The sequence below is a fragment of the Crinia signifera genome, chromosome 4, assembly GCF_055691185.1.
Source record: "Crinia signifera chromosome 4, ASM5569118v1, whole genome shotgun sequence".
Taxonomy (NCBI): Eukaryota; Metazoa; Chordata; class Amphibia; order Anura; family Myobatrachidae; genus Crinia; species Crinia signifera.
This window is the reverse complement of record NC_139220.1, coordinates 232,605,413-232,718,568: the sequence shown is the minus strand read 5'-3', so window position 1 is coordinate 232,718,568 and position 113,156 is coordinate 232,605,413. Positions and strand designations below refer to the sequence as shown.

The window sequence follows — 113,156 nt, the reverse complement described above, 5'->3', positions numbered from 1 at the left end:
CTTGCCACACTATTCTATTCTCAACTCCACGCCGACGTGGATAGTAGGGGTATGAAAAGGTCGGAGGACGCGTACCGCCGCCCCTCGCGGGCTCGCTGCGCTCGCCACGCTTCGGGTTGACGTTGATCGTGGGGTGCCGTTAAAAATTGTGGGGGCCATTCCAGACTTCAGGGGGACTATTAGGGCTCTGTGGCCCATTTAACATTGTTTCCTATGGAAAAATCGCGGGCATTGAGGCATTTAACACTAAAATCGCGTCCAATCTGACTTTTAACATTGATCCCTATGAGAAATCGCGGCCATCGCGGGCATCGCATCGCACCCGTTTTTTAGTGCATACGATGGTCGCGATGGGCGCCGTTCTAGGTAAAGAGTACCGAATACCCCTCTATATATTTTTATATATAATTTTTTGAAAAAAAAAAAAATCTTTTTTACTTTGAGAATTCTCCAATATTTTATTTCATATATATTGCCTTTCATATGTTTGCCTTATTAATCAATAAATGTATGTTTATTTGGTAGTGTCCATTCTTCAGTCAAACCCAAGTGCTGTATATACAATTCTCTTTGCTCTACTTATTTTCTTTATGACCCTGATTGTAACCTTTCACATGATACTGTACATAGCCCAAGTATCACATGTATACCGGGTATATAAAGGTCTTTTTTAGTTCATATGTAAGTAATAAGGTTTGTGTAGTGTAGTTTCCTTATGATTTATGGGGTGATAAATTTGGGTGGGGTGTGTTGAAACTGAAATCTAAATTGCAGTTTAAAAATACTGCAGCCAGTATTTACCCTGCACAGAAACAAAATAACTCACACAAATCTAAAGGTGCGCACACACGGGGCAATATGATCACTGGCAATATATTGCTAGCAATATATTGCTCAGCAATCATATTGCCCCGTGTCCCGATTTCATCTGCGACCACAGATGGTCGCAGATGAAAATTTAAACACTGCCGGGAGAAGAGGCAGGGGAAGTCGCTGGTCGGAGGAGCATGTTCCTCCGACCAGCGACCATTCAGGGGCTGAAAACGGGAGCGCGCACCCGGCGATTTATCGCTGGTGCACACTCCAATCACTGGCAATATGGTTGCTCAGCGACCATATTCCCAGCGATTTCAGCCCCTATCGCCCCCGTGTGTACACAGCATAACTCTCTCTGCACATGTTACATCTGCCCCACCTGGTTTTGCCCATTTTGAGAACACATTTGTACTGCAATCAGATCTGAATAAGGGCCCATGTGCTACAGCAGCGTGCGTCTTGTACTAGATACGGTACAATCTGGTGGCTATATACTGTCACACAGAAATGATGTTAAAAGCTTATAACGTAACACAATTATTTATTTATTTGTAATGAATTACCTGAGAAAACAATGCCACACTGAAAAAGAATCTTATTCACACATCATTTCCAGTTTAACCAGCTTGTTACAAGACTTTAGACCGATTGGAAACAATGCCTTTATTTCATGCGAGAGTGAAGCCCCGGGAACAGATACTACAATCAACAGGTTTGTACTGCCACACATACAATGTTCAAGTGTTTCCTCATTCCTGGGAGGTGGTGTTGAAACATAATTGCAATAAACATTAGGACTAATAATACATTTCGTTATAATCTGTCCATCTCCTGATAGGGTGTACTCTATGTACTAAGCCTTGGGGAAAGATACAGACAAGTGGATGGAGATAAAGGATCCAATTTAGATCTGCTCGCTAAGCAGCGTATATTTGCTAAACGCTGCCCCACCGAACGCACGCTCCCCCCCTGCCAACTGAATCCCTGCACTAGCGCGCGAGTGTAAGTGTATACTTACACATCCGCTCACATGTGGCCTCACGGAGGGATAATCATTTCATGATCGCACACCAATAAATGATTTTTCCAAGTCTATACTTGCTTTTTAGATGGCCACTATCCACCAAAATGGGGGCGGGTGCTGACGTCATGCGATGTCAGCCGCCTGCCCAGAGGATGCATGGGCAGGCCTGCATTTGTAGGGGTACATCCAGCGTTTCTATGGGCTTTCCCACCATTTTTGTGGGCACACCCATAAAACACTGGGTGGTCCCATGTCCGCCCTCTGCCTGCCCATCATGTTGCTAAAGGCCCAGCAAGTGTATAACTCGCCAAAGGCATTCACTCTTGCTCAAACCCCCATCATCGTCTGGGGGAACTAAATTGGGACCTGACCGATCAGGTCTGAATCGCCCCCAAAGTACCAACCAATCATCACCTGTCATTTTTAAAATACAGCCTTTAACATGGAAGTTAGGAGGCCATTGGCTGGTACTTTATTTATCTCCAAAGCTTAGTACATAGGCCCCTTTATGTGTGGAAGGTGAAAGTTTGAAACGTGTCAGATATTTATGGTCTAGAATAGAAATGGCTATAAATTGGAACTAGCTAGTACCTTTTGTATATTCAGTTATTTATTATTATTAATTATTATTATTATTACTATTATTGGCATTTTATTATTATTTATAGGATTCCATAACATTCCACAGCTCTGACCATTGCAGAAAAAGAGCAAGGTAAAACAAAGCACAGTGCATCCTGGAAAGTAATCATATCACTTTGCTTTTTCCACATTTTGTTATGTTACAGCCGTATTCCAAAATGGAATAAATTCATGTTTTCCCTCAAAATTCGACACACTATACCCGATCATGCCAACGTGAAAAAAGATTTTTTGGGGGGGAGATTTCTGAAAATGTATTAAAAATAAAAAAAACTAAGAAATCACATGTACATAAGTATTCACAGCCTCTGCTCAATACTTTGATGATGCACCTTTGGCAGCAGTTGCAGCCTCAATTATTTTTGAATATGATGCCACAAGCTTGGCACACCTATCTTTGGGCAGTTTTGCCCATTCCTCCTTGCAGCACCTCTTAACCTCCATCAGGTTGGATGAGAAGCATTGGTGCACATCCATTTTCAGATGTTCAGAGATGTTCAATCGGATTCTCATTATATATCAGGGCCGTCTTTTCCATTGGGCACGATGGGCAGCTGCCCAGCGCCCAATGATTCTAGGGCCCATTCCAATGGGAAAGACGACAGGGCAGCAAGCGGTGGAGAGCAGGGATCCGGGTAGCGGGGGGCATGGGCGGGCTGGGCCGGGGGGCAGAGTGCCATGTGCCCCCCGGGCCGCTTGTGTTCTTAGGCTGGTGCTGCAGCCACGGCTGGCTGACCAGTCTCAGACTGGTCTCCAGAAACATGGCCGCCGGACTCCTGCACTGAGGACATGTCTAAGTGAAGGAGGCCGGCGGCCATGTTTCTGGAGCCCAGTCGGAGCTCCAGTGCGTTCCACTTCTACATCCCCGTGCAGCCCACCTCAGTCCTGCGTCAAGATCAGGTAAGCCAGAGCAGCCGGTGGCCGGGGTCCAGTTATTATTATTAGGGGGAGAAGTCTTTGGGGGGTCCCTTTATTATTATTATTATTATTATTATATAGGGGAAACAGCATGTGGGCTCCCATTATTATTATACAAGGGGAGCAGCCTATGGGGGTCTCATTATTATTATACAGGGGGAGCAGCCTGTGGGGGTCTCATAATTATTATACAGGGGGAGCAGCCTGTGGGGGTCCTATTATTATACAGGGGAGCAGCCTGTGGTGTCCTATTATTATTATACAGGGGAGCTGCCTGTGGGGGTCCTATTGTTATACAGGGGAGCAGCCAGTGGTGTCCTATTATTATTATACAGGGGAGAAGCCTGTGGGGGTCCTATTGTTATACAGGGGAGCAGCCTGTGGGGTCCAGTTATTATACAGGGGGAGCAGCCTGTGGGGGTCTCAATTATTATACAGGGGGAGCAGCCTGTGGGGGTCCTATTATTATACAGGGGAGCAGCCTGTAAGGGTCCAATTATTATTATTATACAGGGGAGCAGCCTGTGGGGATCCTATTGTTATACAGGGTAGCAGCCTGTGGTGTCCTATTATTATTATACAGGGGAGCAGCCTGTGGGGTCCAGTTATTATACATGGGGAGCTGCCTGTGGGGGTCCTATTGTTATACAGGGGAGCAGCCAGTGGTGTCCTATTATTATTATACAGGGGAGCAGCCTGTGGGGGTCCTATTGTTATACAGGGGAGCAGCCTGTGGGGTCCAGTTATTATACAGGGGGAGCGGCCTGTGGGGGTCTCAATTATTATACAGGGGGAGCAGCCTGTGGGGGTCCTATTATTATACAGGGGAGCAGCCTGTAAGGGTCCCATTATTATTATTATACAGGGGAGCAGCCTGTGGGGGTCCTATTGTTATACAGGGGAGCAGCCTGTGGTGTCCTATTATTATTATACAGGGGAGCAGCCTGTGGGGGTCCTATTGTTATACAGGGGAGCAGCCTGTGGTGTCCTATTATTATTATACAGGGGAGCAGCCTGTGGGGTCCAGTTATTAAATGGATTGGGGGTAGGGGAGAGGGAGTTAGGAGTCCGCACACACTTTTCTTTAGAGTATCCCCTACATTTTATTGGGGGGAGTTTTGCCTTCAATTACTGGTTATTTAGGCAGCGGGTGCTATCCAGGCAATATGGTTAGAGTACAGGTTCAAAAGAGAGAAGAATTGCACTATGGATCCATAGTGCAATTCTTCTCTCTTTTGAACCTGGGGTCCAGTTATTATACAGAAGGGGGCAGCCTGTGGGGGTCCAGCTATTATTATACAGGGGGCAAGGGCGTAACTACCATAGGTGCAAGGGGTGCAGCTGCTATGGGGCCCAGAGCTGCAGGGGGCCCATCTTTGCTGTTTAAATAATATGTTTTACATATATGTTTTACCATCGGTTGCTAAATAGGGGGCCCTTTACAAACTTTTGCTATGGGGCCTATGAATATCTAGTTACGCCACTGACAGGGGGAGCAGCCTGTGGGGGGCCCTTTATTATTATACAGGGTGAGCAGCCTGTGGGGGTCCCATTATTATGATACAGGGGGAGCAACCTATGGGGGTCCCATTATTATTATTATACAGGGGAAGCAGCCTGTGGGGGTCCAGTTATTATTATACAGGGGACGCAGCCTGTGGGGGTACCATTATTATTATTATTGTTGTTATACAGGGGGAGCAGCCTATGGGGATCCCGTTATTGTTATTATTATTATTACTATTATTATACAGGGGAGTAGCCTGTGGTGTGCTGATATTATACAGGGGTAGCAGCCTGTGGGATCCTATTATTATACAGGGGAGCAGCCTGTGGTGTCCTATTATTTTTTATTTATTTTTTTAAACTCATTTTACCTATGCACTGTTACTTATGGGCCGGTGCTCCGGCCTTGCCCCCCCAGGCTAAAAGTTGCCAGCCAGCCCCTGGGCATGGGTTCCGGCCAGTGCGGGGCAGGGATGTGGGCAGCGGGGATCTGGGCAGCAGGGAGTGGCATCTGACAGCGAGCTTGTATCGTAGCGCTATTTGCTGGCAGGGCGGTAAGTGCTGCTGAATTTGAAAACACTGCCCAGACGCTGATTGGAGAGAATTCAGCCAATCAGCATCTGGGCAGTCTTTTCATATTCAGCAGTGCTTCCCACACCGGCAAATAACACTAGAAGCTGTCAGCTGCTGCTCCCCACTGCCCAGATCTGAGATCCCGCTGCTGCACAAAGCAGGAGGTTTGCTGAGGGTGATGAAGGGGGTCGGGTCCCCGCCAGGATTCATACCCCGGTTAGTGAGGCAGCCAGCTCGCTCACCTCACCCCCCCCCCACCCCCCCCCCCCCCCCCCCCGCTCTGCCAGAGCCATGGAGAGGACAAGTGGCAGGGGGCCGGCTGGCCAGACAGGGATCCCCTGGGCAGGGCAGCCGAGAGGGGGGGGAGCGGGTACTAATTACCTGGGCCCAGGCTTGCTGGAGGAGCCCCACAGGGGCCCTGGTCCGACCCGTCCCTTCCCCCTCCATCCCTCCCGGGTAGCAACAGCAGCACACACTTCTACAGCATGTGCTGTGCTGACAGCAGGCTGTCAGCACAGCACATGCTGTAGGTGTGTGCTGCTTCTGAGATCACAGTTTTTAGTTTTCTTTCACCCTCCTCTAAACATTTTTGGGGCGTGGCCTAAGTGCGGGAGGTGCCCACACCTCCTACATTTAGGCCACTCCCATTTTTTTTACCGGGGCCCGGCAGTCCTCTCGGCTGCCCTGCCCCTGGGTGGTTCCAGTTCCATGGTTATTCTTTATAGACTCTGGAGATGGGGGCGGGGGAAGAAGAAACGGAGCTTCCCGGCTCGACCTCTCACAGTGGCTGGGTACATACTGTTTCTCCTCCGCTCCCTGAACAGGGCAGCGCTGCACTGCATTGCACCGCTAAATACCGCCAGGGTGAGGCAGCCTCCTAACAAAAACTTTGGTATGCCCTATCCCAGCCAGAGCTGTGGGGCTGCTCAGGAGGCTGCTGTGTAATAGCAAGGTGCAGCTACAAGTCTGCAGGACCATGCATGCCAGGAAGGAACACCAGCAACAACCCCAGATCAGTGCTCCCTTTAAACTGCCTGCCCCTTCTCCAGCCTAGCATCCTCCCTCCCACCTCTATCTCACTGAACATATCTCCCATTCAGTCGTGTCCACCCACCACCATCTCACTGACCACCTATGCCAGTGTCTCAACCCTTTCCTCACCAACCAACCCACTACCCAATCTAACTGCCAACCTGCTAGAAATCTGTAGACAGTCCAATATGTCCCTCCTCATTCAGCCTAGTGTACCCCATAATTCGGGCCTAGTGCCTCTCTTACTCTCTTCCTGTCACTCACTGCCTCTCCCAGTCACCCTTTTGCCTCTCTCCCTGTCACCCACTGCTTCTCCTTGTTACCCACACCCAGTCAGCCACTGCTTCTCGCATTCACCCTCTCCTGGTTCTGCCTACTGTATATGAGGCCACTTTCCAAAAATATTTTAAGGAACGCTTTCAGTTGTCAATCTGCCCCTATATGGGTGTCTACAGCAAAATATGGTAATTGATGGGGGAAGGCTGAGTAATATGGTAAAGATGCGCAGGTGTAGAAGCTATTAAAAAAAATTGTGAAGGGGACACATAGAGACAGGGCAGAGATACAGTACATTGAAGAAGGAGAAAAAATATTTTATAATTGCAATATTAATTTAATTATGAAGGCTATATAAATATATAAACCTAGAAACATTGTATGCAGAAGGCACGTGGAGTCTATAGTCAAAAGAGGTCATTGTACATTTTTATTACATGTCAATATTTTTTTTATAACTACAGAACCTATTTAACTTTCCTTAAAATGTTTTGAGATTTATAGATTTGATTACTACATACTATCATATTACAGATGTGTCCTCTCCTGTTTTGTATGCTCCCTCGATACGTACCCATTGTGTTACCACTATGACCAGCTTTCTTGATCTCTGCCGTACAGTCCCATTTTAAAGGCATTGACACAATTGATTGGACAATTGGGGAGGTAAGTATTGTACAAGCTGAATAGGTGTGTAATACCCCTTTTACACCAAAAACCCTGGTCCGACCCTGGTCTTTGAACGCTGGAGTTTTCAGGGTCTGACCCTGCTTTATACCCCATTTACACAGAACTTCGACCTGGGTCGGAACTGGGTCTGCACCATTTTGTACTGAACCTGGGTCAGCACTGCCTTTCCTTGTGGATGTCATAAAAAATGCTTGCTCGTTGCCAAGGGGGGTAAAATTGCTTGTTGCCAGGAGGCAACACACACACATATATATATATATATATATATATATATATATATAACAACAGAAGAAATCCGGCACTCCACCAAAGAATCAGCTGTACTTGCTCCGGTGCCTTCCCAGGTACTGAGACCAAATGTAGAGAAAATGGCAATAAGGCGTCACTCGGAGACTGCATAAAGTTTCAAAGCTTTATTGTGGTGACCGACACCAGTGTTTCGAGCTTTATGCTCGTCCTGAGGACGAGCATAAAGCTCGAAACACTGGTGTCGGTCACCACAATAAAGCTTTGAAACTTTATGCAGTCTCCGAGTGACGCCTTATTGCCATTTTCTCTATATATATATATATATATATAAAAATTATATTTCTTTATATAAATATAATAAATATATATATATATATTAGTGTTGGGCACGTTAACGCGTTAATATCGCGTTAACGCGCCAGCACATTAACTGCGATTAAAAAAATTAACGCAGTTAACGCGGGGGGGGGGGGGGATCACTGCAGCGGCAGGGAGTGGGGAACGGGGCTGGGGTACCAGGAAACGGACGGGGGACGGGGATTCGCCGCAGGGGTGCAGAGTCTCCGTCCACACATGCAGACGGAGACCCTGTGCCCCTCCAAATATGGCCGCTGCTGTGAAGGAGACAGATGCTAGAGGTGCTCCTTTACCTCTAGCGTCTGTCAGGGTAGGAAGTGCAGAGTACCCAGTGCGGATTCTGGGTTCGCTGTGGACCTGCAACCCTTGGCAACGAGCAAGTAACCCCCCCCCCCCCCTGGCATGGAACACCTACCCCCCCTGGCATGGAGCAAGTAGCCCCCTTGGCAACAATCAAGTAAACCTTCCTGGCATGGAACACATAACCCCCCCTGGCATGGAACACCTAACCCCCCCCTGGCATGGAGCAAGTAGCCCCCTTGGCAACAATCAAGTAAACCACCCTTGCAACAAGAAAGTAAACCTCCCTGGCAACAAGCAAGAAAACCCCCCTGGCAACAAGCAAGTAAACTTCCCCTGGCAACAAGCATGGAACCCACTATGCAACAAGCATGCAATCCCCCTTGGCAACGAGCATGGCACCCCTGGCAAGGAGATTTTAGGTAAGCGGCACTTATGTGCCTATCAGCGCGATTAATCGCAGTTAATCGCAAAAATTTCATGCGATTAATCGCGATTAAAAATTTTAATTGTTGCCCACCACTAATATATATATATATATATATATATATATATATATATATATATATATATATATATATATATATATATATATATAGTACTGGGGTAGACCCAAATGATCCACGGAGAGCACTCACCAGTCAAATCACTTGTACAATTTTAATGTTACTTTTTTGCGGGAAGCGGACATCTATTAGAATGAACTTAGGTCTACAGTCATTAGGTCGACCGCACTAGGTCGACTGGCAGGAAGGTCGACCTGACTTAAGGTCGACAACATGACTTAAGGTCGAATTTGCATAAAGGTCGACATGAGGAAGGTCGACTGGTCATAAGGTCGACATGGGGTTTCGCACTGTTTTTTGAGCCGACATGTGCCGACAGGCGGTATTTCATGCCCTACCATCCACTAGGGTGTGGAGGAGGTTATTAAAGCTGTGGCGAGCGAAGCGAGCCACCGTGCCTGAAGCATTGCGAGCGAAGCGAGGGTCCGATTCTCATTGCCAACTGTGTCCATGTCGACTATGTCGACATTCGGATCAAAAAAACGTGAAAAACCCATGTCGACCTTATGATCAGTCGAACTTCCTCATGTCGACCTTTATGCAAATTCGACCTTAAGTCATGTCGATCTTGGCCCATGTCGACCTTAAATCAGGTCGACCTTCCTGCCAGTCGACCTAGTGGGGTCGACCTAATGACTGTAGACCTAAGTTCATTCTGATAGATGTACCGATTCCCTTTTTTGCAGTGTATAATAAACCTTACTGTTGTAGGCAGTCAGTCGACGTTTCGGCCACTAGAGGGCCTTTGTCAAGACAAGTCAGCAGATACATCCGTACAGCACAAGAAATTCAAGTACACTGACCCCTAGCTCCAGTGCTCCATTATAAGGCATCCCAATGAGCTCATTAGCTCCAGCTGAGTAATCTAGTGGTGCTTGTGAGGGTCATGTGGCGTCAGTCACATGGAATAGACGCCGCATACCCATTGGTCTGTGTGACTGAAAGAATTTATTCCAACATGGCCGTGCGTTCCACGGCGGCCCGGTGCGTTCCAGCACCGTAATATAGGGTTTAAAGTCAATAGGCATCCTTCAGCACATATGGCATTATAGCCAGCGAGTCTTTAGAGGTATATAGAGCCTCAAATGCGCGAGTCTTTAGAGGTATATAGAGCCTCAAGTGTTTCTCCTTAATGAGAGAAACACGGAGTCACATAAATAGTACATATCGGTACTTGTTTCCTAGCACGGCCACACCGATCAGAATCGCGGTCATCGGGGGTAAAATCGGGGCCATCGCGGGCATCGCGGCCGCTAAAAAAATCGGGTGCGATGGCCAGACGCGATGCCCGCGATTTCCCCATAGAGAACAATGTTAAATGCCTCAATTTACCCGCGATGACCACGATTTCCCATAGGAAACAATGTGAAATGGCTCAATTTAGCCAAATTATCATAGGGAACAATGGTAAATGGCCCAAAAACACCCCTGAACATTGAAATGTCCCACCAAAAGTTATTGACGCCACCCCGCCATCAACGTGAACCCGAAGCGTGGCGAGGGGCGGCGGTATGCGTCCTCCGACCTTTTCATGCCCTACTATCCACTAGGGCGTGGAGTGAGAATAGAATAGTGTGGCGTCGCGCAGCGACCCACCGAGCCCGAAGCGTGGCGAGCGCAGCGAGCCCCGCGAGGGGACGCGGATACCTTCACAGTTATACGCGTCCCCTCGCGGGCTTCCCAGGTGTCCATGGCGACGCGGACACCTGGGAAGCCCGCGAAGGGACGCGTTTACCTGTGAAGGTATCCGCGTCCCCTCGCCACGCTACGGGCTCGGTGGCTCGCTGCGCTCGCCACACTATTCTATTCTCACTCCACACCCTAGTGGATAGTAGGGCATGAAAAGGTCGGAGGACGCGTACCGCCCCCCCTCGCGGGCTCGCTGCGCTCGCCACGCTTTGGGCTCACGTTGATGGCGGGGTGGCGTCAACTACTTTTGGGGGGACATTTCAATGTTCAGGGGTGTTTTTGGCCCATTTACTATTGTTCCTATGCTGATTTGGGTAAATTGATCCATTTAACATTGTTTCCTAAGGGAAATCGTGGTCATCGCGGGTAAATTGAGGCATTTTACATTGTTCCCTATGGGGAAATCGGGGGCATCGCGTCTGGACCATTTAAGCATTTTTAGGTGCACACGACGCGACCGACCCGATTTTTCACTGTTTTCAATGGAAAAATCGGGGGCATCGCGTCGGTCGCGTCGCAGGCCACTCAAATTACCCCCGATGGCCAAGATATGTGGCCGTGCTAGGAAACAAGTACCTACATATCCACTAGAAAAGAACATGGCCGTGCGTTCCACAGCGGCTTTTTTGCGTTCCAGCAATTATATACGTCTATAGGGGAGTTACTTCCTAGGATGAATTAGTTATAGGAGAGCATTGGTTCTGGATCTTACAGTAATTCATATATTTATATTATGCATAGTGTTATCCACAAGTTTATATCGTTATACAAGGACAATATCCCAGCACTAATACAATGAAGTAGCATGGGATGTTGATGAGCTCTATGCAAATTATTGATTGTACAATATTGACACACAAACATATAGGACAACAGATATACTATTTACATATATTACATCTTATTGTTTTTTTTTTGTTTTTATTATTTTATGAATTTTTTGGATTTTTTGAAATTATTTAATTTTTATTACATTTTAAAAAAAATTTTTTAAAGGATTTTATGAATTCTTTATATTCATTATTTGTTACAGAAAATAATTACTATGAGAGATGATGAAAAAAAGGGTCTATAAATGTCCATATTCATAATGCCTCCGTCTACTCACAATATCCGGGCAACAAAGCAAGAAAAAGTTAAAAAAGAAAAAGTTGGTGTAAGTTACCCCTATAACAATAGATCACAAGAAGCAGTTCAACGGATTGTTTTCATTTAGGCCATGCGGGGCCACAGTGTCCAGAGTATAAATCCATTGGGCCTCAAGTTGTTTTAAGGCCTTTGCGCGATCACCCCCTCTGATATATTTGGGTATGTGGTCTACCAACATGCATTTAATGGTTGGGACTTGATGGCCGAGATCCAGGCAGTGCTGTGCCACAGGTTTATCGGTCTTCCCTGTTTCCAAGGCCAACCGAATAGTATACCGGTGGTTTGCCATCCGTTCACGAAATGGCCTAGTCGTCAATCCCGTGTAGTACAATCCACACGGACAGATCAAGACGTAGATTACGAATGCAGTTGTGCAGGTCAATCGATGCCGGATTTTTATCCTTTTCCCACTATGTGGATGTGCCACCGTGGTACCACTCAACATCGCGTTACACGTTGTGCATCCCTTGTACTTCACACAGCCTGGTTTGGTAGAACGTAACCATTGTGATCCCTTCGGTCTTGGGCGTGCTGTCGGTCTCATAAGGATCTGCTGAATGTTGGGATTTCTACGGTACGCCATCATGGGTGGTGAGTGTTTTTGTAACCCCAAGGCTGGGTCGCTTGTCAGGAGCGGCCAATGCTTTCTGTATATTGTCTTTGCCACATTTGATGTGTGGTCAAAGGTGCTTATCTGTACCATTCTCTGATCTGAGCTGCCCTGCGATCTTGTAAGTGGAGTTCAAAATCTTGCCTTCGCCTTTTGGAGGCAACAATCAATCGTTTTAGACGTGTATCCCCTCTCCAAGAACATGGTTTTCATTTCTCCTAATTGTACCAAGGTCCTTTCGTTTTACTCACAATATCGACCAACAAACAGTGACATTTTTAGACGTAGCGATTTCCAAAGATGGCGACAGATTGGGCTATACGATGTTCCGGAAGAGCATGGACAGAAATACGCTACTACAAGCCCAAAGCCAGCACCCTGTCCAATTAAAAGAAAGTCTGCCCATCTCCCAATTCTTACGGGTCCTGAGGACAAACTCGACAGAGGAAAGGACCTTGGTACAATTAGGAGAAATGAAAACCAGGTTCTTGGAGAGGGGATACACGTCTAAAACGATTGATCGTTGCCTCCAAAAGGCGAAGGCAAGATTTCGAACTCCACTAACAAGATCGCAGGGCAGCTCAGATCAGAGAATGGTACAGATAAGCACCTTTGACCACACATCAAATGTGGCAAAGACAATATACAGAAAGCATTGGCCGCTCCTGACAAGCGACCCAGCCTTGGGGTTACAAAAACACTCACCACCCATGATGGCGTACCGTAGAAATCCCAACATTCATCAGATCCTTATGAGACCAACAGCAAGCCCAAGTCCGAAGGGATCACAATGGTTACGTTCTACCAAACCAGGCTGTGTGAAGTGCAAGGGATGCACAACGTGTAACGCGATGTTGAGTGGTACCACGGTGGCACATCCACATAGTGGGAAAAGGATAAAAATCCGGCATCGATTAACCTGCACAACTGCATTCGTAATCTACGTCTTGATCTGTCCGTGTGGATTGTACTACACGGGATTGACGACTAGGCCATTTCGTGAACGGATGGCAAACCACCGGTATACTATTCGGTTGGCCTTGGAAACAGGGAAGACCGATAAACCTGTGGCACAGCACTGCCTGGATCTCGGCCATCAAGTCCCAACCATTAAATGCATGTTGGTAGACCACATACCCAAATATATCAGAGGGGGTGATCGCGCAAAGGCCTTAAAACAACTTGAGGCCCAATGGATTTATACTCTGGACACTGTGGCCCCGCGTGGCCTAAATGAAAACAATCCGTTGAACTGCTTCTTGTGATCTATTGTTATAGGGGTAACTTACACCAACTTTTTCTTTTTTAACTTTTTCTTGCTTTGTTGCCCGGATATTGTGAGTAGACGGAGGCATGATGAATATGGACATTTATAGACCCTTTTTTTTCATCATCTCTCATAGTAATTATTTTCTGTAACAAATAATGAATATAAAGAATTCATAAAATCAGAACCAATGCTCTCCTATAACTAATTCATCCTAGGAAGTAACTCCCCTATAGACGTATATAATTGCTGGAACGCAAAAAAGCCGCTGTGGAACGCACGGCCATGTTCTTTTCTAGTGGATATGTACTATTTATGTGACTCCATGTTTCTCTCATTAAGGAGAAACACTTAAGCGCATTTGAGGCTCTATATACCTCTAAAGACTCGCTGGCTATAATGCCATATGTGCTGAAGGATACCTATTGACTTTAAACCCTATATTACGGTGCTGGAACGCACCGGGGCCGCCGTGGAACGCACGGCCATGTTGGAATAAATTCTTTCAGTCACACAGACCAATGGGTATGCGGCGTCTATTCCATGTGACTGACGCCACATGACCCTCACAAGCACCACTAGATTAGATACTCAGCTGGAGCTAATGAGCTCATTGGGATGCCTTATAAGGGAGCACTGGAGCTAGGGTCAGTGTACTTGAATTTCTTGTGCTGTACGGATGTATCTGCTGACTTGTCTTGACAAAGGCCCTCTAGTGGCCGAAACGTCGACTGACTGCCTACAACAGTGAGGTTTATTATACCCTGCAAAAAAGTACCATTAAAATTGTACAAGTGAGAGACTGGTGAGTGCTCTCCGTGGATCATTTGGGTCTACCCCAGTACTATATTTGGAATATCCTTGTAATATTCTATAGCTGAGCACCCCACACGCTGACAGGGGCTGGCCGTGAGTGCGAATTCCTCCTGGAATATATATATATATGTAACTTTGCCTACGTGTGGATTATTTCTGAGTGCCGCTGTACCCCCCAGGACTCTACATTGAGACAGCACACACTATCTGCATCGGAGGGCACCAGTTTATTACCTTAGGAACCATTTGCCTTTCAATTTGGAGTGCCGCCAAAGGACTATATATATATATATATATATATATATATATATAGTCCTTTGGCGGCACTCCAAATTGAAAGGCAAATGGTTCCTAAGGTAATAAACTGGTGCCCTCCGATGCAGACAGTGTGTGCTGTCTCAATGTAGAGTCCTGGGGGGTACAGCGGCAGGACTATATATAGGGGTGTTCTGGTTCTGGTTTGTTCGGCACTCCGGACAAATTTCTGTAGGTACCGCGGTGCCTTTAAGGTATCTTGTGTAAGTAATCTTGAACCCCTATTCTGAGCCCAGAAACAGGGGAGAAAACGGCACTCACGGGTTTAGTAGTAAAGTTTTTATGGATTCAAAGTGCAATAAATTACAGCATTCTCTTCAACGTTTCAAGGCATGATGCCTTTTCGTCAGGATGCGCTGTTATGTTCAAATGGTGCAGTGTAATAAACTCGAGCAGTCTGCTCTCTTACCTTAAGTAGCTTGGTGTGGCCATGCCGGCGTCTGTGGTCTCCAGCTTATATACACTACTTAAATAAAAATTCTGAAGGGGTAGAGGGGGGAAGCTGTCCCCGGATGCTGGGAGAAGGGGGGTTTCTGCGGCTGCTGAGGGGAGGTAGGGGTACCTGGCTGTCAGCCTGAGGTCAGAGCCGTAGAGGATGATGTGCGCCGCCGCTGCTGCTGAATCAGGGCCAATATCATACAACTGCGGTCGATGATGGTCGGAGCCGGAGGGGATGATGTGCACCGCCGCCGCTGCTGCTGAATCAGGCCCAATAGCATACAGCTGCGGGGGATGATGGTCGGAGCCGGAGGGGATGATGTGCGCCGCTGCTGCTGTACCTCCCCCCGCAGCAGCGAAGTTCCTGCGGCGAATGGACAGTCAGTGGCGGGGGTCCCTCCGGCGCATGGGAACTAGTACTAGTTCCCATGCACTGGAAGGACCCCCGATGCCGACTGTCCATTCGCCACAGGAACTTCGCGGCTGCAGGGGGAGGTACAGCAGCAGCGGCGCACATCATCCCCTCCGGCTCCGACCTCAGGCTGACAGGCACCCCCACCTCCCCTCAGCAGCTGCAGACACCCCCCTTCTCCCAGCACCTGGGGACCCGCTGCGGGTGCCTGCACCCGCAGCGGGACCATTTACACCTGCCTTTACACGGGTCCTATCCGGGTTCTACCCAGGTCAGGACCTGGGTAGAGGACCCGTTTAAATGGACACGGATATACCCCATTTACACCGCCGATGATCCGGGTCTGACCCGCTGCTGACCCGGATTTTTCGGCGGTGTAAAAGGGGTATAACATGGAAAAGGAAAAGAACAGTCCAGGTGATGTTCAAGCAGATAAAAAGCGCCTCTATGATCCATGGGAAAGTGCTGATCACACAGTGCACACCCTGTTGCCCTGGTTCACGTTGAGGTATTTTTTTTTCACCTGTTCAATTAACATATCTGGGGATGGTGTTACCAGAACAGGGATTGCCACCATGATGGTTGAAAAATAGGTGCTCAAAGTGGGTTACTCTGAGGATGGGTTCTTACCCATGGGCCTCATGCCACCCAGGCTAAAAATTACCATGGAAAGATGGTCTGATCTTCTCTGCCTGACCCCCCTTTCTCTACGTGCCTGATTTCCCCTCTCTGTGTGCCTGACAACCCCTCTCTCCCTGCTGCAGGTTCAATCTGTTGGATTGAATCCATCAGTGGCACATCGTGGGTCCTTTTTGGCACCCACGATGTGTTGGTCCGATCTGTGAAGCATCACTTGCACACAACTATGTGAAGGGGGTGGTCAGTGCGGGGTACTAGCTGCTTGAAGCACCAGGGGGTTGTGGGTGCAGTGTTGCGGCGGGTCCGGCAATCTGCAGAGTCCGGGAAACGCTAAGCGCCTTGCCGCTGATTGGCTGAGAGAGAGAGCACTCTCAGCCATTTTGTATCATAATGCGCAAATTACATTGAATGGCTGGCATTTAGAACAATGGCACATTTATGAATTAGCAGCAGGATGGTTATTAGCAAAAAGAAGTAGACAGATAGAAAGTTACCAGTTTATTTTTATTATACATGGAATGAGTCACAAAGGTAAATATAATGTAGTGATGTGTGCAAAGCTTAATTTGAGAGGGGGGGGGGGGGGGTTGATGCACACTGCGCTGTTAATTCGGCATGTAATGAAACATTAAGTTACGCTGAGCACAATAATACAGGACACGCTCTGAAATTGAATAAGCTTTATAATAAAAAATATATAAAAATGTAAATAATAGACGAGACACTATGTTGTATCAAATGTTATTTCTGCAATAATTCATGGACATTTTTTGTCATCTCTGATATGCTCAATTCACCTGTAAATTTTGCATGTTTATACATCTGCTTCAATAAATAAAATATATATATAAAAAAAAATGTAAATAATAATAATGGATAAAGGTGGGGGGTACTTATATGTTAGTTGGGCGCCCACTATAGTTAGTACGCTCATACCCCCACTATCCATGTCGGCATGGAGTTGAGTTTATATAGTGTGGCGAGCACAGCGAACCACTGAGCCCGAAGCGTGGTGAGCCTAGCAAGCCCCGCGAGAAGACTCGGAAAACTAAGTAAATAGCGTAGTGGGGGCCCAACTAACATATACTAAGGTGGGTAAACAACAGGAATTGGTATATAATGAATCATTAAAAAAAACGATAAATAAGACAATATCTGAACCACGCAGAGATTAAAATGCGGAGAGCAGCCTGACTTAAAGCCTGACGAAATACATGTGCTGGTGTCCCAGCTAAAGAACTAATGCAATGACTTTGGAGAAGCCATATGGTGAAGCAAGGGGTTAATAGCAAGTGCCAAAATTAGTTGTTAGTAGCTGTTGATAAGATGATTTTGCTTGAATTAACGTGTAAGCTGACACTCAATGAGTACCATTGGTTTAGGCAGTAATTTGATAAAGCAGTCAAATGGCAATAGGCTGGTATACCAGTTAGTAGAAGCAGGAGGAGGGGGAATGTAATCTCACTCACTTGAAAGTCCAGGCAAACGGATCACGTTTCGCACAGGAAGATGGTAAGGGTGCGCTCCACACAAGAGGGCAGCAGGCTAGCGAACGCTTCCGTGCTGGGGAGCGTCCCTCTGGCGGAGCATGGGGAGTGCTATATGCTGCAGTCGGTGGGGAGGCGATCCAGTGTGATCTAGCGGTCAAAGCACAAGTACAGGCTGAAGTCAGGTTCACAGTCTGGTGGATGTGGGGTGGCAATGCGTTTCGTCTGCTTGGTGATTGGAAACTTTTTCAAGCTGAATATTACCAGCATCCGGATTTGGTATAAATAGCTCAATTGAATAATTAAGGAGCCAATTGTCATTTAGGTATGTACAACATAACACTCGGAGCTTCAAACAAAAAGCATCAGTTACTAAGCAGCATGTCCTGTAACAAGTGAACTAGTAGACATAGTTTTCAGTGGTGGTTTTTACGTATGAGCTGCAGGGCTGCAGCCCCCCCCCCCAGGTAAAATCCGCCACTGTAGTGAAGCCAATTGCAGTCTGTGAGACTGCACTGCCTTCACTGTGACTGGCACTGACTTCCTATTGGAAGTCCGACCTGCCAGTCACCCAAGGCAGTCCCATTGGGAGGTGTTCCCTCCTTTTGTGATGCCTCTATGGGCTGCTTCATGGCAGCCCATAAAATCCAGGGTCTGCACATGCGCAGTACCTATGGCAGTACTGTCCATGTGCTGGTCCCTATATTGTACAGGCTCCGGGACTGTGATTTCACTTCTAGGGCTGTTGCCAAAGCAGTTCATAGAAGCTGGCTACATGCCCAGTACAGAGGTTGGTACTGGGCATGCGCCAGTCCTGGTGCCTGTCATCATTGTACAAGCACTTGGAACAATGCAGTGGGGACCAGGAGGAGCAGCGGTGGCAGGGGGGAGCCGGCATCGCAGCCAGTGGCAGCTCCCCTCCTACCATAACGTAGGACCCACCACTGATAGTTATCTATAAAAAAAATAAAAGCATTGCGGCACAAGTAATTCATTATGTAGTTAGCTAATTAGAAGATAAGCAGTCAATTGGTGATACTATGATAGAGCAAAATAATGGCTATCAAGACAAAAATCATAACAATAATTATAACAATAAACATTAATCATTAAAGTCAAAATGATAATTATAATTTGATGTATTTAAAATTAACTGAAAAATAATAGTCTTCAACGTTAGATGCTGAAATTACCGAAAAAAAAAAATAATAAAGAATAACTAAAGACGTCCCTAAGTGTAGCTAGAATGGAGCTCCTACATATAGCTGCATGATATGATATAATCTGGTATGGATTCAATCGGTCTAAATCACAAAAGGTGTCAGAAGGCTGCAGTGATCAGGAGAGAAAACTGCAGACCCTTAATTTGCACAGAAAAAAGGAAGTGGTAGTCCTATGCTTGTTGCACTGGGGAAATAGTATGCAGGGCGCAATGCCAGTGGGTAGGTAATCAGCGACTGAGCGAGTGAGGCTTCTGTGAAAAACCAGCCTAGTAAGATTCTGAAAGCAGCCCTACACGAGGGGTCAGGTCTGTTGAATAAGGAAGAGCTCTTTCAACATAGAAGCTGGCAATTTTTGCGACACTGGAAACTGATGGTATACATAGGGTGCTGGATGGCTCCCCGACAGTCGGGATTCCGACAGTCATTACTCCGACATCGGAATCCCGACTGCTCCCTCGTGGGGGTCCACGACCCCCATAGAGGGAGAGTAAAATAGGTGGCGAGCGAGTAAAATAGGGGCTTCATTGCGCTCCCCCCGCTGTGCAGTTGGGATTCCGACATCGGAGAAATGACTGTCGGTGTGTCATACCACACCCGTATACATATGGGTTCTCTCTCGTAGGGTACAATAGAATATATAGCTACTGTATGGTCCTCTGCATAAACAGCATCATGGACACAGCCTCACCCACAATTACAGGAAAAATAGAACTGCGCAATGTAAGGGATAAAACAGTATTGGCAATTTATTTGCTCTTTAAAATAAGCAGAACGTACAGCACATCACACAACATAAAATAAAAATGGGGGGGGGGGGGGGAAATTAATCCTGTTAAAATTGCAAAAAACACAAAAAATACACACAACCGGTTGTGACTACGTAAAGCATGCAGAGATTAGTTGATTATAAGAAATTAATAAGTTGTTTAGATCACTTCTCTTGCCGGTAATTAACAGTCAGATTGAAGTATTTTGTTAGCTTGATGAAATGGTTGATTAGTACACAGTCGGTTTATGGATCAGTATTTGATTAGTTAACCAGTGATGACGTGAAAGAAATAATGAATTTAATAAAATAAAGTCCCGGTATTATGTCTGGCCATTTTAAAATAAGGGTACCTTACAGCTGCCACCTGTAATTTTTCGGCCTCCCAGTTGATGGTGCTGAATCACCTATTCGAACAACTTTATCTGAAGTCGCCTTGTGGAATGATGTCTTCTTCTTGTTAGGTATGGTATCCCTTAGGTGCAGATTCAATGTTCAAACGAGTTTCCCCGCCTCCTGTCTAGGGATCAGCGGCTTTCTCCTATTTCCTTGAGAAAGCCGCTGATCCCTAGACAGGAGGCGGGGAAACGCGTTGGAACATTGAATCTGCACATAAGGGATACCATACCTAACAAGAAGACCATCATTCCACAAGGCGACTCCAGATAAAGTTGTTTGAATAGGTGATTCAGCACCATCAACTGGGAGGCCGGAAAAATTACAGGTGGCAGCTGTAAGGTTTCGTCACTACGGACTTAGTCAGGAGGCGCCTCCTGACGAAGTCCGTAGTGACGAAACGCGTTGGGTCGTGACATCCCGACGTGTTTACTGAACCTGCTGCTGTTCCATCCGGTCTTCATCTTTCCAGTTTGACACGCTGACACCGCTTGACCGCTGGGCTGACTCCATCTTTGTGACATGCTGTGCACATATCGCCTTGCTGGGAATCCTACTGCATTTGTCCAGACGTGGCTGGTGCTGCTAGATACGGTGGATATGCTGATTTCTGTTTACCCCGATGTATGTGCTTTTATTACATTTATTCAGTAAAGTTTACCTGTGATACTTATTGGTGCGCTCCTTCTATTCTGTTTTCCATGTCCTCCCCTGCCTGAGGCACGAGCTAGCCTCTATTGGAGTGGAGCTGCACTGCTTGCTAAATATTGGACGGACATTTATACTGAAGATTTGCGCGGATTGGTATACTATTTGTATATATATATATATATATATATATATATATATATATATATATATATATATATATACACACACACACACACACACACACACACACACACACACACACACACACACAGAGGGATAGATCTGTCACTCAGGGCTTAGATGAGCTGCGTTGCAGGGTAGCTTGCTCTGTTGCCATAAATCAATAATCTGTGTCAACACACAGACATCCATAAACAGATTCCACAGGGACAAAGGCACTCAGAGGCTTGAAGCGAGTGAAAAACTGGAGGAATTTTATTCCATAGCCTGTCTAGGTTTCGGGGGTCGTACCCCCGTCGTCAGGACATAAAGGCAAAAGTATGTCCAGACGACGGGGGTACGACCCCCGAAACGTAGACAGGCTATGGAATAAAATTCCTCCAGTTTTTCACTCGCTTCAAGCCTCTGAGTGCCTTTGTCCCTGTGGAATCTATCTATCTATCTATATATATATATATAATATATAAAAAAAAGGTATAATCTTGATACCCCAAATCCACTGCATTAATCTGAAATAACAGTAAAATGATCAGTGCTAATTCCTTGACATGTATGGACATTGTACAGTCCTGTGTTGAGCGCCGTGGAGCAATGCTCGATAGGGTTTTATGAGCCATATTTATCTGTCTGTGTCTTAAAGCAGAAGTTTGCAAATGTTGTCCCCGAGGAACTCTACCCAACGGTCCAGGTTTTAAGTATATTAATGCTTAGCCACAGGCCACTTAAGTACTAAATGACAGTTAGATATTTCCAAACATTCACCCTATCTTAAAGTATCTATATGGGGTGCACCTTTTCCCCACTAATTATAGGTAGTGAATACAAAAATAGTGAGTAATTATTTCTGCAGCTTGTAGTGCAGATCTGTTCTGCTTCATTTGCAATCTTGTATGGTACCATAGAGTGTGATGCGCTGGTCCGCTTGTGGTTGAAGATTTTTGTCTACTTATCCCTCAAGGCAGCTACACATGCACATCTATCACCTGCATAAGAAGCACTAATATACAGCACATTTATACTTAACTTGCTTTTATTTGGCTGGCTGTGGCTGGAACAGATGGGTTGCTTCAGTACCGCAGGTTACTGCTTCTGTATGCTACTGAGCTCTCTTCTTGTATGTCGCTTGCTTGTATATACCGCCTTCTGCAGCTAGGTGCTAGCTGCACAGCATGCCAGCTGTGTGGTGAGGATGGAGAAAGTACCGTTCAGACACTGAAGATGACTGCTGCTATTACTTCCCGGTAGGGTTGGGAGTAGGGGGGATACTCATTACAATGGTTGCCAAACATCCATGTTTTGAAAACAATGGTAGTGGTTTTACACATTCGATGGCGGCATTCCCATGTTTGCAGCCATTAAATGGTAATCATTCAATGGTGATGCGATGGTTGTACTGGGTCCCGTCCCCAGTCCCTTCTGAAGATGACCATGCTAAGAGGTATTGCGCATGAGTAAAAAAAAATTCCACATGTGCAAATATAATAAATAGTTTTTGCTATCAAATTCTTTTAATGCGATTGTTAGTTACCATAGCATCAAAATATTTGATGGAGGAAGCCCAGCCATCATTTGATTGTGGACTTCCGATGTCCATCCCTACTTCCCAGCTGCATAAGAGACATTGTGATGTAATGTTGTCTTTACACAGGAGGTGGGGAAAGGTTGGGCAGGGGACAGCTGGGCGAGCCGCGCACATGTGTGATTTGTTGTGGCAGACGGCCGGTGCACTGGCAATACAGAGACTATACTGTACCGGCGGTTGCCTTGTCCTCTCTGCAACCCTGTCTGTGCAAAGAGGTCCCATCAAAGAGGGAAATGTCCCACAGACTCTGAAGCATGCGCAGTATGCTAGAAATCATGAGATCTGTCTGCAGACATCTTGCAAACAATTCAGATGTCAGGCCCTAATGTAAGCGATCTCACTAGATCACTTAGAAATTACCCTGCATCCTTGTGTGTGTTGAAGCCATAGCGATGCATGGCCCCACGCGTCACTATCGCTGGTAGAATAAGAATAAGCAGGGCCCATAAATCTACTCATTGCCAGTGTTCTCCCACCAGAGAACACTGGTGCTGACAGCTCACTGCGCTGTGTGTGCTGAGCAGCTTTTTATGCTGAGCGATCTAGCAATGCTCAGATCGCTCTGCACACACGCTATGTGTGTAGGCTCCATAAGTCTCCCGAGGCCTGATTCAGATATGTACACAAAGACCTAAGCAGTTGCAATTGTTTGGCTACAGACTTTATAATCATTGTAGAAGCCGCCCAGAAAATAATAGAGACCCCACAGGGGTCATTACAAGGTCCTCAGCAATTGAGTGCAAATACGCATCATTGACCAGAAACAAGGAATATCCCAGAGTCTACCGAATGGTCACGAAGACTGATTATGGCAGTAACGACACCGGCATCAGGTACAGTATCTACATACACAATCGCAGCTGAAAGTGGCCCTAAAAATGGATGCAAGCCTGCGCATTTGCCATCACTCAACGTTCCCTCTGACAACCGGAAAGTCTGAAGCTTTCCTTGCCTGACAAATACACTGTGCATATATGCTCATTACTACCAGCATCATAAAAGTACCTTGGCGCATGTGCATCTTACTGATAAGCACTAATGTGGGGGAACATCTGCATGCCATACAAATCTGAATCAACTCTTGTGGATTATCACAGACTGTCCAAGAGGCATGTGGTTTAAATTGTGCTGCTCTAGAACAGCTCTCCCTCTGTAACTAAACGTGCATCCCACTGAAAACACACATTATGACTTAATTTCCTACAAACACATTAACAATACATTTGATGCAATAACAGTAACACAAAACTAAATTTAAAGGATATATTTATTAAATCACATTATTTTTAGTCCAAAACATTAAAAATAAGGGTCCAATCAATATGGCTAAGTTAGTTGTTAGAAACCAAAGTTCAGCTCACAAAAGTATCAAAACCATTTTATAAATCCATTATTTGTAGCAAACCTTATAAAAATGCAGGGCTCTTATAAAATGGGTTCATCACATCCTGAGTAATGTATTTACACCATATAGTGCTAAGGCAATTATAATGGCAGAATACAATAGTTACAGTATGATTGCAAATTGCATTTTTTGTCAATGCCAAATGTGGCTTGGTAAATAATATTCCGAGGAGTTTATTTACCAATCAGCAGTTACTTGCAATGTTGCTGCAGGATTTAAAGTAATGATTTTTTTTTTAACCGCAGCAAGTAATGTATGGTCTTTAGAAAATGTTCTGCTTCAAATCCTGCACCACAAGCGGGGACCGACATAAAAATAAAAGTATTAATATAAACTGCGTAATCCTCTGCAAAAACATTTTTTTCTGCAAAAAAAGACACCTTTGCAATCGACTTTTCTTGCTCTATATAGGCCATATAATTAAGTTGAAAAAAATTAGCAAACCATGGCATTAATGTTCAGAAACTAATGTGCTTCACTCGTCTTAATAAAACAAGAAATACCTAATAGTAGAAAGTCCCGGCTGCTGTGGGCAATATGATTATTTGCAGTAATGTGGAGTGAGAACAAGAGCAGGATAATTTGCTCCCAGCATCATTGAGGATCTTCGGCAATCAGCAGCACGGTCATCTGTCATTCACAAAACCTGGGCATCTTAATCAGCACTTGCATTTTGATTAATGTACAGCCAATCAAGCTTCAGTCAATCGATGTAAACATTTTGATAGCACTGTATTGTTAAATTGAATCACACATTACTAACTAGAGTTGGGCAAGCTATCTGCAGAATTTAAACAAAAGTGTCAAGGATAATGCAAGTGGGAGGATCTAAATAAACCAAAGTCTTATAAAACTATGGGGGTTATTCTGGTTCACTCGCAAAGGCAAATTCCTACTCAAATGGACAAAATCATGTGCAGTGCAGGTGGGGAAGATGTAACTTGTGCAGAGAGAATTAGATTTGGTGGGGTTTTACTTCAAAGTGAAATCTATATTGCAGTGTAAAAATAAAGGTCAGTATTTTTCCTGCACACAAACAAAATAACTCACCCAAATCTAACTCTCTCTGTACAAGTTACATCTGCCCCACGTACAGTGCACATGGGTTTTGTCCATTTGAGAAGGAATTTGCCTATGCAAGTGAACCAGCATAAGGGCCTATATGTAGTAAGCTGAAGTGGCTGAAAAATATATTTGACTACTTCCCATGTTTAACAGGGCAGTCAGAAAAATAAAAACCTGTTAACTATATATTTGAATGACTTTCCTTTATGTACCAAACCAACTGGATTCAGAACCTTATTACAGAAACTGCCATGTTAATTAAAAGGCTGTATGCTTTACAGAAAGGTAGAAAACCTGGCACATGTAGGTCTGTACAAATATATACAGAAGAAAAGTATTGGTTTAGGCCAGTGGTTCTGAAACTCGGTCCTCAGGACCCCACACCGCTCACGTTTTCCAGGTCACCCGACAGGTGCACTCATCACTGACTGTAATTATTTCAGGGGTGGGGTCCTGGGGTGCACACCAATTGAGAGGTGCGACCCTGCGGAGACCTTTCAGTAGAACTGCATACAAAGTCAAAGGTGCAGGTGCACAAATTAAACTCCCAATTTAAAAATTTTGCAATAAAATTTTGCATTTTTAGCGAGGTTCTTCGCTTATTTATGGCCATAAGTAACGGCTTGCCCTTTGCCCTAGATTTGTACCCCCCAAAATGTTAGGGACTTGCCCGACTAATGAGGTCACCTGGACGAGGTGGGCAAGCCGTTACTTACGGCCATAAATAAGCGAAGAACCTCGCTAAAAATGCAAAATTTTATTGCAAAATTTTTAAATTGGGAGTTTAATTTGTGCACCTGCACCTTTGACTTTGTATGCAGTTCTACTGTAATTATTTCACTTGATTCTGTGAGGAGACCTGCAAAACATGCACTGTGTGGGGTCCTGAGGACCGACTGTGAGAACCTGTAGTTTAGGCAACCTGTGGTTCTTCAGCTCATATCAAAAGCAGGAATTAACAGAGCAAAACTTTCCAATGCTCAGCAAAGTGAGAACATGAATACAGATATACTGCCTAAAAAAAACAAAAAAACTGCATAACATATCAATATCTTCATATGGGAACACCATTATTTTGCAGGCCGTCCAATGCCATAACAAAAAGAGGTTGCACACATAATGGCTGGGCACTAACTTATAACAATCAAAACTCATCACTCAGTTATGAAGTGCTCTAAATTCCCCCCCCCCCCCCCCCCCCTTGATTCTCACACCCACATGTGCAAGTACAGTTTTGTTACCCTTGTGCTTATGGACTTTTGGGTTGGCATACAAAAGATGAATTTTAGTGATTATAACGGTTAGAATGGTGTACAGCTTTACCAGAAATAAAAGGACTATAAGTCGCAGCATGTACCACAGCCTCTGTAGCAGCGCAAGACCCTTACTACTTTAAGGCACAATTTAATATCTCCCAATATAACAATACCCTTCGGATTTACATATAAGAAAAACAAAAATCTACAAAATATTTTCAAATGATTTCTAAAAACGTAGCAGATATTTAATGTCAGCCAGAAACCAAAAGGTGTGCAGATGTGTAATGGACGGTTGCATTATTGTGCTTCGTGTGCTTCATTTGTTCTAATGTTATCTTCACTGACAGTATTGTCTGCTTGCTCCATTATCTAAATGGGGTATGAGGAGAGAAGAAAGTGTTACTTACTGCTGCATCTCAAACCTGCAACAGGAGCGAGGTTAGGAACACACACAAACAGTTACATTTCATTTCTGTGGCAGAAAAAAGCCTGGCAATGCACTTCACCTCTATCTTCCAATATCAATTGTCCACATGCTATACGAACTCTAGCTGCAGTTTACAAACAATACCCAGAGCCACATCACAGCATGTCCCGTTAATGGGCAATACTTCAATTCTGTACTACAGGTAACATGGTCTCAACAGAATATAAGATGCCATTGGATAGACTTGGTACAATATGTCAACATGGTCATAATGTCGCCGTTGACCATGTAGACAGTGGAGAAATGCCAACATGTAAGACTATCGACATATCATCCTGGTGTCCTAGAAGCCACAGTGGTGTCTTCTGGGACCCAGCAGTCAAGAGACCGTCACTTCCTGATCAGAGCTCTGATCCTCTGGAGTTCCAGGAGCATTTCTCACCAAATCCCTAACCCCTACACCTCTAGAGTCTTATACCCCTTTTCCACTAGCCTAAATATCCCGGGTTTTTGTACGGGAGAGCGCAAAACCCGGGTTTTTAGGCAGGTGGAAACGCTCCCTGTAGAAATAACCCAGGTTGTGAGACCTGACATTTCTACCCAGGTAGCGACAAGGGTTGAACATGGGTTCAACCTGTATCACTGTGTAGTGTAAACGGGTAACCGGGGTCGATGCGACCCGGGTCCCGTTCACTACAGTGCAAAAGTCGGCGCTGGGAGATGCTTTCATCTCCCAGCGCCTCCCCGACCCCACCTGCCGGTGACATCACCCGCCCGGCATTATGCCGGGTGGGGACTCTAGTGTGAATGGGTTTGCAAGCCGGGTCGCACCCAGGTTGTAGCCGGGTACAATATCCCGGGTGCGACCCGGCTTACAGATGGAAAATGGGTATAAACCAACCTCAAAAATAAACCAGGGTGACATAGAAAATCTAAACAACATTTGTTTTCAGAAATTATATAAAAGGTGCAAATGACAACACAATGTTAGTGTCCGTAGTTAGCTTACAATACCTCATAGCAGCCACCATTCCAGAACTTCTTCATTTCCTTTCTACTCCAAGCAATAATGGAACTGGTGAAGAGTGTGCATGGTACTAGATACAGGAGGGCTGGTTGCCCCATCTTCATTACAATCAGGACAACAAAAGTAAAAAACATCCCTACAGCATACGCTAGAAAGAAGAACCATAGAATAGAGGCACATTACTAGTTTTACGGATATGCATCTTAAATAAAAAAGAAAAAAAACAGAAACAAGACTATAATCATCCACTATTGAAAATAACATGAACAGGACTGTTTATGCTGGGAAGGTGTGGCCCCTGGTAGCAACTCTTGATTGTGCAGTATGAATATGCAAATTCTGTAAGACTAATGATAAGATTAGAAATAGGTTTAATTTAAATAAGGCACCACAATGGTTCAGCACTGCTGTATATAATTGGAGAATAAATGAAGAATTTGTGATCAACTATTTATCGGCTTCCAAAAAAACTGCATATCCTTTATGAGTAGTAGTCAAAAGGTAATTTTACAAAAAATAAATAATAAACTTACCTAAAGTACAGGATATATAATATATACTAGAAGATGTTGTTTGTACATCAAATCTTCTGCAATATGCTACCAACAGGCCTACAACAACACAAAAAGCAGTTTAATTACAGTGTACATGAATCATCACTTCACATTAAAGCCTATATGGGGCATTCAGGGCCAGATGTATCAAGCATCAAAAGTGATAAAATGGAGAGTGATAAACAACCAGCTCCTACCTGTCATTTTTCAAACCCAACCTGCAACATGTCAGGTAGGAGCTAATTGGCTGGTTGTTTATCACTCTCCATTTGATCACTTTTGAAGCTTGGTACATCTGGCCCTCAATCTATCGTGCAACTGTCGCAACATTTCCAACATTTAGAATTATTTGCCAACATCGACCATTGGTATTCAATCTTCCAACGGTTGAAAACGTTCCAAAGGTCAGACAGCCTGTGGATCGGCGAAAAAATAGTTGAAGCGGGGGCATTGAATAGTTGTGTGCCGATTTAAGTAGAGGTCCATACTGTATATTTACCTAAATATCCACTAAAGTGCCAGCATCACTCATAATTGTTATATAAATTTGAATAAAAAAATGTTGTGTAATAAAAGATTATATTTCCTATATAAAGGAAAACATTACAGGTCATTATGATGAATAAAAAATGTTTGCTTGCCAATTTTCACAGCTATTTTTGACAAATTCAGTTGGCACTCAAAGGGTTAATGTTCATTTAAAATGACTTCCTACAATATATGCTAAGGATGTACATGGATTAGGTCAAGTTTGCTCCTTTCAAAGAACCCAAAATGACACTTTCTAAAATCAATTTCTTTTTAGGACGAGAAAACAAATGTTCAGAATTTTTTGGTCTGTTTGTCTGTTCTAGCATCATGTAAAACTACTGGACGAATCTGGATTGCATATTTACTACTGTTTAGCTTAGTGACCTAGAAAGGAACTGAGCCACTGTGCTTGATATTATACTCCTATGACAATGGGTGTGATTTAATCACCCGAATGCAATATCTAAGGGGTGTATCAATCATTAATTAAACTTGACTCATGAATCCAATAGATGCTAACTAAGCTATGGTTAAGCACAATGCCGGTCTCTAGTTATGTCAAGTAGCAATGAAGTTTGATCTATATTTGTTTGACTTAAGTGATCTCATACTGGATTGAGCTATATAAGAAACTGTTTATAAATAAATATATACTATAAATCCTATGTATAAAGAGAGAGAGAGAGAGAGAGAAAGAAAGAAAAAAAGAATGAAAGGAGAGATACAGTATGTATTTGTTTATTTACTCACCCGGTACGATGATATCACCAAAGCCCAGTAAGGAAAATGGAATTCCACATAATGTCAGGGCAGAATATTCCAGCCTAGGTACCCTAATCACTACAGGTAACTGGAAGACAAGAAGCATTTAAAAGGCACACTTCTAAGTAAAAACACTTGAAGGGACATATATCATTTCTGATGTTAATGTATAAAGTAGCATATGAGCAAGGCAGCCGTGTATGCAAGTGCACCTGATGGGATGAGGAAATGATCACCACATGCTAAGAAATGGGTTCTCATTGCATGCACTATTTTTACTCTGGCACATTAATATTAAATACAACCCCATGTAATGTAGTTTGCTCCATTCACAACAGTAAACATACTGTAAGAACTCCTTTACACTGACATTTGATGCCCTGTGAATGTGGGATAACAAACTGCAAGTGCAGGGATCAAGACAGAATAATGGATGCTCAAAAATATACTGCCATGAACTTGCACCACTTTAATCAATGTGTGTAATGCCAGCAGTTTCTGTGTGGGGAAAGTTGTAGTTTCCATATAAACTGGTTGGAAAATTATTTTTTGTTCTGTATAGTTAATCTGGGTACACGGTCATGGTATAGCGGAACAACGATGTCTAGATTGACAATCACGTGCTCGAGCACGAATTGTCGAAGGTGTCAAGTTACACGCCTACAAATGGTCTAGATCGTCAATAACAGAAGATCGACACAAGCAAAATTTCGATGGGCACGTGGTGAACCTTTTGCTTGCATCGATCTTTTGTTAATGTTGATCTAGACACTGACGTCCATTTTTATTCATTAATGGTCGACCACTTGATTGTCGATCTGTCGACCGGATATGGGGTACACATCTAAAGATTTATCTGTCTGGTGGGTACAAAAATCTGGTAATGCCCGACAGCAAATGAGACTCAACCTTTTGCTCCCAAATGCTGGAAACAACAAACAATGATCGGTCAGACAAATTGGTTCAATCAGTTTGATGTAATAAATGTATCCAAACATTTGTTTTTGACCCTTTCCAGCATTAGGAAGCAAACGGCCGATTGTCTGGTGGGAACAAAAACCTGGTAATGGATAGGAGCAAATGTTAGATTGGACAGATAAAGCTTTAGGTGTGTAACCAGCGCAAAACCTTCCATCTTATGACTGTTCTGGAAGAGAAAAATGAATGGGCAGCGTTTAGATGTATGGCAACGCACAGAGACACACAATATTACATAGCAGCTAATGACTTCTGGAACTAGTCATGCACAAACACAGTTCTCCACACGCTTACTGGCAAGGCAGACTAATAAGCAAGGAAAATGTACTTCTCCATAGTAAAACTATTATCTCAGTATTGGTACGGCTATTAGGGAGGTTTGGTATATTTTTTTAATCTATACTGAATATGTTTAATTAATCTTTCATCATTTAACTTGCATTTGAGGCTTAACGTAACTTTAAAATGTTTTTCTTTCAAAAGGCATGGTTTATTAATAGCATGCACATGTTTGATTATGTTAAGTTGCTTTGTGCGGCACAACACTAGACTGATCTCTAGATCATAGGTTCTCAAACTCGGCCCTCAGGACCCTACACCGGTCTCATTTTTAAGGTCACCCGGCAGGTGCATTAATTATTCATTCACACATTTTAAAAGATCCACAGATGGAGCTAATTATTTCACTTGTGATTCTGTGAGGAGACCTGCAAAACATGCACTGTGTGGGGGTCCTGAGGTCAGACAGAGTTTGAGAACCTGTGCTCTAGATCAATCAGGACAGGCCAGACACCCCCCTCCCCCCACTACTGACAGTAACAATGACAATCTAGAACAATCTAAAATAAAAATAATTTTGTTACACTCCTACAATATACAGCAAGAGAGAAGTTAAAAGGTACAATAATGTATGAAAGTCATCCCCAATTTGATTGAGAACATTACCAATGTTCACTGACAATACACCAACACATACTGTATGACTAGATGTGATTAAAGTGAAATGTAAACTTCCCAGAGACTGGGTTAAGAATCCCCTGAAAGTATCTGAAACACAATCCTTACTTTCTCGTAGGTGGCTTGAGATTCAGCGGGGACCTCCACATAGCTCTCACCATTCTAGGATCAAATCCAAGTCACAGACATTTAATATCCCATATGGATCAGCTAGACGCAGGCCAGATTGTGGTATATGTATTGAGTGAATGTTTGTTGACTCAAAAAATTCTATATTTATCACATACAGGCATTTAAACTATTGGACAGGACAACTTTTCTGTTTAACGCATCTGAATTAAACGATAAATTAAGCATTCATAGAAAAGGAAAAAATAACCAAATACTTCTTTCAAATTTTTTTTTTAACCAGTTTCAGGATTGAAGTAAAAGAAAGTGAATACACATTATATAATTGCTGGCAGGTAAAGATTCACTGACCAGCTACAGCTTAGGTCAGGCATTCCCAACCTTGGTCCCCAAAACACACCAACAGTGCAGGGTTTAGAGGCATCCAGGGTTTGGGTGCCGAATGACGCTCCGACAGTGGGGATCCCGACAGTCAGTATCCTGACGTCGGGATCCCGACTGCCGGTGCTCCAATATAGGGGATCCCGACTCACAGGGGCTATTCTAGCTCATGGGGGTCCATGACCTCCATAGAGGGAGAATAGAACATGTGGTCAGCATAGCGAGCCACCGGGCCAACAGCGTGTCAAGCGCAGCGAGCCCGCAAGTGGCTTCTTTGCGTTCACCCCCCTGTCGGAGCACCGGCATTCGGGCTCCTGACTTCGGGATACTGACTGTCAGGATCCCCACTGTCGGAGACCCATACCACAGGGTTCAGCGCAGGTGGTTTATTTAAAATAACAAAGAAAAATAATGAATACTCTATTCAAACTGGCAAGCCGGGTTGCACTTGGAATTTTGGACCCAGCTTGCCAGTGTTTTAGATTACTCACCCGACTCGGCATAAAGTTGACCGGGTGACATCATCGGGAGGTGGGGCTGGGGCAGCGCAGGAAGATGACAGCTTCTCCCAGTAGCATCAACGTGGTCAAGACCCGAGTTTAAATACCTGGACGCTGAACCCGGTACCATCTTTCAGGACCCTTTCACACTGACCAATTTTGGGGTTGTTGTGCGTTCATGTGCAATAACCCGGGAAATATTGGTCAGTTCGAAAGGGGTATAAGTCCCCTGTGCTCAAGCACAGATATCACTAAGGGGGGTATTCAATCTGATGGGGGAAATAGCGGCGTCCACCTATTCAATGCTGTCTTACCCGACAGCATTGAAGCGGCATCTGAACAGAACAGACCTGACTTTAAAAACAATCGGGCCAGTTTTGCCGAAAAGGGCCATAGAATGTCGAGATCACGGCCGGATCCTGACAATCCATGGTTGTTTTCGCATACACTCCCCCTTTTCACTGATCAACAGGCAGGAAAATGAATCCCACCTGCCGATAAACAGGCGAGCGGACCAAAAGCGGGCCAAGGTCCCGAATGTCGCGACCGACCGACAGTTGGGACCCGCGATTGAATACCACTTTTAAACTTGGATTGATAGTGCCTCGAGGACCAAGCTTGTTTTTGGAATGCCTGGCCTAGGTCCTCATGTAAAGTGATATCATTTCTGGCTGTGATCAGATCTTCCGGTCAATGCTGCAAATGCCTGACCGCTGGCACCAGGACTACAAAAAGTAACTAATTCCTATGGTGAGTTACATCCATGCGGTGTCTATTTCAGTCTGTGTGTTTGGGATTCAGCACCACAGCTAGCTGTGCAAAGGAAACGGGGAGCACTGGCCCTCTATTATCACAGCTAACTAAAAACAGACCTCTGTATTCCAATGCTCATTACCTCTATAATAGAGTCACTGTGCAGTCAATGTAACAAGACTGCAAATCACCTTTAGGATGATCCTTGAATAATGCTATTTCCCAATATAACTACAGATCTCTGTATTACCCAATATAATTACGCCTTGCAATGCTACACAAGAGACACACCAGGGTTCCCTTCCTCTCCTCAGCTAGTCCAGTAGGCTTCATTGTGAGGGTGTGCTAACCAATTAATCTTCTTGATGGGACAGTAATTAGTCTGACTAATTCATCACCAACGGTAAACAGATTTTTCACTATTCACTATTTTTTTCACTATTATTTTTAACTTTTCTTCGCTTGTTTTTCACTCGTGCTTTATGCTTGGAGAACTATGGGATATCAGCATAGTGGAAAACTGTTATTGTTGTTTATGTATCACAAAGGCTTTATACCTAAGGTAGTTCTTTGGGTTAATATGATGGCATGTGTGCTCTCTTTAGATCACTCTATTCAAGAAGTAGTAACTAATTTAATGTACCGTACTAGGAGGCACTTCTTGTCTTTGTTTTGAGATATATAAAAATCCACCAGAATAATTCTGCCATGTTTTCTTGTTATTCTAGTTTCTAGTTTTTCAGGTGCTATTAAAGCCAGAAAAACTCACAATAATGTCACCCACTGTCATAGGGTGAGCATTTTATTTCTAGCCCAGGCCTTAAATATATACAAAATCAAAATATGGTTTTTAACATCTGAAAGATTTGACACAACCCATTTCTACTCAAATAATCATGTAATAAGCATGTGCAAACACAACTGCTACATTAGGCATTGCTTTTATTGGCATTCCCTATGATTTAGTAGCTACTAAGGAGCAGATTCGGTTATCTACGAGGTTCCTTCATGTGCTAATAGTACATGGGATGTCCAGACAGGAATACCTCACCTGCCTCGTTTCCCATACAGGTATGAGCAAAACAAAGGGAGATTTTCCCAATGGAGTAACCTGTAAAGTACGCTGCTTAACTGAATCTAAACTGAAATATAATCCTTGTAGTAATCAATTACTCTTTCCCTGTGAATGATGTAATAAAATCGCAGAAGCCTAGAGCTTACACACAAAATCTCCACAAATAAACTTACGAGAATTTAGTGTACTATAGCATACCTTTTCTGGATTTCCTGAGGGGCCAGCAGCCACTTCCACCATGATGCTTTCACCATTCTGAAAATGCACATTATAACATCTGAATGATCTTCACATATACAAATATATGTATTTAAATACATAGTTGCTGTATACAACTAAAAGATAAAATGAAAGATATCTTCCACTTTATCTTCTATTGTGTACACTCAATATCGTTAACCAGATGCGCTCCCGCGCATCGTTAACGACCACCTCCCTCGTCCAGCATGTTTGGGTGAGGGCCTCCTTAATGACGCCCATGCTGCATCGCCAACACTGCTGTCGCTTACTTCGGAGCTGACATCGGCAAGTGTCTATGCACTTGATGATGCCAGCATTCCATTCTAGGTCTCCGCCACCGCCAGTGGGGTCACCTAGTGTGTATGTAGTAACGTAACAGTGGCAATCTAAGCAGCCCCCAGATCCTACCGGCTGCTTGATCCTTAGCCTTAAATGGCATAATGATGGGAGTTGAGTGAGTAGGTATTGTGAGGGTTCTGAGGTGCATATGTGTGATCCAGAGAATTTTCCGGGCTATGCTCCAGTGCCCAGACTCGCAATAAAATTCTCGGGATTGCCAATGTTGCGCTCCTTAGTGCTGGGCAGCGCCGCTGAGCTCTGAGCTGAACGCTGAGCTCCGCTTCAGCCACTGCTCGGCTCCACCTTCTCCTCCCCCCCCCCCCCCCGGCTGTGTACGTCGTGACCTTTCTAACGTCACGCCGTGCACAGCAGAGTTGCTGGGGGCAGGGCAGGGCCAGGCAGCGGCTGATGTAGTGCTCAGTGGCGCTGCCCGGCCCTGGGAGAGACGGTATTGGTTTTTTTTTTAGGGAGCACCCCCACCCAAATACTCGCCTAGTGAGGAGTGCTACCTTAAAAAAAAAAATACCATTGAAGGGGTTAAGGTAACCCTAAACTGTGTCTGGCAATACGCACTCCTGCACACATCACAAAGTACAAAAAGTATGTGCAGCCCATACTTTTTATACTAGATCGCATATAGTTCAAATTGCACGCTGTTGGTAGTGTATCGCGTGTATTTTGAACTAGATGTAATGCGATCCAGTACAAAACACAGAGCACATCATGTGTGTGGGCACCTTTACTTTGTGTACCTAGCAGCAATACAGGTTTACACTTTCCAGAACATAACATTATGGATACAAGTTAAACACAATGGCTCCGACTTTGTTGCCAGCATCCTTTAGATTCTGTTTGCTATGTTTTTAACATAACAAATCATAACTGCACCATATTTCTACAGGCTCCCAATAAAATTTCATCCCAATAAGACATTCGCTTAAAAATGACTAAGGGAAAAAATGTTAAACTCGGGCAATATAAAACTCAGAAGACACAAATACAATAGATCTGTAATGTACTTGTTGGAAAAAGAGGGCGTTTGCATACCTTTGTGAAGAATGGAGTTATAAACACAAAAAACACATCATACAACAGCAGGAGTCCCAGAAGAATGACACAAGCCTGCAGAATGACATAGGCTATATCAGAACGATGTATAGAAGATTTAATTTCATAATCAGGGGTTAATAAGAAACATGTTACAAAACACAGGTTTTTTTGTACAAAATAAAGTTACAGTTTGAATTTAGGCACAGACTTCAATGTGAGCAGCAGTGGCTTTTCCTCAGTCAAATGCTGTTGCGTGCAGGGGCTGGCTGGCAACTTTCAGTATGGGGAAAACATGAGCAGTGGCCCTGGAGTGATAGAGGGCGGAATGTACCACCCTTAAGTATGTCCTGCCCGGGGACTGCCCTCAGCTATGGTGGACACATTACCGCTGCTCATGTGTGGTCAGAGAGTCCAGGGGAGAGGGAGATGGTGAGCGAGAGCGTAGGGGAGAGGGAGAGAACTCAGGAGATAGCACCCAAGGTGTAGAGCGCGCATAGGGGATAGAATGTGAGAGCACAGGGTAGAGAGAGATTGCAGGGGGAATAGAAATAGCAAGAGAGTGCAAAGGAGGAGAGGGGAGAGATAGTGAACAAGAACGCAGGGAAGAGATAGCGATAGTGCAAGTCAGAGGAGAGTGCAGTGAAATAGCGGGATAGTGCAAAGGGGAGAGAGAGCTCAGGGGAGAGAGATAGCGAAGGGAAATGCAGTGGAGAGAGCGTGGGGGTGGAGAGTGCAGGGGAGATAGCAAGATAACACAGAGGAGAGAGATAGGCCGTGGGGGAGATAGTGAAATAAACTGCAGGGCAAAGGGAGTGAGTGAAATAGCACCCTGCCCTTGAGTGTAATCTGCGACTTTGAACGTGTGTAAAACCAATACCTGTGCAGCATTTTCTGTACTATTTTTTTGATCAATGATTCTGCAAAATGTGTTAAGATTAAATATTTAAATGAAAAATACAGTACATTAATGCTCTTGGTGCATCCTATTCGTATATGGCATCTTGTGACATATAGCATACAGATGCTATACTAGATATATGAGGATGCATCTATACAGCACCCATAAGGTTTACGTTTATAATCAAAAACATTATCTCACCTTGAAATTTGGCATTCTCAAAGTTTTTATAAAGTTGAGACAAAATGCAATTCCCAGAATATCTTGGAGAATCCAAATCCACCTAAATAAAAACACAATAATTAGATATACAAAGAAATGACCCGACATAACGGCTTTGAGTCTTATGTTAGCCCTAATAAATTCAATAGACATACAAATGTTGGTGTAAAATCTCGACTCTGTAACCATCAATATTCTGCACAGGACCTTGGCAGCTAAACAGTCAGTATAAGTAGCCTATTTATAACATAGTGCAAAGGGCATCAACACAAGTGTAAAGTGTTGTTTGGTTTCTATGATCATATACAGTACCTATCTTCATTCCGGAACACTACCCAAGTCACCGACACAGCTATACAAAAGCCAGCCAGGAAGAGGAGCCTCACTTCAGCACTTTTATTGCAGTATGAAACTCTGTTTAAAGTAAAACAAGATATAGAAAAAGTCAACATACAGGGAGAGCCTGAACTGGATAATCAGTAACATTATCACCTAACAGATGTCACACCTGCATCTTCCATATGGGATGTGTTGAATCAGCGCAGACAGGCAGTTGAACGTACTCATTGCAGATGCCAAGCAAAACACACCAATGATAACGTACACTAGAAACAAAGAGAAACCACTATAAATAACTATGCATACACATCTGTATATATATATTACATTAACATAAATCCCAGGACTATTAAGATTATTATTCATATTATTAATAATAATAATAATAATAATATCAGCAGCAACAACAAAGCTATTCAATATACTAGAAATTATACTTAATGCATTCAGAGGTCAGATGACCAGCCACAAACAGGGAAATGATCGCCCTTGGAAATATGGGCCAGTATTCAAGGTGTTTTCCGATTGTTACAGCCTTCGGTGTATGTTTAGCTCTCTTTTTGACCGCTGATAAGGTCAGTCTGTCTTCTTTGGGGATACCCACAGAATCAGAGGAAAACCCTGAGTGATAGAAGATCCCTGAACATATTGGTTTTCCAATGAGAAGGGGGATATTAGATATGTCTGCTTTCTGGTTTATGCTCATTAAGGATAGCGCTGAAGTGTGTTTCCATTTTGCTGTGTATATGTTGGTGTGGGAGTCTGGTGACCCACCGTTACATACGCAGCTGTAATCCTAGGCGCAGCCTGTTTCCCATAACCATTTGTCCAACAATATATGTCTGAAATTCATCAGCGGCTTATGCCCCAGACAGCGCACCTTGCTAGCCTTTGCATCAGGTACTAGAGATTTTTAGAGAAAAATATAACGGATAAAATTGGAGAGGTGCAAGAAAACATCTCCCTGATCCAACACAACCTCCAAAAAATTAGGGAGAGGGTAGGGGAGGTGGAGAGCGGATTTCTGATTTGGAAGATGAAGTCATCCATCCAATGAAAAGTGATGTTGCTGCCATTCAGGATGAGATGGCTCGTAAACTAATGTTTTCCATCATGGAAGACGCAGGCTGTGGTGGAACAACTTTACCTTTTGTAGTGTTGTTTAAACTACAAAAAGACTGATTCTTTCTTATAAAATTGGACGTTAACTTTTGAAAAGCATGCCTTTCACATCAGCTGCACACATTGCAGCTGATATTCCAAACTTTCCTAACTCTGGGCCAGATGCAATAAGCATCTTTTATGCCCAGTTCAGGGATTCACCTTTTCAGATTTTTTATTCACCGGTTAAGCAATAGATGTTTTATCTGGGGAATTAATTTAACTCTGAACTTGCAAAGGTCTAGAATCCTTATTTTGTGGCTGAAGCCAAAATGTGAAGCTTACCCGTGGATTCTCACAGAGAAACAGTGGGCACTAATACTTGGCAGTACCCAAGAGGCCACTGCTTGTATACCAGGAAAATGTAGTTTTTTGTTGTCCATAGAATATATTATATACTACTTAGTTTATGTAACATAGAGCTTTTTTTTTTTTTTTTACCTTTTCCAAAGCACCACCAAAGTTTTTTTTAACTGAGAAATGTAAAAAAGTATATATTATATTAAGTTGATTGTGTTTGTTATATCATACTTAAATGTAATTATGGGGGGTATTCAATCGCTGTCGTGCTGCCGCAGCCATCTCCCGACGGGGGAGATGGCTGCGGGGCCCTATTCAATGCTGTCTTCCCCCGACAGCATTGAACAGGAGTTCTCCGCAGAACGAGCCCGACATCACAAGCTGTTGGGCTTGTTCTGCCGAGAAAAGCCAGAAATAGGCAAGCTCCTGGCCGGAGCTCGTCTATTTCCATCCTCAGCTCGCGGCCACATCCCTTTCTCGCCGCTCGGCGGCGGGACATTGAATCCCGACCGCCGAGCTCCAGTTGAGCAAAGCGAGAACGGGACAGGGGCACGGCTGTCGAGCTTGCTCGACAGCCGTGCCCCTGACATTGAATACCCCCCAAAGTGGTGAGGCACATGATTCGCTTCTGTTTTACCACATATTTTATGATTGGCAGCCACCAGCATTGATTTTGCCTATTATTTTGACCATATTAAATATTATTGGTTCTGGGCCACCATCTCAAGGCATCACTGCAAGCATACTGAGGCACCCAAGGGTGAATAGGCACAATTTATCCAGTCTCCAAACAACAATTGCCATCTACTCCATGGAAGAAATCAATGTCAACCAGCCGTAAGCACAAGTGGAATACTGTATGCTTTTTTATTCTATCAATGGCCATTCACACTTGGGAGAACTGCTGTGTGGTATATTCATGGCCATTACTGTACAATAAAAGGTGTGCTTTGGAAAAGATGCTTAAATACAAAAGGGTATAAATAATATGAAAACACAGTGAAAACACACATTATTTTGCCCTGTAAAATTAAAACGTGCCATCAGTTATCAACGTTTCGGTAAAAAATAAGAATCAAATAATACACCCCAGACATTTTGTGCATTGTCATCTTAAACAGAAGAAGTTGCCAAAAGTGGTGTGTTGGTTGTTATACACTTGGTGGGCAATAAGGTTACAAAAAAAAAAAAAAAAGCACTGGTGCATCAATACACTGTAAAGTTGGAAGTAGACCTCTTTTCACACATCAAAGCATGTAAAAAAACAAAACATAACAAAACAAAAAAACAACATGATTCTTACCCAGCCACTTGTAGAAGAAATAGAGGAGCAGCAGCATGACACAACATATGATAACGAACAGGATGACTGTGAGAGGTGTGAACGTCACATTTTCATCTTTCTTCTTCGCGCCGTCTGGTTCACCTAAACTTGAGGAGGGTCTCAAATCTTCCCTGTAATATTAACACAAGTTATTATTTCCATTTATGAAATGTACTATCTACATGTATATTTTAATGCAAAAGCAAGTTCATACTAAGCAATAATGGGTCTGTGATTCAGGTTTGTAAGTAAAGCAAAAACAAAAAGCGACAAGTAACTAGGTCTGGTAAAAACTGTATTGTCATGCAAGGGGAGCAAATACATTTATATATTTTCTGGTCAGGGTAAATACTGTCTGTCTTTGCATGTAGCCCACAAATGTTATATAGCTTTAGTTTTACGCTGCTATTTAGTTTTCAGTTTGTACCACCTGTAAGTACTTACAAACAGGATTGAGGCCCAGCGTTCTACAACTTGTCTGAATGCAACAGGTATTTCCACACATACTGTTACAGTTATCTTCAGTTAAACCATTCCTACTCCATTATTCCCTACAGGGAAATAAACCTGGGAGCACAGATCCAGATTTGGGCAGCACGGATGGCGTAATGGTTAGCATTACTGCCTCACAGGACTGAGGTCATGGGTTCTATTCCCACCATGGCTATATCTGTGAGGAGTTTGTATATTCTCCCCGTGCTTGCGTGGGTTTACTCCGGTTTTCTCACACATTCCAAAAATATACCGGTAGGCTAATTGGCTCCCAACAAATTAACCCTAGAATGTCTGTGTGTGTGTGTACATGTGGTAGGGAATATAGATTTTAAGCTCCACTGGGGCATACTCTGTAAAGCACTGCGGAATATGTGTGCGCTATATAAGAAATGGTTAATAAATAAATAATAAATCCAAAGGCTCTCTCTGCCTTTGTGAATCATCCTGCATGTCTACAGGTACAAATTACACTCTATTCCACATTAACTGTTCACAAGACCAGTCAAATACTGTACTGCGTTCTTGTCGGGCCTGAAATTAAACATCATTATTTTTACACATAAAGAGGTGGGCGGGTAGGTACATTTATTTCACTTTCAGTTCTGCCAGCCAAACCCATTACAGTATAAAATTTAAATGTGACTATTGGTTGAAAAAATACATTTGTAATAACTGTTTTTGAAAACGTTGACTAAAAAGAAATTAAAAAAATAATATATATTTTTGGAACTAGCATAAAAATATCACATGCTTCGTAAGATACGTCTCCTCACACTTACAGTTCTGACAATCCACTCCAGTAACCTCCGAGTGCTACAGTGAACACAGATATGAGAAAAATGACCAGCATACTGTAATCAAACAGTGGGAGTGATGGAGAGTACAAGGTCACCTGGATATTTTTCCCAAGTGTCTGAAAGAGAAAAAAAAATAAAAAATAAATAAATATAAATATATATATACATACAGGTTGAGTATCCCGTATCCAAAATGCTCGGGACCAGGAGAATTTTGGATAACGGATTTTTCCGTATTTCGGAATATTTTAATATTTCAATGATGTATTTTGAAGTATCTTGCATGTATGCTGTATAAACACATAATATACACACAAATATATTTTATTACCACATAAAATACACACAAATATATTTTAATTGTTCAAAAAACAAGGTTTCAAAACGTGAAACAAAATGTGTGTACTATCTCAGCACTGAATTTGAATGCCAAGCAATCATTGTCTTGCACATATATAGTGCCAGGTACATATCATGTCCCCAGTGATGCTGTTACAAATGTCCCCAGTGAGTTTTTAGCAAAAAAAAATTTTTTTTTCACTTTCTGGAATGTCCGTATTTCGGAATAATTCGGATAACGGATACGGGATACTCGACCTGTGTATATATATATATATGTGTGTATATATATATATATATATGTGTATATATATATATATATATGTGTGTATATATATATATATATATATATCAGTGACATTTTATCTTTCGTAAAGGGCCAGATGTACTAAGCTTGAAAAGTGATACAATGGAGAGTGATAAACCACCAATCAGCTCCTAACTGCCGTGTCAGGCTGGGTTTGAAAAATGACAGGTAGGAGCTGATTGGTTGGTAGTTTATCACTGTCCATTTTATCACTTTTCAAGCTTAGTACATCTGGCACTAAACACTAATGGAGGCAATTCAATTCATTGCCCATTTGGTCAACTCCAGGGAATACTCCCAATGCCGGGGGAATATTCACAGTAAATGCATGATTCATGGTAAACTGCAGCCCTCAGCTTCAGTGCCATGATGCTGTCAGTGTATTTCGAACAATTTAAAACAAGACTTGACACCTTCCATCTAATGTAAATTATTGGTGCCCTTTAATTTAGTTTTGTTATTGTGCCTACATGGTTACAATACTGTAAACAACAACACCAACAGTGTCATAATACTCTCGTCGATCTCATGCTAACAAAAAAATGACTGTTTATAGCATAAAAATTAGCTTTGTGGATTAACACATAAAAGGCCTTCCTTACTTGCAATGAGCAGAATTATACTCCATACTTCCTTGGTTCCTGCACCCTGATGTTTATATCATTGTTATGAGTGATACAGTAATGTTTATAAACCAAGTGCTTGTCATGCATTGTTCTTATACTGTAAGTCACTGGGGTCGATTCAATTCTGCACTCTGTGAATAGTGCCTTGAGGGAGCTCACAGAACTATTCAAATCTGCATGCTGTTAAGTCCGATTAGGGCAAATCTTACAAAACTAGGAACCATGGGATGTGCAAAAGCGACCACTTAAAGGGTGGGAACATTCTTGTGCTGTACTTTGGACTCTGTTTCAAAGGGAGAATCCTTCAAAACCAACACCACCAAGTAGCACGGTGCCGCTAGGGAAATAAATGTTAAAAATGCATCATCTCCTGCAGAAAAGTCTACACAACAGGTAAAAGGGTCACTTTCATTTAAAAAAGGGCCGACACCTGGAACTTCAAGGAGAAGAGGCAAAGATCCAAACCCATCCAGTTGTAAAAAGGAAAGATGGAAAATCATCTGATCCAGACCACGGACAGAACACCAGTCAAATGAGGGTTGTGATAATAAATGCTCGCTGTGCATTGTTTTGATGGTCAAAGCTCGGGTGAAGTTATGGACCCCGATATAGAAGATCTGGTCAAGCAGAAAGGTGCCACAGGGGAAGAAGTCTATGGACAGACTGCAAAGAACGGAGTATAAAGCCCAACATGGAAAGTGTGGAGTGATCAGGCTGGTCGGACCGCCCTCCAGCTTCACTCCGCGAAGCACCCATGGTAGCATAAAGATTGAAAGACAGATGTAAATGAGTGAAAAGGTCCATGGAGCAATGAGGTCATCCACCAGAAAAGCTGGATCAGTATTGATGGAGTTTGTGATTGTGAAATGGAGCCATAATGTTGATGTTCTATTTGCCCTAGTTTAAAAGACTTGGAGGATGAGGAAATGACTTCCCAATTTAGGACTCCTCTATGGTAAACAGCCAAGAGTGGTGGTAGGAATTGTTCCGACCAGTAGAAGATGCAGCTGACATAACGCATGGCGCCTCAACTATGGGTGTCACCTTGAGAATTGATCTAGGTGACTGTGGTTGTGCTGTCTGACTGAACCTTTAATGTACCGTGCTGAAGTAAGGGCTTAACTTAACAGAGTTCTTGAGAAACCGCCTGAAGTTCAAGAATGTTGGTCAGTGGGAATAATTAGAACGTCCCTGAAAAGTGTGCTCACCTGTAATGAGAATAACCCAACTAAAAATCAGAAAAGGATGACCCTTGTCCCAATGGGAGGGTTGGACAGAATGAATGTCTGACCTGAGATGAAGGTAGCAGCAGTTCCACAGAACAGAAATTCCAAATGGAATAGAACTATCCCACCATGCCAAAGAGAGATAATGGTTTGCACAGAACTTGCATATAGTAGTCGATCAATACTGCTATTGAAGAAAGGAATGGAGCATGGTCTGCAGTGAGGCATATTTTTATCTACCGGTAGTTAGAAATACCTGTAGCACTTAGGACATGCTTGATCATTGGTGTCTTTACTGAATTCCAAAGATGGGGAAAGGTGGACTTGCCCCAACTGATCAGCTACCCATAAGTCTTAAAAAATGTCAAGATGAGCAATAGATGTTTCTTAAGGGTATCTAGAGAATGAGCCATAAAGGAGGAGATCATCCAGATATGTCAGAATTCAGATTCCCTTGTGCAGTAGGTTGGCCATCATCACTGCCATGTATTCTGGGAACACAAGAAGAAGACCAAAAAGCAAGGCTCAAACCTTGAAATGATCCACCCTCCCCACAGACGTGAGGACCTATTGGTGATCCTCTCATTTGGGAATATACTAGTAAGCATCCTGAATATCTAAGAAGCCGATGAAATAAAATAATAATACATAGACAGAAACCTGGTGCAGATTATACAGTTTGAGACTACACCTATACTGGCTGGGTTGCATACCACGAGCATGGAATTTATTAACAACTTCTGTTGTTAGCCGGATGCAATGCTGCACCTGCGTTATTAAAGAATTAATTAAGTTTAGTAACTTGAGAGTCCACATTAGGGATTAGGTTGTGGATTTAATCAGCTGCCCTATGTGTGTATCCACCACTTGCTAAAGAGTGGATGGGAAGGTGGCGGACTTGGAAGATATTTTAATGCATTACACAAAAAGTAATAATATCTATGCAAACTCCCACACTTTGAGCACCTAGTTGGTTGTGCAATGGTGAGAGTACTGAATAACAGGAGACAGCCAATAGACTAGCAAGTGGTTCAGCACAGTTCTGAAATTCTGTGACAAGGTACAATGGAGTGACTACCAATGAACATATATGACTCCCTCGTCAGTGTGCTAGCCACCAGAGCAGGAAGCTGGCAGTGGGAGCATCAGTGATGCTGTACCTGCTGACTGCACTGTGGTTAAAAAAAAAAAAAGGAGAAAAACAGGCTGCCTGTCACATAAGTTATTTCGGTCACAAATAAACAACCTGGGTGCTGTAGGAAGTGTGCAGGGTTTAAAGGAGGAGGAGGAACATGTATAATGGCTGTAAAGCAGTACCTCAGTTAAGAAGTTTACCATTTGGCACCCTGGACTCCTCATGCTCCACTATACCAATGATTCCAGTGTCCCCCATAGAGGAGTGAGAAATAATGTTTTTATACATGGCCTTCTATCGCCACAACTCTTCCCATTGTAAAGGCGTAACTCTGGGAAGCAGAGCAATGGAGTTATCTGCTGCCGGGCTCCTGCTCCCAAGGGGGCACCTATCCTCCCCTGCCAGTTTGAATCAGTTAATTGAAAGCTGTTGTTATCGCTTCTGTGGCTGACTTCCTTCCTAACATAATTTTTGCAAGTGTCACACGCTGTATTAGAACCCATGACCTGTCAAGACACCTTACTGGCTGAGCTATTTGGGGGGGCACTAATATTTATGTTTCCTCTGGGCAACTGGAACGAACTTACACCACTGTCCCATAGGATGGTGTAAACAACTGCCTGCTTGCCGACATCTGGGCTCACAATTCCACCATATTAAAAGCAGGTGCACAAGTAGGCATGTGATGCCACAAAAGGCCATGTGCTTTTCAGTTGTATTCTTCTGAAGTTTGTAAAAACTCCTTAACATGCCTTAAAAGCTTACTATGCTGTACTAGGACAAGCACATCCAGAGACAGAAGGGCACGTACTTTTCAATGCTAAACAGGTAAAATCATGTATAGTTTTTCTATAAAGTGTACAGTATTATATTGCCTGCATAGAAATTATTTGATTATTTTTACCTATTTACAGTGTTCGTTGAAGACCCAATGACCCAGATACAACTATACCACCGATTGCCAAATGACAAAAAAAAAATAGGATTTTGGGTACCTACCGGTAAATCCTTTTCTCGTAGTCCATATGGGATACTGGGCTTCACTACTATGGGGGATTGAGACCTCCGCAGGAGAGACAGGCACATAAAAGAACTTTCAGTGTGGGTGCACTGGCTCCTCCCCTCAATCTCCCTCCACTAGTCAGTTAATGCAAAAACTGTGCCGAAGGAGAGCATGTGAGGAGTATGTGATAATGTATTGTGGTGAGATTCATCCAGCACACCCAACCGAACAACAACATAGAAAAGAGGTGAATCCTAACAACTTAAGAGGACACCTGTAACTAGAAAACAAGTCTATAGACATATCTATCCTATAGAAAACAAGGCAATAAGCCTAACAATTAATAGTATCTGACAGCAGAAAAGCCGCACCGAGGTGGGCTCCCAGTATCCCATATGGACTACGAGAAAAGGATTTACCGGTAGGTACCCAAAATCCTATTTTCTCTACCGTCCAATGGGATACTGGGCTTCACTACTATGGGGAGGTCCCAAAGCTACCAGAACGGGTGGGAACGTGCGGATTCTGCTGTAGAACCGCATTCCCGAACTGGGAATCCTCCCTGGCCAGGGTGTCAAACTTGTAGAACTTCACAAATGTGTGTTGCCCTGACCAAGTTGCGGCCCTGCAGAGCTGCATTGCCGATACCCCTCGAGCAGCCGCCCAAGAGGTACCTACAGACCTGGTTGAATGAGCCTTTACTGAAAAAGGAAGCGATAAACCAGCTGATGCATAGGCCTGTTGGATAGTACATCTTATCCACCTGGCAATGGTACGCGTTGAAGCAGGTAACCCCTTCTTCTGCGCATCATAGAGCACAAAAAGGCTGTCCGTCTTCCGGATCCTCGCTGTGCGCTTGACATACCCTTTAAGGGTTAGGACCACATCTAAGGACTCAGGTATATCCGGATGTGCCGCGCTATAAGGGACCACAATAGGTTGGTTTAGGTGGAACCCTGACACCACCTTTGGAAGGAATTGTGGTCTGGTCCTGAGCTCCGCCCTATCGTTGTGGAACACAAGGTAAGGGCTCCGACATGATAAAGCCCCAAGCTCGGATACCCTCCTGGCCGAAGCCAGAGCCAGCAGAACAACAGTCTTCCAAGTGAGGTGTCGCAGTTCAGACTCCTCCAGTGGAACAAACCGGGCTGATTTTAAGAAAGTGAGAACCACTTCCAAATCCCATGGTGCGGTGGGAGGCACAAAGGGGGGCTGAATCCTCAGAACCCCCTGTAAGAAGGTTTGCACTTCCGGCAAGGCCGTAATTTTTCTCTGGAAAAACACCGACAGCGCGGAGATTTGGACCTTTAAGGAACCCAATCTGAGCCCCTTATCCAAACCAGCCTGCAGGAAGCGTAGCAGGTTGTCTAGACGAAAGCTGGCCGGAGGCAAGTCATTCTTCTCACACCAGGCAATATATCTTCGCCATATGACGTGATAGTGGGAAGCCGTCACCGGTTTCCTGGCCTTGATCATTGTATTGACGACAGAGGGATGTAGACCCTTGTGGACTAGGATCTGCCGCTCAACCTCCAGGCCGTTAAACGTAGCCGCTGTAAGTCCTGAAAGACGAACGGGCCCTGGAGGAGCAGATCTTTTCTTATGGGCAGACGCCACGGGTCTTCCACTAGCATGGCCTGAATGTCCCCGTACCAGGCCCTTCTTGGCCAATCTGGTGCCACCAGAATGGCCTCCGTCCCCTGATGCCGGAGCCGCTTTAGCACCCGAGCCAGCAATGGGAGAGGTGGGAACAGGTACACCAATTGGAAATCCCAGGTCCAGGTGAGAGCGTCCACCGCTATCGCCCCTGGGTCTCTGGTCCGTGCACAGTACATCGCTACCTTGTGGTTCAGTCGTGAAGCCATCAGGTCGATCTGAGGGAGCCCCCACAGATCCACTATGGCATCGAACACTTGAGTGTGAAGGCCCCACTCTCCCGGGTGAAGGTCGTGACGACTCAGGAAGTCCGCCTCCCAATTGTCGATCCCCGGGATGAAAATGGCAGACAGGGCCTGGACATTCAGTTCCGCCCAAGACAGAATCTTTGATGCTTCTCTCATGCAGGGCATGCTCTTGGTACCACCCTGCCGGTTTATATAGGCCACAGTGGTAGCATTGTCCGACTGGACCTGGATCGCCTTGCCCTGTAACAATGGAGCTGCCTGTAACAGGGCATAATAGACCGCCCGCAATTCCAGCTTGTTGATGTGCAGGCCTGACTCCAGTGGAGTCCATCGACCCTGGAGGCGGACTCCCTGTGTCACCGCCCCCCAGCCCCTCAGGCTGGCGTCCGTGGTTACCAGAGTCCAGTCCTGGATCTGGAACCGTCTGCCTGCTAACAGATTTGATGAATCTAGCCACCACTGTAGCGAGATCCTGGTTCTTGGTGCAAGTCCAATCTTTCTGCGCATCTGCAGGGGGGAGCCGGACCATTTTGTCAGAATGTCCAATTGAAAAACCCTGGAATGGAAACGGCCAAATTGTATTGCTTCGAATGAAGCCACCATCTTGCCTAGAAGTCGGAGGCAAAGATGGATCTGTACCAGAGGAGACTCTAGAACCTCCCTGACCAGCTGCTGAAGTGCACTGACCTTTTCCATCGGCAGGAAGACTCTCTGTTCCGATGTATCCAGTATCATGCCCAAGAAAACCATCCTCTGGGTCGGAACCAGCGATGATTTGGACATGTTCAGAATCCACCCGTGGTCTCTTAGGACTCGCATGGACAGATTGAGAGCACTCCTCAAAGCCTCTGCCGACCCTGCCTTTAGTAGCAGGTCGTCCAGGTATGGCACGACATTCACCCTCTGGAGTCTGAGTAGTGACATCATTTCCGCCATTATCTTTGTAAAAACCCTCGGGGCAGTCGACAGGCCGAAAGGCAAGGCCCGGAATTGATAATGGTCGTTCCCCAAGGCAAATCTGAGATAGATTTGGTGTGGGGGCCAGATAGGGATGTGTAAATAGGCGTCTTTGACGTCTATGGAAGCCAAGAACTCCCCTCTCTCTAGGCTGGCGATCACTGAGCGCAAGGACTCCATCCTGAACTTGAACACACACAGGAAAGGGTTCAGTGATTTTAAATTCAGGATGGGCCTTACTGAGCCGTCTGGCTTCGGTACCAGGAATAGGTTGGAATAATATCCCTGGCCCCGCTCCGTGCTTGGAACCGGTACAATTACCTGAGACTGAAGCAGCCTGGTAATGGCCCCCTGGAGGCGAACCTGGTCCTCCTGTGACGCTGGAAGAGCCGACCTGAAGTATCTTCTGGGAGGGGGCTTGTCGAATTCCAGCCTGTAACCTAGTGAAATGAGACCCCTGGCCCAGGAATCCAGACCCGAGGCGTCCCACACATGACTGAATTGCAACAATCGCGCTCCCACCGCGAGAGAGTCTCGTGGCGGGAAAACCCCGTCATGCTGCAGGCTTAGAGGACGCTGCTGCATTTGGACGGTCCTGGGTGCTGGAGGGGTTAGGCTTCCTAAACTTGCCTCTTGTGCCTCTGTTGGCATTAGAGGCGCCCCTGGCCTTGGGGCGAAACCTGTTCCCACGAAAGGACTGCTGGGAAGTACCTGTGAAGGTACGCTTTGCCACCGTGGGAGCTGATGGGAGGAAGGTAGATTTCCCTGCCGTGGCCTTGGAGATCCAACCGTCTAATTCACTCCCAAAAAGCCATTCTCCTGTAAAGGGAATACCCTCCACACTCTTTTTAGAGTCCACATCCGCAGACCACTGACGCAGCCACAGGGCCCGTCTGGCTGAAACCGCCATGGCTGAATTGCGTGCGTTTATTGCGCCCAATTCCTTTTGCGCTTCGCACAGGATCTTAGCGGTATCCTGGATGTGACGCAGGCTGTCGCCAATCTGAGCCACAGTCATGTCACCTAACAACCCCTCCTGAATCTGGGTTGACCAGGTATGTATGGCTTTTGCCATCCAGCAGCTGGCTAGAACTGGGCGCTGGGAGGCCCCACTAGCCGTGTATATGGACTTGAGGGTAGATTCCAGCCTCCTGTCCGCCCCGTCCTTAAGAGTGGATACACCTGGGACTGGTAACAACACCTTTTTAGAAAGACGGGAGACAGATGAGTCCACTACTGGTGGCTCCTCCCACTTCTTCCTGCCCAAAGGTTCAAAAGGATAAGCGTTGGTGAACCTCTTTGAAAGAGTAAACCTCTTATCAGGGTTTTGCCATGCAGCCCTGAAAACTGTTTCTAACTCCGCCTGCTCAGGGAAATATACTGGCTGTTTCCTCTGAGTCATGAAGAAAGGATCTCCTTCTGCGGATGCCTCCACCGGGAGATCTAAAACATCCCTGATTGCCCTGATAAGCGGTTCAGGCCCATGCACTGCTGCCTCAGGGACTGGTTCCTGCAGAACCTGCTCCTCACCCTCCTCTAGTATGTCCTCATCATCATCGTCTGAATCAGGGGCCATCGCAGTAGCCGGCCTCTTTTGAGGCTGTGCGGGAGGAGGTACACTAAGAGTATGAAGAATATCCACCCTGGCAGCTAACATGGACAATTCTCTCTGAACCCTCTGCGTTTGCTGAGTGTTATTTGAAAGCTGTGAAGCCACAGAATCCAACAGGGTTTTTATGTTGGAGGCCCAAACAGGCTCCTGCTCGTCAGCCTGAGACGGCCCCACAAGCTGTGGGGGCACCCCACTGATCTGAGTGTCAGCACTACTGGGCTGTGGTGACATACAAGCCTCACAAGTAACCTGGGACTGTGATTTTGGCACAAACTTGGTGCTACACACCATACAAGTGAATTTTTTCACCATGATGAGACAGTACTGACAATGTCTGCAGTACAACACAACCCCCACGCAGTCACACACAGGCACACCCCACACAGCTGGATGTGAAAAACAGACTATGTGCTTGTTTTTTGCTGTGATAAGTAACTAATCAGTGGGGAAAAAACAGAGCAATTGGGGAGCCAAGTGCACCCTTAACCTGAACTCACAGATCTGGGTGAGCTGGTAACGCTAACACAGTGATATGAACAAACACAGTGTCTGAGTAAGCCAGATAGCGCAGCAGCGCTAAATCGCTATTAAAAAACCTGCTGTCTCTGCCGTGCTGCAAGTACCCGGATCCACCACGCCAGTGAGGAGCCCTCTGTAATGGAGTCTGGCAGCGTGTGAAGAAGCAGGAAGTGACAGCGCGCGCCCAGCAGAGCTTGGTCCCGCTCTGAGTGAAGCCCCGCCCCCTGTACACGGAGCTGGCGCTTCTATATATTTATACTGACATATAATAAAGGTGTAAAATATATATATATATAATACATTATAACCTGAGGGGTGTCCCTGGTGGTCCAGCGGCAGCACCCCTATGCCAGTTACCAGACGCGGTGTTCACGCAGTCCCTGCTGGAGAGCCGCCATTACTAGCCGTCGTCTTGCCGCACCAGAAATGGCTGCGGGGACCCCTTGTGGGACCCCCAGCCTGTACTCACCACTGAAGTCTTCTGACCTGTCAGGGGTGTGCGGCGGCTAGGGGACTTGCTCGCCACAGCGCAATGCTGTGCGGTGACAAGTCCCACGCAGGACCGAATTGTCCTGTAGCAGGGTCAGCTCTGCACCTGAAGAGGTCGGGGACTGACCCTTCCCCTGACACCCACGAAGCAGGACAGCTGTGTGGTCACCACAGCGCCCCAAAATAACAAACTTTGAAAATAAATGTAGAAAAACTCTGGAGCATCCAGAAGCACTGCCTCTCCTGAGGCACATTTTTCAAAACTGACTAGTGGAGGGAGATTGAGGGGAGGAGCCAGTGCACCCACACTGAAAGTTCTTTTATGTGCCTGTCTCTCCTGCGGAGGTCTCAATCCCCCATAGTAGTGAAGCCCAGTATCCCATTGGACGGTAGAGAAAAAGTAATTTCTAACTATTGATACTAGCCCCTTACATGAATGAAGCCCAAAATTTTCCCTAGCAGAATGTTAGCTAATAAAACTATAAAGAGGTACTTACCTTCTCCATGCCCATAAGGTCTCCATATTTCACATAAGCAATGGGTATTGACAGGTTTTGGTGGCTGCTCCTATTCTCTGAAGGAGGAGGCTGTAATGGACAATGAGTTTAAGATATTTTTCACGGTCTTTAAATACGATTATTACATTAACAAATGCAGATTGCTCTACAGCAGGCATTCCCAACCACGGTCCTCACGGCACACCAACAGTGCAGGTTTTAGTGATATCCAGGCTTCTGCACAGATGGTTTAATCAGAATCCCTCAGGTACTAATTAAGTCACCTGCGCTCAAGCCTGGATATCTAGAAACCCTGCACTGTTGGTGTGCCTTGAGGACCGTGGTTGGGAATGCCTGCTCTATACAGTATAGGGTACAATTTATATTAAATGCAACAAATCATATGCGCACCTCTGCCACAAAGCTCTCATATGAGCTCATGTATCAGGAATTGAAAGAGCACAAGTCATACAATTCACATTTAAAATGGACAGCACATGTATCTGAATGAGACTAATACTTTATGGACTAAACCGTACAGTCACATTGAAATACAGTAGTCTCCTTATTCTGATTTATGTGGACTGTAGTTTTTATATTCCATATGGGTGTTACATCCTATATTTTGCTTGGACCCATAGCTTAAATAAAAAAAACATAAATCAATGGCTGGATGTGAATGGAGTCCATGTAATCCTGGTACGTACCAGGCCTTCCTTACTAGCAATGAGCAGGATTGTAGCATTGCCTTGCTGGGCAACAGAAGCTTTATCCAGAATTGAGCACTTGCCAGCCATCACCACGACTGCGTAATCCTTCAGATCTATGCCAGAAATATCCGAGTGGTTGCACAGCCAGGACGAGCTGAAGTCTTTCATTTTGTGGTAAGTCTACAGGAAAAAGAAGTAAGTTAATGCATTCCCAACAAAAGACGAGAACTGTTCAGGAGTTATGATCTGGTTCATACAAGAACCATATAATCCATTGTATCAATTCAATACAATGCAATGTGCAGAACATCATGTTCCTGCAAAGCACATTTCAGAACCTCTACATCATGTGATGCGCAAGAAAATAGACAGTGTAGTAGTGGCTACGGGAATTGAGCAAATATGTGCGCAGCCGTACATTGTGGTGATCTACAGGGGCACATGGGTTATAACTGAGAAACGCCAAATATCTGTTAGGTTATGCTAAATTTAAGATCTAGCCAACACTGTATTGTTAAACATTATAGCAACAATACATTTAGTGATCTGTTGCCAAAGTGGACAGTGAGGGCTCTGTTTTGAGCTTAGGTCTTTGCATGGCCAGTTGTAGCACAGATTAAAGTTGATCCTCCTATAGCATCTCTCTGGTTTGTAGCATCACATCTAACACTGAACTTCTTCATTTATTTGGGCTTTGAAAGATTCTGGTCACAACGACCTGCAGTCACATGACTTCCGTTATCATACATCTTCATGGTCATCCTCCAAGATATTGCATCACAGCTGCATTTCGGCAGAATGCGGTGGCAGACTCCTCTACACAAATGTGGACAACCACTTTACTAATATATAGCATATTATCGCTAGATATTAGCAAACTTTGAATGTGATTATTATTAAAGCCAATATGGAAATACCTGCTGATTGAGCGTTCTATGAGTTTATAGTTGAGGTGCAAAAGTAAATTTGGTTATTTAAATTATATGCAAGTACAATGCATACATGGATGACAGTTCAACATGGACAGATGTCGTAAGGGGTTGGGATCGTTTTGTATACAGCATGTTGGTCGACACCACTAGGTTGACATGGGGAAAGGTCGACATGGGTCTAGTTCGACAGGTCTTTAGGTCGACACAAGCATTAGGTTGACAGTGTCTAGGTCGACAGTCAAAAGGTTGACGTGGGGTTTTTCACTGTTTTTTTTTTTTTACCCAAATGTCGACACGGTCGTCATGGACACAGTTTCAAGGGCACCGCATTCGCTCGCGATGCTTTGAATCACTATTTTATTCTCCCACGATGCCCTAGTGGATGGATGGGCATGAAATACCGCCTGTCCGCACATGTTGGCCTTATAAAACAGTGAAAAACCCCATGTCAACCTTTTGACTGTTGACCTAATGCTTGTCAACCTAATAACCTGTCGACCAAAAGCCATCTCGAATTAGACCCATGTCGACATAGTGCTGTTGACCTAATGACCGTATCCCATCGTAAGATAGTCTCACAAGCTTTTGGAACATGTGATGTACACATCACAAGATACCGTTTCAACATAATATAAGAGAACATAATTTAACAATTCAGCATGGTTTTATAATATGTACTTTAACAGTTTTCAGTATATAAAGGGTGAATAGGATATAGATTTGGTTAGATCGCTTTCCCATAATTAGCCATAACAGGGTTCCTTGGCACATATTGCTACATTTTCTGCTATAGGTACATACAGCTGCAGGCTACATACATATAATGCATTTGATTACAGTGAAGCTATTTTGATAAGCAATTAACATTATTTTCATGTCAAAGGCACAAGATGTAATCAATTTGCAATAGTTAATAATAATAATAATAATAACAACAACAACAATAAAACGTTAAAAAAAAATTAATTGAGGAATGAGAATAAAATACATTTTGGTACTTGTTTCCTATCTGGGCGCCCACGATTTTAATCGCGGGCATCGGGGGTAAAATCGGGGCCATCGCGGCCGATAAAAAATCGGCTGCGATGGGCCAGAGACGATGCCCGCGATTTTCCCATAGAGAACAATGTTAAATGCCTCAATTTACCCGCGATGACCGCGATTTACCATAGGAAACTATGTTAAATGGATCAATTTCCCCAAATTATCATAGGGAACAATGGGAAATGGGGCAAAAACACCCCTGAACATAAAAATGTCCCCCCAAAAGTAGTTGACGCCACCCCGCCATCAACGTGAACCCGAAGCGTGGCGAGCACAGCGAGCCCGCGAGGGGCGGCGGTACGCGTCCTCCGACCTTTTCATGCCCTACTATCCACTAGGGCGTGGAGTGAGAATAGAATAGTGTGGCGAGCGCAGCGAGCCACCGAGCCCGAAGCGTGGCGAGCGCAGCGAGCCCCGCGAGGGGACGCGGATACCTTCACAGGTAAACGCGTCCCTTCGCGGGCTTCCCAGGTGTCCGCGTCGCCATGGACACCTGGGAAGCCCGCGAGGGGACGCGTATAACTGTGAAGGTATCCGCCTGCGCTCGCCACGCTTCGGGCTCGGTGGCTCGCTGCGCTCGCCACACTATTCTATTCTCACTCCACGCCCTAGTGGATAGTAGGGCATGAAAAGGTCGGAGGACGCGTACCGCCGCCGCTCGCGGGCACGCTGCGCTCGCCACGCTTCGGGTTCACGTTGATGGCGGGGTGGCGTCAACTACTTTTGGGGGGACATTTTTATGTTCAGGGGTGTTTTTGCCCCATTTCCCATTGTTCCCTATGATAATTTGGGGAAATTGATCCATTTAACATTGTTTCCTATGGTAAATCGCGGTCATCGCGGGTCAATTGGGACATTTAACATTGGTCCCTATGTAAAATCGCGGTAATCGCGTCGGTCGCATCGCATGTCATTATAATGGCATACGATGTACCCGCGATGCCCGCGATGGGCGCCCAGATAGGAAACAAGTACCTACATTTTTAACAAGATCTAGTTTTGAGAAACATATGCAGATGCTAAAAACATTGCAACTCTGACAAACCAACTCACCGCATTGGTATAGGTTGTCGGAAGTGTTGTCCATGTAGAATTGTAAGTAATACAATAATCCTTTGCAGAACCACCATCATTAATTGCACGCAGTATTCCAACAGTTGCACATATCTGCAAAATAGTACAGATTTCAGTTTACACTAAGTAAATATAGTTTTGTTACTCATCTGCCTTACAAGGGGGAAAGAAAAAAGTACTCTCTTTTTTGGGGAGCACGCTTTTTATAAAAACTTAGTGTTTAATGATAAATTTGTTTTTAAAAGATTTTTTTGTATGACATGACATGACAGGACGAACACACATTTAACATACAAAATACCACAAGATGTATTTACGAGGTTTCTATAATAATTGTGGGTTGGTCTATATTGTTAGGCTTACCAATCTGAAAATGTTCTGATTGGGAGCTGCCAATCACACATAAGGAGGTACCACAGTATATGGGGTGGACCGCGAATATTTTAATAACGTATTACGTATTAAAGTACGTTATTAAAATATTCGCGGTCCACCCCATATACTGTGGTACCTCCTTTTGTGTGATTGGCAGCTCCCAATCAGAACATTTTCAGATTGGTAAGCCTAACAATATAGACCAACCCACAATTATTATAGAAACCTCGTAAATACATCTTGTGGTATTTTGTATGTTAAATGTGTGTTCGTCCTGTCATGTCATACAAAAAAATCTTTTAAAAACAAATTTATCATTAAACGCTAAGTTTTAATAAAAAGCGTGCCCCCTAAAAAAGAGAGTACTTTTTCTTTCCCCCTTGCATTGTATATTACTCTCAGGGGAGCACCTCCACAACACTTATTAGTGCAGAGGCACCTGATATAATCAAATTGTGGATCACCATATATTACACATACATAAGAATCGAAAACTATACGTGGTACTAGTGCACAGGTATTTTGTCCCATTACCCTTTCCCCATGTTGAAACTCATCTGCCTTAACAAGGGAAGGAAAAAGCAAGCAACAGCAAATACATTTTAAAACCAAACCTCTATGTACTACGCCTTGGAGAGGGAGATGCAGTGGACGTTCCAACCAACAAGCTCCTGTCATTTTTCAAATGGGTTGGGTTAATAAGTGGCGAGCACATGAAAAGATTAACATGAATTTAAAGGTTTTTGCGGCTTCAATTTTTATTGTGGGAAACTCATGCAGATCACATGCTGTGTAGACCATGATCTGGTCCACCTATTGACCATGTAGAGTAGACCCTTAATGGTGAACTTACTGAATGTCAACCTAAAGTCTGGATACCTTTTCAAACACAGCCTGTAACATGGAAGATATGAGCTGATTGGCTGGTACTATGTTTATCCCTCTCCAAGGTTTAGTACATATTAAGATTTATATATGTCATAATAGGTGCTCATTTAAAAAAAAAAACACTTTGTTTTACATTATTAGGGTTCGATTGATCAAATCTTGAAGAAGTCAGCCATACCAGCCAATCAGCTACTAGCTGTAGCTTTTCTAGCACAGCCTGTACAATGAGAGTAAGGGGTGTATTGGTTGATATGGGCAACTTCTCCAAAATGTTATAAATATCGCCTTCATCTAAATTAAAAGGAACTTGTGACTATGCAGCCCCTGATGATATAATGGATAGAACTCCTGACCAGAAGAATTCTAAATGAATGAATTCATTCACAAAAATGCTTAGACAAGCATTCTGTAAAACTTTTTTTTTATTCTCTTTATTTATATTGGCAGTTGACAAAAACTGTAAAATTAAAAAAAAAATATGACTAGTACAATTAGTCAATATTAAATCAGCAACCTTCTATTAAAAGCAGAGTGCCACTGTGCTGTGTGTCATGAATAAGGGCAGGTATGTATTCCACTGAGGCCAATTACCAAATTTTGGGGAAGATGTATTAAGCCTGAGGAGTAGAGATAAAAAGTGAAAGGCGATAAAGCACCAGCCAATCAACTACCAACTGTCATTTTCACAGTTCCTTGGCTGGTGCTTTATCTCCTCTTTATCTCTTCTCCAGGCTTAATACATCTGCCCCCTTATTAGTTAGGGCCCACAATGATGGAGACACTGCTTACTTTCAGTAACCAGCAATTCAAAGCTTAGATGCAGTGAAAATATAGCCACAGATTTTGGAGGTGATTCAGACCTATTCGCTAGGCTGCATATGTTCGCAGCCTAGCGAAAAATCATTCAATGGTCACAGACCATCAAATAAATGTTTTTCCCCATTCACAGAGAAGTCAGTCTAGACTGATTTATCTTAGCTGGAGATGGCTGAATTTGGGGTGGGTTCTGCCGTTATGTGACATCAGCTGCCCACCTCAAGCAGGCACCGACATTCCTGCGTGTGCAGGGGAATGTCCAGCATTTTTATGGGCAAGCTCATAAAACATTGGGCATTTCACTGCTCCAGCCCCCTGCCCGCCCCCCACTATGGAGTGAACGGTCCTCGCCGAAGCCGCTCGCTCCCAGGGTTTGCGCAAACGCATATTCACAAATCCCGACCATCGGGGACCAGAACAGATTTGTCCCGTTACTAATGGGTCTGAATTGGCCCCTTTGTTATGAGGTTTTCAGAGAGAGAGAGAGAGAGAGATTGAACAAGTTTACACAGGTGCATGTCTAAGGAGTCCTTGGGCAGGGATACACCTATAACCTTAGTCCTTGCATATCCAAACTATGGCCCTCCAGCTGTTGTGAAACTACAAGTCCCATCATGCCTTGCCACATTTTTTGATATTAGGGAATGCTAAAACTATGGCAAGGCATGCTGGGCTGTGTAGTTTCACAACAGCTAGAGGGCCATAGTTTGGACATGCCTGAAGGGCCAGATATATCAAGCTTTAAAAAAAAAAAAAGTGATAAAGTGTATAAACAGCCAGCCAATCAGTTCCTACCTGTCATGTTACAGGATGTGTTTAAAAAATGACAGGTAAGAGCTGAATGGCTCAAATAAACAAAAATTAGAATGTCCCAAGGCGCAACCAGTCCTTGCAGCCACGAATTGAATGGAGGGCCACACAAGAGACCTCACTGGAGAGTACTTTTGGAAAAGAATGTAGATTCGATCGGTGCTGGACTTGTCTGTACAGCTGAATCTCAGATGATGATGATGGGAAGTAACTCAGGGTAGTCCCTTGTGATATTTCACAATATGAAAATAAAATTGAAAAAATGTGCATCAATAATACAATAAGGGAGGGGAGAATACATAATGAACAATTCCATCCATTTAAACTGGTTGGCCTATTGATGGACATGGACATATTTCCCCTCATTTGATGAATGGTATGGCATGGGATGCGGTCATCTATTAGAATGAACTTAGGTCTACAGTCATTAGGTCGACCCCACTAGGTCGACTGGTAGGAAGGTTGACCTGACTTAAGGTCGACATGGGCCAAGGTCGACATGACTTAAGGTCGAATTTGCATAAAGGTCGACATGAGGAAGGTTGACTGGTCATAAGGTCGACATGGGTTGTTCACTGTTTTTTAAGCTGAAATGTGCCGACAGGCGGTATTTCATGCCCTACCATCCACTAGGGTGTGGTGGGAGAATAAAATAGTGTGCCGAGCGCAGCGAGGCACCGTGCCCGAAGCATAGCGAGCGAAGCGAGCGCTGCGAGGGTCCGATTGTCAATGCCAACTGTGTCCATGTCGACTGTGTCGACATTCGGATAAAAAAACAGTGAAAAACCCATGTCGACCTTATGACCAGTCGACCTTCCTCATGTCGACCTTTATGCAAATTCGACCTTAAGTCATGTCGACCTTGGCCCATGTCGACCTTAAGTCAGGTCGACCTTCCTGCCAGTCGACCTAGTGGGGTCGACCTAATGACTGTAGACCTAAATGCAGTCTGACGAATGATCCCATTCCTATGGCATATATATTTGTTCATTGATTGATCCAACTTGTGGGGCGCTTCACTATAATTCTTATTTATTGTATACCCTTTCTCAACCAGGCTGATAATACCTGGTTTTAATGTTTTAAGCTGACCCTTTTTTGCGCCGAAATAGTATATTTTCTTGCATATTGTATTAATTGTATATTATCAATACTGTGTGGCAGCAAACATGTTGGGATATAGAGATAAGAGAAGGAGAATTTTGGAGCATATGTTTGATAATAATCTAGAAAACTCTGAAATAGAAGAAGGAGGAAGAAACTATAGATCAGATTATGAACCGGCTAGAAAAAACATTAAAAAAAGAAAGTGCTGTATGGTGGGAGATAGCCACCATGGAACAATACTTGTCGGAGAAATTAATTCCAAAAGGCTTAATCATTTCAAAGGACCCTTCCAGTCAGGAGGAGTCGATGGACTTCATTCTAGGCTGGAATAAAATTCTAGAAGAATGCTCGTTTTCTTTGATGTCTCTCATCATCGAGGAAAGGAGAAAAACTATGATAAAATTAGAAGATTAAATAAATATTACCAAAGTCATTGAACCATCAAGAAATTTAGATGATTATAGACAATTAGAAAAGGACATGGAATTCAGGGTTAAATATAAAGAAAAAATCATTATACAAAGAAAACAAAAAAAGTATCTAAGACTCCAAAAAGAAGAAAGAGAAGAACCCCATGTAGATATAGAGGATTAGAGAATATAGCTATGACTGTGAAGAACAAAATGATGACACAGATCATAGAAACCAAGATATTCATTCTTGAAACGAGAGAAAAGAGAAAAAAAGAAAGACATGCCTCATACCGAAGGGATGAGAAAACGTGGAGAAGAGAAAAGAAATATAGATCACAGTACAGCGGACTAAAGGAATTGAGAGGGAATCTGACCTCAAATCCAACACAGAAAACTATGGGAGAAGGAATGATAGAAGGCAAAGACGGAGAGAATCACCTATACGACGAAAAACCCATAGGAATGTAAACCATCTAAGGACACCATCTAAGATAGATAACTTCATTATTAGGGACGAATGGTGTGAAGACTTCTCGAGAAATGGAGTAATGACACCACCAGGAGTCATATGTAGGTCTTTTTTAGAGAGGGCCCTGACGAAAAGAAACCTAAAATAGTTAATTAGATACAAGAAAAGAATGAGAGGCAAAAGAGGAGGAAAAACTCAAAAAATTAGAAAAAAAGGGTACTTGTGTACTTTCACGCTGCGCTCGCCCACGCTGCGGGCTCGGTGGCTCGCCACGTTATATAAAATCAACTCCATGCCAATGTGGATAGTGGGGGTACGAACTATACACGTTGGCATGGAGTTTTCAGCCCCGCAGCTTGACACAGACGAACGGCGCCATGAAACTACACAAGTACCGAAAAAAGGAAGGAAGCCTGTACAATTGTAGCCACTATATGCCTATTTGTTTTATTACTGGTGAAATTGTGTTCTTGATAATAAAGTAATAAATCACTAATGATCAGAAATATCTAATGTGGTGATAGCTTTCAGCCATATGTGCATTTAAAACGTTCTCCTACCGCAGGACCAATAAAATTTTATTTTTCTTGAATATTAGTATTCATAAAAGTTAGCAACCTATCATCAAATATCCAACCAACCATCTTCCTCTAAACTACTCCCTAAATCACACTCCCAATTTAGGGGGTTATTCTGATTCACTCTGAAAGGCACAATTACTCTCTAAGAGCAAAACCATATGCACTGAAGGTGGGGCAGATGCAACATGTGCAGAGAGAGTGTTAGATTTGGGTGGGGGGTGTACTGCAAACTGGTATCTATATTGCAGTGGGGCCAGCATCAACTACTGTATATGGTTGAAATGGAACCTCTACAGCTAGGAATAAAGATACACCGGCGCTCAAAGGAAGTAGAGGGGTCACGTTTTGTGAGGTTTACTGACTGAGCGAATAAAGTTACAAATTTGAAGAGAAGAAAACTGAAGGCTGGGAGATGCATCATATTTTTCACAAACCTCTGTAAAGTTTTGAGGGGTGAATTCCCCATGACATGCATGGTTCTAGTTACTCCCGCTGAAACCAAAGGAGTCATAGTCATGACTAAAGGTGCCCACAGACGCTACAATTATCGAATGCGTTTTGTACTTTTTAAGCACAAATTGCATCTTATGTACAATTATTGGAAGGTGTTTATGTTCCCTGGAGCCCGATATTGTATGTCTAAAAAAGTACGTGCTGCACGTACTTTTTAGACTACATCTGAAATTTAACATTACAAACATGGGTTCATCACATGCATCCAAGTGCACATCTCATAGCAAGCTGGAAGAAAAATTGTATAGAACCATTGTACAGTCAAAAACGCATAGCACAGTACAATTGTAGCGTCTGTGGGCACCTTTAGGAATCTTAGGTTCTACATTTTAAAAAAGGAAAGCAGCGCTAAACATGTTATTTTTTAAATGTTTTTATGTGGATATATAATTTTCAGGACTGACTATCCTGTATTACAGTAGCAGCTGGTAAAAGACCACCAATACCGAGCGCCCCCGGTCCCATACTTCTTGTATTAGGTTCTAACCTATTCCTATCCTTTCCCATTATACATACAATTTTAATTTATTCTTATGTTTTATGTACCAGGGAATAAAATTTCTACGGACCTTAAATTACCTTATCTGGGTGTTAGTATGTAAAATTACCTACTTTGACTATTAGAACAAGATCTAATTCTGTTACTGTGGAAATGTGCACAATGGGAAGTTTTCATTTGTAATTCATATATACAGATGTGTTCTGTTCCAGCCTTGCTGTGTAGCATAAGCAGGGAGACGCGCGCACGCGCGCGCACACACACACACACACACACACACACAAACACACAAACCATTCGCTTCTACAGAAAAGCAGTGGCTGCAGCTTCATGTGGCATAGTGCTCCCACGACGTGTGAGCATCACAGCAGCAAACGCTGCAAGGCAGTAGCAGGACAAATCTGCAGGGGCATCACAAGGGGTTGCGGGCCGCATCCGAGTGTCCTGATGGGTGAGCAAAAAGTACCGGCTCCTGCCCAGTGACATGAACTGGTTGCTGTCCAATGGGCCTAATTAAATTTGTTCTCAAAATGGGCAAAATGATGTGCATGGCAGGTGCGGCAGAAGTAACATAAGAGATTTGAGTAAGGGTTTGTTCAAACAAAAATCTTAATTGCAGTGTAAAAATTAAACAGCCTGTATATACTCTGCACAGAAGCAATATAACTCACCCAAATCTAAACTACCTCTGCACAAGTTACATCTGCCCCATCTGCAGTGCAGCACGGTATTGCCCATTTTGAGAACAAATTTGTCCTGCAATCCGGTCTGAATTAGGCCCAATAACATTATGTGCAGCACCCAGCTCCTGTCACAGTGTAAGATACGGCACTGCAGACATACAGTCCCTCATTCTGATTGAGTCAGACGGCTGCGTGTGCGGACAGACGGCCAATGTTTAGTGTTTGCGCATGTGCAGAGGCGTTTCTGCGCATGTGCGAACGCCTCGCATGTCCGAACACGGTGTGAATTCCGTACGGAACCATCCAAGCAGGGGGTGAAGAGGGGCGTGAAGAGCTGTTTGGGCTCATTACCATATGCGTATGCCCCGCGTTTCATGGGCGTTCCCTTGAAACCGCTGGGCGTACATATGATAATCCGGCCGTGATGCATGTGTGGGGGCGGCCAGCTGACATAGCCGGATGTCAGCTGCCCGCCCATGTCCATGCTTTCACACGGATAACTGTCCGAGTGGTCTGGAGCACTCAAGGCTGCCTGAACGCGCGGTCCGTCATTCAATGGTCGGTGGCCATCGGAGAATGGGGGAGGTGTTCACATGGGATGCAGTTGAAATCCCGGCGGTCGGGATCCCGGCATTCAGAATCCTGACACATTCTCCCTCCGTGGGTGTCCACGACACCCCTGGAGGGAGAATAAATTAGTGTGCCGAGCGTAGCGAGGCACCAGGCCCGCTGCGTGGCGAGCGCAGCTAGCCCGCAAGGGGGGGGGGGGGGCGATCCACGTCCCCTCCTTGTCGGGATTTTGGCTGTCGGGATTCCGGCGTCGGGTTTCTGAACGCCGGGATCCCGACCGCCGGGGATTCAGTACTGAATCCGTTCACATAAAACATCCACTCGCGGTCCATTCGCTTGGCGTGAGCGATCCATACGGTAGACAGGGCTAAGAACACTCGGTGCCCGTCCAAAATACGCATCTGTCCGATTCAACCAGAATAAGGCCCACAGTCATGGGAGCTTGCACTATACAGTCATTGCAGCCCTGTCTATCTGGATTTCGATTTGTGCTGTCAAGGGAGCGCGCATCAGGATCGCAAGGTAAAAAAGCCCACTATTTCTATAGAAATCACCCCTCTTTTGGTCAGACCTCAGAAACCAATAAAGTACTTTAAAAATAACATGACACTGGTTTTAACATGGGTTGTAAAAATGAACAAACCCTACAATAACCCGGGTCAGATCCGTGCTCAAAACCCAGATTCGACCCTGATTTTGCGCTCTGAAAGGGGCATAAGAAATAGTATGCATTATAAGCCTTGCTTACTAGGCAGTAATCTCCACGATAAGTTAATTAGTGCGAGGGGGGGGGGGGCTGGCTGGGGGTAGCAGCGTCTGGCTTTAACGCTTGTGGCTATTCAATTGCACTGCCTTTTTCACCCAGTACCCTGTATCATGCCTTTTTAAAATTAATGTTTTAGGGTTTGGGCCACACAGTGCGTTTTGCCAGGATGCAGAAGAACAGGGCCTGTTTGGCAGGATACACATTTTTGGGTTCACACATGAGGCCGCACAATATGTTTTAGCAGGATGCAGATGAAAAGGACCGGTTGTGTCCGACCAGTGCCACAGTGAGTACATAGCAGGGTTTGCAGAACAGCCATACAAATGTATGTGTTCTAGTTGTAATCCAGTCGTCCTGTCATCTTGCTGAACCAGCATCGCCGCGTATGTGTAGACTGCCACATAGAACTCCATATGCATACTCCTTCCTGCCTAACCAGTCCCATTGAATGGGTCCTGCTAAAACGCAGTAGACATTGACACACAGAATCCGTAAAAGAAAATTAATTCACTGATTTATGTGTTAACAGGGTTGCGGTAATCGCGGTTTACCAGTGATTTTCTTATTCCGCTGTTCAGATATGTAAAAAAAAAAATCCTAAATGCTGCCAGAAGAGGCTGAGTAATCCAGGGGATCAATTAACCAGCAGTAAATTACCATGGCTAATTGAATTCCCCTGAGTCACATAAAGGTGGAAATAAGGACAGATCTGTTATATATGCAAGTGTGTATAGATTGATCTTTAAATGGAGCATGGGTGGTAAATGAAAAGGGGATGAGGGGGATGCACAGAACTAGATTGTGTCATAGCAGTTTGATTTGGACTTTCTGTTCGATTTTGCTTATATATATATATATATTTTCAGCCGCATTCGATCCCGATGCACGGCCCCACAAATAGAAAAAAAGACTGTGCAGGCAATACTATAAAGCACAGATCTGTATTATACAGTATAGTATAAATCGATTGTGTACTCTGCGTAGTGTTCCCTCTAAGCTTCATTTGCAGGGTGCCGCACCCTGACCATTTTTTGAAAACATCCAAATGCACCCTGCCTTTTTTGTGTGGCACTGTGCGCCCACCACGCTGACACGCCGCTGAGAACTTTCACTGTGTGCCATCATGTGTAATGGGCATTATGGTGTGTGGTATAAGGTGTAATAGGCATTCCAGTGTGTGCCATAATGTGTAATTGTAATTATGACAGAATATGTATGGGCAGGGCAGCCGAGAGAGGGGGGGGGAGCGGGTACAAATTACCCGGGCCCAGGCTTGCTGGGGGGGCCCCGCAGGGGCCCTGGTCCGACCCCTCCCTTCCCCCTCCGTCCCTCCCGGGTAGCAACAGCAGCACACACTTCTACAGCATGTGCTGTGCATGTGTGCTGCTGCTGAGATTACAGTTTTTAGAGGTTTCTTTCACCCTCCTTAAAACATTTTGGGGGCGTGGCTTAAGTGCGGGAGGTGCCCACACCTCCCACACTTAGGCCACGCCCCACATTTTTTACCGGGGCCCGGAATTCCTCTCGGCTGCCCTGTGTATGGGCATAGCAGACTATGACAATGTTTAATGGGTGTAATACTAGGGTTTACGGTCGTATTGTCGACCAGACTTAGGTCGACAGTCATTAGGTCAACACCGTTGGGTCGACAGGTGGCTAGGTCGACAGGTGGCTAGGTTGGCATTTGTTGACCTAAACCCAAGTTGACCTTGTCCAATGTCGACCTAGACACCTGTCGACCTTCACCCATGTCGACCTAGAACTCTGTAGACCTTTCTGTCTGTCGACCTAACAGTGTCGACCTAAGTCTGGTCGACAATATGATCCACACCCAATCCTAGTGCAGTGTGCAATATTTCATATATGGTTTTTTTTTTTCTAATATAAAATGTGCCCTCCGATTGAAAAAAGTGCCCTGAGGTCAGCACAGTACCCTAAAAAAATCTAGAGTGAACACAACTGCACCATGCGATTTGATCCCTTAAAGGCCCATACACACACAAAGATGTGTCAATAACGACCCATCGTTAACTACCATCTTTCATTTTCACCCTTGAAGTGAAAATGAACGACCTCAGCATTGCAGGTGATCACTGGTGCACGACGGATGACAAACGACCACAAACGATGCAGGACCTTTTTCTATTGAAAAAACAAACAATGTTAATGACCATAGCCAAATTGACCTGCATGCATTGACGATGGCTATGGTCTTTAACGACCCACGGGTACGTGCATTGTTGGAAGTAGTCCGTCATTCACAGCATAAACACTAGACGATGTTAAAAGATTCACCTCCTAAACGACCCTGAACAAAGTCATTCTGGGTTGTTCAGGAGATGATTTATAATGGGGTCGTTCATGATCATTAACAGGATCATCATAGTGTGTGTGTGGGCCTATAGAATCGGGATTGAATGGAAAAGGAATTGCATCGTGTGTACGGGGCTTAAGAATGTCAATGATTACCCACTAGAATATGCAACCTGAAGGGTCAAGTTCCTTTCTTGGTTACTCATGGTCTTATATTTGTCGTTCAAAGGGTAAAGTTTTGTTATGCATTACGTACGTACGTACATACATACATACATAAAACAAAAAGAAAAAAGTACTCTCTATTTGTGGCAGCACTCTTATCAAATCTTAGCTAAAATATAACTTTTTTTAAATTCAGAATACATTTTAAAAGATGAGGAATAATTGTCCATTGAAAACACACATAACACAAATATACTTATATATACAAATAACAGTAGTGCAGCGAGATAATGAAGGTCTCCGTAGGTTAGTGTCTTGTAGTAGACAAGCCAAACACTTGTTGTCTTTATACTTTAAAGTTCCTGGTACACTCGCTGTCCTGGAAGATCAGGCAAAAACATTTCAGTAGTGATGCAGGTCTGTAGCAGGCGAGTCCCGGCCGGGATTGAATACTGAACTGCCGAGATTTCCACTGTCACAAATATCGGCAGAGATTGGATATCCCGCATAGTTTAGTCAGATAGTCAATAGGTCAACACCAAAAATTAGACATGCATTTTTACTTCGACCTGCCAACGCACTCAATATCCCAACAACCAACTTTTTTTTATACTTTACCATCCCAGTAGGCATAGAGGGAGAATATAATAGTGTCCCGAGCACAGCAAGGCACCATGCCCGAAGCATGGTGAGTCCAGCGAGGCACCGTGTCTGAAGCATGGCGAGGGCAGTGAGGCATGCGAGGGAACACAGTACACTTATACAATGTCCATGATTTTCCATTTTACTTGTATTGTTACTTCTGTCACTGTTGGACTAATGCATGTTTAACGTTTGGTGCCGACCTATTGTCTGTCTGACGAGACATTGTAGAAAAGTAGGGTGTGGTATTGCTGACAGTCACAGTACTCTAAAGGTGCCAATCCACTAGAGTGATTTGGGCCCTTTTCTTCCGATTCCAATCGGGCCAGGAAATCAGAAGAAAAGTGTCAAATTGCATGTGTTTAACCTCAGGTTCTGATCCGATGCGTGGTTCCGTATGCATCAGAGTCAGAGACCATCATGGCTGCCAAAAGGATCTATCCAATGCCACACTAATGACTGGGATTACATACAATGTATCATATGCGTTCCAGCCACCCAGGAACTGCCGGGTCAGTTGGTGATCTATCACATGCGATACAATAATGGTTGGGCACCATTAGGGTGGTATTCGAGTGTTATATCATGCCCGATTACCCATCTAAATTGAAGGGAGATTGCAGGGCGATATTAAATTGATGGGGTTTTCCCCCCCCCCCACACACATATCACACTTATTATGGTCAGGTTTCCAAAGCTCACAGGGGTTAAACACAACCAGACTAATGGGCATGATGCAAAAAGTCACAATTGAATGCATAAATGGGTGACTTTTCCCGCATTTCAACCTGTCCACGCCCTGGAGTAGCGAGCCGAAACAGTTTGAAAATGCATGTCGGCAGAAACAATTGAATACCGCCTGCAGGTGCAGGGGCAGGCTCAATCAAGTGAAACCACCTTAAGTATACATGTCTAGTTCCTTTTATATATGTATCATTGGGTAGATACAATGTAACGTTCTGGTTTATAAAATGTATATGGCTGCAAATGTCCTATAGATTTGTAAGCTTCCAAGCAGGGCCCTCATACCTTTGACTGTCTGTAAATAACCAGTTTGTTGTATCACTGTGTATTGTAAAGCGCAGCAGAATATGCTGTGCTATATAAGAAAGTTAATAAATAAAAATGTAAAGAAAAGTAAAAATAAAATAAGAACTTTGATTTAGAATCCTTCTGGTCCCCTAATTTCAATACTGCATTCATTAAACTGCATATCTCTTCACTGGTTGGTTGTTACAGAAGCTTATTAAATGTAATAGAAGCTTATTAAATGTAATAGATATGGTAGACTATGACACTTGTAAGAACCTTGCTCGACATAATCCAGAGGATTTGCTAATATACCTTACTGAGCAGCATAATGATTCATAACCTTTAGTTTGGGGTAGATTTCATTGCTGTTCTTAATGACCAAATACATAAGTAGGACAATAATTCTCAAAATGTGAAAGGTAATTACAGTAAAGCAGGAAAAAAAAAAATGATAAACCCAAACTTTCCAATTTCCTTATATACAGAATACATATTTTAAGCCAGAAATTATTAAAACTTTCACTTTCATTTTTAGAATGAAGAGATTAGTTCAGTGGTTCCCTGGGTTGATGATCCAGGACCAAATCAAATTATTTATGGGGTTCAATTTTAGAACTTGGGACCACTGGATTAACATAACTAAACTGCTTTAGAACATCATTAATCTTGGTCAGAGCATTAAGAATTGTTTGCTTGTCACGCTTCAGCTTTTTATCTCAGATCAAGAAACATACTGTAGTGTTCCTTCTAGGAACTAGGGCGGGCCGGGAGCGCCGCTGCACGGGGGCAGCGTAAGGGGGTCGGACCGGGCCCGCCGACGTCACTGTTTTGGGCGGTCCCAGGCTGCCGATGTCACAAAAGGGGCGGGCCCAGCCGCCGGCATCACTGAAGGGGGCGGACCCGGTCACCCAGAAGGCTGTACACTGCCGGGGAAGCGCCGGGCTTCCCCGGTCACAACAGAGGGGACAGAGGCAGGCTGTTTTAGCGGGGTGCTGCCAGAGGGACAGGGCGCATTTTGCCCTTTAAAAATCAAGCAGGGCGCAGCGCTAAAACAGCCTAGCGGGAGCACTAATACTGTATAGCACCGGCTCAGTGTGGTGCTATGGTTACTTAGGGGCTTATGAAGGGACTGCTGCGCTCCAATGCACATCACATCACACAGCACAGAAAGTCTGAATGATCTCTTTTAAAATATCCTCTAGTGTGTACACTCTATATCATTTACTATGCGTGCTCACACGCATCATTAAAGACCCCTCTCATCTACTGAACATGCAGGTCAATTTGGCTATATAGGCAATCAACCATGTTCAGCGGGTCCTGTGATGTCACCGAAGTATATCGTTTGTCAATATTGTTCAATGTGTACATCCAATATTGGCTAGCCGCGGCTGATATTGTTAAAGGTAAAACAATAAAAAAATACAGAAAAGTCCCAAGGCGCTATAAAGTCCTTGAAGCCTCAATTCCGAAAAAAGGACCACTCAATAATCCTCACTTGCAAGATATTCCGGAAAGATGGGAAATTGATGGCGCTTGACTTGTATGTCCAATGATGTGATGAACTCAGAGTCTCGGTACGAAATGTATCGCTGGGATTCCCTATACCCCACCTACCATTTTGCCTCTTTTCCAGGATATTGTTAAAAGGTGCCCATACATGAAGCAATGAACTCCGTACTTTTTGTACTAGATTGCATTGTATCTGGTACAAAAAGCATACAATACTTTTTGTACTAGATACGATGCAATCTAGTACTTAAAGTACAGGCTGCACAGAAGCCCCTTTCTTTTACAATATCCTCTAGTGTGTATGGGGCTTAAGGATGACAGAATGGCAAGCTTTACTTAAGGTCAGTTATGGGGCGGTATATGGTTCTGCTTCCAGTTGTCCACATGTTTATGACTGCCTATCACTGTGACAAGAAATTATTTGTACTGGGCCTGGACCACAAAGCTGAGGCACCCCTAAAAGAGCCTTGCAAAACCCTAGGGGTGCCTAGGAACACAGTTTGAGAGCTACTGACATACATTCCAGACACTTTCTACAGGTTGAGTATCCCTTATCCAAAATGCTCAGGACCAGATAACGGATTATTCTGTATTTTGGAATATTTTTAGCTTAAAAAATAAACCTTTAAAAAGTACATTTTGGAGACAATGGTTTTCGTAATAATTTGGATAACAGATATTTGGATAAGGGATACTCAACCTGTATTAGAGGGGTGATTAGTGCATGTCTACCTACTGCACCTTTACTGAAGCAATAGTCCCCTGTTGATGATCCTTTTATGAGATGTACAGAAGCTAAAAAAATATATATATTTTTTTTACAGGGTTCTAAGGAGCATATCCAATTAGCCATTAGGCTAATAACATCCCGGACCTTATAGGGTGAGGCGCTGCAAAGAAAATTCAACATTAAATGCAGCATCTAGGGTAATGCATGGGTAAACCTAGAATTCTAGAATTTAACACAGAATCTATGGGTTACTGTGCATTACACACACAGGTGTTTACCATACAGGGATTGATCAGCTCTGAGTATTGAACCCAACGATAACTGGATATCCATATTGGATATGGCCCTAAATGGGCTATCCGATGAAGGAGATCTATCACAGCTTGGATACAGATAAACTAACAAATATTTGGAAACCTTCTGGACCCAGCATAGTGAGCCATCTACCCACCTGCATTTTAGAAGCAGTTTTTTAATGCACACATAGCAGACACAAATATATCGGATTTGCACTCATGTACATTCATCAGATTTATATTCTTTCCTATACTCTGCAATGTGGGAAACACATACAATAGTAAAGCAAGCACCCGCTCTAGAATAATGGAAAACCTATTATAAGGTATTGCACAGGCTCCAACCTCAAATAAACACAGCCAATCACATGCATATTAAGCCTGCTCTCAGCCTTATAAGAGCAATCAGCAATGGATGCCTCAAAAACCAAACAGACCAGCTGTGCTAAAACAACAAGACCAGCTAGTACTGGCAGAGTGACTACCAGCCAGCAGCACCCTGCCCTGTGGCCCCTACTTGTTGCTGTGACCGATTAGCGTTACCTGCTGGGGAAAGTGCAGCAGCAGCAGACACAGCAGGCTCAGCCGGCTGATAAGGCCCATCTTGCAGCTGTCAGCCGGGACAGTCAGTGACACCAGCAGCCGGGCCGGGGATTCATGTATACACCGCAGCCGTACACAGCTTCTGGAACAGCTTTCCGCGATATCCGCTTCTTGTCCGTCCCTTATTCTCTATGGGCGAGCTCGGGAGCTCCGTGCCCGCCTTGTGTCATCACAGTGCCTGGGTCAGGGGGGGCGCTGTGACCGGACGCGGTGGTTCTGTCCCCGGACGCTGCTGCTTGTTCCTCACTGTCTGTAGCAGCTCTGCATAGCAACAGGTGACACGGCAACAACGCGCAAGACAACTTGCCAAACAGAAAGTGCGGTGCATGCGCAAAGGACACACCACGCGACAGCGTACCCACACGGCGCATGCGCCATTTTTCTGGACAGTGTGTTGTGATTCGCTGTGCTGTAGATCGTTATAGATATATCTATATATAGATATCTATCTGTCTATATATGAGATTACAACTACACCTGGACGGGGCAAATTGTTTTAATTATATATGCTATAGGTAATTTGGAATACAGATTTTTATTTTACCTGTTTTGGCCTTGGTGGCTAATTATCTTCTCAGCATATGGATCTGGGGTATTGTTAGAACCCTATAAACTTTAGGAATTTTTATAAATGAGGGATTGGTTCAATTTAACACAATGTAGTATAAACAAAACTACAGTGTATCATATGATATAAAGTTATCTGACCTGGTGTTACCAGCAGATGAGCAGTGGTCAGGGTAGATAGAGAGAGGAATCAGGAGAAGGTTGGTGAGGTCAGTGTAGAGACCCTGCAACCTAAAGGGCCCCATACATCAGCAATTAATTGTGACAATATTCAGATATGGAGATGATTGCCACAATTAATTTTAGAGGTGTGGGCTCCCCCTTTTGGCAATCACAATCAAAATCGCCAATCGATTGCTTAATCAGGTTTTTAAACATGTTTAATAATCTGGTATTATCTGCAGATCTTTTTTATATGTGTGGGCGTTCCCAATTCGTCTTCTTCATCTATTTACATTATGAACAGCAATCGATTGGGCAATTTCCAGATATGAAGATGCAATCTTTAGATGGAAAAATCTGCCGATCACTGAATTAAATCTGTAATGTGTGGGCAAAGTCAGATAGATTGTAAAATCCATTTATCTGGCCAAAATATCCCAATATCTGAAAATCCATAAATTGTGATTGCTGATGTATGGGGCCCATAACCCTCCTAACCCTGTGTCCATTACCCAGCATATGCCAGCTGCTCACTTCCCTAGAACAGTGTTCCTTGGATCCAAGAGGTGCAGTACCAACTTTATTGCGGGCAGTGGCATAAATAATCTGCCAGTCTTATATTATTCGGGTAGATTGGTAACACTAAAAAATAAAAACACAGAAAAATGTCCTAGAACGTCCTTCTTCTCCGGGCGCTGTTGAACCAGTTAGTCAGATAATTAGATCTTGAATTGTAAATGTAGGATAATAAATTTGGGAGTAGTGTTTATGTAAAATAATGGCTATCCGAAAAAAAGTGTGTGTGTGTGTGTGTGTGTGTGTATATATATATATATATATATATATATATATATATATATATATATATAAAAATAATGTGTGTATGTGGACGTTGAGCGGCACTCCTCGAGGGGAAAAGATAGCTACCGGGGTGCAACAGTCAAGGGGACAAACAGCGATGGGAGAAGAGGCACTAGCTCGGATTTCTTTAAAGAAGAGGGACAACAGGAGTTGTAACCGACGTTTCGGAGTTTAATCCGTTATCAAGGTAGAGAACACAGATAGACATAACAGCACTTACATATATAGCCATGGACCGGTACCTGACCTCGCGCTGTTCCCCGTCACACACCTCTCGCTGTACGGTGCTTCCGGGTAGGTCACGTTCTCCCTGGTGGGCTTGATGTAAGTCTAGATCCAAAGGTGAGGGCAGGTGCTCAGACTGATTAGGAACGCTGCTGATTGGTGCAGGTACTGACTGTGGTGAATAAAGCTATGTGTGTTTGTACCAGTGTTTTATCCCTGACGACGGGAGTATATGCTCCCGAAACATGTTGGAATAAAATTCTTCCTAATTACAAAAGACTCCTTTAATATATATATATATATATATATATATATATATATATATATATATATATACATACACACACTTGGAAGGGTCCGCACTCAGGGTAGATTGTTGTCATAGGGGGTGCTCCAACAGATGAATGAACATCACAAGGATATAGAGGTATATGAAATGGGCACTCACCAAGGTCTTTAAATTCAGCAAATAAATTTTATTTATGAAGAGATAGTACATCCGACGTGACGTGACGTTTCGATCAGGAAAAGATCGTCATCAGGAAAATAACAACACAGGTAACAGTTATCATTTCCAACAACAGGCAACCTGGTATCCATCCATGAAGGAGATACAACTGTATAGCCTCACCGGGCCAGTTTAAATACCCTTAGACCGGAAGTGATCATTGCACTTCCTGGTGTAACATCATAAAAGGTACAATCTCGTGTACACACATATACAAACAACAGGGTGATCTGCTAACATAAGTAGTGAATAATCCGGGCAGCGGACAGTACCATAATGTAAAGCAACCATCAACTATCGACAAAAGCGCTGTTTAGCGCTGATCGCACTAGTCCCGCTAGACCGGAAGTAGAACTAGCGTTCCACCGGTCTGTACAGCGGAGAACTTCCGCGTGTCAGGACTGTCTCAACCCTGTATACGTCAGACCGGAAGTAGAACTTGCGTTCCACCGGTCATGGCGAGGGGAGACTTCCGCGTTCCATACGCGGCCGGACACGCAGTGAACAGTGGTGAACATACCAGAAGTTCAACTTGCGTACCGGCAGGTCTAACAAGCGCAACATCATATATCAATCACTATAAGAAAAGAACTGAGTAAGGGGGAACCAAATCAACGGAGTGCGAGGAATATTGAGCAAATAACATGATGTTTGGGTATTTAGAAACCAGCCCGGATGGCCTCATTAGTACTGGCATATAAAAGAAACATTACATAAACTTGCCCACATATCACCACTTGTTGATACATAAAGCAAGTAAACAAAAAATGAATATACAGGAAAAATACATATATATATATATATATATATACACAAAAAAACACAATAAATACAAAAACATCTAAATTGAAAAAGCGACATGTATATGTCCAAGTTATATGTACAGTGTATATTTTTATAATTTTATGATTTTTAGGTTTTACGGTGTTTAAGATACCCCAAACAGGTCATAAGCAAATGGCACCATATAAGTAGATATCAATAAGGGGCAAGTGTATCATAATCACACTCGGAGCTGCATATATACACAACAAGGTAATAAAAATAATAAATAAGAAAATAAATAAATATAACGAAATATAAAGAATGACCTGGAAACACCAAATCCAACCTCAAAAACAAAAGAATCCGAACCAAGGCAACTGGAAAACTAACCATAAAAATGAAGAAACAGGACAAGGGTATTAGAAGTTATTATCTCAAAAAGATGGATAATGGATTCGCCTCATTTAGGCCTTTAGGGGCAAGGGTGCCCAGTTCGAAGATCCATTTAGCTTCTCTTTTTCTGAGCATAGTGTCCCTATCGCCTCCTCTCATGGGCTTAGGGATGTGGTCTATCAGCATGCAACGGAGGCTGGCCACACTATGGCCCAATTTTGCAAAATGCTTAGCGACCGGTTTGTCCGAAGTTTTTGCTTCAATTGCCGCTCTAATGGTGGTCCTATGATTAGCCATCCTCTCTCGAAAGTCTCGCTTGGTCAGGCCCACGTAATACAGCCCGCATGGGCAAATAAGGATGTATATTACGTAATCCATTCTACAGTGGAGCCGATGCCTGATGAGGATTTTTTTCCCACTGTGTGGGTGGGCAAATGATGGTCCTATCATCAAGGAACTACACGTAGTGCAGTCACTGCATCTAAAACAACCGTTTTTAGGTCTAGGGAACCAGGTGCCTGTGTCCACAGCAGGTTGGCAGAGAGGTCTCATCAATAGATCTTTTAAATTGCTTCCTCGTCTGTATGCACACATAGGGGGTACTCTATTAACTCCGGCAAACGCCGGGTCAGTGGCAATTTTTGGCCAAAACTTAGATAGTTTCTGTTTCCTAGTGTGTGCACCTGTGTCGAAAGTGTTGGCATAAATCATTCTTGGTTTTTTATCAGCTGTAGTCGGTACAGTCTGATTCGCTGAATTTTTGGACCTTGCCTTGGTGAGGCATCTAGAGAGGGTGGTATCAGAGTAGCCACGTTCTTTAAATCTGGAATACATATCTCCAATTTGTTCCTCCATCGTTGTTATGGCCGTGTTGTTCCTTAGAACTCTTAAAAACTGGGACACCGGTAGGTTCTCTTTCAAATGTGGAGGGTGGTGGCTAGTCGCATGAAGGAGGGAGTTCCTGTCCGTATCCTTACGGTAAAGTCTAGTCCCTAGACCACATCCATCCTTGAAAAGTGTTACAGCGAGAAAATTAATTTGAAAACAACTGAAAGAAAAGGTGAAGCGGATCGGTGTCTCCAGGCCATTCAAACAAAAAAGCATGTCCCTCAGGTCACTCTCACTCCCCAGCCAAATCAGAAAAACATCGTCTATGTATTGACGGTAATAAAATATATTAGTGCCGTAGGCGGGAAAGATGTACTGCTGCTCGTAGCGAGCCATATACAAGTTGGCATATGCAGGTGCCAAATTCGACCCCATTGCGGTGCCAGTCTTTTGCACAAAGTATTTATCTTTGTACAGAAAATAATTTTTTGTCAAAACCAAAGTGGTTAAATCAACTAAAAATTCCATCCTGCAGCCTTTGGCACGTTTTGTGGATTACCACCTGCAACCGTATGTTACTAAAACCTTGAGTTACCTACGTGACACTGGTGATTTGCTACAAAGCATTAAGAGAATCCCAGCCATACCCCCTGAAGCCATTCTAGTGACAATGGATGTCGCATCCTTGTACACTGTGATTCCCCATGGGGCAGGCCTTGATGTGATCAGACACACACTGCAGGATGAGCTACGTGGAGGTCCCCCCACGGAATTTTTAGTTGATTTAACCACTTTGGTTTTGACAAAAAAATATTTTCTGTACAAAGATAAATACTTTGTGCAAAAGACTGGCACCGCAATGGGGTCGAATTTGGCACCTGCATATGCCGACTTGTATATGGCTCGCTACGAGCAGCAGTACATCTTTCCCGCCTACGGCACTAATATATTTTATTACCGTCGATACATAGACGATGTTTTCTGATTTGGCTGGGGAGTGAGAGTGACCTGAGGGACATGCTTTTTTGTTTGAATGGCCTGGAGACACCGATCCGCTTCACCTTTTCTTTCAGTTGTTTTCAAATTAATTTTCTCGCTGTAACACTTTTCAAGGATGGATGTGGTCTAGGGACTAGACTTTACCGTAAGGATACGGACAGGAACTCCCTCCTTCATGCGACTAGCCAACACCCTCCACATTTGAAAGAGAACCTACCGGTGTCCCAGTTTTTAAGAGTTCTAAGGAACAACACGGCCATAACAACGATGGAGGAACAAATTGGAGATATGTATTCCAGATTTAAAGAACGTGGCTACTCTGATACCACCCTCTCTAGATGCCTCACCAAGGCAAGGTCCAAAAATTCAGCGAATCAGACTGTACCGACTACAGCTGATAAAAAACCAAGAATGATTTATGCCAACACTTTCGACACAGGTGCACACACTAGGAAACAGAAACTATCTAAGTTTTGGCCAATAATTGCCACTGACCCGGCGTTTGCCGGAGTTAGTAGAGTACCCCCTATGTGTGCATACAGACGAGGAAGCAATTTAAAAGATCTATTGATGAGACCTCTCTGCCAACCTGCTGTGGACACAGGCACCTGGTTCCCTAGACCTAAAAACGGTTGTTTTAGATGCAGTGACTGCACTACGTGTAGTTCCTTGATGATAGGACCATCATTTGCCCACCCACACAGTGGGAAAAAAATCCTCATCAGGCATCGGCTCCACTGTAGAATGGATTACGTAATATACATCCTTATTTGCCCATGCGGGCTGTATTACGTGGGCCTGACCAAGCGAGACTTTCGAGAGAGGATGGCTAATCATAGGACCACCATTAGAGCGGCGATTGAAGCAAAAACTTCGGACAAACCGGTCGCTAAGCATTTTGCAAAATTGGGCCATAGTGTGGCCAGCCTCCGTTGCATGCTGATAGACCACATCCCTAAGCCCGTGAGAGGAGGCGATAGGGACACTATGCTCAGAAAAAGAGAAGCTAAATGGATCTTCGAACTGGGCACCCTTGCCCCTAAAGGCCTAAATGAGGCGAATCCATTATCCATCTTTTTGAGATAATAACTTCTAATACCCTTGTCCTGTTTCTTCATTTTTATGGTTAGTTTTCCAGTTGCCTTGGTTCGGATTCTTTTGTTTTTGAGGTTGGATTTGGTGTTTCCAGGTCATTCTTTATATTTCTTTATATTTCGTTATATTTATTTATTTTCTTATTTATTATTTTTATTACCTTGTTGTGTATATATGCAGCTCAGAGTGTGATTATGATACACTTGCCCCTTATTGATATCTACTTATATGGTGCCATTTGCTTATGACCTGTTTGGGGTATCTTAAACACCGTAAAACCTAAAAATCATAAAATTATAAAAATATACACTGTACATATAACTTGGACATATACATGTCGCTTTTTCAATTTAGATGTTTTTGTATTTATTGTGTTTTTTTGTGTATATATATATATATATATATATATATGTATTTTTCCTGTATATTCATTTTTTGTTTACTTGCTTTATGTATCAACAAGTGGTGATATGTGGGCAAGTTTATGTAATGTTTCTTTTATACGCCAGTACTAATGAGGCCATCCGGGCTGGTTTCTAAATACCCAAACATCATGTTATTTGCTCAATATTCCTCGCACTCTGTTGATTGGTTCCCCCTTACTCAGTTCTTTTCTTATAGTGATTGATATATGATGTTGCGCTTGTTAGACCTGCCGGTACGCAAGTTGAACTTCTGGTATGTTCACCACTGTTCACTGCGTGTCCGGCCGCGTATGGAACGCGGAAGTCTCCCCTCGCCATGACCGGTGGAACGCAAGTTCTACTTCCGGTCTGACGTATACAGGGTTGAGACAGTCCTGACACGCGGAAGTTCTCCGCTGTACAGACCGGTGGAACGCTAGTTCTACTTCCGGTCTAGCGGGACTAGTGCGATCAGCGCTAAACAGCGCTTTTGTCGATAGTTGATGGTTGCTTTACATTATGGTACTGTCCGCTGCCCGGATTATTCACTACTTATGTTAGCAGATCACCCTGTTGTTTGTATATGTGTGTACACGAGATTGTACCTTTTATGATGTTACACCAGGAAGTGCAATGATCACTTCCTGTCTAAGGGTATTTAAACTGGCCCGGTGAGGCTATACAGTTGTATCTCCTTCATGGATGGATACCAGGTTGCCTGTTGTTGGAAATGATACCTGTTACCTGTGTTGTTATTTTCCTGATGACGATCTTTTCCTGATCGAAACGTCACATCGGATGTACTATCTCTTCATAAATAAAATTTATTTGCTGAATTTAAATACCTTGGTGAGTGCCCATTTCATATATATATATATATATATATATATATATATATATATATATGGGGCAGAGGAGCGGGCAGGCCAGCTGGCGATGCAGGCACGGCTCCAGTGTCCTGGTATCTTCCAGAGCTCGGGCTCCGCCCCTGTCCACATTTTATAACTCCTTTGGAAGAATAAGGGAATTGCAGGAAAAATAACTTGAAAAGGACTGTACCCTGGCCACCCACTAGTCCAGGTGGTAAGAGCTCAATTAAGGAATTATCTGCTTTTTTTGTTTGAAATTACAGTGTAAGAGAATTGTCAATCTCTTTTCTTAGATATTTTCCTAGATAGCTGCTCTTACCGCGGTTACATTCTGTAATTTTTTGAATGCGTGTACCACTTTGTATGCTTTCCAGAAATGCGCAGACACAAAACATCGGCAGTGTGAAGTCCTATATGTAACACAGGAAAATAGTGGTGTGCTATAGTCACACAATCTGGGTATACTACATGCACACACATATCATATGCCCGTAAACAGAAAAAAAAAATATGTATATAAAAAAAAAAAAAAACATTTGTGGTAGCCAGCATTTGTACAGGATCTGTGGAGGCGTAATTCTCCCTATGAACGGGTCTTTCTGCATGGGCACTAGTGCTTGTGACAGCTGCATGGTGTAATATACTTCCTGTCAGCGCTGTAAGACTCGGGGAAGGGTAGGAGGCCTTGGGAGCTGGCCCGTTGTCCAGGGATGAGCACTCGGGCAGCGAGTACAGCAGAGTGAAGCGGAGAGTGCTGGGAGCAAGTGCGTGTACGGCGCTATCTACAGCACGCGGAACCCGATACAACATGCCGCATGTACTGTGATTTCTTTTTTTTTTTTTATTCTATTTTTATTGAAAGACACAGATACAAGTTGAAACACAAACAGTAGGACATCATCTGACAAGTTATTCCAACTGAGGTATAACGATCTATATCTATACATATGCTGTCAAGATAATGGATCCATAATCGCTTAGCTCTGTATCAGTATATAACAAGATAAATGGATAGGAAAGGGAGAGAAAGAAAAGAAATGAAAGATAGGAGGGGGTGACCTAGAGCCGGGAGTCTATATAGACCAGAGTAGTAGCATATATAAATCATCAATGGATCAGCTATAACAGCTTACAGATAATAAGATATAATCTTTATATACTTTAGAGGATTTATATTCTATCCACGGGAGCCATACAGATGTAAATTCAGATGTTTTGTCTTTTGAGCTCAAAAGTATGTCTTCCATGTTCATATAATAATCTAATCTCGAAAACCAGGAATTTCGGGTGGGGGGGGAGTACATGATTTCCACAAAGTGGGAATCACTGCTCGTGCAGCATTGCCGAGGTGGCGTAACAGTGATTTCTTATAGGCGGATATAGACATGGAAGAGTGGTTCAGCAACCAGAAGGCTGGGTCTGTGGGGACAGGAGCATGTAGAATATCTGTTGAGACTGATGTTACATCTTCCCAATAGGTTTTTATAAGAGGGCAGGTCCACCATATCTGTAGCATGGTTCCCAGGTCCTTGTGGCATCTCCAACACGTAGGGGATATATGTGGGTAAATTGCGTGCAGGAGAGAGGGGTATTTATACCATCTCATCAACACTTTAAATTGTGTTTCTTTTACTTGTACACAAACGGAATTTTTATATGCTTTGAGAAAAATAGATTCCCATTCCCTCTCTGATAATGAGATTTTCAGATCTTTTTCCCATTTTTGGACAAAGAGAGTGTTTGTTTGGGGGTTGGTCCGTTGTAATATTTGGTATGTGGAAGAAATTATATGACTAGGGTGTGTAGGTGAGACCAGGGGCGAATTTAGGGGTCAGGCCGCCCCTAGGCACAACATTTTTGTCCCTCCCCCTCCTATTTTAATGTAATCATATATGTATTTACAATATTATTTATATATTTCATTAAAATTTAACTGTAGCCCACCTTAATATTTTTTTAAGCACTCTGGACTGCTCACTGTACGGAGGACCCGGAGGGAGGGAGGCACTTATTAGTACAGTGTTTTACAGCACAGTGTGTCTCACTCTCCATCAGTCTCTCTCACACTGTGACTGACTGAGCGCAGGGAGGATCTGCGCGCCGCTCAGCTCAGCTGCTGGATACACAGCAGCCAATAGACTGTGTGTGTGTAGAGTAGCCAATGGGGGGTGCCGGCAGCAGTGAGTCTGAGACATTTCCGGACGCGCAGGGGGACCGTCGGACCCAGCCACTAAGTGATGATGTAATGTGCATGGCACAGCGGGTGGGCAGTGGCGGGTGACGAGCGGCGCTGCCACCTACACATGAAAATTCATGTCTGCGGCTGCGGCGCTCGTCACTCGCTGCTGCCCACCCGCTGTGCCATGCTGCTATTTAACAGAATGCTAGCCTGCCTGCCGCCCTTAATTGGTGCCGCCCTGAGGCCGGTGCCTCACGTGCCTAGGCACAAATTCGGCCCTGGGTGAGACACAGAGTCTCTCAAATGTGGACATTTCTCTGGAAGCCTGTTTGAAAATACTACCCGTGAGCAGGAAGTGTCGTATCTGTAAATATTTCCAGAAATCAGTACTTGGTATGTCCCATTTTATCTGTATGTCTGAAAATTGTTTTACTCCAGATATGTGATATCTGGCCCACTCGAAAGAGGCCCTCTAAAGCCCATTTCTTGTAGTGGGATAGAGTGCGGCTGGGAGGGAATGCAGTGTTGCCTAAGAATGAGGTAAGGGGGCCGAATTCTGAAGAGACTTCGGGTCTCTTGCTCAGCAGTTTCCAGCAGGTTAGTGTTGGGGATATAGTTGGGTGAGAGTGCGAGAGCCTGGGCAGAGTCGGGAGCCATGGAAAAATCTCAGGGTACTGCTGGACATATAAGCTTTCCAATACTACCCATTGCTTAACCTCCCGACTCCGTGTCCAATCCAACACTCTACTCACCAGGATGGCATGGTAATAATGTTTTATGTCTGGGAGGCGGAGTACTGTGATTTCAAGTTACCGCAATTACGACGGCGAGCTACCCATCGCTCGCGAGTGACAAGTTGACGATCGCTGGCCTAGATAAAGCCTGGACTGCATAGAACACAGTCTACTCTGAGCATACCAGGGGCCTATAGTGACTAATGTCCAACTAAACAGCAGGGATTATATTGTAGAGAGGAAACCCTATCGTTAGTCACCAGGAAGAACTACAAAGTACTCAGTGCAACTACATGAGTGACGTGCAGCTGTTATTAATCAGGAGTAGCCACATTACCTTCTACTCTGACAAAGATACATCGCAGTTAGATGCAGTAACTGGAATAAGAAATCCACATAGAATATTAGTACAGGACAGTGCACCAACGAGCTCAGCTGAACTGTATTATTAGAATTATGGGGCCCCAATTGTACAAAGATGTTCCATGCAATTGTCTCTGAACTTTATTGTTTAGTGCGTTAAGCTTATCAAATGATTTTATGAATGAATGTACTCTGTTACATGCATGCAATTAATCTTATTATTTACAGCAAATGGAAGCTTTATCAAAGTGTTCCAATTAAATAAAATCCTACCTGGAAATTGCGTAATATGTCTGTGAGCAATATACAATGAATTGAATTGTATTGTATTGTATTGTGAGTTGTTGTAGAAACTTAGTCTTGTCAGCATACTCACCCCAGGTTATGTGCAAGGCTGTATAATACCTTAATGCCCCTGGTCCCATATTTATATTACTACCAATCATGGTCAATTCTCCCCAGACCACCTTGTCTCTGGGTTCCAGAGCATCACTTCCGATTCCAGCATTTAGAACGCATTTCCGCTATTATATCTAGACAGCTTCATGTCTTTGGAACGCACATCCGCTTCCGGTCCGTCCCATTTGGAATGCATATACCGCTAATTTTTATGCTAATCCCAGGATCGGCGGGATCCTGGGATTTAAGCCAAAAATTTTTCATCCATTTCTGTCAGGGAGCCTTCTCTACCACATCCGCCGGGCCCACATCCGCCTGCACTCCCCATCTCATTTGCCCACTCTCCAAGCTGTGTCCACCTGGCCTGCCATCTCCACCCACACGCTGAAGGACTGCTTCTAAGCAGTTCCTAGCACAGGGCCGCATCAGGAGGCCAATCCAGGGAATGACAGTTTTTCAAACATTCCCAATTGACCACCCTACTGTGAACCTAGGCATTGTCTGCCAGTCATCCAGATACCCATTTATCCCTTCATTCCATCCTAAAATAAAAACATACATGAATGGTTACATTAAGGACCAAATGAAAAAGATGACTGCAGTTTAGTTAATGTATTTTATGTTGCATGTACTTATATAAAGTACAATACAGTATCATATTAGGAAACAAATATTTATATGCCTGTTAAATTATTGCAATGCAGTGTGCCATTATAAGGCTGTCTGCACAATGGTGCAGGAGCCTGATATACTTAATCAGAGTTTCCATAGGGCTAATTCAAGGTTCCATTCCAGGCTCCACCCACCGTCCACAGGCAACTATCATGCACCAGCCCCAAGTTAGGTGCAATAGATATATATCAACAAAATTATCCTTTTCTGTGTGCATGACAAAATATTGCTTGAAACTCTAGCTACACTGCCACAAGACAGAACAGTTCTGTGTGATATGCACTATCACAGCCCAGTTCCTACACCAAAATGCCAATTTTATGGAAAAACAGGTCTGGCCATTTTAAAACTGACTGGCAAAACTCTAAAATGCAGAAATTTGCTTCTGCTAAAACACTATTTGCATCCGTGGAAGAGAAGAACAAGTCACTGGGATTATTATCAAATCCAATACAATAAACAGTAAAAGTAATATAATCTGTCAAGAATTAGTACATTGCGGGCGGGATGTCCTAAAGGGAAAATGCGGTAAAACCCCTGTTTTACAGCATTTTCCTATGTATCATCACCGGTTCGCCCCGTTTTCGCTGGCCAGGGTATCGCCACCCAGAGGGTGGCGATACCCTATAGAAGCCTATGGGCTTCTTTCGCCGCCCACCGTACGCCCCCCACGCGCCGCCCCCCCTCTCCTGTCCTCCTTTAACCTCCTCCTCCCCCTGGTGTCACAGCCGGGAGGACATCCGGCTTCAGGGGGGAGGAGGAGACGCAGGGGGACGCTGGCAGCTGCCGGGAGGTGACGGAGACCCCCGCAGCCCACATCACAGGTATCGCGGGGGTCTCCGTTACCGCAGCCCGATGCTGGCCGCATATGTTAGTACATATGCGGCAGCATCGCGACGGCTGGCGGGCGAAGGGCGGCGATGTATGTTGATACATCCCGCCCTGCATCTTTAATCACAGCAGACCCCTTCTACAGCCCCATGAAATGAGCACCTGGGACGGAGTATACACATAACCAGCATTTTGTAGAATCTCTGCCACATCAGTTTTTTCCTTTAGATGCGTGATGACAATCATTTGCGTATGCTAAAAATCAATTAAATGAAAAAAATAACCATGCACAACATGCTTATTCCAAATCTATAGGTTTTAATCAAATTGCGAAAATAAAATTTGGCATTTCAGACATCACATAAATAAGTTACATTGTGGTATCAATCTTTCAAAGAAAACAAAAAATGTGGTTAACATAGAATATGGCCGCGGGAAAGAACAGTGCACTTTATAGAGTCTGCATACTGCAGAAGTAAAAATGGCATAAATGCCAAAGTGTGTAACAGTTGTACCGTAACCATTAAAAAGCCCCAAAACTGAACTGGGTAAACTCAATTTCAGTAGTACATCACACAAACATGCCTTGTTGGTTCACGTTGTTCTTGGGTCACATAAAAGTATGTTCTTAATATTTTGAGATCATAGATAATTATTCATTGGAAAAAGGTTTGTGCAATGTGAAGACAACTTGTCACGCAGCCCTGAAATAAATCAGAAATAATATTAGTACTAGATTTGTGCATATGTGTGTGTCTAACATTGGGTGTTGTATGGCAGGCTGACAGTCGGGAGTCCTGCGGTTAGTATACCAACATCGGTATCCCGACCACCGGTACTCCAACAGGGGGGCAAGCACAATGATGCCTCTTGCAGAACCCCCAAGGAGAGGGACGCCCACAAGGGAGAATAGCCCTGTAAGTCGGGATCCTGACTGTCAGGCAAATAACCCTTTGAGTGCCAAGGGACTGTCAAAATAGATGTACAAATTGCCAAGCAAATCAATTTATTAACCCTTTGAGTGCCAACGTTGCGGTGAGAGATCCTCATAATATTGGATAAAAATGCCAGTGCCGCTCACAGCAACTGTTCTTTTTTTGGGTGCAATATTTAACTAAACTTCAATTAATTGACTTGGCTGCATTTGTGTTTATTTATATTAAATTTATTTATACTCTCGCTGTGAGACGCTGGGATTCTTAGTGGATATTTTGAGGTTCGCTCACAGCAATGATAGCACTCAAAGGGATAAAACAGTTGGGATGCCGATGTCGGAGTACTGACTGTTAGAATCCCAGCTGTCGAGCTGTCCGCCTGCACTCAACATCTAGAGATGAAAAGGTTCTGTTCTGCACTCTGGTAAAGGTTACTTAACTAAAAAAGGAAGAAGTGCTTTGACGCCCATAAAAAAAATTAAGATAAAACGCCCAGATGCCAACTACCCACGTGTCTTACAGGAAGTTCTGCAACTAAGACACTATTTCTTACAGTTCGGTCCCCTTACATCCTTGCTGCATTCTGCTATACTGTACAGTAACAGGATATGAGCTCAGTTATAAATGGCTAAGATTGTTACTTAACGGATTTCATCTTGAAGCAGAAAATGAGGCTAAACTACTTTAGTCGGTACTTATGTAATATCTGGGCGCCCGATTTTTTCATCGCATCGCATGCAATATAGTGGCATACAATTCATGCAATGCGATTTTTCATTATAAAGACCCATTTTTAATTGTATAGTCACCCATGGGTGATTTCATACCCCCACTATCCAACTACGCATGGAGTTGAACTTATATAGTGTGGCTAGCGCAGCGAGCCACCGAGCCCCAAGCGTGGCGAGCCCTGCGAGGGGACACAGAATACATGTAATGTAATCCGCGTCCGCTCGCCTCGCTGCGCTCGCCACACTATATAAAATCAACTCCATGCGTAGTTTGATAGAGGGGGTATGAAATCACCCATATGTGACTATACAATTAAAAAATCGGGTCTTTACAATGCAAAAATCGCATCGCATGCCTTAAGTAGTGGCATGCAATGAAAAAAAATCAGGCGCCCAGATAATACATAAGTACCCTTTAGTCTAACACACTTCAGTTGTAGGCAAATTTGAAAGAACATTTGATATAGGTTGTAAAATAACTTGCAAAACTTCATAATATAATGCTGGGTACACACTACACAATATGCTCTATGAGGGATATGGTCAGCAATGTACCTTGAACCGCCTGGACAAATGATCTAGCACATGCACACTAAACAATATAGTTGACGCTCTCAGTGTCGTCACCTGGTCCGCGTTCAGAACATGCAGTCTTTGATGATATAGTCACAATTTGATGCAAGTTAACAAAAACATTGTTAACGATGTAGAGCGTTATTCAGACCTGTATTGCGCATGCGCAAGCCCAAACAGCGGAAAAAAATCCATAGCAAGCCACTGTAGTGTCGTGGAAAACGCCGGCATGGCCAAAAGTTTTTAGGGAGGGTTTATTAGGTCAGCTCAAGGATCGATCAGCCGGTTTCTAATTGCACAAGAAGCATAGGTTCTGGATTACGCTAAGACTGCACACACTGGAAAAATCATTTGATGGTGAGCGAGAGGTGTATGGATTTGCAGCTAACAGGCAATCAGCGCGATTTTCGCAAGCCATTCGCAGGAGGGAAAGTTTTCACTCTGATGGGGCCTGGTTATCTGATCACACGGATCATCTCTGCTAAATCGCCTAAATTCGATCAGGTCCGAATAACCCCATAGTGCGTACACACTAGAAGGCTTCTTCCCAATAGCTGTCCACCAACTAAACAGTATTGAACGTACCAAATACTAACTCGAACTGTTCTAGATATATGTGAAATGTATGTGATGCATGTTTATGCCTCTCTTCCCACCCCCCTTTGTGTTCCCTGAGTGATGCTGCACTGTTACCACAAAAAATTCCAAGCATACGCAAGTATACCTGGCCAATGAAGATGATTCTGATTCTGGGGTATTACTAACTATATCATTATCTTGCATATCCGCAACAACTTGAAAATTAATGGGAAGTCTCTCTTACACGAGTTGTCATTTCTTGCTGTATTTGATAGGAGCCTTATGAGGCTAGGGAAGACTGATCCCTCGGATTTATTTCATTGCCATTTTTGAGGAGGGCGGTTTGTTTTTCCTATTTTCCAATTTCAAAACCATCATATTAGGAGTTTTGCATGGTCTTCTATTCTTCCTCCTCGCCAACCATGTCTGCTGCAGGCAGCCAACCAGGACCTTGAGCTCTCATGCCGACACATTAAGGCAGTGGTTCCCAAACTTTTTTGAATCATGCCACCCTAGATTATCAGAATATTTGTCACGGCACCCCTACGTACAAAGTTTGCTACTGAGAATTTCAGAAAACAATATTTAATTAAATATGTTGTGCTTATAGGTCATCCTTAGGTCCAGTTATGTAGATTCACTTCTGTTTATCCACATATTTTAAAACTGGAAGCCACAAGCACTGATTTTGTCTATTACATTGACTATAAATAACTTGAATTGGTTCTGGACCACCAACCTGAGGCACCCCTGCAAGTGCTCCGAGGCACCCCAGGGAGCCTAGGCGCACAGTTTGGGAACCCCTGCATTAAGGAAATGGTCTGACTGCATTTTTCCACCATGATCAACAACCCATCAATCCCGATCAGATGAAGATGGCCCAATGTTACTAGAAACTCAGCAATTTTACTTACTGCTGCTATAGAGCCACTTCAGAGACACTGGATGAATAGCCTCCTTTTGATTTCATATGATCTTGGAAAGACCCACCCTAAAAGAAAGACATGTTACAATATGGGCTAAAATAAAATATAGTAAAAGTGAAGGAGTGCCATATATTACAATATGAAAAAGTGATTAACATAAAAAAGTGGTGTGGTTTAGAGAGATTTTAGCTCATGCATCCCTATTAGTTACTAAAATTCAGCCTCCAGAATACAACACAACATCCAGTTATAGGACCACATACCATATATATCATATCAACCATATACATCTATACTTAACAGTACACATATATCTCAATTGGTTACTGTGACAGCAGACACAATCCAGTGTTCATCGCATATCAGAGAGGCCAACTGTGGCTGGTGACAACCTAGAAGTCACAGAAAAGCGCAGATTTTCTTTATCCATCTTCAGGATAAAGATAGCAATGAAATGTGACTAAAATGAAAGCGGTTCGCCAAGTATACAGTAGCGTAAGAAACAGAAATGTATCAATGGTGTAGTCATTTGGATTTTTAAAATGTATTAAAATAATGTCTTGAAATTAATTTGAGAGGACCTGATTAATAATACTGTAGAAAGGTCTCACTTCCATACATATGGTTTTCTTTAAATGAAAAAAAAAATAAAAATAAAAAAAAAAGAGGCATGTATAGGTCATAAGGAAGAGAGACAAGTGTCCCATGGGCTGTTTGGGTCTATGATCTAAATCAATATAAGGAGAGCTGAGAATGTATGTAAATTGATATTACTGCTCATCTGTATGTTTGTCACAATGAATACACTGGGTGGGGCTGCCTTGACCGGGAACTCCAATGGTGATTCGAACCAGGGGCGTAACTAGATACATGTGGGCCCCATAGCAAAAGTTTGTAAGGGCCCCTATTTACCACCGAATGCTAAAAAATGTATACAGCACATGATACTTTGACAGGCAAATTGGGCCTCTCTCAGCTCTGGGGCCCCATAGCAGCTGCACCCCCTGCACCTATGGCAGTTACGCCCCTGATTCGAACAATGGCCCTTATTCAGATTGCTTCGCTCAGATGCGTGCACGGGCCAAAGCAAATGTACCAAACCCCGCCTAGCGAATGGATCGCCCACGCCACCCATTCGCACGTGGGCGGTGTTTTATGTGAACATCCATTTGCGTACCTGTGGGAACCTCCCCCATCACTTGATGGTCGCCGACCATCGAATGATGACGAACGCACATGCCCATATGAGTGAAGAAAAGCAAGGATATGGACAGGCAGGTGACATCTGGTTAAGTCAGCTGTCCATCCCCCCGCATGCACGTCACGACTGCATTTCCATACGCACACCCTGCGTTTTCATGAGAACTCAGGTGTGCACATATAGTAATGACCCTGATCAGGCCGCAAAGCCCCTCTCCATTTCCTGCTCGGAAGGCCAGGAGCGAGCACTCGGCGACCGGACTTCTCGCCGAGTTTGCACGGTCCCTGCGTACAGACACACTCAGAAATGGTTCTGCACACGCATATACGCACAACATCGGTACGCTGCCCGAATTCACATCTGAGCGAAGCGATCTGAATAAGGGCCAATATCTAGTGAGATTGCTTAGAAAATGCCCCTAAATTTCTACATGTAGGCCCCATTGGTTAATATACCCAAAAATGCCATCGGTTTAATTATTTTACCTACTTTTGCAAACTCTGAATTTGCATCCCCAGATCCAAAATGAGCGGTATGGACAAAATTCATCGGTTCTCCGATCATACTTCTGTCAATCCGTCTCCGCCTCTTGAAAACATAAAAGTTACATAAAATCATTATATGAACCCTTTGAGTGCCAGCGTTGCTGTGAAAGATCTGCAAAATATCTGGTAAATGCCAGGGAATATGAATCACTTGAATTGACTTCAGATCATTTGTCAGCAATAACTAAAGTTTTGTTAAACATTGCGCTTAAAAAAGAACAGTTGCTGTGAGCAACGCTGGCATTTTTTGTGGATATTTTGCACCTCTCACAGCAACGTTGGCACTGAAAAGGTTATGAGGCTTCACAAACATGAAGTAACCATTTACAATAGATCCCAAGTAAATCAAGTGTCCCCGCATTTTCACCATTTAAAAAAAAGTAAACTTGTAATTTAAATTTTAAATTATTTTCAAGAAAATGAGGCTACCTAATGGGTATTCAGAGACTACTATTAATGCCTTTACCACTTTACAAAGCCACTTCACACTAAGATACAGGCTGCAAAGCAGGGACATGGTCCAATCATAATCTAATACTATACACATCTCATCGAACAAATGAACCCGATATCCACACTAGACGATATGTGCTTTGATTTGGCTCCTGCACATCTTCAGGATCTACAGACGACATTGCTAGTGAAGTCTATGCTGTCTGATGCAGCATGGCCAATGCCAGCATCAGCAACTGTGCATGCACTTGCTGATGCGAATTCCTACGCCGGAGAATTAACAAAAACACCCACACCCCATATCTTGGGCCCTAGTACACGAAGATATTTTGTTATGCGGACCTAATATTTTGTGCCATTCCTAAGATAGGTTCATATACTTATGTTTAAGTACGAAATCATTGCACGCAGGACTGTACATGAAACATGTGCAGTGAAATGCATTAAAAGCAGGCACAAGCGGTCTATTTTTGGTCTCTTAAAACTGAAAGAGGACGCTGGTGTGAACACACCATTTAAACCACAACTTGAAACAGGAAAAACGATAAACGATAAACTCACCGGCTGGGGCTGCTCTCCGATGCAGCAGCTGAAGCAGAACAGGAATTCAGTCATTGTGCTAAGTGTTACTGGGAAGTAGCTTACTCAAGAAAATAAATAGTTTTCTTCCTGTTATCTAACAAATGAACCAAACTCTTATCCGGAAGACACCCTACAGAAAGCAAAATGAAAACATACTTGTCACCCTTTGAAGTAACAATCACACATCTAAAGTAAATAAATACATCAATTCCACCTTCATCAATGGAAATACAGATATGCAAAATTGAACAACGCAAAAACAAATAGAAAGCACTGCATTTTGTATAAAATATCAGTAAACCGTAATAAAGACCTGAAGGCTAGCATACGCTTACATGCCCTGCATGTGCTGAAGGAAATATTCAGTTTTACTGTACAATGATGTGTAGCCCACTTCTATCTGGTTCATACTGAAGGGCACTACACATTGACAGATTCAAAACAGCAGCTTCCATCAAGCAGACAAAAATCGGACACTGCGCACATGGGGACAGATGTAACATGTGCAGAGAGAGTTAAGATTTGGGTGGGGTTTGTACTTCAAACTGATATCTATATAGCAGTGTGAAAATAAGTAGCCAGTATTTATTAAACATTCGGAAATAAAATCATCTGTTACTTGTGAAAAAGTGGTCGTAAAAGTCCATATTTATTTTAAGAAAAAAATTGTACTGTATTTATGCACACATATACACAATATTAAAGAACGAAAACAGTAGTTATCTATTGTATGCCACATTTGTTAACAGGACAAACTATATATTTAAAAAAAGTGGGGGAAGAGGAAATACAGCATGTCAGAATGTTGTCATCTTGTTTGCTTTTGCAACATAAGCAGATAAGCTGGTTTCTGGCCACATTACAGCAACAGCAGGAAACAAACGGTACTTGTTTCCTAGCACGGCCACACCGATTAAGATCGGGGTGGTCGTGCTGAAAAAAATCGGGTCGATCGCATCGCATGCAATCTGCTCGCATGCGATGCGATCGACGCGACCGACCGATTTTTGACCCGATTTTTTCATTAAATCCAATGTAAATTGGGTCCCTGGGACCCAATTTTACATTGGATTGAATGAAAAAAATTCCAAACCCCCCCAAATTGAAGCGCGTACACAGCGCCCCACGATAGACGGCAACCCGAAGCGTGTCGAGCGCAGCGAGCCCGCGAGGGGCGGCGGTACGCGTCCTCCGACCTTTTCATGCCCTACTATCCACTAGGGCGTGGAGTGAGAATAGAATAGTGTGGCGAGCGCAGCGAGCCACCGAGCCCCGCGAGGGGACGCGGATACCTTCACAGGTAATCGCGTCCCTTCGCGGGCTTCACAGGTGTCCGCGTCGCCACGGACACCTGTGAAGCCCGCGAAGGGACGCGTTTACCTGTGAAGGTATCCGCGTCCCCTCGCTGTGCTCGCCACACTATTCTATTCTCACTCCACGCCCTAGTGGATAGTAGGGCATGAAAAGGTCGGAGGACGCGTACCGCCGCCCCTCGCGGGCTCGCTGCGCTCGACACGCTTCGGGTTGCCGTCTATCGTGGGGCGACGACGGGGACATTTATAATGTCAAATGGGTCATATTGACCCATTTCACATTTTTTTACATTTTTACACCATTTCAATGTTAAAAATTTTTTTAACATTGAATCCTATGTAAAAATCGGGTGCATCGCGTCGCATCGCGTCGGGACCAATGTTAATGGTCCCGACCGACGCGATGCCCCCGATATTTTACCGTTCACGACAAGATTTCAATGTTAAAAAAAATTTTAACATTGAAGTCAATGCAAATATCGGGGGCATCGCGTCGGTCGCGTCGGGACCAATGTTAATGGTCCCGACCGACGCGATGCCCCCGATTTTTGTTTCCTAGCCGGCAAAATGGACCTGATTTCAAAAGAAATCGGGTCCATCGGGGTAATCGTGTCCCTTAATTAAGGGACACGATTACTTACGATTGTGGCCGTGCTAGGAAACAAGTACCAAACAAACATGCCAGCTTGCTACAGGCACGATCTACAACAGTACCACTCAGTGGGGGGAGATTCTCTAAAGTAAAAATGCAGTAAAAAAAACCCTTTATCTGGGTTTTTACCGCATTTTGGGGATGCTCAAATCATCCCCCATCGGTTACCGCGATGGGGGACATCGCTGGCGATGCCCCATAGAAGCCTATGGGCTTCTACCGTGACCCACTGCCACCTCGCACCTCCCCCCACCCCCCTGACCTGTGTCCGGGCAGCACAGAGCTGTGCTGTCCGGACCTGTGACCTCCTCCTCCTTGCACTGTGATCCTCTTCTGGGTGCAGGGAGGAGGAGCAGAGCCCGGTGCAGCAGCAGCGCCGGGTAAGGGGGGAACCGCCGGGACCCGCTGACTCACCGCAAAGGACAGCTTAACGCAAGAGCTGTCCTTTGCCATAATTATCGCATATGTTAGAGCATATGCGATAATTATGTAGGCGATGGGCGGCGAAGGGGGCGGAGCTGGGCTGCGGATGTTAGAACATCCCGCCCCCTGTCTGTTATGGTATAGGTCAGTGGTTCCCAAACTGTGCAGTGGCACCCTGGATGCCTCAGGGAGCTTGCAGGGGTGCCTGGTTGGTGGTCCAGGACCAACTCAAATTATTTAAGATCAATGTAATAGGCAAAACCAGCATTTTTGATATCCAGTCATAAACTATGTGGACAAACAGAAGCAAATCCTGCACCTCCACTTTGGACATTCCAGCTGGGGTAAGGTCTAAAGTGGTGTCCCACAAGGTTCAATATTGGCGCTTTAATATATTAGGAAGTGGCATAGTGAGTAAAATTGCAATATTTGCTGTCAACATGAACTTGAGTAAGAAAATTCACTCAAGAGAGGATGTGGAAACACTACAAAGTGACTTAAATAAATTGGAAAGGTGGGTGGAAAATGCAGTTTAACATGGATAAATGTGAAGTAATTCATTATGCGAACAAAAATGAACAAGCTACTTATAGGCTAAATGGAGTTATTAGAGGGAATTCTGCTGTAGAGAAGGACTTGGGGGTCATCATAGATGAAAAATTGGGTAATAGTGCACATTGCTCGAGTGCAGCAGCAATAGCAAACCGGACACTGGCATGCATAAATACAACCTTGATGCCCTCCCCTTGAAATGATCCTGTTTGTATTGGTCTGTTATGTATGTACACTGTGTGGGAGCAGTGGTTATCGGAAACAAATTCCCTGTGTATTATGTATGCTGTACATTGATATACTTGGCAATAAAGTGATTCTGATAAAAAGGATGCCAATGTGATAGTGCCTCTTTACAAGGCATTGGTGAGACCACACTTGGAATACTGTGTTTAGTTCTGGGCACCGCACCTTAAAAAGGACATAAATGAATTGGAACAGGTACAGAGAAGGGTGACTAAGCTGGTAAAAGGTCTTGAATCACTAGAATACAAAGATAGGTTAACCAGGCTGAATATGTTTTCACTGGAGAAAACGAGGGTGAGAGGTGATGTGATTAGTATGTTCAAATACAGGATTGGGAATCATATGGAACTGGGAGATGATTTATTCACTAACAGGCCTATACTTAGGACACACAGGCATGTACTGAGGCTCGAGGAAAATAAATTCCGTACTGAATTAAGAAGAGGATTCTTCACCATTAGAGCAGTAAAATTCTGGAACTCATTGCCAGTGGGGGGGGGGGGGGGGGGGGGGGGGGGGGAATTACAGTAACTACTGTTAATGAATTTAAATCAAAACTGGATGCACTTTTGGCCACTAAGGGAATCCTATAGATATGACTTAATCAAGTCAGTAGTTACAAGTCAAATAAGTTGAATTCTATTGACGGACATCTTTTTTCAGCCTTAATTACTATGTTACCACAAAACTTACCCTAAGGATGACATATATACCCACACACAATTCAAGATTTTTTTATAAATTAAAATTTTTTTGGCCTAGAAGTGCCATAAAAATTTTTGATACTGTAAGGCTCCGTGATACAACTGGTATAGGTGGTTGAAAAGGTCTAGGTTTAGAGTCACTAGGTCGACCACTTATGGCCAATAGCGACTAGGTCAACTTTTAAAAATGATAGTCATACCATAGGTTGACACATGCACAAGGTGGAAATGGACATGAGTTTTCCCCATTTTTCGTGTCTATGATGACATGGACACCGCATAAGTGTACCGCATCCCCTCACATGGCTCACTGCACTCTCCATGCTTCCGGCACAACGTAATATTCTCACTTTATGCCCACTTGGATAGTAAAGTATGAACCAAGTAAAAATAAAAAAAAAAAAACTTGAAAACCGTGTGTCGACCTTTTGAGTGTCAACCATGTCCATGTCGACATTAAGCTTGTGTCAACCTTCTGTCATTGTCAACCAATAGTAGTGAACTTAGTGACTGTCGACCTAGGGACCAGATACCACCCCTGTCATTTATAAACCCTGTCTTTAACCTAAGATCCTGTATACTAAATATGGGTTGGAGCCTGAGTTGCAGTACTTACCCCCATGTACACGTGGGTGATGGACCCGGATTTTTAACATTCAAACCGGAACCGGGTCTTTTATCTTACAGTGGACACTGGAGGTTATGTCCTAGGTCATGCCTTTCAGAGCGCAGGCGACCCAGGAATATCAATGGTACTGAAAAGGGCCATGGACACGGGACTCTGATGCCTCGTCAGGATTGTTCATTCATAGCCAAGACCCAGATTGAGCCACAAGCCCGGCAAATACCAGGGTAGAAATGGTAATGTGTGATAGGGATGTAAGCAAACAGCCAAAAACTATGCAGAGATGTTGTGCAATGCTTCTGTACAGCATCACCAGGATAAGATCAGCATGAAACCCAATAACAGCTGCCTAGGGTGGTAACTGAAGCAAGAAGCAGTTGCCCATCTGCAAACCATTAAGGGGCCATTTATCACAAAATATTTGCAGTCAATTCCCCAAAAACACCCATTTTCAGGGGTTAGCTACAAATATTAAGTATCACCTGAATGTAAGATGAAGGGACTGCAGAAGAAATCTCCGATCCTTGCTGCAATCCCTCCGGTCCCACCACCACCTGCTTCTATAGAGGATGTGATGCTGCCCAATGTATCAAAATCAAAACAGCATATTGTGATAAACATATGTTCTCATTATTATTTGTCAGCAACTAATCAACACTGAATGAGACCACACATCGTGGACAAATAAACCCCATGAATAAGTAGGCAATCTCTGAATATAGATTATAGACTATTTTGGATTTTTCCGGTCAATTAGAAAATTCACTCTATATCAATGGTGGCCAAACCGGTCCTCGAGATCTATCAACGGTCCATGTTTTCCAGATTACCTTGTGGGTGCACAGGTGTAGTCATTACTACCTGTCACATTTTCAAACCTGCTGCATTCATTTATACTAGATCCACAGGTTGCCTGAAAAACATGAACTGTTGGTAGCTCTTGAGGACAGGTTTGGCCACCCCTGCACTATATATTCCAAAATCTCTGACCTTATCAGCACCCACACTGGCTATATTGCAAAACAATTCATGTGCACACCCCATCAATAATTTTGATTAACTCACCTCTTTGAGCACTATGTTTGTGTATACACCTTCTTTGAGCACTATGTTTGTGTATACACCTTCTTTCATTTATAACTTCTTTCATTTTTAACCCATATATTTAGCTACCTTTTTATTCTTAATGGTGTGTACACACAGTGAGATTCCCTTGCTATTCGACTTAAGATTTGAGTGCTATGTAATCTTTGCTAACTCTACTATTTACATACAATTCATGCTATCTACATTTGCACTATATAGTCATTGCTGGACTGTCTATCTGGGTTTCGCTTTGTGCTGTCACAGGAGCGCGCATCGGGAACGCAAGGTAAAAAACCTGTGCGATCTGCATGCGATTTGGAATATATAGTCAAAATCTCATGCTGATTGTACCCGAATGTACACACCATTAGTCTTCCAAATAAATCTAATCTAATCAGAAGAATTGTATACACATTGGCCCTTATTCAGATCTGATCACAGTACAAATTTGTTCTCAAAATGGACAAAACCATGTACACTGCAGGTGGGGCAGATGTAACATGTGCAGAGAGTTACATTTGGGTGGGGTGTGTTGAAACTGAAATCTAAATGACAGTGCAAAAATAATGCATCCAGTATTTACCCTGCATAGAAACAAAATGACTCATGTAACTCTCTTGGCACATGTTACATCTGCCCCACCTGCAGTGCACATGGTTTTGCCCATTTTGAGAACAAATTTGTACTGCGATCAGATCTGAATAAGAGCCATTTTTTTACATTAAGATTTAATAAAATTAAAAGTTTTAACCTTGAAAAATGACTGTGCGCCCTCACAATACAGCTCTTTTCTCTTGTTTCCAATTTAAATTATCTACCTGTACTGGGCAGAACCCCCATTCAATTTATACGGGGTATGCATCCTTTCCTAGATATAGATTCATATTAGTGTGCAGGTATCTTCTGTACCCTGTGTGGGTTACTTTAGATTTGGGTGAAGTGTGTTAAAACTGAAATTTACATTACAATATAAAAATAAAAACTAATCTTTCTGCATGTGTTACATCTATCCCACCTGCAATGTAGCATGGTTTTGCCCATTAGAAAGATGTTAATTTTGCGATCCTTACTGAATAACCACCTTAAGGCCCATATATACTAGGTGATTTTGAGCTCAAAGTAGCTCCCTTTTGGCGTTTTTTGTGCTCAAAGTCGCCTAGTGTGTATGGGCAGGCGATGAGCGCTCACGCATCATCAATGGCTGCCGACGTCCATTGGCCAGTTTTTACAGGCCGAGTGAACCACTTTCCACAGTCTCCTAACGTTAATACACACTGGGCGACTATGCCTAGCGTGTACGGACAGCGATGATTGCTATCATCGTTGGGGGGAAAGCTGTTCAGTGCATACACACTGAGCGGCTTTCCCCCTGCCCGGCTCCGTCATAGTGCAGAGATATGCAAAGCCATCCTCAAAGCCGCTCATCTGCTGGTATTACCAGCAGATGAACGGCTTTCCCAGCTATGATGTGGTAGCGCGCAGCAGTGCTCACCGTCATCGCCAGGGCATACACACTGGGCGGCTGAGCTGAAAGATGCTCAAACATGCTGTGTTGAGCAGCTTTCAGCTATGGACCTCTACTGTGTTATGTGATTTATCGGCCAGCGATTTTTACACAACAATCGCTCAGCATACACACCGGGCAAAAACTCCCAGTGTGTACGCACCTTTAGTTTATTTTATTACCTTCGTTCAGAGCTATGAAATAAAAAAATATTAATACAAGACTATAACAGATTTATAGCACCGTAGATTCCTAAAAAAAAACAAATCACGCTACTAAAAGATTTGAAGATTTTTAGCTAAAGCTTATGGATGGTTTGAATTTTTACAATTTCTATTTAGTTAAAGCTATTTATAGACACTGTGCCACAGGCATAATAACGCAAAATGAAAAAATACAGAGACACATATAGATTATATTATAGTTAATTATTAAAAAATTTGAGGGCATAAGTAGAAGGAACTCGGCCAATTAGCCATCACGTGGCCCTTTCAGGCACTAAAGTGGAATATTGCAATAACATTTAAATTGCAAATAATCAGTAACAGATTGTAATGAGAACATGTGAAGGGTACAACACTACTTATTTTGAAGGACATTCCAAGTGGTATTGTCCCATAAAGGATACAATGTTCTCATAGCAAAGCAAATAAACATTCCAACCATTTCAGACTGCCTAAAGCTGGCCATACATCAGAAAGATCGATCTTAAGATCGATTGCGCTCATGATTGTGTACAATTTCCCTTGAAATCCCCGGCAGTCCTTGATGGTTTTTGGACACACAATCTACACACAATCGATCATACAATCAATCATACAATCCATCTACTGCATGATTGTGTACACAAGATGTGCACACAATCTGCATAAAATCCATCTTACAATCAGTCATACAATCCATCTGATGATTGATTGTATGATTATGTACATAAGATGTGCACACAATCTGCATACAATCCATCTTACAATCAGTTGAGATTGTATGATTGGGTACAATATCTTTCTGATGTATGGCCACCTTTATGGATGGCCAACAGAGCCACCATGAGGGGGGGTATAGGAGAGAGCCATATAAGGTGCAGGATATTTTGCTAGACACATACAGTACTGTAATGTGGGGTACACCCAAAATGAGCCAATTTAGATACAATCTCGACCGATTGTATGTAAAGTGGCCATGTTTTGGCCCATTTCACTGCCGTTCTGATGCGATCCCGATCCGATGCGCGGCCCCACGGGTCGTTAGGTCTTTTCTGAGATCCTACCTGCGGCAGGTAGGATCTGAGAAACGACCATTGAAGTGGGTGCGGGTCGCGATCGGATCACAATCACATCAGGTGCATTTTCTGAGCGGGTTGTGGCCCCGTCATCTCGTTCCTGTAACGACCCGCTCACGAGCTGCATCGTGCTGGTGTGTACCCAGCAGTATAAAGCAGTGATCCAAGAAGGAGGGGAGTCTATTGTGCATCCTGAGAGGCCCGCACAGTGATTAACAAGGGTTTACAATTTTTAATTAAAGAAAAAACCTTGGATCAAAAATGAAGTTTGTGTATAATCATATTTTGTTTTCCACATATCAGTATTAGGGGTGGGGCCATAAGGTGGGAGATCTATTGAAGATGAGATGTTGCTATAAGCAACCAATCAGTTCTATTTAATATCTTCTAGAAGGTGCTAAATCAGTAGATACTGATTTGTTTTCCATAGCAACATCCTATTTTAGTACAAAGAAACCCACTCATATTTTAGCATGTTGCTTTGTGAACAATTGCTCGCCGTTAGTTTAGCGTCATAGCGCAGTAGGAAAACTATGGGTTAGTGTACAGCACTAGATGGAAGGACATGCATACGCCCTAAAACTAGCAGTTGTATGTGTCAATCATAGGGCCTCTGTCATGTCAAAGGGCAATTACAGCGCAGGACAATAAGCGGCCCTCCAGCTGTTGATGAACCACAAATCCCAGAATGCTTTGCATTTGTTTCAGCATGGCCAAATACTAAGGCAAGGCATGCTGGGATGTGTAGTTCATCAACAGCTGGAGGGCCGCTTATTGCCCAGCCCTGGCGCAGGACTATTAGCCACAGGGGCTTACTTAGTTAAGGGGCCTACGCATGGGGAGATTTGCTGAGCGCAAGATCGCTCAGCTCACAAACTATAATCAGCACTGTGTGCTGAGCAGTCTGTCAGGGCCAGTGCTCTCCGGTGAGAACACAGGCCCTGACCAGAGATTAACTAGATTTATCCAGTGTGCTGGATAGGGAAGCACTAGCCACCAAGTCTTGAAGTCTGTAACATATAGCCTAAGCCATGAGGCATGTATTTTCCATTATAAAAGAAATGATCACTGACATTTGAATGCTTTAGCCCAGTGTTTCTCAACCTTGGTCCTCAAGTACCCCATAGGCTGGTTTCACACACTCCGGCTCCTGCCGGACGGCGAAAACCCGTACGGCCAGGAAGCCGTGCAGCATACACCAGTTTATCATGGAAGGGATGGCCACAGCCCGGCAGCCGTCCCTTCCAATGGCGGGATCCGGCTGCAGCTGTGCGGCCGGGCCGTGGCCGTCCCGTGTGAATGGACACAATAGTGTCCATTCACAACTACTGTGTGCAGCACGGCTCCCTGGCCGTGCGGGATTTCGCCGTCCGGCAGGAGCCGGAGTGTGTGAAACCGGCCTAACAGTGCATGTTTTGCATGTATCCACACAGAATCACAGGTGAAATAATTAGCTCCACCTGTAGATCTTTTGAAATGTGTCAGTGAGTACTGAGTGCACCTGCCAGGTGACCTGGAAAATGTGAACTGTTGGGGGTACTTGAACGACGTTGAGAACCATTGCTTTAGCCAACAAGATTTCAGCCAAAACATGCATCTACAGGGCTTGTTAAAGTGCATTATTTACCTACCAAGAGCAGTGGGTATCTGGACCCTAGGTCAACCATGTCTAGGTCAACACCCTATGGTCGACAGCGAGTAGGTAGACACCTATGAATGGTCGACAACCATGGATGACTGTGTCTAAAGGTCGACACAGGTTTTTCACTGTTTTTTTTAGCCAACATGTGCTGACAGACGGTAATTCATGCCCTACCATCCACTAGTGCGTGGTGGGAGGTTAAAATTGTGTGCTGAGCGTAATGAGGCACCGTGCCTGAAGCATAGCGAGCGGTGCACTTTTTTCGTGTCGACATTCGGGACAAAAAAAAAAAAAAAAGAGTTCAGGTCGACCTTTTGACTGTCTACCTTCTTATGGTCAACTTAAAGCTTGTGTTGACAATTACAACCTGTCGACCATTCATAGGTGTCGACCTAGTGAATGTTGACCTAGACGTGGTCGAGCTAGCATACCATAACCAAGCAGAGGCAGACAATGTGTGGGTTGAATCATATTGAGGCATGTTTGTGACAATGCAGCCAATGCATTTGTTTGGAATAAAATGCGTTAGAGTGGGAATTTAATTAGTTACGGTAAAGCACTGCAGATAATTGATGATATACATATAGAGTGCACACATAACACAATATAAAAGTTATAAAAAAAAAATGCAATTTGAACAAGGCAGAACACAGACCGAAATACACAATTAATATTTATGCAAATACAGTAAGCAAAATTAGTGACAAGCCTTAATCCTAGGTGGTGGACAGACAGGTTCAAAGATTGACAATTATGCTGACAGTTAACTATGTGAGTCGCAGTCTACTGAAACAGGTTTGTTTTTGTATGGTGTGTGTGAGATACATGTTGACACAGTCCTCACACAAACCAGCTTGAAGCAAGTGAAAAACGAATAGCCCTGGGGACTAGTAGTCTAATAAGAAGTTAAACCACAAAATAAAAGTACAAAATTCTTTGAGTCTCCGTTCTTCTACGTCAATCACGTGGTCTCATGTTCAGTCCCTTACCTTCTTTCCCGGCAGTGGGCACTGTTTGTGGCATTGGAGACCTCTCTCAAATATGGGGAAAGAATGTCCCCAGGAATGCCAGCCTACACGACACTTCTGATAGTGAAGAATCAGGAACGCTACAGGATGGCTCATCTACAATACCCTAGAGCAGGGGTGGCCATACTTTGGTCAAGACCTAGTTCAAGTTCAAGTTTTTCAGGCAACCTGTGGATCTATACTAGGAATGAATGCAGCATGTTTGACAATGTGACAGTTAGTAATGACAACAGCTGTGCAACAGCTAGGCTATTTGGGAACTGTGGACTGTTGGTAGATCGAGAGGACTGGTTTGGCCAGCCCTGACCGCTATAACATATTGCGCCGGTACCCCGTACCGCCATAACAAAATCCCGGCATGTCACTGCGCATGCGCAGGTTTGCGCAGTGACTTTAAGCCGAGGCACAGCGTCAGCACGGGCGGCCCAGGCTCGCCTCGCTCACACTCCTGCTAAAAACGCCCATACAAATGAATGGGAAGCCATTCATTGGCTGAGACCTCTCTCAGCCAATCAGCGATTGGCTGAGAGAGGTCTCAGCCAATAAATGGCTTCCCATTCAATTGTATGGGCGTTTTTTTTTTTTTAAGTCCTGCATTCCCGCTGCAGCTGCGCCGCTGTATATCAGGGCACGGGCCCAACCAGGGGTGGACTGTGCTGGGGGGCATAGTGGCATGTGCAGGCCAGGGCCTTAACAAGGGGGCAGCTAGGATGTCACATGAACCAGGCGCTGGATAGGGGGGTCATAATGAGTCCGTAGCACTCATTTAGTGACAACCTCTGAGTCCTGTGCTGCTGAAGAAGATAAATCATCGGCGCTGCTGGGATCTTCCCCTTCCTGTGACAACACACCGTTGCCTCCTGCACAAGCCTTGGTGGTGGTGGAAGTGCCGTCCAGCAGACTCGGCGTGCAAGGAACTGGAAGACGGCGCAGGCGAGAGTCTGCCTTGCCAGTCACCAGCAGACATTGAAGAGACGCTAAGGCCCACGCCGGTGCATCATCCCAGCACCACAGTCTGGTCCGCTCTGCAATAATCCCTGTTGAGAAGGGACAGGCAGACAGGAGCTGCAGCAGCCAGCAGCACAGTGAGAGATGCCACAAAGCCCCCACCGGCAGTGCACATACAAATTATTGCTAAAAGGTCAGAGGTATGTTGGCAATTATTACTACAGTATGTATGTGCATAAAAGCAGCCACAGGCAGTGCCACTACGGGGAAGTCTATAGTTTTTTTTTTTTTTTGGAGGGGGGGCACCAGACTACTAACTTGACCCGGGTGCCAGAAATCATAGTTTTGGCCCTGGCATGTGCAATTCAAAAAGTGCACTGCCCCCAGCGTAATTAGAGACCCTGTACAGAATCAGGCCGAGCGGGAGCCCGCAGCCAGCTGCTTCTAGTGAGTAATTCTGACACTGTTATGCTGCCAGCTGCAAACTCCCACTTGGCCTGATTCTGTACAGGGTCTGTAATTTTTGTATTTGTAATAGGTACAGGGTACTGCGAACTCCCACTTGGCCTGATTCTGTACAGGTTCTGTTATTTTTGTATTTGTAATAGGTATTGAGGTGTGTGGCATGTGTAATGGGCATTATGGTATGGGTATATATTGGGTGTGTGACATGTAATATGCAGTACTGTGTAGATTTTTGCAGCGCGCCTTCGGCGTGCAATATCCCTATTTATGGTTTATCTGGCTCCTACACTTTGATCCTGGCCCCGACATTTTGTGTTCAGGATGCAATGCACAAGCCCAAACAGAAATGTCATAGTGTTCTAAAGTTTTGTCATGTAGTCACTCCCCCTTGTGTCATATGACCACGCCCCTAACCACGCCCATTTTCGGGGCACGCCTTCGGCGCGCACCACAGTACCTCTAAGACATTTTTTCTACTTGCACCACTGCCTAGGGCATGGTTAACAGAGCAATCACGGGGTCAGAGTCAACTGACACATCGCACACAACCTCCCGTCTAAAGAGGTAGAAGATTTCGTGACTCTATGCAATTGAGATTTTCCTTTTGTTTGCACTCAATGTCGGGTTTAGCCACGCATAGTGGCTAAACCGAACCAAATGCAATGGCGCGATGTGAAAATTCCCATGTACTCGCTCAAACGGTTAATTCTTCATGGCTTTCAGCTTGCCACCCCAGGGTTGAGCGAGCTGAAATGTTTGTGTCCAAATAGAACTAAATTTGAAAAGCTCAGTTGGGCGCCCTCTAGTGGTCGCCAACAGCGAAAAAAACCTATTGAATCTGGCAAAAGGATTTGGCTGCTTATTTCACTAGCTCCTACATTTAGGACCACTGCAGGATTTCTCTCTGCTTCCATGTAGTGCCAGATCTGGTGAGTGAGTGAGTGGGAAGGGTTTACAAGCAGCACGATTGCCTCACCCCTAGAATCACTTTTCACAAGCATATTCCCCTCTCTAACTGCATGATATGCTGATGTGCTGCTGCGCTACTATATTGGAGGTGTATTCAAGGGATGCAGTTACGATCCCGACGGTCGGGATCCCGGCGTTCAGAATCCCGACGCCGGAATCCCGACCGCCGAAATGCCGACACTTTCTCCCTCCTGGGGTGTCCACGACACCCCTGGAGGGAGAATAAATTAGTGTGCCGAGCGTAGCGAGGCACCGGGCCCGCTGCGTGGCGAGCGCAGCGAGCCCGCAAGGGGGGGGCAATCCACGTCCCCCCCTTGTCGGCATTTCGGCTGTCGGGATTCCGGCGTCGGGATTATGAACGCCGGGATCCCGACCGCCGGGATTCAATACTGAATCCGTATTCAATGCCACGCAAATTCTGAGCAAACATTGATTCCCCATTAACGGTGAGGTTTGCTGCAAATGCAGCGAGTCTGCTGCATTTTGTGGCAAGCCCCGCTGTTTTAATGGCCACACTTGCCGTTTCCACCTCGCCGAATGAAACCAACAAGGTGGAAATGGCGAGTGAAGGAGAGGGAGTCGATACTCCGACGGCAAGCTATTGGCACTGCTCGCCATCAGAGCATTGAATACTGCCCCTTGAGTCTATAGTGGGCAGGTGAGAAGTGCTGCAGGATGATCCCTGTGTATATGCCACCACCCCACAGCTAGAGTAGCTGTGGGCAGGGGAGCATGCAAATCGATCCCAAATAAGATGCTCTGTTTGTAAGTAGGCAAATGCAAAACTCCTCAACATGTCAGTATCACCAAGTGCATGTGCATAATTGGTGTCAGACTGCCAAGATAACTGGAAGAGGAGCCAACGGCACTGGAGCCAACGGCACTGCATTGTAAGAGAAAGCAGGAAGAGAGACCTCTAGTTCCTCAAGGATGGCCCATTTTGGTTTCCATATAGAATTCTGAACCTATATGGAATAAACTTATGTGACCCAGAAAAGGAGATAGTTGCAATGATATCACAATACTTCTGAGTAATTATTAAGTCATGCAAAGTACACAGAGTAACAATATTCACTAGCTCTGGGGCTTAGGCGGGTAGGAAAGAACTGGTTCTGGGTTGATAGATCTATAGTAGCTAAATCAGTAGTCTTCAAGTACCACCAACAGTTCACATTTTCCAGAACACCACATAGAATCACAAGTGAAATAATTAGCTCCACCTGTGGACCTTTTAAAATGTGTCCGTGAATAACGAGTGCACTTGTCGGGTGACCTGTAAACGCGAACCGTTGAGGGCACTTGAGGACCGATGTTGGGAACCACTGCTCTAGATAGGCAATCAAAGGGCCTACACTAAATTTTTTTCATACTATACCATCCATGTGGACTACAATTGAGAACAGTAAAGTGTGCCGAGCGCAAAGGATGACAAGTGAAGCAAGCCATGTGAGGATACACGTTACTCTCATTGGGGGTCCGGGTCGACAATGACACCAAAAAATTTGAAACGTATGTTGACCTTTTCATGTGCCTACCTTTTTAATGTTGAACTTTTGACCATGTTGACCTATTAACTGCCTACATAGACACTGTCTAATAATCCACACCCTGAAAGAACAGCTGGTTGGGACAAATGTCCCTTTTACATAACCAAAATAACCTGGATCACTCATCAGTGTAATAGGGTCCCCAAAAATGAACCTTGTTTCAGAGATCAGGGAATAAAACACAGATAGCAATACAGGGCTGGGGCCTGATTCTGACCCACTCGCTGGGCTGTGAGTGTTCAGAGCCTGACGGGCATGAAGCCGCTGCCCTGCTAAACTGATGCCCCCCGCAATTCCCCAGCCCCTGTGAGCGGCTGTGAACATGTTGGCAGCCATGCACACAGGGGAAAGATCATTCACTATCAAATAATTTTTTTCCCCTGCTTGCAGCACTGAGTGAGCCAGGACTCTGCGAAGGTGGAGGCCGCTACTGACGTCAGCCCTCCACCCCAACGGCCTGGGAATGCTTGCATTTTTTGGAGAGCACCCAGAAAACGCTGGTGGCACACCAGCTGTAAATGGAGTGGCTTGTTTGCACTGCTAACCATAGGCATGTACGGTCCTCTGATTATCGGATGGGCGGTGAATTTGAAGCAGGGGTTTGCCCCTAGACTAGGGCTCAACAAACCCCGGGGGCTAAGTCGCCATGGCGACCAGTTTCTGCTTCCTGGCGAACAGATTTTGGTTGTGGTTGGGTGGAATTGCGGTAACAGCCGGGCAGAGCGGTCTGTATAAGAGCTAAGAGCAGGTCCGCCGGCGCCACGGCTATTGCAAGCTAATTGGAGTTTGCAGTTTGTGAGCCAATCAGGAGCGGCAGTGGTAGCCCCTAACTGGATGTCAGACCGAACTCTGAAAGGCTTGCGATCTGTCGTTTGCTCTGCCCGGCTGTTGCCATTACCATGGATGGTAACTGCAGGGTGGAAGAGGAGGCTGTCCTTTACCCCTGATAGAGCATGTAAACCCTTGGCAATGAGCAGGTTAACCCCATGGTAATGAACATTTACCCCTGGCAGAGCATGTAACCCCTTGGCAATGAGCAAGTTAACACATGGCAGAGAAGGTTAACCCCATGGCAACAAGCATTTACCCCTGGCAGAGCATGTAACCCCTTGGCAACAAGCAGGTTAACCCCTGGAACAGCATGTAACCCCTTGGTAAACCATGGTACCCCCCTGGCAGAGCATGTTAACCCCTGGCATCAAGCATGAAACCCATAGCAACAAGCATGTAGGTAAGCGGAACTTATGTTGCATAATATGTAATTACAGCAAGTGGTATTACAGTGTATGGCATAATGTGTAATGAGCATTACTATGGGGGTTATTCTAGTTCATTCTTTCTGACAAAATCCTTCTTAAGGTGCGTACACATGTACAGATTTTCTGTCCGATCTATCTGGTGGGAACAAAATCCTGGAAATGTATGGGAGCATATGACAATCAAAAATTTCTACCCAAATGCAGGAAAAAAAAAAATATGCTTTGATAAATTTGTTATATCAGAATGATTTAAACAATTTGTCTGACTGATCACTGTCTGTTTTCAAGTGTTTGGGACCAATTTTTTGATTGTCAGTTGCTCCCATACATTTCCAGATTTTTGTTCCCACCAGATAAATCAGACAGAAAATCTATACGTGTGTAAGCACCTTTAGATGGACAAAACCATGTGCACTGCGGGTGGGGCAGATGTAACTTGTGCAGAGAGAATTAGATTTGGGTGGGGTTTTTCTTAAAAGTGAGATCTATATTGCAGTGTAAAATAAAGCAGTCAGTATTTTCCCTGCACAGAAACAAAATAACTCACCCAAATCTAATTCTATCTGCACATGTTACATCTGCCCCCCTGCAGTGCATATGGTTTTGTCCATCTAAGAAGGATTTTGTCAGAAAGAATGAACTAGAATAAACCCCTATGTTTGGTATAATGAGTAATGGACATTACGGCATGTGGTATATGTAATGGGCATTACGGCGTGTGGTATATGTAATGGGCATTATACTGTAGTGTGTGGAACTTTTTGTTGCGCGCCTTCAGCGCGCACTGTCCCTATTATTAGTTTGTCTGGCTCCTACATTTTCATCCTGGCTACTAGATTTGAAAGAAATCCGTCGAGCCCTGTGCTAGACTGAAGTGTTGCATTAAATCTTGAAATATCAATGCTTCAGGACATAGGTAATTGAGATCTGCACAACCATTAATGACAGCAAGAAGCAAATGAGAAATGGAAATTATCGATTTTTCTGAACTTTTCAGTATAAATAGAGAAAGTAAAAAAACTGAAATGTTTTATGCTTTTTATAAATTGACCTCTCAGTCTTGGTGAGTTTCCATTAATTTCACAATCACGAAGGCTCAAACGCTCATCATGCATGTGATGTGTGGGCGGTACAGTATATATTCTTACTTATTGTATGCTTATGAAAAAAAATAATGGTGTACAGAAAAACAAAGCCGCATGCAACATGAACTAAAAATGTCATTTTTTAAAAGCAAAGTCATCAAAATGAAAGCCAGTATAAGGAGAGGAAAGGTTAATTTCACTTCAAATGGGTTGGAGTTTAAGGTGTGTATACAGAAAATGTGACTTCATGAGTCAATGTTTAGCCCATGCTGCTTGTGCAACCTGACATCTTTAAAAAAAAAAAAAAAATCTCACAAAAAAAACAACATCTTCTACATTATATTAACTAGAAGAAGATTTTTTTAAAACAAAAAGCATCTTTCCAATGAGCACAGGTGACTTAATTAGTACCTCAGGTATTTAGATTTAACCATCTGGGCCCATCAATGGGCGGTATTCAATGAGGCTGATTCGCCAGGTTTTTATGGCGATTTTGTGCTGTAAGGCGAATTTTTGACTAAAACGGTGAATCACCCTATTCAATGACCAGATGGCGAATACATTTCAAGGTTTTTTTCGCCATGATTCACCGAGTAGCAATCGCTATGTTTTTATGGTGAAGTGAAATGTGAACTTTTAAAATAAAGTGGTTTTTTTTTTTTACATTTGGTGTAAAAAAATCAGGAATTTTATTCTGAGGACGGGCATGCTATATTTATTCATGTGCTGTAAGCACATGAATATATATTAAATTTTTAAAAAAATATCATTATTTTTTTTATTTTTATTTTTTACACAGACCAGCCAGCAGGGGGCCGGAGCCGAGCCGCTCATTAGATATTCATATATTCACTTCACCCGATCATTACATATTCATGATCGGGTGTAGTGAATATACGCGGCCCCCTGCTGGCACCCCCGGGGCGCAGCCTGTGCTGCCTGGCACCCGGGGAGCCCACCTCCCCCCCCACAAACGTTCTGGGGCAGGCAGAGAGACTTCCATCTCCCTGCCTGCCATTGTCCTCAGGCTCCCTGCGGCGTTCGCCGCAGGAGCTCAAATTCGCCGGTCAGGGGCAGCGAGCCCCTGACTCGTTGAATACCGGAGCCGGCGAGGCTCCGGAACGCAGCGAGCAGTGGCGAATGTGCAGCGAATCCTAAACAGGATCGCTGCACGTCGCCGGTATTCACATTGAATACCGCCCAATGTATTTTTTAATACCTGGACTATTATGCAGGTTAAACAATGAATGTTTGTGGAGTATTCAGCACTAGGAAAAACAAAACTATTTTGGTCCAGTGATCTCCATGGCTCCCTTTCATCTTGCCACTGGGGAGATGGCTGCTGGGAGATGTAGTTCTCCAAGCAATCAGCTCTGGGAGGGGGAGGGGAGGGGAGGGGAGGGGGAGGGGAGGGGAGGGGAGGGGGGGGGAGGGGGAGGGCGAATACTCACCACTACTGCAGAGGAAGAATGGAATCCTAATGCTGAATGCAGAAGGCCCTGCTTTGGAAGGTGAATAATTACAGCCTAATTAAGCTAACTGGAACCTTCCAATTGCTTAATCAAGTGGTTCCCAACCGGGTCCGCAAGTACCCCCAACAGTACACGTTTTACAGGTCACCCGGAAGGTGCACTTATTACTCAATGATAGAAGATCCACAGATGGAGCTAATTATTTAACTTGAGATTCTTGGTGGAGACCTGGAAAACATGCACTGTTGGAGTACTCGAGGACCAGGGTTGGCTTAATCAATGCTTGGGTCGGGTGCGGTCATTGTTCCAGAGCAGTGGTGTCAAACTCATGGCCCTCCAGCTGTTGTATAATTGACTTGCGATGCAAACACGCATGTCCACTGCTTCTCCAATTGAAGCCCTGTACACACAGATCAATTTGCTTTTCATTCGATGTTAGATTCGATTTTCTATTAGATCTTTCCATTCGATTTGGCATTACATCTGTACTTTTGCATTAGATATCGAATTCGATAAACATTCATGGTACATTGTACACATTCGATTTACTAGATCAAAGTTGATATTTCATTGGCTGCACAGTAGATTTTTCTGTTCGATTTTGTGAAAACGGGAGCGCGCATCGAATCGAATGTAGATCGAAAGTGACACAAAAAAACATTTGATTTCGTTTAGGATTCGATTTTGCTTCTATAAGCAAAATCTAATAGAAAATCTGGAAAAATTGATGCATGTGTACAGGCATTAGGCCTATAAATACAATACTAGGCTATTTTGAGCTTAAAAGTACTTCCATTTTCCCATTTTGAGCTCAACATTGCATAGGGTGAGATGTACTAAGCCTTGAAAAGTGATAAAATGGAAAGTGATAAACCACCAACCAATCAGCTCCTACCTGTCATTTTTCAAACACAGCTTGTGATATGGCAGTTAGCAACTGATTGGCTGGTGGTTTGTCATTTTTGAAGCCTAGTACATCTGGCCCATAGTGTGTATAGGCGGGCGGTGAGGTGTGCTCACTGCCATCATCGCCAGCCATCAGCTGGCATTACAGGCCCAGTGAACCACTTTCCATAATCTCCTCATATGGAAAGGGGTTCCCTAGACTGGGTGCAAATCACTTACTTTGTATGCACTGAATGATTTAACAGCCAGCGATTTTCATAACCACGCTCATGGGCAAAAATGCCCAGTATGTACGCACATTCAAAAACAATGAGACGACCTTTCATTTGGAGCCATTAAAGTCACCAAATACGCAAGCAAGATATTTAATCCCTATTGCAGGGCCAGAGGCACTAAGATTTAAAAGTGATAAAATGGAGAATGATAAACAGTTAGCCAATCAGCTCCTACCTGCCATGTCCCAGACTGTTTGAAAAATGTCAGACAGGAGCTAATTGGCTGGCTGTTTATCACTCTCCATTTATGACTTTTGAAACATAAGGCCCATACACACTGGACGATTTTAAGCTGAAAGCCACTCAAACTTGGTGTTTACGCCAGTTTACCAGTGTGTACAACCCGGCAATGAGCTGTGATGCGTGCTCCTGCATCATCGCCAGGAAAGCCGTTCATCTGCTTGTATTACTAGACATAGAATCAATATGATCATTCATTACTAACCCCCGGTGCACATCGCCAGCATTCGCATTGTTAATAATCGCATATGCAGTAACATATGCGATTATCAACTCAAAGGCAATGGCCGGTGATGTGTGTCACCCCCTGCACCCTTACCTGGCTGTAAGGGCTCCATTTCCTCCTCCCTGCCCTCGGAAGAGGTGCAGGGAGGAGGTGGTCACTGGTCCAGGCAGCACAGTAGGAGGCTGCCCGGACATAGGTGATGGGGGTGCATCACGGATCGCGGGGGACGCGAAGGGAAGCCCATAGGCATTTTTAGTTTGGTGAATCTCGCCCACTGACCTAACAAGAGCAGCAGCCTACACACTACACAGGAACCTATTCACTTCGTTCTAGCATTCTGCAGCTGGGGACTTTAGAATCCTGCATATAACTGTACCTCGATCAAATTTAGGCATTTACATTGGATTACAAGTGGGAAGCATGTACTACATGTGAACGTGTACTGTAGGCATTTATGCAAAACTATGTTACAGTACATTTCCACTGAGCAATGGATTCACATAATGCAGAGCCAATAAAAGTTCCATTGAATGGATCAAACATACATGAAACGTTTCCCCTCAGCACTGCAGCCTTTTATAACATCGCAGAGGATAACTGAGAACTGCAGCGTCCAATAAAACCTGTTATCATAATAAATAATAGACAAAACTCTGAGAAGCGAGCGTGCAGGGAGCACTTACCAGAGAGGTGGACTCATCTAATCATCAGTGTGTGCACTGCACTGCTGCAGCAATCTCCTCCATACAGCACAGAGCACACCCCCAGGGCAGCTCAGCTATAGAGGAACTCTGAGTCCTGCAGCAATATTCTACGTTACCAATATAGCACAGAGCACACCCCTAGGGCAGCTATACAGGAACTCGGAGTCCTGCAGCAATAATAACCACCATCAGCACAGAGCACACCCCCTGGGCAGCTCAGCTATAGAGGAACTCCTGCAGCAATAACCACCACACAGCACAGAGCACACCCCCAGGGCAGCTAAGCTATTGCGGAAATCCGAGTCCTGCAGCAATAGCAATCTCCTCCTTGCAGAACAGAGCACAGCACACCCGTCCCCTAGGGCAGCTCAGCTATAGAAGAACTGTCTCCGAGTCCTGCAGTAATATCTTCCAGCACAGAGTACACCCACAGTGCAGCTCAGCTGTAGAGGAACTCCAGCAGCAATATCCTACATTGCCATACAGCACAGAGCACACCCCCAGTGCACTGAGTGCAGCTCAACAATAGAGGATGGAACTCGTGCAGCAACGGTTGTGGATTCATAGGTCGACCACTATCCGGCAGTAGGTCGTCTCATGGAAAAAGTTGACATAATCTAGGCTGGCATTGACAAAAAGATTGAACCAGGTCAACATGCGAGGGTAGACACAAAACCATGAAAATGTTGTGTCAACCTTTTTCTCTGTCAACCATTTCCATATTGACAATTTGCTTGTGTCAACCTTTGGTCAGTGTCAACCTAGACCAGTGGTAGCCAACCATAGCCCTCGAGAGCTACCAACAGTGCACATTTTCCAGACAACCTAGCTGCTGCACTCATTAATCACTGACACATTTTAAAAGATCCACAGGTGGAGCTAATTAGCTCACTTGTGATTCTGTGAGTAGACCTGCAAAACATGCACTGCTGG

General features: G+C 44.1%; 2 protein-coding genes across 3 annotated transcripts; both read right to left on the bottom strand.

The window, feature by feature from the left end:
* Positions 1-26,217: 26,217 nt before the first annotated feature.
* Positions 26,218-71,997, bottom strand: SPPL2A (signal peptide peptidase like 2A). 2 transcript variants are annotated; one of them, XM_083183973.1, is made up of 16 exons: positions 71,635-71,996; positions 55,891-56,004; positions 52,859-53,041; positions 52,152-52,241; positions 41,520-41,653; positions 40,225-40,376; positions 37,630-37,726; positions 37,434-37,535; positions 37,101-37,182; positions 35,999-36,073; positions 34,571-34,627; positions 31,643-31,696; positions 29,588-29,687; positions 28,286-28,363; positions 27,740-27,900; positions 26,218-26,667 (listed from the first exon to the last, which is right to left on the bottom strand). In XM_083183973.1, exons 1-16 carry the CDS (start codon positions 71,692-71,694, stop codon positions 26,596-26,598), a joined length of 1,611 nt encoding a protein of 536 aa, XP_083040099.1. In that variant the 5' UTR covers positions 71,695-71,996; the 3' UTR covers positions 26,218-26,595. The 2 variants fall into 2 exon arrangements, with proteins under 2 accessions (XP_083040099.1, XP_083040100.1); XM_083183974.1 differs by lacking the exon at positions 31,643-31,696 and having other exon boundaries at positions 71,635-71,997.
* Positions 71,998-84,845: 12,848 nt separating this feature from the next.
* LOC146072544 (CDC42 small effector protein 2-C) lies at positions 84,846-112,668 on the bottom strand. The gene is made up of 5 exons (XM_083179767.1): positions 112,203-112,668; positions 91,053-91,203; positions 89,983-90,081; positions 88,281-88,357; positions 84,846-85,252 (listed from the first exon to the last, which is right to left on the bottom strand). Exons 2-4 carry the CDS (start codon positions 91,104-91,106, stop codon positions 88,286-88,288), a joined length of 225 nt encoding a protein of 74 aa, XP_083035893.1. The 5' UTR covers positions 91,107-91,203; positions 112,203-112,668; the 3' UTR covers positions 84,846-85,252; positions 88,281-88,285.
* Positions 112,669-113,156: the final 488 nt, after the last annotated feature.

Coding starts and splice junctions, on each gene's coding strand:
- SPPL2A (XM_083183973.1), bottom strand. CDS start 71,694: ATGGGCCTTATCAGCCGGCTGAGCCTGCTGTGTCTGCTGCTGCTGCAC. Junction 31,697..34,570: donor CCTCAGGAAATCCAGAAAAG/GTATGCTATAGT, acceptor ATTTGATCCTAG/AATGGTGAGAGCTATGTGGA. Junction 27,901..28,285: donor TTATATATCCTGTACTTTAG/GTAAGTTTATTA, acceptor TCTTCTTTCTAG/CGTATGCTGTAGGGATGTTT.
- LOC146072544 (XM_083179767.1), bottom strand. CDS start 91,106: ATGACTGAATTCCTGTTCTGCTTCAGCTGCTGCATCGGAGAGCAGCCC. Junction 90,082..91,052: donor TCGGAGAGCAGCCCCAGCCG/GTGAGTTTATCG, acceptor TATGTTTTCAAG/AGGCGGAGACGGATTGACAG. Junction 88,358..89,982: donor CAAATTCAGAGTTTGCAAAA/GTAGGTAAAATA, acceptor TCTTTCTTTTAG/GGTGGGTCTTTCCAAGATCA.